Raw genomic sequence first — 129,649 nt, 5'->3', positions numbered from 1 at the left:
CATAAAAGGAAAGACAATCCACAGTTATTCCGTATTATGCAACAGGTCACCGCAGTGCAGAGCACTGGATTGGGAGTCAGGATGTTGGAGTCTAGCCCCAGCTCTACCTCTGATTCCCTGAGCAACTCTGGAAAGTCGTTTGGGATCTCTGGGCTCAAAGGAGGACTGAGGCATTCAGAGACCCTCAATGCAAAGGAGATTCACGTTCTCCCACCACGAGTAATCCAATAAAAACACTAGGAAACTGTAATATAAATTTTATTGTTTCCTGGGCTGTCCACCTCGGTGCTATTTTTGGAAATAGGGAACTCAGCTTTTTTTTTTTTTTTTTTCTTTTTAACTACCTTCAGTAAATCTTCCCCTCCCCATCTCTGCAGTAAGAATACGGGGCCAGAGATGCTCATTTAACTCTGTCTCTGCTGGGCTGAGATTCTTGGCAAATGTCAGTCCAGAGGCTGCAGGGCCCCAAAGTGAGCACCCGTGTGAAATCGCCTACAGTCCCCTGGAAAAGATTCCCACTATCCATACTTTGGCCCTAAAAAAAATGGTTAGCCACCAGGCCAGGGGAGCCCCTGGCACTGCACAGCTGGTTTGGGGAAGTCTGACAGAACCAAGTGCCTTCTGGGACACATCTTCATGATGTGGCATGTCCCAGGACCCTAGTGCTCTGCAGGTGACTGGCCATGCTGGGGCTGCCTCAAAGATCATCCTCTTGGCCTCCCCTGTTCACAGTCCTGTTATCTACAAGGGGTTGACAACTGGCCAGCTTTAACTAAGCTGCTCTTTTTCTGTCTTGAGAGGCCAGATCACAGGATGCTTTTTCTCGAAGAAATCATCTTACAGGCTGCTGACTTATCTTTGGATGTGCTGGCCGAAGTCCTTACCAAGGGGTCCCCTTTCTTCTGAAGGGGAACTCAGGCAGGGTACCCGAGGAGCCCTCCAGGTTCTGGAATAGGGCCGGTTCGACATTCCCCACCATTCCTGCCACCAGCAGGGCAGAAGCCAACTACCTGACCTCACCAGTCAATCACGTGGGTCCAAAAGGCCCACTACTTGCCTGCACAGGACACAGAGTCCCCAGCACACAGGAGATGCTCTCTCATTTCTTCATTCACCCACTTCATGACCACTGATTGCTAGCCCTGTGCTAGCTGCTGGGGGAACAAAGATCAGCCAACGGTCGTAGCCCTAGAAGAGTTTTGTTTAGTGGGGAAAATAGACCCAATTTTTGCCATCCTCCAGGCAGAGAAGACGGCAGGCAGCTCGGGGGCTGAGGAGCACAAGTGCATTGCGCTCGCGGGGACAGATGTCTGGCCAAGTCTCTGAAGCCCTATTCTAGTCTCTGCCGAGCGTGAGACTTCCTGCTCCAGTGTGTCAGGGTTACATGCTGTATTCTGCTGACTGTCTGGGCCCACATCTGCGGCCACCATCTGTCTTAGATCTTGAACTCGGAGGGCAGAGAGCTGGGCTATGTCTGGGCAGTTCTCTTTGGAAAATCCGGCCGGTCCCCCACTGCTTCAAGATCCTGCACACCATCAGTTGATAACAGAACATGGTCACGGTCTGCAGGAGTGGTGGGTGTCCTGAGAGGGCTAAGGCTTTCAATGGGACCCTTTACTAGCACCCAGGCCCTCCTCTACTTCCAAAGAAGGGCCAGTGTCCTCTGTGCCTACAGCCTCCTCACCATTCCTGTTAAAGCTCAGCTGAACAGCCATTTATTACTATGTGTCAGGCATGAGGCTAGGTGCTGAGACTTTAGTGAGGTCTGTGACCTGGTCTAGGAGAGTTCTACCGGGATGATATCTACTATGGTGCCATCGATACTGAGAAATGGCTCTCCTTCAGACACAGCCAGCAGTAGGCACTGTGGGTTTGTGGATTTCAGCAAAACCAGTTCAGTGAGTACAGAGAGCAGACTCTGGAGTCAGAAAGACCCCAGTTCAAATTCTGACTCTCTCCCTTACCAGCCTTGCGGCATTCAGTGTTACTGAAGCTCTGAGTTCATGATTTCTATTATAAATGAGGCAACAATTCTTACCTTGTTCTGACAATTAAACGTGACGTATAAAGGGATGGCACAGCCCCGGATAAAGATGTTCAGGGAATGTTCGTCCCCTCCCTGCTTCCCACCTTCGCCATTTGAACATCAGGGTGTCTCCTTACTCCTTATCCCTCACCCTGCCTGCCTCTCCAGCCACCCATCAACCCCACTGTCCATGAGAGCTGCACAGGGCAGTTTTATCAGGATTGCAACACTGGGGGCTTTCCTTTGGCTGAGAGAATACAACCTCCCCTCCCTGTCTGAACATCTCATATTAAATTGTATACAAAACTGGTGTTCTGGAGTGTAACCGTGGTCAATGCCCACCACGGCTGGCTAATGAATGCACGCCCATAAATCACCAAGCACGGAGCAATGGGATGAGTCCAGGCCTGGGGGCTACCGCTGAATTGGAATGCCAGGTGTCAGTTCTCACCACGTTTCCCTGAGCAAAGTCACTTCCCTTCTGAGCCTTGGAGCCCTTGGATGTGCACTTCTTGGCATCATTACTCACTGTGCTTCAGGCTCCTCTCGCATTAGTCTCCTCTTCCCTGGTTCTGGAGCTCAGCAGCCTCTCCAGCCAGAGGGTGCCCGGGGGATGCAGACCTCTGGACACCCCCAGCAGGAGGATGTAAAGAAAGATGCAGTCGGTCCTTACCTGGAGAAGAGGGTGTGAACCCAAAGGGGCAGCCATGATTTTCTTCACCCCGGACCTTTCCAAGCCAGCGGAGAAGTCTGGCCAAGCGAGGGGCTGGCTTATGCCATTCCCACCCTCTCTCTCCTCTCCCCACTCTTCCTACAACTCAAACTCCTGGGTCTCCACTCAGACAAACCACCCCTTGAGTCCATGCGGCTACTACCCCCTCGTCCGCAGCACTGAGGATCTCAGAAAGGACTGGGCTATAAAGGGAAGAAAGGCGGCAGATTGGGATTCAGACAGACCCAAGTTTCAAAGTTTGGCTCCCCCTCTTCTAGGTTGTACGACCTTGGGACAGTTAACCTAAAGGAAGTATTTCTCCCATAGCAACATTACTGAGGAATCTTACCACTCTCTCTTGACTAGTCTACCCTATAATGACCACAGATACAACCTGAGAGAAACTCTGCCCACTTTACCTTCTGTTGGAGAACACCAACCCCCCCCCCCGCCCCCGCCACCCCTACTCCCTGGAGGGCTGCTGAGTTTGTATCCATTGGCTTTCAGCCCAAGGCCTATATTAGAAGATGGTTCCTTTAAAGGGATCCAAACCCTAGGGGTAGGAGATGATCACTTCACAACCCCTCCAAGGAGGCAAGCCGTGAAGACTCCCTCCCCAGGAGATGTGGACCCCCAGTTGAACGAGTCCCCATGACAGGCCTTCAGAAGTCGTCAGGGCCTTGGAGTTAAGTTCAGAGCAGGTGGGCCAAGCAGAGCCCAGGTCGCAGGCTGCAGCAGAGGCCACAAATCCATCGTCTCCAGGATCCTCACTGCCTCCTGTCTCTATTTGGAAGGCTTTAGCAGGTCAGGAGCAAGCTGGCCAGTGGGGCTTCAGAGAGGAGCAGAGCTTGGCCTGAGGTGCCAAAGTGGGGATGGCAGAGCTGAGCTGAAGAACCAGCTGCAGTTGGATGGGATGTAGTTTCCAGAACCCTCTACGGCCCTACCCAGCTGGTACCAGGGCTTAGGGGAAGAAAAATGCCACATCATCCTGTCTGCTCTCAGGGGCCTCTCCCAACCAGGAGCTGCAGCTCCTCTGAGCCTGTCCTTGCACCGAGGGTAGGGCTGAGGCAGGAGTCAAGGCCCACCCTGGTCCACAGCACTGGCTAGGCTGGCTGCTTCTGCACCTGCCTCTTCAGGAGGTCATCTGATGCGGTTCCCTGGTCCTTGCCTCCCTCTGCCCAACTCAGGGAGGACAGACAGGCAGGAGGTTTACTCTAGTCTCAGTACTTGACCTTCCGAAGCAAGGCTGGGCCCAGTCTTAGCCAACAGCCTCCTGGGACTCTTGCGGATTCTGGCCTGGAGGCAAAACATGCAGGAGGTGGTTTTGCAGACACAGAACCTCCCCTGACCCATCCTAGACCCTTGCTGGAATAGAGCCCCTGATGAGAACAGGAGCCAGGCAGCTGCATCCAGCTGGCCCACCATCCCACCCCAGCTCCGAGAGGCTAGCCAGACCTTCCAGAGTCCTGAGTGACACAGCAGTAAGTGGACCTGTCGGGGCCCCAGCAGGTGGTAACCAACATTTAAAAAAAAGAAAACAGTAAATATCAGAGTATATTGCATGTTGAGCTAAATTCTGTTCTGTGAAATATGTATTGGGTTGAGATGTTAAGTGCTTTTTACTGTGGGTCCATCAAATTTTTTAAAAATATTGGGGGGTGTGGGGGCGCCTGGGTGACTCAGTCAGTTAAGTGGCCAACTTCTGCCCAGGTCATGATCTCACAGTTTGTGAGTTTGAGCCCCGAGTCGAGCTCTGTGCTGACAGCTCAGAGCCTGGAGCCTGCTTTGGATTCTGTATCTCCCTCTCTCTGACTCTCTCTCTCTCAAAAATAAACATTAAAAAACATTTTTTTTTTTAATTTTTAAATATTTGGGGCACCTGGCTGGCTCAGTAAGTGGAACATGCAACTCTTGATCTCAGGGTCGTGGGTTTGAGTCCCATGTTAGGCATAGAGTGTAATTTTTTTTTTTTTTTTTTTAATATTGCTGTTGAGGACCTGGAACCAGCTACTTCAGCTCCCTGGCTGGCCCTGCCCAGTTCCTATCTGCTCACTCCCTGACCGGCCCCAACTTCCTCCTCTGTCTCCTATCTGAGGTCCCCCCCCCCACCACCACTGGTACAGTCCTGGGCCCCTCCCTAACTACTTCATCCTTCTAAGCAGTCCCTAGGCTTACCGAGGGCTCAGTTCTCCTGGTGCCAAATGAGCACATACACATAGCAAGGCAAGAATTCAGGGAAAGGTGTATAAGGCTATGTGAGAGTCCAGACACGGGCAGGCTGGCCGCAGGTGATGCCAGAGCCAAATTTTCAGAGAGGTCAGACAGCCAAGGCAGGTGAACAGCATTTGCAAAGGCCTGGAGGTATGTGGGAGTATTGGCGGGGGGGGGGGGGGGGGGGGGGAGTTGGAGGGGCAAACATGCTATATGGGAAGAGCACAGAAAGTGTGAAGGACCCTTTGCAACAACACCCACCCCTTCTCATTCTCTTGAATTCTGCCAGGTTTCAGAGCCCCCATCTCAGCTTCATGTTCCCACTCCTCAGGGACCCCATCTTGCTCTTAAAGAATTTACTGGCTCCCATCTTTATTGCATTTAGCTTCTAAATTATAACCTTCCTTAAAGCAGGAGCTGAGTCTGATGTACCTTTTTACCTCCCACAGAGCTTAACCCAGCATATTATAAACTGTTTCGAGTAGATGCTGGAAGCTTATAGAACTGGCAACTGTAGCTCAGAGTGTGAGCACTGGGCCTGCACACGCAACAAGTTTAGAGTTGTGACCTGAGTCTAGTCCACACTCTGGGCTCTCCTGTTGGTTCTGGATACAGTTGTGTCTAGCTAATGTGGGACGAGGAGCAGGGTTAGCGTTAACATTGTGAACAGTGTTCTGAAAAGAGTTTGTGGGTATAAAGACGGAAAGAGTTCTTTAAGAGTCTGTAGGTATAAAGACTCCTAAAATAAATTTGTAGGGAAGGCCTTCTTGTTCATGCTTCCCAGTGGCATGCCCTTTTCTCAGGGCATGGAGCCAGGCTGAAGGGCTCAGGTCTGGCTCTAGAACAGGTTCCTTTTAGAACAGGCCAAGGCCTTCACTGGGGGAGCTTCTACATCCTGCAAACCTCTCTCTAGGGGCCCCTGTGACATAGAGCCGGCATCTAGCAACACCCTTTGACTTTTACCTTTTCAGTTGCCAAAAACAACACATCTCCCACTCCAAGCCTGACAGCAACTTGGGAGGTGCCAAGGCAGAGGGGGCCATTACTGCCGGTCCATTAGGACACCGAGGGACAGGAAGACAGCAGTTGGCCAGGGCTGGGGTGTGGGGCAGGATTTTCTATTTCCTCATCTATAGATGACATGATCAGAATACGCAGGAACCTGAAGAACACATGTTCTGTGAAGCCATGCCCCCAGCTTCCCCACCTCAGTTCAGTTCTGGCCTAGGACTATAGAGAGAGAGCTGGTGCTCAGGCCAGCTGGGCCTCCAGCTAGACTTCTAAGACTGGCCGTGACGGAGTGTGGGAGAGTGGAACCCTAGGTTAGGGCAAGATAGCTTCCAGCTGGGAACCGAGGTACAGCCTTCACCCACAGCGGTCTGCCCAAGGATGGCACTCAGAGACTCCACCCCCCCCAAATTTTCAGGCTTGTAGTCCCTCCCCATTCAATCCTGCTCGACCAGTCACCAAATCTCTGGGACTCCGTTTCCTCATCTGCAAAATCAGCGAGATACTCCAACCTTGTCTACCCCTGGGCTGTGAAGCAACACAGCTGAAACTTCCCTACACGGCACCAGTGCTAGAGCCCCTTCCCCTTGCTGATACTGCCCACTGCGCCCCACAGCTGCAGGTGCCTGGAGGCTACTGAGGGCAAAGGTTACCCTCCTTCTCCAGCCAGGCACTTCCCTCAAGACAGGGAGGCCCGAACCCACAGGCCCGAGGTGGGTGGGGCCGAGTCAGCCTGCCAGCTGCTGTCTGACCCCTTGCTACCCACAGTGGGGGTCTCCTGTCCAGTGCCACACACACACCCTTTTGCTGACTCCAGCCTGTCTCGGGCCCCTGCTGAGCAACCCCAGCACAATGGGTCTCTTGTATTTCCTGCCCCTAGCAGGTCCCACTACTTCCCTCTGGCAGGTTCCCCCAACCCACCCGCAGAGCCCCGCAGCAGCCAGAGTCCCTAACCACTCTCTCCTTAACCCTCTTCTCCCTGCAAACTCTCTGCTTCCTCCACCCTCACTCCATCCAAAGAGCTGCAGTCCCAGGCTCTCCTCACTCCTGATCCAGAGTGCCGGGCTGGATTCATGGGCCCATCCAGGTCTGACCCAGGTCGCAGCTCTTTCCTGCAGCCCTGGACCCCACGGGTAAAGGAAAAAAATGCTAAGTTAATTCACGATAAAGTACCGGTGAGTTGTTATATGTTTTAAGAGAAGACCAAGGATGAGAAGCTTTGCCCAAAGGAGTGAATGATTCCTGAATAGTATGTTAGGTACCAAGGCACCAGTATAAGAGATGTGTTGTCTGGCCACTCCTGGGGCTCCCCATAACGGAGTATATATGCATGAACATATAGAACAGCCCAGAGCAGGAGATAGATTTTCATCTCTAACACAGAAAATAAAACAGTCATCTCTGTCTTCCAGCCGGGTGAGTTTTAGACAAAGCCTGACAGCCACCCTCTCCAACTGCCCCATCCTTGTTGCTGCAGCTGATAGGAAGTCAGGAGGACTTGTGACCCTCAGTGCTCCAGCCATCTGGGAGGCAGACTGGGGGCGGGGAAGTGCTGAGAATGTGAATATCTAACAGGTTTCAGGTGATGCGGATGCTGCCGGCCTGGGAACCACACTGGCCTCTTAGCCATTCCTCCCAGATTCAGCCAGAGCAGTCTTGGACCCAGGGTAATAAGAGACTGTTGAATAAACCTATAAAGGTTTGCAGGGAATCTCAAGCCTAAGGTGTGCATCACTTACCCAAGGCAAAAGGACCTCCTGACCACCTGGCAAGTAGAAAGGCTCTGACTCTTCACCAGCAAACTTGGGGGTTTCAGTCTCAGCAATCTTACTCACTGATCTTGTGATCCGTCTGTAAACCACATTTTTTACTCCCCTCTTGCGTGCCAAGTGCTTTACATACCCTATTTCTATTCTTGACAACCATGCAAGGAGCTATCCCTGAAGCTTACAGAGGTAGGATCTGAACCAGACCTACTTGTAAAGCCCACAATCTTAACTTCTAGGTGATTCTGCCTTAAGAAATAAAAAGAGAACAGCTAATTTTAGGAAGCAGAGATTTTCCATACCTCAACTAGTGTGTGTACCACGTCTCTCCCCCACTTACCCCGGGGCTGATTTTAATTACAGACTGAGCTAGCTTGGGCAAGTAGAATGATGAGTAAGTGGGAGGGGGGAGGGGTAGAGATTCTCAGAAAGCAGAACTCCCCAAGGTGGGTCAGGCTAGTTGTAAATGTCGCCTTCTTAGAAGCGAGGAGCTGGACCTGAAGATTCTTCTAGCTCTAGCATTCTAGGAGATGACTGTGTTTAAAGAGAGTTTTTTTCTAAATGAGGAAACCAAGAGCTCCTTGACTGCTCATCTTCTCACCTGGAGGAAAACCTGTCCTCACAGCACTGGGGGAAAGGCAGAGGATAGCAGGTGTGTGTGGGTCGGCCACACAAGTGGGGTACATACCGCTCTCAGCAGCGAGTCTCCATGTAAAGCTGCCCATCTCCTGATGGTTAAGTTGGAGCCGGATTCATTCCCATCAGAGCCCTGTATCCCTTCCCTTCCTGGGCCCAGAGCCTTCACCCCTGGGTTGCAAGCCGATGGCTGTGGGCTTTCCCTATCCTGTTCACTGCTGTATCCCCACCAACAAGCATTAGTTGCTGGCACACTGGAGGTATGAAAGGTGCTCTACAAATCGACACATGGCCATCATGCCTGCGATGTCCACTGGGACTCGGTCAGCTGCAGGACTCCCCTACCTACCCGCCCCCTAAATGCTAAGAGCCCTGTTTGAAGCTAAGAACTAGAGCAAAATCAAGAGGCTGGGAGATTCACTTCTTGAAACTTATTTTAATATCCTCCCCACCCCACCCCCCAAGTTGGGAAAGTCCAAAACAGTCTGACTGGATTTAATTACAAATTAATACACATTTTTTTTTTTTGTCATTGTTTAAAGTAAATCAGTTGTGGCAATAAGGGATCATCCTTGAAAAAAGTGAAACCCATATTAACAAAATATGTCATGGAAGAACCCCACTTCGTGATTTCACTGGCTACTTAAAAGTCTAGAAAAAGCGTTCCGCATGTTCTCCGGGGCTAGTCCATGCAGTGGAAAGAGGCCTTGCCCAGACTCAAGCGAGCCCCGTCAGCTCCAACCAGGCCCCAGACCCGAGGGAAGCGAGGAGACAGGGCGAGGGGAGAAAAGGCAGATGGACAGATAAAGTCCTGAAGCTTCACTTCTAACCAAGCACATGGGGAGAAGGCGGCGGGAAGTTAGAGGGACGGCTCAAAGAAGCGGCATTCTTTCAACCTTAAGAAAAAAAAGGTCTCGCAAGATCACTGCACGAGAAGAAAACAAGGAAGAGAACGTAATAATGCTGAGTAAGTCTCGCCTCCTCCGTCTCTTCACATATGCAGACACCATCCTCTCAGGGTTTTCAGGGTCGTGCTCAACCCGAGACCCTGTAGGGACTCTCTGCTTAACAGCTTGAAAGTAATGGTTAAAAAAAGGTACTACACAAACACACACAGACATAGATCATGTGTACAACCCGTGCATAGACACTTGCGATGATAAAATGGAAAGCTGGGGGCACCGAGGACTCCTGGACCGACTTCCTTCCGTTCAGAGTTCCGCAGACCATATCTACCCACAAACATCTCTCCAACTGGGATTACCCCCTCTTCCCCTAAGATCTCCCGGTACTGGGGAGACTGGGGCAGAGCAGGTCCACAAAACCAACAAAGGTCCCAGCGCAAGTGTCACCAGTGACATTTTTCACACGTGAAAGACAGACTACAGTTATCTGAGAGCTCTCTGCCCTTCCTGACTGCCCTCCCCCTGCCCAGGGAACTCGCATGCCTGAATGCTGCATCTTTAAATATTTCTGGCTGAGCCCTCTTGCCACATATGTCAGTAACATTCCAAGCTGGCTACCACATGCTCAGGCTCTGGCCTCCTCCCCTCCCTACTGTCGAGTGCTGTGCTGTTTCAAGGGCACGTGGGGCCGCACATCTCCCGTTTCAGCTCTGTCTTCAGCTGATCACACATCTCAGAAACGACCGAATGTAAAAAAACAAAACAAAACAAAACAAAAAAACAAGAGCTCCAAAAGAATGTTCATATTCAAAATGCCTATCTCCCTGCAATTATTTTTTTAATTCCACTTGATCAATCTATTAAGGTGAGTTAGACAAAGCGTGTGTGCACATGCACACACAGACACACACATCAGCGCACACCCACAAAATTTAGAGGCTTGGAGGTTGTTTCCTGCCAAAAGATCTAACAGAGGAAAGCTCATGAGCTGATCAAGTTTTAATATCGTGGTCAACAAGAAAGTTACACCATTTAGCAAGCACACAGAGACCGCAGGTAGGACCTCCTGATCCCTGGAGCATTTGGCTCCCTGGCCCATTTTCTGCCTACCTCTGGAACAGTTTTTTGATAGTTACTACATTCAGAGAATTCAAGAGGACTGCATGGACAGATGAACCTTTATTTAAAAAAATAGCACTTCAAATAAATTAAAAGGGACAACCGTCAAGTGTTCAAATTGTGAAGAAATAGTTGAAAACCTAGAGACTCCAAGCTGCGGGCTTCTAACCTCGTTCTTTGTCCAATGGCAAAGCCCCACACATCTCAGTCCTGCCACTCGACGTTTTCCCTACTGAGATGAGGGAAGCAATTGCAAACAGGAGACCAGACGGAGGAGAAAGCTGCATCTGACTGGAATGAACATTGCCACGTACTTGCTAATACGGGTTTCACTTTAGGACCAAATGTATTCTTTCAAAAATAAAAAAGGGGGGAGGGAAGCTGCATGTTTTTAAAAATTGAAATTATTTAGGGATAAAACACTAACTCTAGTGCCTTTAACGGGCAATAGCAACTTTTTTTCCTCCGAAGTCAAACACCATCCCCAGCTGAGCCTTTGTGCTACAAGCTTTTCAGGAGATGTTACCTAAACTTTATTAAAAGAAAAGAACAAGTTTAAATATAGACACTGGACTAGCCCAGTCTGTATTTTCAAGTCCACATTCTTCATCTGAAGCACTGCATCAGGGACCCCCCTGAGTCTGCATGTTTTCAAGTTCACAGTACATGGAACCAGTTTTTCTTTTTCATTTTTTCCTCACTCAGAGCAGCCACACGTAGTGGCCGTTGACGCCGGAACCTCGGGCGGGGCCTTTTCCTACGAGGCCTGGCCAGAGCTGCCCAAGGCTTCTCCTCAATGAGAATCGATGCTGTCATGCTCTATGGATGGGAAAAAAGCAAGAAAATAAAAGCACCTGGTACAGGTTTCATGAGATCCATTCGGATTCGCTATGTTCCAAACCCGCTGCTGAATGCCATTTGTCCACTCTGTGTGTGCTGAACAGTTTGCAGCCTAGGAGTGGGTCTCAATTCGAAGAACTGTTATTGGACGCCCCCGAGGTCGATGCAATAGCAGCTCCAGCAGGGCTACTCGTGGAGACCGACTTTCGGATGTGAGGCAGCAAGTAGGGGTCACAGGCCAGCTGCTGGACATCGATGCGGTCCTCCTTTCGGTAGGCCAAGCATCGTCGAATAAACGCCTGAAAGGAAAGTTTCTTGAAGAAGCCTGAGGCAGATAATCCTGCTGCTCCCAGAGAGAACCCTGAGGCTCTGTGGCAGCTGCCAGGGCCCAGGCCCAGAGCAAACACCCTCTATAAAGAGAAGGGGCTCGGGGCCTTTCCCAGAAATCACGCCCGGAGAGGACCAGGCAAGGAGACACATGGGCAGCAGCACCTCTCTGTGACCACGGGCTCCTTCCTTACAGAGGCACCTGAGCCATTCCTGAGTGGGAATGGGGCATGACCTGGCCTCTAGAGACCTCTGCCCCCGAAGCACAAAGACCAACGCAAAAATCTCTCTGCCTTGGACGGTTTACACAGGCACATCTAACCTAATGGTCCTGCGTGTACAAATCACGGCCTCATGTGAACTCGCCACATCCTGAGGAAGTAAAAATTGTAATGACAAACCATCGCCACGTGCAGGGTGAGGAGACCAACACTAACACTACAACGTGTCACAGATTGGTAAATGCTTGCCTTGTGTATCACATTCTTCCGTAAAAGGTGATCAAGCAAATGATGAGGCACATACCTAAGTACTAAAGAAAACCTGAACAGGACTTGTTTCCCCAAGAGCTCTGCAGACAGAGAATCATGCTATGAGTGGGGTTTCATTCAGAATCCTAATTTAGTGGCGCCTGGGTGGCCCGGTTGGGCATCGACTCTTGATTTCAGCTCAGGTCATGATCTTGTGGTTCCTGAGTTCAAGCCCCACATCAGCCTCCATGCTCTCTTTCTCCTTCTCTCTGCGCTGCCGCCCCCCCCCCGCCCCCCACCCCCCCGCCACCGCTTATCTGCACTAGCTCATTCTCTCAGAATAAACTTAAAAAAAAAAAAAAAAGAATCCTAATTTACTACCAACATGGAAGCTTCCTTTGTGCTAGGTATGAATGGCTACACAGGATCAGTTTCTATAATTTGTATCACAGAGGCCCTTAAACAGATGGTTTATCTTTTCCTATTTTTTAACCAGACCATTTTAATCAAAGTCTCGTAATGCAATTATTTTAAATACAGGAATTGGACTTTTAAAAATCTAAAATGTCATTATCACCCAAAGATCATACTTTACATTCAGGTGATCATAATGTCCCAATGTAGGGTCCATCGAGGGTAACAAATGTCTCATTCTGGTGCACAATGCTGACAGTGAGGAAAGTTGTGCATGTGTGGGGACAGAAGTACATGGGAATTCTCTACTTTCTGCTCAGTGTTGCTATGAATCTAAAACTGCTTTAAAAAATAAAGTCTAACAAAGTCTATTTAAAAAAAAAATCCAGGGACGCCTGGGTGGCTCAGTCGGTTAAGCATCCGACGCTTGATCTCAGCTCAGATCTCAGGGTCGTTGAGTTCAAGCCCGGTGTTGGGCTTGGCACTGGGTGTAGAGCCTACTTAAAAAAAAAAAAACAACCTAAAACACGAAATGTGTTATTTTTTTCCCATGTTTAATTAATAAAACACATAAGTATAACAACAATCCTGGTTTTCCAAAATAAAAAACACCTGTAGGTAGCTGCCTGATTAAAGTATTTGGAAGATAAAAATGCATTCACAGAAATAAACTTAATAATCCTTGGCCTTTAAGAACGACCCTTCTTAGTGAGATATGTGACACGGTAACTTGAGTTAAATGGGTTACTTTGGGTTGGATACAATACTGGTCAAACTCCCACCTTGAACTTTCTTTCTACACAGCCTCCAGGGCAGGCTTTTGAAACAGCCATCAGATCACACGGCTGCCTTGAGTAAAACCTTCCTATGCTTCCCATCTCTCCCATCTCGGTCTACAATCTGCCCTGCAGCCTCTGCCCTGCCTACCACACTCTCCTCTGTTCCTCCTGCATCCTCTGCCCTGCCTACCACACTCTCCTCTGTTCCTCCTGCATCCTCTGCCCTGCCTACCATACTCCCCTCTGTTCTGCCTGTTCTATGGATCTGCTGAGCTTGTCCTCACATCTGAGCTTCGTGCGCTTCTCTGCCTAAAATATTCTTCTCCCCGGGCACCTGGGTGGCTCAGTCGGTTAAGCGACCCACTCTTGATTCTGGCTCAGGGCATGATCTCACAATTCGTGGAACTGAGCCCGAGCTGGGACTGTGCACTGACAGCAAGGAGCCTGCTTGGGATTCTCTCTCCCTGTCTCTGCACCTCTCCTGCTCGCACTCGTGTGCTCTCTCTCAAAAATGAACAAACTTAGGGGTGCCTAGGTGGCTCAGTCGGTTGAGTGTCTGACTCTTGGCTTCAGCTCGGGTCATGATCTCAGGGTTCATGAGTTCGAGCCCTGCGTGGGGCTCTCTGCTGACAGCATGGAGCCTGCCTGGCATTCTCTCTCTCCCTCTCTCTCTGCCCCTCCTCTGCTCTCTCAAAATAAATAAACTTAAAAAAAAAAAAAAAAAAAAATCTTCTCCCAAATCTACACAGGGCTCCCACCATCACATTATTCAAGACTGCTCAAAAACATCACTTCCTGCTCCCACACCCCTGTACCCTCCCTTTCTTTTTCTTCACAATCTCTATCACCATCTGAGATGGAACCGTTGTTAGTTACTGTTCGTCTCACCTGGTGGAACAGAACCTCCTAGCAGGCAGGGAACTTGTCTGTACTTCATTGCTACACACTCACCATTCCCTCTCTATGACTTAGTACAGTGTCTAGTACTCGACAGGCACTCGGTAAGTATCTGTTGTAGGAGAGCGGGTGAAGAGGGTAAGGGTTTGAAAAAATACACATTTAGAAGGGGGAGAAGGCTTTTAATGACTCTTGAATTTTGTACTGATAATCCAGAAAACAGCAGTTGTTTCCTGCTGACCAGTAGGTCAAAACTTACCTTTGCTTCAGGTGTTACTACTGGCTTTGGCGGGAACTGCACTTCAGTAGCTTTAAGAATAGTATTTTCTTGTAGAATGTCTTGCTGGGACTGGTTGTGGCCAAAAGGCTATCAGATAAAAACGAAACAAACAAAGGTGGGCCTGTGGTTAAAATTAAAGAGAACACAATTCAAAACCATAGTGAAGGGAAAGGAGAAGATCTGCTTTGATGAGAACTGCTAGAAAGAACTTCGGAGATGGTCTCCTCGCTCTCTTTTTATAGGTAAGGGGTGGAAAGGGTCAGAGCTTAAGTACTAACAAGCTCACGGTCCAGCACGGAGGTTAAGGCAGGGCTGGCACTGGAAGCAGCGTCTGCCACAGGATAATACCTCTGTTGAGGTTTGCTGACAACAAAAACCATCCTAGGAGGAACCGGCAACCTCTTCTGCCCTGAGTGACAACTGTAGGCTTAAGTAGTACACATGTGTGCCACTGGCAGACCCAAGACCCAGATAAAGACAGATGGAACAGGAAGTAAACAGGAGACGGAATAAGAACAGGCGCGTGGAATAAAAGCTGGGGTTACTTAGCGGCTTCATCTGTGCCCCAATGTGCCATTTTCTAATAGCCTTAAAATACAAGTTCAAGTTTAGTGTCATCTCTACAATGTTTCTACTAAGAGATCACAATTCTTTCTACATAACCTCTACCAACATTATCAGCAGTACTTCCTCATTATCAGAGAGTATAAATAATAATTAACTCCTACTTGAGATGCCTGACTGGCTCAGTCAGTGGAGCACCCAACTCTTGATGTTGGGCCCATGAGTTCGAGCCCAACGTTGGGTGTAGAGGTTACTTAAAAATAAAACCTAATAATAATAATAATAATAATAATATAATTAACCATTACTGGCTCTGAAGTTTCCCCATATTACAAAGGGTAAGATACAGAAACAAAGACCAAGGGGCACCTGGGTGGCTCTGTCAGTTAAGCATCCAACTTCAGCTCAGGTCATAATCTCATGGCTTGTGAGTTCGAGCCCCAGGTCAGGCTCTGTGCTGATAGTTCAGAGCCTGAAGCCTGCTTCAGATTCTGTGTCTCCCTCTCTCTCAGCCCCTCCCCCACTCACACTCTGTCTCTCTCTCTCTCTCTCAAAAATAAATTGAAAAGAAAAGAAAAGACAAGACAAGACAAGACAAGACAAGAAAAGAAACCAAGGAGAAGTTAAAGAGGAAGCTGAAATCTAAATTAAGAGCTTGGTCTAGGGATTGTAACAAAAGTATTAAGAGTCCAGGGGAGTCGCAGAACCCCCAAATGGCTTATACTCACAACCTACACTGTTGGAACCACCCACAAATTTTGATTATTTATAACACACTGACAGCAAAAATACGGCTATATGTGCCCTGTATGCTAGTATGTATGTTTACCCTAAGGGAGCATTCTCATAAGGAAAACATAAATGTGAACAATTCATTAGGTACAGTTCACTACCTAGGTTATTATGTGTCCAAATGACCTATCACCTTGATCCAGAGGTAACAGATGGTGAATATTTTCTAACACTACATCTCCCCAGTACAGAAGATAGAAACCACGCTTTTATTAATAATAGCTTTAACTACTGGGGTAGCTGGGAATGAAGACCCCTGTAGATTTTCCAAGTTCCAGTCCGTGGGACCCTGAAGAATGCCTCCTGGGACAACTGTATATTTGAAATAAACCAGGTCATATAATTCCTTATACGTATTATCAGAATCAAAACCGATCCTGGATCTAATTGAAAACGGTAAAAATGTATGTTTTTCAATAGCCCAGTGAAATTCATTAGGTACTCTGTTGAAAAGTTCTGCTTATGCATAAAGCTGTTATTGTTGTCTGTGTTTTCCTCAAACCACATCCAAAAGCTCTGTATAACCAAACGATTAATTCCAAGAGAATAACAGACACCATGCCAGTGCATACATGTGCCACCCAAGCCAGATATCAAGCCACCACATCCGACCTTCCTTACCTTCCTTCCATAAAGACACTGGTAAAAGATCACACCCACTGACCAGACATCAACTTTATTTGAGATCTTTGGTGGCTCTTTCCCAACCACAAAACACTCTGGTGGTAAATACCTGGGACAAAAGGAAAATAAAATGACTGTATAAATCTAGGACATATACAAAAAGGCAAAGTAGAAGACCTTGTGGGAAATAAAAATATCTCAATTTTAACTGAAATGTAGACGAAAAAGCGACTTGGGCCTTGCTGGGGAAAGTCCGTGAGAAAACACTGTAACTTAAGGAGGCAGCATGTCCTAAAAGCCTTAAAATACATTTCTCAGTTCACCGAGAGAGGCAAATAATCTCCCCCTGGCCCCTGTTTCACCCACCACAGCATCTTTTCCCAGGGTTGCGCCTGATAGGAGTGTCATTCAACAAGTTCCAAAAAGGAGGGGGAACACAAAAGAAGTGCATTCCCTTTTATAAGAGCTGCAGCAACAAACATCAAAACAGAACTTGAAGCGGTGTGGGTTTGCTTTCATGTTGGCTGAGAAAGAAGACTGTCTCTAAAATAACTATGTTAGAAGTCCAAAGGAGGGGGGGGGGGGTGCCTGGGTGGCTCAGTCTGTTGAGCGTCCAACTTTGGCTCAGGTTGTGATCTTGCAGTTCATGGGTTCGAGCCCCGCATAAGGTTCTCTGCTGTCAGCACAGAGCCCGCTTTGGATCCTCTGCCCCCTCTCTCTTTGCCCCTCCCCTGCTTGCACACATGCTCTCACTCTAAAATAAACAAACATTTAAAAAAAATAATAAAAGTCCAAATGAATTCAGAACCCAGTATTAATCTCTGAGGGGAGGGGCTGTCTGCCTTCGTAAGGTAGCTCTCTTTGTAAAATCTGGACTGGGAATAACTACAATATATAATAAATGGTGATACTACAGTCCAAGTTATCAAAGGGTATTTTGTGTTGCCCACTTGAAGGGTGATCAGGGGCTTCCTGAAGACTAACAAATAGGGGAGAAAAAGCCCACCAAACTAGTAGTTAGCACAAGTCAATCCTCATCTGAATTCCTTCCCTCCCCACCCACTCCTGGCTTGGAAAAAGACTGGCTGCACAGCCAACCACACCAAATTGTATGGTGTGGAAGGTAAGTGCCTCTTGGCATTTAGGAAACCAAACGAATACGCTTCCACTCACTGCCTGGGGTCTTAGCCATGGCACAGCTGGAAGGCAGCATTCTGAAGATAACAGATCGATTTCTGCAGATTTCATGCTGGCAAAATCAATTCTGTGAAAAATTCTTTATTTTAGACCCTGCTGTGCTTCCGGTATAAAAATCTAAACTTACAACTCAAAGGGGGCCACAAGAGCTGAGAGGAAGAAAATGTTCCATGATGGGCTTTTTTCTTTTCTTTTAAAAAAGTTTAGTCTTATGTTCTTGTTTCTTATTTATTTTTAACAGACATTTGGGGATGATTAAGACCACTGACCTACATTATTACTTCACAATGAAAACTGTTAGCCAAAACACACACTGAACTCATGAAGTGGGGAAAAAAGCAAAGTAACAAGAATATAGGAAAAAGAATAAAAAGAACAGCTCTTCCAAATGTCACTAAAACCTCCCTGAACCTGACTTTTCACGGTTCTTGATTCTTTAACATACATAATTTAAATATGATCTTGCATAAACAACAAATAGAACCTTGGTTCCAAAATGATCATTTTAATGTATTTATAACTCTTGTGGAGGTGGTAGAGAAGGACAGAAGTTGTTGAATTTGTCCAAATGATGAGTAATAATTTAGCCAAATATTCACAGTACAAAAGACATTGATTTAAAAAAAAAAAAAAAAAAGACGTTGACTGCCACTTGACAGTATCAGTCTGGAAAAGTCACTTTCTAGGTCTCGGTTTCCCCATGTATAAACGAAGAAATAAACTAGTTCTTCACCCAAATAATACTGACAATAATAAGCACTGTAATTCCCTATCAAGGACTTCGGGAGAGAGTAGAGGACGGTTCTATGATATTGCACGAAATTATGTTTAAAAACATAATTGCAGGGGCGCCTGGGTGGCTCGGTCGGTTAAGCGACCGACTTCGGCTCAGGTCATGATCTCACAGTCCGTGGGTTCGAGCCCCGCGTCGGGCTCTGTGCTGACAGCTCAGAGCCTGGAGCCTGTTTCAGATTCTGTGTCTCCCTCTCTCTCTGCCCCTCCCCTGTTCATGCTCTGTCTCTCTCTGTCTCAAAAATAAATAAACGTTAAAAATATATAAAAAAATAAATAAATAAAAAATAAAAACATAATTGCATATTCTGTCACAATAAAATCATCCTACAGAAACAGGATTCTCAGGGCCTAATCTATAGGTCATTTATTTATAAGTAGTATTGAGGGCACCTGGCTGGCTCAGTCAGTGGAGCATGCGCTGATCTCACGATTATGAGTTCGAGCCCCCATGCTGGGTATAGAGATTACTTAAGAATAAGATATTTTTTTTAAAAAAGTAGTATTCAATGTAGAAGAATTTTACCAAACACTGCAACTACCAAAATACTGCAAACCGTTGCCTAGAATTTGTTATGTCTTCCCACCCTGTTTGTATCGATCCTCTAGGACCTAAGAGGATGATATATGAGGAGTGTGATTATGACAATGCTTAGCACTACCAATATGGAGATTTTTTAAACCCTCAGAGGAACCCACAGAATGAAGTTTTCTCAGTAGCCCCCTTTTTACCTCTCTTTTTGTTATGGAAATAATCTCCAAATATAATCTAAAGTAGAAAGAACAGTAAAATGAACCCCCAAGTAACCATCATTGAGCTTCAATAATTATCAACATGGGGCCAATCTCTGTTCATATACACCCCTCCCCCCACCAACAGATTACTCTGAAGCAAATCCCAAACATCACATAATTATTATTTAAATTCCAACCACTGAATTTTTATAGCTCAGCAAATACAGCAATAGGTAGCAATGAGAAAATGAATTTAACACAAAAAGGCTTAACTTTTTATAAGAACAAGTTACCAAACAAAAAAGCTAAAATCTAAGTTTCAGTGAATTTATATAGCAGAGGTATAGACCTGTTTCCAGAATTTCCAACAACAGATATTTTTGTGCCATTTAGTGACAGGAACACTAACCCACAATAACCACCATAGTAAATAAACACTGTAAATGTAGCTTCTATTTTAAACCCAGGAACTCAAAGGTTTAATTTAGGGACTGATTTTCACTATAGGTACCATCTCCACAAAAAATAAGGAGCAATGAAGAGTAGGAATTTTGTGCACATGATGCTTTTCTAAGGATTTGATGGATTCTCTAATATACATAATTTACGTATGATCAGACTGATGAGAATAAAGCTCATCCTGTGGGCTGTAAACGATACTCTCCCTTCTCTGTCTGCTTCCAATCAACGCCCTCATTCCCAGGCAGTCAGTATTCTGCTAAGGCCTAGGGCCCTCCAGTCTCAAAGTTAAGTGATCTGACCAACTGACCCTGGGGTTTAATATATGTGGGACTTCTACACCGCCCCCAACCTCAGTTTGGAATCAAATGTCCAATTGGCAGCTTTCTGTTACCACCTCAGAAGGAAAAAGAAAGCTCTGTTAACACACTTTACAATCACAAAGTGAGTTGTTTGGGCTGTAGGTATCTTTTATGGCTCCTGCTGTCAAAAGCAGGCAGAAATAAGAGGTCATGGAATAAGCAGGTAGAGCTAGCTGGGGTAGGGTGGTGGTGGGGAGACGAGTGACAACAGACGGGAAGAAATGTGGCTCAAAACATTTTAGAACACGGCTGATGGGTACGGATAAATTTCTTTGCAAACTGTGCTCACTTTTTTCCTGTTTAGATTTCAAGGGATGCTGGGGTTACTTTACATACTGATCTTTACAACTTCTTAGTTCTTCACAGGGCATCATCCGTTGGCAACTCTAGAAATGAATCCCTCATCCCATTAACCCATAACAAGAGACCTACATTTGTACTGAAAAAAATTTAGGGCCATTCTTTAAATACACAGGAGCAATCTCGTTCTCTCCCTACTCCATAGGGCCAGCTCTAAAGAAACACACAACTCCAACACCTGGCCATATATAATCTCTCTCAATGGTTTTCAAGAAAGGAAAGAAAAATTAAGACAAGTTAATATAAATACAGAGAGTCAAACGGCCGAAAAGGCAGTGATATTTGGGGAGGAAAATCTACTTTGGTTTACTGCATTTTGCCTAAGACAGGATGTAGATATTAATGATCAATTACCAACATTTCAGTATAGCACAGCCATATCTCCACCAGCCAACCTGGCAGATCTCCCAGATACCTACCAATAAGTACCAGCACCTTGTGATGTTAGCTCCATGCCATCCACTGAATTGTAGCTATCATCATCCATGATCTTGGAAAGACCAAAATCTGTGATTTTTATCTCTCCACATGCTGTACCATTTACTAAAAGAATATTACCTAAAAAGATGAAAATCTTCATGAATAAAAAGAGACTTACTAATTAAGAGAAAAGTTCAAGGTAAAACAGACAAGAAGGGGACAAGTGAACTCAAACTCTCGCACGTAATAGCAAACATCTAAATTCGTGGAATAAAATGATCTGGACTCTGGATGCTAGAGGAGAGTCCTCAGTGTCTGGCTGCAAACTTCCATTTTCCAAGAATCACCTGCTAGATGTGCCAAAACCACCACTATGAGCAGTGGAAAAAAAATAGCAACTCGCCAAAGTAAAATATCACTTGGACAGCTGGTCAAAAATGGTGGGAAAGTTTCATCTGAGCTTTCAGTAACAATCTCTAAACCACCCTGTTTAGAACAGTAGTTTCAGGACCGGGGGGAAAAAAAAAAAAAAAACCCCAAAAGAAAACCACACAAGGGAATCAAAACTAGTACCACAGTGCCACCTACAGTTCCTATGATGGGAAAATGTATTGAATTCAGTGCTGGAAAACCCAATAACACAAATAGCTGTTCTTTTAAAAACCACTTCATTATAATGACTTTTTTTTGTCATTTGAATTGTATTAGAACATTAAAGAATAGTGAATAGTGAGATTTAATACGTAGCTACCAGTAGAGGAAAGCAGAGTTAACAACTGTGCCCACCAGGAGGTAAATGGGAACCATCTTCCCAACACCCAAGCCAAAGCTGGTTCCAGCTGTCTACAGAGAACATATGCAGCCTTCTAAAAAACAACTGAGGATGATGACAAAAAAAACAGAGGTGGGGCGCCTGGGTGGCTCAGTCGGTTAAGCATCCAACTTCAGCTCAGGTCATAATCTCATGGTTTGTGGGTTAGAGCCCCACACCGGGCTCTGTGCTGACAGCTCGGAGCCTGGAGCCTGCTTCAGATTCTGTGTCTCCCTCCCTCTCTGCCCCTTCCCTGCTTGCACTGCCTCTCTATAGTGAAAATAAAGAAACATTTAAAAACAAAAACAAAAAAAAACAGAGGTAAAAAGTCTAACTGCCCTCTGCTGTTTGCTGAGGACTACTGAAATTAGATAGTAACCATACAAAAAGATGTAAATCTGTTCGAATTTAATGAAATGGGAGGCATACCTGCAAAATAAGTCATTAATTTGGAGGCACTTTCGTCGAAAAGACTTGGACTAGAGGACTACTATGTAGTGTGAAATGGAGCTCACCCAGAGCAGGCCTTGCTAAATCGGGCTGACATGGTGACCCGCCCTGGCTCTACAGACAAGGGCATCGTTTCTCCAGAGCATTTCATCCGACTCATCCTCTCAAACCCAGCATTGTGTGGCTGGGCCTCTTTCATTCCCACACCTACCCAGGCAAAGCCAGATATTACTAGGCCTTCTAGGCTCCTGCCACATTCTCTAACTTTATCAGATTAGAAGTCACTTTTAAGATCAGAGAAAAGCCATCAATACTGTCACCTAAAAGTCAGACATACCTGGTTTGAGGTCATAGTGTATGATGGGAGGTTTTATTTCATTTAAGTACTTTAAAGCATTCACAATCTGCATGATAATGGACCGGGCCTCTTTCTCCGACATTAATTTGTGCTGTTTCAGGTAGAAGTCCAGATCATTTCCCTCACAGTACTCTAATACTGTACAAAACCTAAAGACAAATAAACCAACATTTGACTGTGGGAAACAGCAAGCAAATCAAGACTAACTAAACCAGCCCCAGCGAAAACTTTAATTAGCTTCTTGCTCTGTTCTTTAGTCCTGAAAGTACTCTTCTATTCTTTATTCAGTATTAGCTACCTGAGTGTTTGCCAGGAAGGAAACTGCTTTCTCTCCTGGTGAAGAGCCTTCACGCCCTCCACACTGGAATCTGTTGTGCTACAATTCGCCCACGCATACCTCTTCTTAAATCTAGTCTATAAGAACACTGACAAGAACTGTAATGTACTTAAGCTAGATTATCTTTCTAGAGGGGTCTCCTACACATTTCCACACCGTGCTCCAGTTCTAAACAAGCATATGGTACTCAAGCATACAAGTCTCAATACAAACATTTCAAATGATCCTAAGCGCTGACAGTGAGAAAAAATCTAGGGTTTGCCCACGTCCCAAGAACTGGTTTCATGTCATGTCTCCTGGTAGTTTGGCACAATACTGTATATAATTGCTTTTTGCTAAACACAAGAGAACTTTTAAAAGTACAGTATCTGTTGTTCTGACAAATATGCTATTGCATAGTGTGAGTTTTTTCCTTCACTTATATCAATTCATCATATAGACCCAAATTTAAAACTACATACCATTTGTGGCATGAAGGGTCATGTGTCTATCTTCTAAGGGAATTGTAAACTGAAGTAAGGATTCCTGAATTGTTTGAGTATTCCTGAGAGATGAAGACCTTTTAAACGATCCTAAGCTGTGACAATATGGTTGTATCACTCAGGATCTAGCCAGGAAATAAAAACCACCTGAGTATTTAAAACAGAGAAGTTTTAGCTCAGGGAATTGATCAGATGGATGATGGAAGAGCTGAGAGGATAAACTGGCCAGTGAGGCACCCCAGAGATCATCCAGAACAGGAAGCCATTAGCACCCTAGGGCCAAAGGGCGGAGATGGTGCAACCTGAACCCAGGGTCACCAAGAGAGACTGGAATCACAGCGGGGAGGGGGAGGAGTGTCCCTACCCACCACCATCTCGGTCTCCCCAGTGGCTGAGCCCAGCTGAACAACAACTGACACCGGAGCCTGGCAGAACAGCCTACAAGGGTCATCTTCCCTAAGATGCAGAACAGGGTAAGGGTGAGGAGCAGACCTGAGAGCTAACAGGCCCAGGACTAGAGAGGACTAGAAGGCCTCTGGGAAATCTGAGGCCTTCAAAAAGCACTGCGATGAAAGGCGGACATACACCGTCCTGCGGGATCCCCAAACTGAGCAGCTTGTGTTTTCTATGAAGCATATTAGGGCATGCTAGCACCCTATTTGAGAATGAGTATCAAAAATTTATAGATTCTCTGATCTAAGATATAGATTCTCATGTTTAGTGGAGGTATTTTTTGATCCAAGTGCAAGCTTAAAATAAAACGTCACTTTAACACCCAAACAACTCTCAGAAGATTTTCTAACATGATGGTGAAAAGTCACCACATACACAATAGGAAGAACAAAATAAACAATTCAAGAATAGCACACAACCAAGTCAATTTCTTAGATTAGTTAAAAGTATATATACAATTTGAAACCATAGATAATCTAAGTCATTCTCCTTATTTTTGAAATGTTTTTGTTATTGGGCGGAGGGCAGTCTACCTAGTATTCAAGGAATTTAATCACCCTTGGAAACCTGTTCTCTTAACCAGATATTCTTCTAAACCCCATCCACGCTAAACACACACTGACTATACCTGGTCCGAGGGCCACCCTTCTGGAAAGGGGTCATCCCTGAGCAGATGGAAAAAGGGATGGTACACATTTCCAAAGGGAATGAAGGTCTCTCCCTTTGGGAAACATTTCTAAATGTGGGGTGGTTCTTGGCATAGCAGTCTCTGAGACACCTGCTGTTTAGAATAGGCCTGAATGCCTAGAATCACCCGGAAGGCTAAGAGGGAACACCTGCCGACCAGACTCTGAAGTTCAGACTCCTACAGAGAAAACACTTCCAAATGCTGAAATATTCCTAAACTCCTGGGTAAACCCAGAGGTGACAGAGCTTACCTTACCCAGTAATAAAATACAACAATGCCTAACAGTATTAAAGATCTTGGGCAAGTCATTTCACTTCTCTGGGCCTCAAATTTCCATCTATAAAATAAAGCTGAACTGAGATCCCTTCCAACTCTAACATCCCACATGCCTGTGAGGCTATGTTTTCACAGGCAGCACTGGGTTATGCCTTCATTTGTGCCACATTCGTTCCCATTCTATGATAAAATCACATTGCTGGTACTTCTTTAAAAGGCCCATCACGGTTCATCAGAATCTCTGGGGTGGGGCAGAGGCTCTCTTGTATAGTCCACACCCACTGGGGCACGTCAGAGGCAGCTGGCACCAACTTGTGACAGTTACCAAGAGCTGACAGTTAATTTTCAGGAATTTTATGAGCTGGTTATTAAGCCACTGGTAGGATGCAAGGACAAACAAAAGGTGGTTTATTCATACAAGGGAATATATTTGGCCGTAAAAAGGAATGAAGTACTAATATATGCTACAATAAAAAACCTTGAAAAAACATCATCTCAAATAAAAGCAGCCAGTCAGAAGACTCCAGATACTACATGAGTGATTCCTATACAAGTCCAAAATAGGAAAGCTATAGAGACCAAAAAAAAAACAGACTAGTGGCTGCTTAGGGCTGGGAGTGGGGTGGCGGTGGGGTGGAAGAATAAGGGGGTGACAGCAAAAGGTATGGGGTTTCTTTTTGAGGTAGTGAAAATGTCCTAAAAATGACTATGGCAAAAAAAAAACGACTATGGCAATGATTGCAGATCTGTGAATATATTAAAGGCCTTGAACCGTTTACTTTAAGTGGGTGAACTATATGGCATTTAAATTATATCTCAATAAAGCTTTTTTTTTAAGTTAGTAGCTTGAAATTGGACCTGTTGAGAAATTTATTATCACAGAAATTGTCAAATACTACATATTAGCCCTATTCCGACCCCCACCAAGCTGGTTGTTAAACATTAACCAGCACACAACTATAGAAGTCCTGTGGCTAAGAGATGTATTGCTGACCCAAACATGAATTCACACACGATCATTTGCCCATAAATACATACACTTGACTCCCTCAGAGAGTATTTCCTTGACCCAGATTTAAGCTCCATTTCATGAGTAGTCAACACACTGGAAGAAAACAGCACAACTGCTAAGCTAAAATGTCATGGCACTTACGAGTCAGTGTCCAGTGAAAAGTAATCATACAGCTTAACTATTCTGGGATGATCCAGTTCTTTGTGAATCCGGTATTCCCTACATGCGTGCCTGTAAACAAAGTGGAAAATTAACATTTTGTATTTTGGACTGTCTTTTAGACCTCTAAAAGGATACTTCTACACATTCTCTCATTTTTCCTTGCTTCTGCCTATTCATTCCATTCAGATCTGGCTGGCTCTGTATCTTTCCTCATCCTGTTTTCACTATTAGTATCCACCAATCTGTTGAGAAAATAGCAGGTGCTCAAATATCATTGAATGAATGGATGCCGACCATTCCAAGTTCATTCTATCACAATCTCACCTGTTTTATATTTATACCCAAATATCGAAGCTTTAAAAATTATAAAGACAGCTTTTTCTCGCTCCTCAAAAACTTAGTATCTCTAAGTGTTTATATCCTGGGGATACATCAAGGAAATCAATTTTAGCATGTAAACTCCTTGGGTAAAAGGATTACTGACTGTACAAGGCAATTAGTAGTATTCTCTATTTGTTTTTAAACTCTCCTTACAAAAAGAACTTAACGGGCTATCAGCTTGACTTTCTTTTAAGAAAATGTGAATCTGATAGAAAATTATGAAGCCCTAGTTTTCTTGGAATGAGACTCTACATATATGCAAATTAACATCTTTTTATTAAATACTTTTCCAATTTCAAATCACTTAATGAGATTAGGAACAAAAATATACTACATAATCCGACATATTCACTGAGTTTTAAAAGACTAGAACGTGTTTATTCAATATAATTACTAATAATTTTTAAGGTAGTTCTTATTTACAAAGAGAAGAACAGAAAATTCTTATATTTTAAGTAATCCGGCACCATTTAGCTTGGGGCATTTTCTTATAAGGCAAGATCAGAAAAGAGAAACTTTCCAGAGTATGGTAAAATATAATCAGGTGATGTTTTCTGAAACTGGTGTGTCCCAGTATGTCAAAAATACACAGAAAGTACTCAACTAAAGAAAAGATGAGGAAATGATCAGGGCAAGGAGGAGAGAGGAACAAGAATCTAAAAGTAATTAAAATCTATTTTTCCCGAATGGAAACTGAGCCTGACTGAGCTTGTTTTTCAAGCTGCCACTTTTAGCAGTTTTTGCTTCTTGTGATACTTCATTTCATCATCTTTATGTCTTTCCGAACAGAAAAGACATGCCAAGCACTTAGGCAGAGAAGTGTCAGGACACCACTACCCTGGGACCTGGAAACCTAGCTGCAAGAGTCCCAGCTGTGTAACGCCACTTCTCTGGGCTTCCCCAACGCTGCACAGGATTGGAGGTTTCTGAGGACGCTCCCTGGAGACGCAGGCCTCCGGAGCCCCGGTGCGGACCCTGAGCAAATGTAGCTCTGGCCCAGCTCCTCATTCCACCTAAGCAGCATCACATGTGTCCTTTTCATATATCAAGATCCCACCTAATAGTTCGTTCAGTAAAATTCAGACGATGCTGTTAACAAAAACCAAGTTTAGAAAGCTAGAGACTAACCAGATAACCCTCAAGTCATTTCTTCCTCTAACATACTAAAAATCTACAATTCTCTGCCCTTCTGTTGTAACTTTTTGGTTTTGTTGTGCATTTCAGGCCAGGGACCGATTTCTCCCTCAAGGTACAAGAAACAGAGGCAACTAAAGGAGGCAAAACTTAAGAACCAAAGGAAGGGTCAAAGTCCTCCCCAACTAACGGTATTTGCTGTGTCACTGAGCACACTCCCTCAGCATCATGTGAAGCTCTAAGCCCGCTTCTCGAGCTTCATCGGGCAAGGCCGTGGCTCTTTCCACATCCCTTGCATGTTCAACTTTTAATTTAGCATCCAAGGGATTAATGCACTACAGAAAGCTTAATTAGAAACGGGAAGAATCTTATCTGCTCATGTGTTAGTCTTTTACTCTTTAATAAGTGGATATACATTCAATAGGCTTACAAAATGATTTTATCCTAAGAAATTAGAAGACCATCATATGTAAGTGTATACTAACTCAGATAAAATGATTTCTGTGGACAGCTTTATATGAAAGGTTTCCTACTGTCTAGTTTTTAATATGTTATTTGGGGGAGTCAAAGAAATCTTGTCAAAAAAAAGGAATCTTATAATACCTACTAATGCTTTAATAATGCAAAAGTAAAATAATCAGTTTGCTTTTCGTTTGTGGAGGAAGGAGAAGAAAGGAGGTGCAGAGCAGAACTCAAAATTAAACAAAACAACAACCTTTTGAGTTCTTCCTTCTTTCTTAATAAAGACTCAAATAAATGTCTTTATTCCAGATGGGACTGGGAAGTCACTCCCATGAAAGTAAAAGCAATCAGAGACGTTACTATGCAGGAAAGCAGCATTTTCATATTTTATAATGTTACCATAACACTAAAGTGTACCACTTTTTAGTTTAATACTAAATTTTTAAAGCACTGTCTAAAATCTGTTATATGTTTGATATATGCCTCTGTAAGTTCCAAGGAGTTAATGACATTTTGCTAATTCACTATCATCTGTATAGCCTGTATTCATCAGTATGATTTCATAATAAGCAAAATCTTTCAAAGAAAGGTGAAAGTGTGTAAGAATTTCTCCCTAGGTTTGAGCAAAGGTCTTAAGAACTTGGCACGCTCCCTCCCCATGTGTCTGTCTGTCAGCTAGGAAATGGCCCCTGCAGAGACGGCTCCATAGAAGGTACTTGGGTGCCATGATTCCCACCTCTGGTGAGGAAATGAAGAGTAGAAAGGTACCACCATGAGCCTGGAGCGGGACCAGTAAAGAGCTCAGAAAGCTGAGACGGCCCCCTTCACTTGCTCTAGGACTCTGCCTGGTAGAGAAACGTGAGGAACATACCCAATCTCTACCCACCAGCACTCAAAGCAGCTTGCCAGATGTGTCACAGAGGTACAAGGTCCAGGCTTCGACCCCTCATTGTTTCAAAAGGCTAAGGTGGGCAGCACCCCACTAGCAGTCATCACAGTATTCCTCAGTAGAGTTCTCTTTAGGGCCAGCCTAAGAGCTGGACGCTGAAACTAGGCAAAGTATGTGCAAATCCCAGCACAGGAACCACCTTCTCAAGGTTAATCAAGGCTGGCCCCTCATAAAGTCAAGTGGTTTAGAGTGGTCATGTCACACATAAGATACAGAACAGGCTCCAAGGATAGCTGGAGAGCATTTTTAAAAAGAAGCAAGTACCATTCCAACTCCCTACGCACTCTGAGAGTCTCAATGTAAGGGGGACATTTCGCGTTTCTAACTGGTCAGAGCAACATGTGGCTTCCTTCTCTGAAGTGCTCCTGGCATTCACTGTGGCATACGCCATTCGTCCCTGAACGCCAAGTGACTGGAATGTGCTTGTAATAATGTAACTGTTCCTCAGAAGCATCTGGACTGCAGCTGCCTGTCACGTAAGATACACACACAAGGTGCCATGCATAAAGCACACCTCATCCCTTTTGCTACCTCCGCTAAGCCCAATTTCTCTTAACGCCACAGGAACCTCCACTTCTCCAGTGCTGAGTGCCATCCAGCACAGAATGGGAGGGCAGCGGAGGGGAGGGGAGGTTCCTGGACCCCTGATAAGGAACATGTATACAGCAAGAGTTGCCTTGGTCTATGCCCCAAGAACCACTGATGATGTAGAAATGTTTTACTTTTCCCTTGAGATTTAGAACCCAATTAAAAGGCTATTTCAGGGGTGCCTGGGTGGCTCAGTCGGTTAAGCGTCTGACTTGATTTTGGCTCAGGTCATGATCTCGTGGTTTGTGGGTGCAAGTCCTGCATCTGGCTCTGTGCTGATGGTGCGGAGCCTGCTTGGGATTCTCCCTCTTTCTCTGCCCCTTCGCCACTTGCACCCCCCCTCTCAAAATAAAATAAACTTAAAAAAAAGGCTACTTCAAAGTCCACTGCTTTTTTTCCCTTCAAAGTACAACCTGTAAGAAAAAAAAAAACACAACTGCTCTCATAGAAAGGAGGTGAGTTTACATTAAAAGTGGTTATCTTCTCCTTCCGGGGTCAGGACATGTCTAATTCAGTGCTTTTACCTACAACAAGGAAACAATACTAAGCCCAGTGGGGATCCTAACAGCAAATCAGGTATGAGTGGCCTCCAAACCGAATGAGCCATGAATTCCAACGTTCTGAAGCTTGGGGCGGGGTGGGGAAAACAAGCAAAACCCGCCATTAGTGGATCAAAGAAATTCACACCTGTACATGTAATCATTATTCAAGCTAAAGAAGTCACCCTCCCAGCCCTTCTGCCAACACAGAAGAGGAGCGCCAGCCAGTGGCATTCAGGACCCTGAACACAGAATTCGGAGGGGAAACCGTGAGGGGGAGGGGGACACAGCACTGAGGAACTGAATGTCCAACAAGCACCACTGCAGTCAAGAGGCACCCCAGGTACCCCCCCTTCCCGTTTCCTCCATGAAGAAATGACTGAACAGGCAGGAAAAAGCCCAGCCCAGAGCCCCTCAGGATGCCCAGGCCACTGAAGGACTCCATCATCTGCTTTCTATAGACAGCAAGACAGTTTCCGAGGCTTTACTTGTTTACTGTAGCTAATGTTACACACATAACGGAAAGGGAGGTTGAAGAGCATGGGTTTTGGATTAAGGGAAGTCTAGATTTAAACACCAGCTCAGCCATTTCTTAACTATTACTCAAATTCTGTAAGTTTCAATTTGCTCATCAGTAAGATGGAAAATTTCTTATTCTCCCAGGATAGTCATAAGGATTAAATGAAACAACAACAATGCATGTACAGCTGTTAGCACAGGGCCCAAACTACAGCTGTTACTTCCAAATTTTGAAAAATCAGATACTCTAGGATCACTTACTTGTGGTAATTCTCCTTTTTCTCATCTCTCCAGTTTTTATTTAACTGGTGAATTTTCACAGCTACATATCTTTGTTCTGTTAGATCAAATGCCTGCAAAGAAAAGGAATAAATTATGTTCTGGATAAATGCTAACAAGAATTACAGGCAAGTAACGGACTCAAAGCTTCTATTTAACACATCCATGATTCAAAACCCCAAATGCATTATAAAATAAAAACAACAGTGGATGACAACACATCACATACTTGTTTCAGAGTTGCAACCATCTTCTTGAAACTTGTGATCAGATAATTTAGAAGTCTCCAGACTCACTGGCACCAAGGGGCTTAGAAAACAACCAAGTACACACCACAAACAGCAAGACAGCCCATGCCTTACCAGTCATTTCCAAACAGTTCTCTCTGTGGACAATATCCACCCTCTCTGGGACCTCACTCCCTTGCATTGTATCTCGCCCCTCTGCTGACACTGGGACAGGACACTTCTAAAATGCTGGGGACACACACTATCTGCTCCTTGAGAAATAACCCCTCCAGATACACCTCTTCACTGTTTGCTTAGAAAATAACCTTGTAATTTGTTACACTGTTTATTAAAATACAAACAAATAAAATAACACCCTGCCTTTAGCCCCACCCATATACAATGGGCAAATAAAAAGCAGTTTTTGATCCCAACATGTCTGAAAGTTGTCACACCAGATCACATCTCCATCACTGTCCAAAGAAAAGGACATACTTTCCCCAAAGACTGCCACTGCTGGAAAGTCCTGCATCAGCTAGGTAGTGCTAGATCATGGGGCGGGGGTGGGGAAGAAGGGGAACAGGTGGGTTTGTGAGGATGCTAAGTGTAAATCACAAGTTGATAACGTGAGTAGTATTTTAACACAACAGGGTATTTCTCCTATACAAAAGAATTTATTGAAGAACTCCTTTGGGATGAATAGTTTTTCTTAATTCTTAAGGTTGAGATGAGGGGTGCCTGGGTGGCTCAGTCAGTTAAGCCTCTGACTCTTGATTTCAGCTCAGGTCATGGTCTCATGGTTCCTGGGATTGAGCCCATCGGGCTCTGCACTGATAGTGTGGAGCCTACTTGGGATTCTATCTCTCTGCCCCTCCCCCCCCCCAAAATAAATAAACTCATAAACAAATTAAAGTTCAGTAAGAAATTTAATACCTCAGTTCCAGCACTATTACCACCCATCTACCCGTTTCCACAAATGTATGGACAGATGAAACCAACAGGTACAGGGTAAGTCATGACTCCCGTTCTACGGATCTTTTAAAACGTAAGCTACCTCTAGGGAAGCACTAACTGCAAGAGATGGCTACTCATGAAAGAAACTTCTAATTTATACTAAATTTAAACCAGCATTTTTTAAATATAAAAACTACACAATTTAAACAGAATAGCTTATTTCACAGAAATGGAAACTTCTGAACTCTATTTTTCTTATAGAATCTGAAGTCCACCTACAAGCTTATAGAACATCATGCCTTTACAGGAGAAAACCATTTATAACCATTAAAAGCCAGATCAAATACCACCTAATTTGTAAGAGCACTAATGATACGACAAGTGTCTTTTTGTCCACCTACTGTACCCTATTTCTGAATCCAAGACACTGTGATCCACCACCAATTTAAGAAGCATCTAAATTTCAGGAATGTAAACATGACTAAGGAACACACTAGGAAAACACAGGATGAAGAAATAACTAACAAGTAACTGGGAAGCAACAAGAACAAATGCTGATGATTTTAAAAAAGTATTTGTTTCACTTGTAGGTTTATACCCAAAAGAATTACAAGCAACTTCTCTAAGAGGTATGTGCACATGCATGTTCAAAGCAGCACAATTCACTACAGACCAGGAGAGGAAGCAACCCCAACATCCACTGCCAGAGGAATGGATAAAGAAAACGAAGTATATGCATACAATGGAGTATTATTCAGCCTTAAAAGAAGGAAATCCTATCACATCAACATGGATGAGCTTGGAGAACATCATGCTAAGTAAAGGAGCCAGTCACAAAAAGACAAATACTGTGATTCCACTTACACATGTATCTAAAAGTAGTCAAGTTCATTGAAACAGAAAGTAGAATGGCAGTTATCAGGGGCTGGGAGAGGAGACTTGTTGCTTAATGGGTAAAGTTTCAGTTTTGCAAGATGAAAAAATTCTGCAGATCTGTTTCACAACAACATAAATACACCTAACACTACTAAAATATACACTTAAAAGTGGTTATGATGATAAATTTTGTGGTTTTTTTACAACTTTAAAATTATCAAAAACAAAAAATAGAGTGTTTGATTCAAGAATGAAAACAGAATCAAAGAAAGCAAAAGGAAGGAAAGATTAAAAACACAAGTTAATGAAAAAATCAAAGAGTAGACGTGATCAACAAAATAAAAAGTTGATTCTTAGAGGAAAAAATAAACATTGACTCATCTCTGACCTATCACTCAAGAGATATAAAAATAAACACTTCAGGGGCGCCAGGGTAGCTCAGTCTGACTTTGGTTCAGGTCATGATCTCACTGCTAGGGAGTTCAAGCCCCACGTCGGGCTCTGTGCTGACAGCTCGTAATTTGGAGCCTGGAGCCTGCTTTGGATTCTGTCTCCATCTCTCTGCCCTTCCCCCACTAGTGCTTTGTCTCCTCTCTCAAAAAATAAAAAAATTAAAAATAAATAATAAAAATAAACATTTCATAAAAAAAGAGAAATAACTAAGGCATGAATGATATATATTTTTTAATGTTTATTTATTTTGAGAGAGAAAGAGACAGAGCATGAGTGTGAGAGTAAGGGAGGGGCAGAAAGGGAGACAGAGAGAATCCCAAGCAGGCTCCATGCTGTCAGCACAGAACCAGACTCAGGCTCCATCCACCTCACCAACCGTGAGATCATGACCTGAGCTGAAACCCAGAGTCAGATGCTTAACTGACTGAGCCACTCAAGGTGCCCCATGGATGACATTTTTAAACCAAGGTGAAATAGATTTTCCAGGAAAATTATCAAAACTGGCTTAAGAAGGGGAAGAAAATAGCAAATCAGTATTTGCAGAAGAAATTAAAAAGGTTATCAAAATGTTTTCCTCCACAATGACATCTACCCATGTGATTCGGAGTCTGCCCTTTTATTTTTTAATTTATTTTTTAATGTTTATTTATTTTTGAGAGAGAACTCACACGAGCATGAGCAGGGGAGGGGCAGAGAGAGAGAGGGAGACACAGAATTTGAAGCAGGATCCAGGCTCTGAGCTGTCAGCACAGAGCCTGACACGGGGCTCGAACTCATGAACCATGAGATCATGACCTGAGCTGAAGCTGGACGCTTGAGAGACCGAGCCACCCAGGTACCCCTGCTCTTTTAAGGAGCCAACAATTCCTATGCAATGCATCCCAGGGCATGGGAAAAAAGAAATTTCACAACTTACTCTGGATAACTAGGACATAAAAGCTAGACAATGCTGCCTGCACACAAAAGAGGACTATGGGCCAGCCGCACTTATGAACAAAGATAAAAAATATGAAATACTAGAAAATCAAGCCCAGTAGTACACTAAAAATAATATTCTAGTTCTGGAAGTGAACAGTAATGGTAGTTGTACAACATTATGAACATACTTAATGCAAACAAATCGCACACTTAAAATGGTAAATTTTTATGTATATCATCACAGTAAAAATTAACACTAAAGAAAACCGTCAAATCATTATGTTATACAACTAAAACAAATATATCATTGTATGCCAAGTAACTTCAATTAAAAACATTAATACACATGGGGCGCCTGGGTGGCTCAGTCGGTTAAGTGTTCGACTTTGGCTCAGGTCATGATCTAACGGTTCGTAGGTTCGAGCCCCGTGTTGGGGCTCTGTGCTGACAGCTCAGAGCCTGGAGCCTGCTTCGGATTCTGTGTCTCCCCCTCTCTGCTCCTCCCCCACTCATGCTCGCTCACTCCCTCTCTCTCTCAAAAATGAACAAACATTAAAAAAATTTTTAATAAAATATTTAAAAATAAATATAAAATAAAATATTTAAAAAAGAAAGGGGGGTACATAACTAGTTTTTACTGTTTTTATCTGAAATGAAAACATTATTTTGCTCAAACTATTTCCCATATATAAATTCACAAGGCATAATGTAAATCCCAACAGTGAAGACTGCACGTCAGGAAAAGGGAATTCACGGGGCCAGGCAGTAGAGACCATTTAATAAACCGACTATGCATGTAAAATCCTGGTGCCAGAAACACCTATAGAAACAAGGAGGCGGTGACTGGTGAACATGTTATGGATCTGCAGCTATACTGAAAACCTGCTGAATTTCCCATTTAGTACAAATGAACTAAAGGCACAGTGGTCTGACCTTCACTGGCCCGGCTAAAGCCAGGACGCTGCTTCAGAACGCTCTTAGAAGATGAGAACTTTTTTTTTTTAATGTTTCATTTATTTTGAGAGAGAGAAAGAGAGAGAAACAGCACGAGCAGGAGAGGTGCAGAGAGAGAGGGAGACACAGGATATGAAGCAGGCTCCAGGCTCTGAGCTGTCAGCACAAAGCCCAACGCAGGGCTCAAACTCACAAACTGCAAGATCATGACCTGAGCCTAGGTCAGATGCTTAACGGACTGAGCTCCCAGGCACCCAAGATGAGAACTTTTTAAAAATAAGAAGCAGGTTTTCAAATAAGAATGAACTTTAAGGCATCTATTTAAAAAAATCATAAGAATAAAAGTAACACAAACGTATTTCTTTAAAAAAAATTTTTTTTAATGTTTATTTTTGAGAGACAGAGCATGAGCAGGGGAGGGGCAGAGAGAGAGAGAGAGGGACACACAGAATTTGAAGCAGGCTCCAGGCTCTGAGCTGTCAGCACAGAGCCCGACATGGGGCTCGAACTCACAAACCGCGAGATCGTGACCTAAGCCAAAATTGGATGCTTAACTGACTGAGCCACCCAGGCACCCCCATACTTATCTCTTTAAAAAAAAAAAAAATTTTTTTTTAACATTTATTCATTTTTTGAGAGAGAGAGAGGGAGAGCAAAGCAGGGGAGGGGCAGAGAGAGGGGGAGACACAGAATGTGAAGCAGGCTCCAGGCTCTGAGCTGTCAGCACAGAGCCCGATGCGGGGCTTGAACTCATGAAATGTGAGATCATGACCTGAGCTGAAGTCAGACGCTTAACTGACTGAGCCACCCAGGCGCCCCACCCCCATACTTACTTCTAACAAATGTAAGTGAGGCAGGAAGTACAGAAACAGAATATAAATCACCATAATTTCACTACTGAGAAACAGTGCTGTTTTTCCTTCCTATTTTATTTTTTTTAATTTTCCAAACTTGAGAACAGGGCAAAATACTATATCCTGCCTTAGTAAGTTTTTGAGTTTCAACCAAAAGATATCAATCCACAATTATCACTATTCTTAATGTTCTCCAAGTCAGTAATAACCAATAATTTAATCTTAGTCTTTGTATCCAGTTTCTTACACTTACCTTGTAAACTTCACTGAAACCTCCTCTACCCAAAAGATGTAACAACAAATATCTGTCATTTAGCGTTGGATGATCTTTAAATCTGTGGAAACAGGGAATACAGAACATCCTGAGGTCAAGGACTACACAATCTTCCATACTAGCAAAATTCCCAGAATATCCAACATGCTATGCACATGATTATAGCTGCTACTGACAGTTTGGTAACACCACCAATATAGCTAATTGTAAACATGAAATAAGTTACATAGTTCAAAGAGACTACATAAATACAAGGATGGCACTGGCTATAGAGCCGTAAGGTATAGATGCCAGCCTCAGCACAGTCACAACTGGACCTGTGACGCGTGTTGACCTTCCTCCCTGTCTGCCTTGCTATGAAGTGAGGGGACTATAGACTACACTAGATCAGGGATTTCCAAAGTGCGCTACTCAGTTCCTCCAAAGTATTCAAAAGCCACATGTTCCCACCATTCCAAAACTAACACAATAAAACTCCAAGATATTTTACATAGCCTTAAAAACAGATCTGATTATAAAGTAAATCACATGTTCGTTCTATGCACATTTATTTTCCCTCTTTGAGACAGTCTCATGATATAACTGTTTCTGCCACACAGGATTCCACCTTGTGTTGTTTTCTAACAATAAGACAAAGACAAGAGAGATTCTGGCAAAAATAACTTTAAAACTATTTCTACCTAGTTCCTGATCTTAAACTGCCCCACTGTTAATCCTGGAAAACTATTTTAATTTTGAGATAGTGGCATGCCTGCAGAGGGGTGCCACTGCTGCATGGCGGTCGGCTCTGGCGTTCCACAGCAAGTTCGGCTCTTTGTTTAGTCGCACAGCTGTGGGTCCCTGGTCAAGTCAACGTAATTTTGTTGGGCTCTCATGAAGACAGCTCTATGCCTGACATATACAGAGTGCTCGGTCACGGTAACTGCTGTGGCCTGCCACCTCCCAGAAAGAAAAATCCATGGCTCACACTGGCCAAACAAAAATACACAAGCAATAGCTATGTCCAAAAAAATCATGTTTCAGAGTCAGAAAAATTTTAAAAAGAAAAGATTACAAACTAAAGGTATTTCCCATATCAATCTACTTTTCAGTTTCAATCCTTTAAATGACTTATAAACAAAGGTGGGCATTCATCTACAATTAATACCTAAACCTAAGACAGTCTTGTTTAAAATCTCAGCACCCAAAGGGCCCTTAAAGGTCATTCTAAAACCATGCCATCCCAACCCAGGAACCCTTCCATGCCATGACACTGTCACCCGTGCTTCCATTTAGCAGGGCTCTGCAGGAATCTGAAAACACAGAGTATCCCAACCACCTACAACTGCAAAGCTATATTGTTTAGTGACCTCTATTTGTGTGAAAATGCTAGAATACATGTATACATATTAACATATAAATCTATCTATATTTATTTTTTTAATGTTTATTTTTTTTAGTTTTTTTTAACATTTATTTATTTTTTTGAGACACAGAGAGAGAGAGAGAGAGAGAGAGAGAGAGAGAGAGAGAGAGAGCATGAATGGGGGAGGGTCAGAGAGAAAGGGAGACACAGAATCCGAAGCAGGCTCCAGGCTCTGAGCTGTCAGCACAGAGCCCAACACGGGGCTCGAACTCACAGATGGTGAGATCATGACCTGAGCCGAAGCCGGATGCTTAACTGACTGAGCCACCCAGGAGCCCCTTAATGTTTATTTTTTGAGAGAGAGAGAGAGAGAGAGAGCGCGCGCGCGTAAGTAGGGCAGGGTCAGAGAGAGAGGTGGAGACACAGAATCCGAAGCAAGCTCCAGGCTCTGAGCTGTCAGCACAGAGCCCGATATGGGGCTCGAACTCACAAACCATGAGATAGTGACCTGAGCCGAAGTCGGATGCTCAACCGACTGAGTCACCCAGGCACCCCTATATATATTTAAATTAAAGCAAGCCATAGTTGTGTTCACAAACCTGTATTACACCCTGCAATAGAGCTAAATACACCATGGAATCATATACCCAATTTATATTAAGCAGAACCATCATTCTAGACCATTCAATTCATGTCAGAAACTGTTTAGCAATCTCCAACCCAACATACCCCCAAGTTGCTTACTGTGAATTATCTTCATTATGTATCCTTTTTAGTTCCCTGATATGTAGATTTCTAACCCTTTCTAGCCTTTCCAGCTCTGCCTGGATCTCTGCTTCCTCCTAAAGTGAAAAGGAAAGAAAAAGCTCAGAACACAGGAAACTCTACCCTTTAGGAATCTCATTTCAAAAACAGACATTTTTCTTTCGAAAAACTAAAGGAAAATGTTTCTTCCACATTAAAAAGGATTTTTTTTAAGTACTAGAATTTTAATCATAAAAAGCAAGATCACAGTAAATAATAAATAAAATTCAAACCATACAAAGGAGTACAAGTAAGAAAAAAGCCCTCTTGCTGCCCTGCCCTCTCGTCTCCATGCCCATTCCCCAGATGTAACTACTGTTAAGTATCCTGTGTAAATTTTCAGAAATGTTCTCTGTATTTATATACAGGCAAACAATCTTTTTTTTCCTTTTTCCTTTTTTTTTTTTTTTTCAAAAATCAGGTTCTGTATCTGGTTCTGCTCTGTAAGTATGGATTATGTTTGGTGCCTTAAGTTCCACTGATTTAACAAGATCTGAGAACCCAGTTGGAAAAACACATACCAAAGGCAGTTTATTAAATGCTTACTGACCATCATCCCCATAAGTAGTATCTACCAAAAATGTATGGGCTGTTGAATTTAGGAGATGGGCAATCCATATTTAAGACGCCTCTGTGAACATCATCAATACCTATTTTTATGTAGGTGACTTTGTGTGGTTGGTACAAGTTTAAAATATTAAGAGCTTTCAGATCAAATCTGAACCACCTGCTCATATTGAATATTTAACTTTTACCTAAGGATAACTACTTATGAAACTTTATGAGATATGCAGAGTTATCTATTGGTATATCACTGGCTGAAAAAAGTGCTCTCATTGGGTGGCTGGAGCTGACTCAAAAATTCAAAGACATGAATTCCACCATTCACGGTGGAATACAGGATATAATAGGGAGAAGAACTACTCCAGATTTTAGCAGGTATGTCCAACTATGACATTTGCTTTAATACTACATGTAAACTGATTTCTCCAGACATATTTTGCTCATTATACTTACCTTTTTAAGATGACCTAATCTGAGTTTGAAGATTTCTTCTTGTTCATGGTATTCTGCTAATGTTAACCTAGAAGATAATGGTAGAAATTCCAGTAAATTATTTGAAATTGTAGTGTGCCTATCAAAAGAGAAATGCCAAAGCATGCCATATGGTAGAATCAGTCTGTTAAAATAACTAAAAGCTAGATTATCTTGCAATCTGACAAAAGAAAACTTCTGTGATTTATCAGATGTGACACGAAGAAAGGAGGCTAATTTATAAAAAAATGAGAAAAATAAATGAGCTTATATTTTTACATTATTTATGAAATGAGTTTTGTCCATACAATCTCAGATGAAAATCCATTGGGAAAGTAGCCAAAAATTATATGCCTGAACTTTCTTTTTGAAGAGACAGTAATAAGCCAATGGATGTGATGATTTTTGAGAATCTCGTAGACTCTGCTACCATGATAACAAGGAGTAGGACGACATAACGGAAGAGTCCAGGATTTGGAGTCTGAGGTCTAGGGTTCAAAGTGCAACTCAGGCCAATGGCCATGTGACCTGGACAAGTAACTTTTTAAGTCTCAGTTTCTTAAGAGGGTGGCAAGCAATAGCACCCATCTAAGAAAGCTGTTGTGACTATTAAGTGAGAATGTGAAATAATTCCTAAGTTGTAAAATGGTATTTGAATACAATACTCAAAGGGCTGACTTGAATGGGTAGTCACTTGTTGTGTTCCACCTACTCCAATCACAACTTTGTATCTTAAGAATGAGCATTTAAGGAGTGATCACTTACTCCTCCATCTTCACCCTCTTCACATTCTAGAAGCAGACACATAGACTTCAGTGTGTTAGATGTCACTGTTCAGTTATATTCCAAATAGCAGGAGAAAGAAGGAACAGCTATCCCATCAACCAGGAAGAGCTACAAAATAGCCTTTGAGGTCTGACTAAAAGAGACTAACAAGAGGAAATACATCCACTAGGTTGTTACATTTGTCCCTTCACAGAGGCAGAAGTACTTCTATCCATACTCCATATCACACGAGTAGAAAAGGGAGAAATGAAAATACAGTTAGGGATTCTCTCTGCCTGAAATAGGATTGGTATCACAGGTGATAATGTGACTCACTCTAAGGCTCCAGAGGACTGTTTTTGGCTTCTGGCCAAAGGAATGAGCCAAGTTACAGATACTTTAATTAAAAACTGGACTAAAGGCCTTCCAGCTTGGATTTTACACAGGACTCCAGATGGCAACTGCTTACTGACACACTACTGGCCTAGACTGAGTTCTAATTATTGTTCTATGGCAAGGAAACAGCCTATGCCTTCTTTATTACTACTAAGCCAATAGTCTTATGCATTAGCATTAAATAATTTTCAAGTAACACTGTAGGGACAGTCTCTTCACAAAATAAACCTGGGAGTGGTCACAAAGAAGACAATGATCAGATTGATGTGTACAACATTTGCCCAGAGAATCTTCCAAATCTGGGTTCCTACTTGGACTTTCTGAAAGAAAATATTTTAAATTTAAAATCTAGTTTTAAAATATTTAGTGAAATATTTAGTTGTAAGAATGAAGATGTTTTCCAAGTTTATTCACTGTGTATACTATTATCACTATCCTCAATGAAATCATTAGTTTATTTACCTGTTCATTTCCCCTAAATAAACTATAAGCTCCTAAGGCTAGGGCTGTATCCTTTAGCTCTGTATCCCTAGTGTCCAGACCAAGGCCAATTGTACAATATGCATTTACCATAAACTTACTAAATGTCCAGGAAAAGGCTCCCCAAAACATCAAGTATGTATGGAGTTAAGGAATGGTATTAAGCCATCTTTCTCACTGGAATGGGATGTCATGGACCTTAAACAATAGTGCAGTACGCACACTATTATATTTGGTGGATTGGAGGTTAATGTTTTTGAGAACTGAGACGAAAACATAAAGGAAAAAGACATATTCTTCAATAAATTATACAATATCATTATCTTTTGTGTCTATCTTTAAACCTAAAACCTATTTTCAGCCAAAGACTCCCACAATGACAGCTTTGCAAAATTTCTTTTTCCCTTGAAAAACCAATGAAGCCACTACAGATATACAGATTACAATACTGGTTACTGTTTTTATGAAAAATATATTTTAAATTTCAAACATCCAATTCAGGAATGAGCTTCATGGCTACCATCAATTCTTCAGTGATTGCTTACACTACTATCTATAGATCTTTCCCCCTGCCTTTTTTTTTTTTAATTTTTAATGTTTATTTATTATTATTATTTTTTTAATTTTTATGTTTATTCATTTTTGAAAGACAAAGAGAGACAAAGCACAAGCAGGGGTGGGGCGGAGAGAGAGGGGGACACAAAATCTGAAGCAGGCTCCAGGCTCTGAGCTGTCAGCACAGAGCCTGACGCAAGGCTCCAACCCAGGAACCATGAGATCATGACCAGAGCCAAAGTAGGACGCTCAACTGACTAAGCCACCCAAGCACCCCAATGTTTATTTATTTTTGAGAGAGAGAGACACACACACAGAATCCGAAGCAGGCTCCATTCTGAGCTGTCAGCACAGAGCCCAACATGGGGTCCAAACCCACAAACCGCAAGATCATGACCTGGGCTGAAGTCAGACGCTCAACAGACTGAGCCACCCAGGTGCTCCTCTTTTTTCCCTTTTTTATGTGAAAGCTTCTTGAAGACAGAGGCCATGACTTAAATGTCTTCATATTAAGTACGTATAAGAAATATTTTAAATAGGTAAACAATATATAGGTTTTATTTCCCATGTCAATTCTGTTTGGCAGTTCCTGTTTAGTTGACCCATGGACCATTCACCTCACAGTCTGTTTTTGTAAATCAAGTCTTATTGGAACATAGCCACACCCATTCATTTACGTACTACAACAGGCTACAACAGTCAGCAGTGCAGAGTAGATGCAATAGAGACCAGCCTGCCTACAAAGCCTAAAAGTATTTACCATGGCCCAGTATAGAAAAAGCCTGTCAACTCCTGCCCTAGACGAAGATTCTCTTAGTGGTCAAAATGGGATGATCAGGGGCGCCCGGGTGGCTGAGTCAGTTAAGCATCTGACTTCGGCTCAGGTCACGATCTCACGGTTCATGGCTTTGAGCCCCCGTCAGGCTCTGTGCTGACAGCTCAGAGCCTGGAGCCTGCTTCAGATTCTGTGTCTCCCTCTCTCGCTGCCCCTCCCCCGCTCACACTTGGTCTCTCTCTTTCAAAATTAAACATTAAAAAAAAACTAAAGAAAAAAAGAATGTGATGATCAATTAGGGAAATCTGACACAGGGCAGGGGTGAAAAAAGAAGGCATCTATACTAAGGCTATGCTACCCCTCCTATTCATGGCAGCTATGTGACTACACTGCAACCGAAGATATTGGTGTTTCCCACAGGTCCACAGAACAGGAAAAAATACTGGTGATGTCAAGATTTGGCTTAGTGGCAAAATATCTTTTTCCTAAAATAATACCTATTTTTTTCTTAGCTTGCTCCTACAGTTTCTGTGACTGTTAACCAAATGCTCTTTAGACCAGTTAAGAGCATTCTCCAGCTAGACGTTTTTTACTTCAAAAGAACAGCCAGGTAATCCCCCTAAGATGATGCCAATGTACCATAACCCAGAACCACACATAAACAACTCTATCATTTGACCACCATGCTGATACCACATTTGTTGTGAGAGTGGCCGAAGACCATGATGTCAAGTGACCTTATTTGTCCCGCTCACTTGAAAATACCTAAATAATAATTTAAAAGAGAAGAAATAATAAGTGGTGGTGAGGATGTGGAGAAAAGGGAACTCTTGTGCAGTGCTGGCGGGAATGTAAATTGGTGCATCCGTTATGAAAAACAGCACAGCAGTTCTTCAAAAAATTAAAAATAGAACTATCCTATGACTTAGCAATTTCACCTCTGGATATTTATCCAAAGGAAATGAAATCACTCTCTCAAAAAGACCTATGCACCCCCATCTTCACTGCAGTACTATTCACAACAGTTAAGACATGAAAAAAACCCCTAAGTGTCCACCAATGGATAAATGGATAAAGAAACTGTGATATACATATACATAGCATGGCGTCTAAAGTTAATAATACTGTATTGTATATGTGAAAGGTGCTGAGAGTAGATCATAAAATTCTCATAAGAAAAAAAGTTGTAACTTTGTGAGGTGATGGATGTTAACTAAACTTATTATGGGAATCATTTTATAATATCTACACATATCTAATCATTATGTTGTACACCCAAAACTGATACAATGTTATATGTCAGTTGTATCTAAATAAAACTGAAAATAAACCCCAAAATACACCCAACCACCCCCCAACAAAAAAGAAAGAAAATACCCAAATAAGATGAGGACTAAGAAAATGAATGAATTTTACGTGGTTTTTATGTAAGTTGTGAGCAAATTCACCAACATAACTAAAAAGAAAGCTTACGCCCTAGAAATCCCCGTAATTTATCCTTTTTTCCAGTGGCACTCCACAGGGCATTTGTATTTTGGGGAAGACTGTGGTATCTCACAGAGTTCACATTAATAAAGAACATACGTTTCATTTTCAGCTCCGTTGGTCTTGCTTTTCCGCTGTTTCTGCTCATTGGTTGCCGGAGGGGCCTGTCCCATGGCAGGGGGTTTCCGCTTTGCTAACATTTTCCGTTGTCTTTCTATCTCTTCCCTCTGTGAATTTATCCTTTCCTGCTGCCTACAGATATAAAAGATGTTGCACAGAGAAGAAGGTCAAAACACTGTAACGTGGCTGGAGAGTAAACACAAATATCTTGGCACCTATATATTTGATAGACTTGAGAAAAAGTAAGCCCCTTTAAATCAAGTAGAAATTTGATTGTAACTTCAGGTTAGAAAAGCCAAATAACTGATGATAGAAAGATTTTTTTTGGAATGAGTCTGTGCTTTAAGACAGTAGTTATGATTATTCTCCGAACAGGAAAAGTAGGCAGGAACAATATCAAATTTCCACTGCGACCTTATTTTCTGACTCAAGAAAGAATTTTCTGATTCCTTTTTAACAGTTAAGAAAATAACTCTCAGGGCGCCTCGGTGGTATCAATTTAACAAGAACTCTTGGGGCGCCAGTTTGTTGAGCGTCCGCTTCGGCTAAGGTCATGACCTCACGGTCCCCGAGTTTGAGCCCGTCAAGGCTCTGTGCTGACAGCTCGGAGCCTGGCGCCTGCTTCGGATTCTGTGTCTCCCTCTCTCTCTGTCCCTCCCCTGCTCGCACTTTCTTTCAAAAATGAATAAACATAAAAAAAAATTTTTTTTGTTTTAAAAAGAAAACAACTCTTGGTATGGCTCCATTAAAAAACCGTATTTATGTAAGAAAAATATTACAAAAGGTCCCAAGGGCCTTTTTATTTTTTTTATTTGAATTAAAGTTTCCTCAAATTATATCTAGAAAGTTAGCTAATATGAGGGATGCTGAACAAAGTAAAAAAAAGATTTTGCTTTTAGATCTATCATTTATTCTAACTCTAAGTGAGCCATTACCACCCCCATAGTCATTCCCACTCACTGATATGGTCAAACTTAACTAAGTTTTTAAAAATCAAGTACATTCAGAGAAACCACAATGAAGCCTTGCAGCTAGTAAAAAACTCCTTAGGGAATAGGATGTAAAATGAATTCATAAAAAATATACATAAAGATTCTTCAGATATCGGGGCGCCTGGGTGGCTCAGTAGGTTAAGTGTCTGACTTCAGCTCAGGTCATGATCTCGCGGTTTGTGAGTTCGAGCCCCGCGTCAGGCTCTGTGCTGACAGCTCGGAGCCTGGAGCCTGCTTCGGATTCTGTGTCTCCCCCTCTCTCTGCCCCTCCCATGTTCATGCTCTGTCTCTCTGTCTCTCAATAATAAATAAATGTTTAAAAAACAATTAAAAAAAAAAGATTCTTCAGATATCTAACACCATTACCATTAGAGGATTTCCTAAAGAAGTCTGAATCTTCTATAATAAACCCATTTGCACATTAGTAGCCAATAAAAATACCAATATATGAAAACTTTCTCTTGTATATGTCTAATAGATATTAAAGTTTGGAGACCTGGCATATTAAAAATATACCAAGATTTCAGATTAACCATTCAAAAGACTAAAATCTATAAATCACCAACCCTAGTTGAGAATCAAATGCTAGCTCCCTTCTCTTTCTTCTACCATGCTCTCCCCTACCTCCTTTGCTTGATTCCACCTTCATTTTTGCAAAGTAAGAGAATCTAAGTTTTTAACCCATTTTCAAATGAAATCTATTCAACTCTCTTTCCTGAACACTGTAGTAAGTCAGTCTCTAGACTTTCCCTATACTCAGTGTATTTTCTTTAGAAGAATGGCAACCAGAAAAACAAGCCTATATTCCAGGGCAGATGCCCATTATACAATTTATGCTGCCGTTATCTATAAGGACAATAATGTAAGCAAGATTAACCTAGTCCAAACACTCTAAATAAATAACCATTCATCTCATAATACAATTCCCTTGGCTTTAGGATGAGCTGGGTCATTGATTGGATGTCAATGTAACAGAATGGAAATCAAAACTCAAGAGTTTTCTTGTCTGAAAAACCCTTTCAACTATCATTAGAGATATGTCTCCCCACCAAAGAATATGTAATATGAATCCTTCATGGCTTGAAAGAATTCTGGATTGAGACATAGAATCCTTAGGTAAAATCAAAATCCTCCTTTTGACTCAATGAGATAGCATGGTCTCTGAACTGTCTCTCAAGAGGAGTTTCCCAATTTAAAAAAAAATGGTAAAGTATCTTTAGCTCCTTTTTATCCTTTCATGGACCATGAATGCAAGGCACAATAAACTCTCTGGAGATAACCATAAATATTTAGTTTAAACTATAAACTATAGTGGGGCTAGTGAAGTACCACAACATTTTATCTTTGAAGACTGGCTGCTTTGGAAGACAGATTTTTAGCAATCACCCTTATCAAACATACAACTAATTTTCTATGGTTTCCAGTAAGAATCCAAAAACTTGATCTCCAGAGATTCATAAAGAAAGGGGCCCCACAGTCATCATACATATTAAAGCATAAACACAGGGTGCGATGATGCCAAAACACCTCTGGGGAAATATTAAACCGTATATATTAAGAACAAGAGCGCTTGCTTGAACACAAAAATGGATGCACCAGAGTTCACGATTATATATAACAATTCCTACATTAATTCTTGATATTTTTGAAATGATTTAGCTATTTATACTGACAAATAAAAGTCATCTAAAGATAGACCATCAGTGATACTTAATTTAGGTTTATTTTGGGAGTAGAATCTGGAGTTATATCAGTAAACTTGGAAACTTCTCTTAGAAAAGGACCGTGCCTTATCAAGCCTTGTATCTCCAACACATCTGACACTGCCTTTTAGAACTGATCCTTAGATATTTCTTGCATTGCATCAGTTTTAGAGAATGCTTGCCATTTACCACCCATGGAAAGAGTACTACTACCACTACTACTACTATCTTTTACACAAGTATTGATGATTTGATAAATCCATCTCACTCAAATCTAAATAATCCTATTTAAAAAGCCACTGCCTCTACAAGAAAACAAGACAATTTGCCTTAGGTATCCTTACAGGCTGAGGTAGGTCACCTAAAAAGGTATGTTAAAAGTTCTAACTCCCAGAACTTCAGATTATAACCTTAGGAGATAGGGTCATCAAATGTCCTTACTTAAAATGAGGTCATACTAGAGTAGGGTGGGCCCTTAATTCAATATGACTGATGTCCTTATAAAGGGAGAGAAGAGGCAGAGACACATGGGGTGGGGGGAACACTGTGTGAAGATGGAGGCAGACACTGAAGCTATGCTGCCACAAGCCACAGAACATCAAAGAACGATCCTCCCCTAGGGGCTTCAGAGGAAGCATGGTCTGTCAACATCTTGGTTTTGGATTTCTGGTGTCCTGAACTATGAGAGAGTAAATTTATGTTGTTTAACCCACCGGGTTTATGGTATTTTTGTTACAACAACCCTAGGAAATGAATGACAGGCGCTCTCAACAGTAACACTGTATTCCTGACTCCAACCCACCATACATACATACTAGTAGGAGGTATTAAAAAACAAAGGTATTTTCAGATATCACTTTAACCAAAAATAATTTAGCAATGAGCTACAAGTAGCTCCTGAATAGCCCAGGTAAGAATTTTTAAAGATTCCCACAACTTCATGTTCTGTATCTACTGTGAAACAGTATGGATACCCAAGGGAGATCTTGACACTTACAGAATCAAGAGAGTTTTTCATTATGGATCATGTAACCAAGAATCAGATGGTTCACAAGATCACTTTAAAATGGGATTCTAGGGGCGCCTGGGTGGCGCAGTCGGTTAAGCGTCCGACTTCAGCCAGGTCACGATCTCGCGGTCCGGGAGTTCGAGCCCCACATCAGGCTCTGGGCTGATGGCTCGGAGCCTGGAGCCTGTTTCCGATTCTGTGTCTCCCTCTCTCTCTGCCCCTCCCCCGTTCATGCTCTGTCTCTCTCTGTCCCAAAAATAAATAAAAAAACGTTGAAAAAAAAATTAAAAAAAAAAAATAAAATAAAATGGGATTCTAGGGGCACTTGGGTGGCTCAGTTGGTTGAGAATCTGACTTTTGATCTCAGCTCAAGTCACGATCTCACAATCTCACCGTTTCGTGGGTTCAAACCCCCCACCATGAGGCTCTCCGCTGGCGGCATAAAGCGTGTTTGAGATTCTCCCTCTCTGCCCCTCCCCCACCCACTCACTCTATCTCAAAATTAATAAACTTAAAAAATTTTTTAAAGAATAAAATAAAATAGGGGCGCCTGGGTGGCGCAGTCGGTTAAGCGTCCGACTTCAGCCAGGTCACGATCTCGTGGTCCGTGAGTTCGAGCCCCGCGTCGGGCTCCGGGCTGATGGCTCGGAGCCTGGAGCCTGTTTCCGATTCTGTGTCTCCCTCTCTCTCTGCCCCTCCCCCGTTCATGCTCTGTCTCTCTCTGTCCCAAAAATAAATAAACATTGAAAAAAAAAAATTAAAAAAAAAAAAAAAAAGAAAGAATAAAATAAAATAAAAATGGGATTCTATAATTCCTTATACACCAGAATAAATACCTGGAGTATCATTATGATGCTATAATGTTTAATTTACTCATGCTGATAATCCACTTCTTAAATGACCACAATTTTGTTTATAAATCAAATCCCATTACTTCAATGTTGTTTCATTTCAATATAAAAAAACTTTATCTATCTATCTATCTATCTCTCTATCTATCTATCCTCTACACCTAATGTGGGGCTCATGACCAGGAAATCAAGAGTCACATGCTCTATGGACTGAGCCAGCCAGGTGCCCCTAAACAAAATCTTTTTTTTTTTTTTTTTTTTTTAAGATTTATTTATTTTGAGAGAGATGGGGTGGGGGAGAGAGAGAGAAAGGAGAATGAGAATCCCAAGCAGGCTCTGTGCTAACGGCCTGGAGTCCCATACAGGGTTCTATCTCACAAATCATGGGATCGTGACCTTAGACAAAATCAAGAGTCGGATGCTTCACTGACTGAGCCACCCAGGCGCCCCTAAACAAAATCTTAGTAAAGAATTTTTTCCCTCTTTGAGGAAAACATCCTAGGAACTTAACTGGAAAGCAAAGCCTTTTGAGAAATGCACCAACCACGCTGCATCCAGACTTTCCAGCCTGTTCTTCTAATCTATAGCTGCTGGACTTGAGTAGCAGCCTCCAGCTGTGTTTCTGACCTCCAGCCCAGCCACCCTTGCTCTCTCTGCAGACCTGCCAACTCCCACAACCCAAATCCTTCATCTATCCTGTTGATACTGTTTCTCCTGCCTAATGGGGATTTTGTGCAGTTCAGTGGTTTTTGTAAACTGACAAGAGTCTTTTAGTTTGTCTGAAGTCAAGGGGAGATTCTTCTCAGCAACAAGGACCTCCCTTCTGTCCTAAATGGGTTTTCCTCCAATTCCAATCCAAACTTTTACACATCATGCTCTTCCTACAGTTTATCTGTGTCACTAAATGCATAAATGTTTGAGAGAATTTACCACTCCCCCGAGATTCTCTAATTATCTAATATATTCTACATCCTTCAAGTGATCTGTTCGAGCTCTGCATTTCAGAAATCTTGACCTAAGGACAAGCATATACTTAGGCTCAATATTTAACGGTGAAATTTAGATCACTTCAATAAAAAACATTAAAACCATGCCCCCCTCCATCAAAAACAAATTTTTTATTGCCTTGCCATTGACTGAGATTTTAAGATTTATTCAAATAAGAAAGAGTCTACTGAATAACAATAGTATGTAACAGAACTACTTTCTCAAAACTATAAAATAAACTACTTCTTCAACAGGTTCAAACATACTTTGGAAAGGAAAAATTGCTAACCTGGACAAAAAATAATATAAATTTGATATGATTTTCTTATTAGCTGGTAAATCTTTGGTGTTAGGGAATAAAGATCACTTGAAAAGAGCAGAGGAACACAGTGAAAACAAAAGAATTGCACTGGAGGTCCTGTTGAGACTGTACTTGATTATCTGATTAAATTTTTAAATGTTTTGAGGATGGTCTCTTCTCATAAAACCTAGTACTGCTACCTGGTGTTCAGCCACGTCACCCACAAATTATGTTGTCATGGAGTTTCTCATATACAGAAAATAATCATTTATAAGGATATCAAACATAGCCTTTACAACTGAAGAATTTCAACTGCTGCATTAAAACTGAAAGGGAATTAATTTATTAAAGCAAAACTTTAGAAAATAAAATACCTGTAATTAGTAGACACTGGCCAGACAGCTTCCCAAAAGAGATGGAGATATTTTATATGACATAAAAGCATGAAAAAATGCTATCCACCTAGGAGGAACAATCCTAGTTAGGGATCTCATTTAGATAGTCCCAATTTCTCTGATGGCTCTACAGCTAAGTCATCATTTTGTACTCTGTGTAAGATTTCCAGAACCTTCTGGGACTCGGGGGCTGCTTACAGAGTAAAAAGATAAAATATCGCTGTCAGCAAAAACTATGAACATTTTTCTTAAAAGTAATTACATTTTACATCTCTATACAAACACACTATCTTCAGCCAAAGTCTTCAGATATTTTAAAGACAGCCATCTAAGAAGTAACCATTGTCAAAGACTTGTAGGGTCACTATCACATCTGGGACTCAGTCTGAGCATGAGGTGGCTATGGCCACTACTGGGGATATAAGTTATATCTTCAGATCGCACTCTAATGAAACTGGATGGGGTGTCACTTGCAGGACAATGTGCACGTCCTGGTCAGGGTGTTAAGGAATGGGTGGGTACCATGACTCCATGTAGTGGCCACTATTATAGTGCCCTGGTGCGTTCCTGCTATCACCAGTCACCCATGCTTAGTGCTCGGAGTGGATGTCATTCTGAGCCTCTGGCACCCGACTTAACTCAAAAGGCTTTGTTTTCCTTCGTGGGTATTGTATCTTTGACTCAACAGCTAGCCTCTTATCACACCAAATTACACATACTCGAGGTACATGTGTGAGGCAAAAACATATCTAAGCCAAGGGGAGGGTAATGTATCACATATAAAGCAGTGACTACTAATGTGCAATCCAGGTTAGTATTATACTTTATTTCAGGCATATATTTGTTGTTTCTTATGTTTCCTTACTATTAAAGGAGTCCCACACTCTCCAATTACTGCGCAGGAAGTTATTTCAGCTAGGAAAAAAGGCAGGAAAAGCAGTCTATAGAATCCTCTAATTCATAGTGAGCTACAGATCTCAAGTTTGAGAGCCCATGATTAAAAACACAATGCCATTCTCCCCAGTCTCAGATGGAAATAATCTAATAAAAATAAATAAGATATACCAAAATACACGACAATCTAAAGATTTGCTTAAGTCCAGAGCCAATATTAGCTATTTACACAGTTGGAATTTTAGGATTTTAAATGGTAATTCCCTCCTTGGAGTAAATACTTGAATGTTGAGTGCTTAGGATTCCAAGTCACTGACAGACACTGGGGTTGGCTACCAGCCTGACCACTGGTTCAGCCCCTGCCTTTGAGGTAGCCGCTCTCTCCAAGGTCTAGACACGGTCTCCTTAAAGGGCCTCAGGGACAGATCCTAAAGGTTTGCCTAGGGTTTTTATTGTTTTATACCTAACTCAGGATGTTCTTCCTCAGGTCCTTACCTACGTCATTTTTCTATGGAGCCAGAACAAATACGTTCATGGACTCCTTGTGAAAATCCATTACATAATTTAAAAGATAACAAGTCCTAGGATTTTTCTTCCTTAGCTTCAGCAATTCTTATTCTTCGTTAAGCTTTAATGTAGAACTCCTTTATTTTTTCTCTAATAACTTGCGTCATTTTTCCCAGGACTTCACCTCATTCCCTACCTTTCATTACACATATGGGGACTAAAGCTGAATGAAAAGAGGACTTCTACTACTAGGATTTTTAATGACTACAATTACAGCAAACTTAAAGCAACTTTTCAATTTCAATGTGATCATCACACTTCACTTACTTGATAAGGTTCTGGAAAGCATAACCATCTGTCCATTGCTCAGTAAAAGAGGCCCCATGTCGAACAGTGGTAAAATGGCCCAATCTCAAGCGGTCTTGCATGCTTTTATCTCTACATGCCATCTTCTCTTGTTTTGACTTAGGAGAAAGGACAAATAGAAAATAATTTTATTCTCCTATGAGAATTCAGATATAGCATGATGTTTACTTTCTGTACTGTACTGATCAACATTTAGTACAACTGGCTGATTCTACATGGACTCTGGGAAGTACCTTAAAACTTTAAATTCTCTGCATTAACATATACCGTCTTATTTCAAAAATAAAAATGGAAAAAAGCAGTTTCTTTTCTATAAAATTAATGAATTAAAAGCTGAAACAAAGTTCTCCTATCTCTGACATTAATAAAATGACCTACTATCAGCATTCCCTGTCTTTTTAACAGCATTCCAAAGATTTCAGCAAAAGTAACCACCAGTCTCTCAAACCTCTAGCTTGTAGTAATTTCATTAGCAAGTACTGCTATCTTTCAATATAAGATAAGTGTGTGTTGGGGACATATTAAAAAACTTTCAAGAAACAGTTACTAACAACTATTAACATCAAGTCACAACTAATCAATTACTATAATAAAGGAAACATCGGCCATACATAAGTATAGGCTGACTTAATTTTTTAAAGCACAAAGCACTTAATTATCACATTTTTATATACATAAGTTACTTCAAATATCATCTCTAAAATGGAAATGTTAAGTACTGCTAAATGTTTGTAAGAGTTCTAGGGTATGTACTTCAAAGGTCAGGATGAGTGTAAGAACCAAGGAGCGCCACACCGCAAACAAACCAGGACAAGCTGTCCCTGTCCGATCAACATCACACTCAGAGCAAAGCACAACCAGAAACGATGTCCCATATTATCACTCTGGATGTTTGCTGCTGTGTCCATGGAAGAAAGAATTCTAACTGTCAAATTATAAGGAGTCTTTTCCTAAAGGGGTGCCTGGGTGGCTCAGTCAGTTAAGCATCCGACTCCCGGTCTCAACTCAGGTCATCACCTCACGACTTGTGGGTTTAAGCCCTGCATCTGGCTCCGCGCTGACAGCCTGGGATTCTCTCTCTCCGCCCCTCCCCTGCTCATGCTCTCTCTCCAAAAATAAACGAACAAACATTAAAAAAAAAAAGTCTTTCCCTAAAAAGCCCAACTTTAAAATACTTCCATCTCAGGTAAGGGATAAGGAGGCACAAAATGATACCCTGAGGATCTTGGGAGCAGGGGTCAGGCCACCGTTAATCACTCACCTTTTCTATAAGGAGTTTCTTGCTCATTGTCACACACCGATTTAATCGTTCTTTATACTTCTCTAGCATCTTTTGCTGTTCGTCAATCTGCCGCCTCAAATCACAGTTGGCCTTCAATGGAAAATATTTTTTATATTAGCTCCAAGGAAGATAGATGAATACAAAAGCAGTTTCTAGGGAGTCCAAACAGTATTTCTATTGTTAATCAAAAGCAAAATTAAAGTCCAAAGAGCTAAGATTAATTATGTTTACAATTTTTTATAATATTTCCTTCCTTGTTTTCTCTCTTAATAAACTTATCTTTTTAGTAAAGATGAATTCTGTTACAAGTGGGCATGTTTTTCTACTGATCGTATTTCACTCCTCTCAAAAAGCAGTTATAGGTAAATCTAGTACATCACATATACCTAAACTGTCACAAAATAAAAAACCTACAATTAGGGAGATGTTTAAAATACATACAAAAGTTGATTAAGCACTTTACAGCACTCACAGAATACTTTCAAAGGGTAATTAAACACAAAAAAACTGCAGAATTTTTTTTTAAACCACATAACATTCTCAGGATCAATTGTTCTTTGTTTTTCTATTCTTGTTTCCAAAGAAAAAGAGACATGAATTTACATAAGTGTTTCTTTCCAGAGAAGCCAGGCACACCCATGCCCGCATAAGACAGAACTAACAAACGGGATGAATATAAGGTCCCGGTTCTCAAGAATGCCAGAATGTAAATACATAGTTAATTTAGCTGTGGTCAGAAGGATGGGCTAAATACTTTGAAAATTCAAACCTCCTACAATAACAGAGAAGGGAAGAACCACTAACCCAAGGTCAATTTTGCCCTGCGATTCTTAAATTTATTCTTGTATTAACAAAAGATCTCTACTCTTTCAACAAACAAACGCTACTTTATAATAATGTGCTTGAGTTGTGAAAAAAAATCTGGTATTTCCCAATCAAATGATATAAGTGTTTCTGAAACAGTAAAAAGCACAAATGGAAGATGTTACAGCACATGCAATTTTAGAGACTTTTCAGCTTCATTTTTAAAGTGACCAGTGTACAACAGCTTCCATCTCCAAATTTCTACTCTTCTCATAAGTTTAATTTCTACCTGTTTTTTGTACAGAGTTCTATGTACCACTCTATCAAAGGCAAAGTGCAAGTACATTTGGGGAAATGTAACTAATTCATAATAAAGAATCCATGGTGCGCCTGGCTGGTTCAGTCAGTAGAGACTGCGACTCCTGATCTCAGGGTTGTGAATTAAAGCCCCACGTTGGGTGTAGAGATTACTTAAAAATAAAATCTTGGAGGAAAAAAAAAAAAAAAAAAAGAATCTTTAAGACAAAGACTATGTAATGTTTATATGAAATTCAATCTTTTTTTGGAAGGTAAACACTCCCTTAAAATCTATAATCAAATATATGGAACCAATCAATCTCTGGCAGCTTATTTAAAATCTTAAGAACTCGACAGGCGCCTGACTGGCTCAGTCAGTAGAACATGTGACAACTCTTGATCTCAGGGCCAAGAGTTCAAGCCCCACACTGGGTGGAGAGCTTTCTTTAAAAATAAATAACTAAGTAAATAATTTTAAGAACTCTAAATTTTTGTGGTTTTCTAGCATTAACAATTTGTGTTCAGGTTTAGGACAGCACCTGCCTATCAGTTCCTGATGTCGCCTTATCCAACATATCACTAAAATGGAAAAACCCAATGAACCACCCATGCCTGCCTAAAAGGAGACATGAGGAGTGCTCATTGCCCATCCTGCCCGATCCAAAACACAAAATTTAATCAATTTGAGAAAAATGGCAGCTGCCATCAGTGTCTTCCTTTTTGATGTATCCATTCCTTTGGTATTGTTCTACAGCCAAAGACTACAACCTTTAGAAAACAAGGTAGTAGAAGGTGGGCAATGGTGAGTAAAGGGAACATACTACTTTCTAGAAAACGAAAGCATTTTTTTTAACTCAAAAACAGTGCTAAGTCAGTGCTAAGTTTTTCATATACTCCTCAATCTTTTCTGAAAGAGTTGGGTGATGAAGAAAGATGAACCCATGCTCCTTTTTCAATCCAGCAGAGATTCTCGGGACAAAAGCCTACCGGTACTAGAACTGGGCTAGGAGCTTTCTAAACCCACAATCTAGCTAATTAAAACCTTGGCAATACAACCAGCACCCACATGAACAAAAAGAGTTAAGAGCAACCCCAAGCAAGCACATATGCTAACAATAAAAGATGGAAGATAGGTACTGACTCTAAATATGCCTCTCCAAATCAAAAGATGGAGAAAAGGAAACAACCAAAAATCAGACCCAAGGAAAACTACTTCTGAATAAGGAAAAAGAACATCAGCTTGAGAATGATGAAAATGATCTCCCTAAAGAATGAAAAGAACATTTTAGAATACTGCTTGTCATAGTCCATAAAACACAAAAAGACATGATGTCTATGAAATCAGAGCAAAAAACCATCAAGAATGTACAGGATGGAATAAGAAAGTGAGTTAGATAAGGGAAAAAAGTAAGTTCAAATGTAAATAACAGAATCAAAATTACATAAGATACAGTAAACAGCAGAAAATATACGGAACACAAATTAACATTTTAGTAAGATTCAGAAAAGAAGGTTGATCATATTAAATAAGACTCCAAGTGATAGAAATAAAGGGAAGAAATCAGGGATCCAGCCTAGAAACCAAGGAAGAAGCCAACACAAGACAGAAAGAGGCAAAAATTAAGCATAACCACACATTTCCAGAATAAGAATTTAGAGACCCATGTATACAGAAGTACCTTGGCAAAATTTCTTGAAATCTAAGAATAAGGGGGGAGAGTACCTACACTCATCACAAAAAACAGATTACAGTGCAGTGTTTGTTCCTTTGGTCATGGTCTTCTCAGAAAAACTGAATGCTACAAAAAATTGCAAAGGTTCACACATGTGTATGCGTGTTACAAGAAGGTAAGAGGTGAAGGCTAATAGGTTGTAACACAGAAATACCTTTTATATGGAGAGGCAAAAGAAAGAGTTCTCAGATCTACAAGGAAACAAAAAAACAACACTAATACATCCTTCTTGAAAAGTAATTACTTAAAATGTATTTCAGTTGGGGCGCCTGGGAAATTCAGGTGGTTAAGTTCTTGATTTCAGCTCAAGTTGCAATCTCACAGTCATGAGATCAAATCCAGTGTTGGGCTCTGCACTGGGCATGGAGCCTGCTTAAGATTCTCTCTCTCCCAAGGGGCGCCTGGGTGGCTGAGTCAGTTAACTGTCTGACTTCAGCTCAGGTCATGATCTTGCAGTTCATGAGTTCTAACCCCACGTTGGGCTCTCCACTGATAGGTCGGGCCCGCTTCACTTCAGATTCCGTGTCTCTGTCTCTCTCTGCCCCTCTCCCGCTCTCTCTCTCTCAAATCAATAAACATGTAAAAAAAAAAAGATTCTCTCTCTCCCTTGCCCTCTGCCCCTCCTCAAATCACATGTACTTTCTCTCTAAAAATTAAAAAATAAAAAAATAAAAAATTGTTTAAAAAATAAAACAAAAATTAAAAAATATACTACCAATGAGTTTAACAAACACGTGTAACTAATTATTGTAAATTAGGTCATAAAACTGCTTTTCATATAAGAATTATTCTTATATATGATATTAAAGGTAATAATTTAATAAGAATAGCCTAAAAACATCAGATTTTACTCATTACGACCAGGTTTATGGTTTAGATATGTGCTAAATTCCAGGTTTTATACAGGAGGGAGTCAAATAAACTAATACTATATTTCAATAATTACAGAAATATAGGTAAAAATTTTTGGAGGGAGAAACTTACAAATACAGTGGCTCTTATTATTTTTATTATTAAACATTATTATTATTGTTAATAAACAAAACCCTTCCTTCAGACAGTCTTACCCAGTAAAAAAGACTGCAAGATCCGCACCCAGCTGTGTCATGGGAGCCCTGGAGGTTCCTCCACAGAACCTTCAAGGCCCCATAGAGCCAGTTGGAAAACTACTGCATTAGTACAAATAAGAATCAAACCTATACCTTCTAAATCACTGGAGAAGATAAAAATGTTAGTCAATTTTATTTATATATCAGTAATACTTATTTATATATGCATATACACATACACACACACACACACACACACACTACAAATGGCTCAAAAAAATTACTGAAGGAAATGTGCCAAATGTTTTACCCAGTTAATGGAATTATGGGTATCCTATCTTTCAGTATTCTCTAAATTTATTGTAAAAAGCATATATTGCTTTTATTTAAAACAAAAAGTTTTTTTAAGAATGTGTCAGTCAATATGATAAATTGCATATTACAAAATCTATCCTTAAAGACATCATGGGATAGGGGCACCTGGATGGCTCAGTCAGTTAAGCGGCCGACTTGGCTCAGGTCATGATCTCATGGTTTATAAATTCAAACCCCCTGCTGTCAGCCCAGAGTCTGCTTCAGATCCTCTGACCACCCCCGCCCTCTCTGCTCCTCCCCTGCTTGTGCTCTCCATCTCAAAAATAGAAAAACATTAAAATATATATATATATATATATATATATATATATATATATATATATATATATATCATGGTATATTTTCTAGAAGTATCTTTTCAATTCCAGATTATGTTTGAAGTTTGTCTTATAACCACAAAAAACTTTAGACAAATACTTATAAAAGATACAAAATGTAAAACCAGGGCTGAAAAGTACTTGTGAGATAGTTTTAAAAACTGAAGAATATTGGGGTGCCTGGGTGGCTCAGATGGCTGACTGTCTGACTCTTGATTTCGGCTCAGGTCCTGGTCCCAGGGTTGTGGGGTCGAGCCCTGCATCAGGGTCCTCACCGAGGGTGGATCCTAAGATTCTCTCTCTCACTCTACCTCTTCCTCTCTCTCTTCTCACTCTGCTCCTTCCCCCACTCTCTCTCTCTAAAATAATAAAATATTTTAAAAAGTTCAAGAATATTTAAAAAAACTTCTCTGGAACAGGAAAACAGTATTTTATATCATTTCCCACAGTTCTAGATGAAACAGAATACTCCACCTATCTCTCTAGTATATACTTAAATATTAAAATTCGGGGCTCCTGGGTGGCTCAGTCGGTTAAGCGGCCGACTTCGGCTCAGGTCATGATCTCACAGTCCATGAGTTCGAGCCCCGCGTCGGGCTCTGTGCTGACAGCTCAGAGCCTGGAGCCTGCTTCAGATTCTGTGTCTCCCTCTCTCTCTGACCCTCCCTCGTTCATGCTCTGTCTCTCTCTGTCTCAAAAATAAACATACATTAAAAAAAAATTTAAATATTAAAATTCTACAGCATAAGATATCCAATTTAAAGACAGTGCTTAGAATATAGGTTTGATCCTAGTTCCTACTCAGATTACCTCAGATTAAAGGAAAATATCCAAATGTTTAGTATTTAACTTTGTTATTTAGAAATAATAATGATCTCTACATTACTGTAGATCTATGTACATAATCCAAATATATATAACATCAATCAGTGCTTCTTATAAAATCTCTTACCATATTTTAATACTTACTCTTAATAAATCATCTATTCTTCCCTCCTTCTTTTCTAAGTCAGAATTCTTACTGTTTTCTAGTGCAGATATTTTTTCTATGGTGAGGTCAGACTATACAAAGAGAAAACAAATTTAGGATTAGTCTCAAAATATTACATGTTATCATACTTTTCTCATTACCTTTCTGGGGGGAAAAAAAACCCAAAACACCTGCTAACACAAATAGTCTGGAATCACATAGCTAAAGAAATTAAATATGCTTTCCTCAGCCCATTCTTTAGGTCTTGTATTTTATTACACATGCACTTCAAATACACGTTACCTCTGGTATCAAATATATGAATCCTCAAACTGTTGTGCATTGAATAATGCAGAAACATACTACTCTAGAAATGAAACTAACTTTGAATAGAAAAGGACTTCAGAGGAGACAGGGCCCAAATGTCTAAAGAACACACATGCCACCTAGTGGAAATAAAGAACATCAGAGGGGGAAGAGAATGAAGTTACCTGAATCTAAAGTCTGTCCAACTGGCCAAAAGCTGGTAATTCAGATAAAATAAAAATCTATTCCTAAAGCTCTTGAGATTTAAGAGATTCCCCTAGATTGCCAAGCATCTTGTCTTAAAGGCGACACAATGCCAAGAGGCTTCAAAGAAAATGCAGTATACGATTTGGCTATATCAAAACTACAGAGTGGAGGATGCATCCGCTATCCTTTTCACATACTAACTTTGAATATTCCCAACATTCCCTGAATTAAGAAGTTTCTAAAAAACTCTTTACGGAGGAAATTGTGTTGGTGTGCCACATGTTTAAGAATTTTAGCTTTATTCTTGCCAAATAAACAGGAATAAATCAACTACTTTCATAGAGTAGGGAATGAAAAATCACTGAGGTGTACTGTAAGCACTGTCCTAATACGCATTTTGTATACACTGTCTGAGATAACTAGAATCAACCGTATTTTACAGATGATTTCTATTAAAAAAAAAACTGAGGCCCAAAAAGATAACAGTGTTAAGTTGCAGAGTGAGGATCTGAACCCCAGCCTAGTTCTCCAAAACAAGTGCTCTTTCCCCCCAGCACCATGCTACAGTGTAGGCATTTCTACTGCAACACACCAGAATGGTAAAGAGACACCTCAAAAAGTTAAAGCACCTTCCAAAAGACTTTAAAACGCAAGTTCTGAGTATAATACACACAAATAATGAGGTAATGTTGGAGAAATAAAGGAAAGACAGAGAGGACTCCAAGATATCATATGTGGTTAGCATTTATCCCTAAGCACATCTTTTCCTCTGTATATTGATCACCAACCTACCTGGGTCTGTCTGTGCTGGATGGAGATCTGTTTCTGGGAGCTGCTGGAATGCTCTGTGTTGCCAGATCCCGTAGAAGAGGGACTGTTTTGCTGAGCCTGTAAAAAAGGTATATCAACTAATCACTAGAAAGTTTTGCATCTTTCTCCACACACATTTTTAGTTTTGTTTTTGTTTTTTTAGTAATCTCAACTCCCAAAGTGGGACTCGAATTCACAACCCTAGATCAAGAGTTGCATGCTCCACTGACTCAGCCAGCCAGGCCCCCCCGCACCCTCCCCACAAACGTTTGTAGGCATGCAAACAATTATATAAAACACACTCCTTCTGATGAAAGTCAGAAGTCAGGGTCATGTAGCCCAAGATGAAAGTAAAACAATTTAAATGAGAAGCAGGTGGGGGGGCACTTGGGTGGCTCAGTTGATGAAGCGTCCAACTCTTAGTTTCGGCTCAGGTCATGATCTCATGGTTCATGAGTTCGAGCCCTGTGTCAGCCTCTGCACTCACAGTGTGGAGCCTGCTTGGGATTTTCTCTCTCTCCCTCTCTCTCTACCCCTCCCCTGCTCTCTCTCTCAAAATAAATAAACTTAAATAAATAAATAAATAAATAAATAAATAAATAAATAAATAAAAAATGAGAAGCAAGGGCTATAACATGGTGGCTTGGCTCATGTCCCTGTAAATAGTGTGAAGTACTCAAATGTGCCCAAATGAATTTTTAAATCTGTAAATCACAGAACACTGAAAGCTATTCCTGTAATAATATATCCTTTTTACTTGTACGTCATGGCAATATGCTTCTGTTGGAAAAGGCTGGCAAAGCATCCACCACACAGGGGATGCTTATGACTCTAGGCAGAAAGAACTGTGAACTACTATTCAGAATAGTCTCCTAAATCCATTAACCTTACCCATGAACACTCAGCAGTCCAAAAATCCAGGCTGATTTCCAATAATGTCGCTTGCTGATGTGACTTTAATACATAGTCACATAGTCACACTGGGCATTCTAAGGCATTTAAAATTTATAGGGTTTAGGTCTTAATGTAATTCATCTATTCAGGAGTATACAATCCTTATCCTCCCAAAAGTCCTTTTAAAAAACAAGATTGAACCTAACATAATACAACCCTTCACAGACATAATTAGAAAATATTGGATATTCTGAGGATTATGGGCTAATCCCATAATCTTATCTGAGATCTACTGCTACCACCTTATCAGAGAAGATGTAGTGTTTCCACAGATGTGAATTTTGATACTTTCTATACATTCCTTAAACTAGTTTTCTCATCCATTAACATATAAACAATACTATAACCACCACCTACTGAGAATTACTGTCAGCTAACTGCTTCAATGTCATGATCACATGCAATCTTTACAAAACCCTGTAAGATAGTCATTATTATTACTTCCATTTATAGATAAAGGAAATGCAAATCAGAGATTCTAAGCACCTATGCACGGTCACAGAGCTAGTAAGTGAGAGACCATGAACTAAGGAGTACTTTCATCTACAATAACCATTCTCAATGGCCACAGCAGACTGACTCCCTCTCAGTAAGAGTTACTGTCTCACCAGGCCACAAGCAAGCTAATAAGCACTTCATACACATAATTATCTTGAAGGCTCACGACAGCCTTATAAAATAAGGCAGGCAGTATTATATTCTGCACGTGGATTTCTTCATTCAACAACTACTCACTCCCTATGTCTAACCACTGTGTTAGATGTTAGGAACACAATGACCAAGTCAAACAGAAATAAAACCCACAGACCCAGTCATTATTCTGCCTTAACAGAGCTTAGAATCCCAGTGAAGATTTATTAAGCACTCAATAAATATTTGTTGAAAGAAACTGCTAAATAAACAATCATACAGTAAACACAAAATTCCAACTGGGATAAGTGCTGTAAAGAGTATTCAACGGGGGGGGGGGGGGGGGGGGGGGGAAGAAGAGTATCCAACAGGGCACATAATCTAATCTAGAGTCAGGGATGACTGCCTCAGGAAAGCAGCATCAGAGTTAAGATGTGAAGGAAATAAGCAGTCAAGGAGGAGACGGTCAGGTCATTCCCAGGAGAGAATGTGTACATAAACACAAGGGGAAGAGAGAAGACTGATGTGGAGATCAAAGAGGTCAAAAATGAGAAACCAGTCTCAAAAAGGCTGAACACCGTGCAAAGTCCGAAATGACACAGGTGGGATCAGAGCCACATTCAGGGAAGTCCAAATAATGGAAAATGTTCTTTACTCTCTACGATGCAGCAAATCTTTTTTTTTTTACTTGCTGATTAATAAGGGTCATTGATATGAACCTCAAGTATTATACTGAACTATATGAGCATTATCTCCTTCAGTTATCATTAGATTTCTCTTCCAATCCTCTCCTTTTGAAGTGTGTTTCTAAACAAATATGACTTTCAAACCATATAAGAGCCAGTAAGAATCACATGACTGACTAAAAGCCTCTTCTATAACTTTCAGGTTTTGGTATACAAGCTTTGCTAAAATGCCTTTTTATATGTGCTCATTTGTGATTCTGAGTTTTCTTTCAGCAAACAGGGTGCTAGAATGTAACTCAGTGGGATGTGCCAAAGTAAAGCTCTCTGTAAAGATATATGTAAAATAGTTCAATGATAAGAAGTAAAAATGCAAAAAGTTAGCTGAGCAAGTGGGACATAGGTTAGGAAGGAGCAAATCCTCATAAAAAGGGAAACAATACTTTCCAAAGGCAAAAGAACTACAGAAATAGAAGGACCTATTATTGTGACAAATGAGTCCATGGTAGAAAAAAAATGCCCTCATTCTGATCATTCATTCAATATTAACTGTGGATCTCTGTGCCTGGTCCTGGTTAAACTCTAGAAATGCAAAACTGGAAAGCAAAGAGAGCTTAGTCTCCCAAATGAGAACAGAAGTCACTGGCTCTTCTAAGCCGGCCACAGTAGTTGTTAATTTAGTCCAACCCCAACCTTGCAAAACACCTCCCCAGATGTCCATATTCTTTGTTCCTATTATAAAAGTAATACTGGCTTCTAATTCATGATGACAAGATGGATCTTCCGAAGTCCTACTGATATGCAGAAACACTTTTAAAATGAAATCACAAGAGCACTAAGAAACAAGAGAGAGTCAAGGATCAGAAATGCTTTAAAACATTAAATTTTAAGAACCATTCAAAAACAGTTGGGTTCAGGTAGAGAAAGTGAAATACATTCATAGCTTAAAACATCACCAGTGAAACAGACTGGGTCTTTTCTAATTAAAGAAAATTTTTTTTAATGTTTATTTATTTTTGAGAGAGAGAGAAGAGTGTGAGCAGGGGAGGGGCAGAGAGAGAGATGGAGACACGGAATCCGAAGCAGGCTCCAGGCTCTGAGCTGTCAGCTTAACCAACTGAACCACCCAGGTGCCCTTAGACTGGGTCTTTTCAAGGGAGCTCCTGAAAAGCTCCACTTGAGATTTACATTCACAAAAACCAGGAGTAAACCATGTGACAATTACCATGCATTTAAAACCGGTAAGGTCCAGTATCGACCCCCTGGATCCCTCCCCTTGCATACTGAAGGGCCTGGATACTACCATTCTGACCCCAGGACAAAGCACAAGAACAGATCTCTTAAATAAGGCTTAAAAAAAAAAAAAAAAAAGTAAAGATTTAAAAATGAAAAATAAGTGGGTCCAGGGGAGGGCTCCTGGTGTGAATATTGTGGCTTGAGGGAAAAAGCAAAGAAAGTACAGTACCCCTGCCCTCCACAACTGATATAACGGGGAAAGAAATGGAAGGTACTGCAAAGAGTAAAACAGCTCACCCATCAAAACAAAGCCCTCCTAATTTAGACACTGGTAGAGGAGCTGGCGTTCCTGCCCAGAGCTTACCAAACATTCACACAGTCAGCCCTCCCACCATCTGGGAAGCAGAACTATGCCACTTGCAAAGGAAAATCCACGCCAATAACCAATATTAACCACCTTACTACTTCATCCAACTAAAGCTAAAGACACATTTTCTTTTTTTTTTTAATTTTTTTTTTCAACGTTTATTTATTTTTGGGATAGAGAGAGACAGAGCATGAACGGGCGAGGGGCAGAGAGAGAGGGAGACACAGAATCAGAAACAGGCTCCAGGCTCTGAGCCATCAGCCCAGAGCCCGACGCGGGGCTCGAACTCACGGGCCGCGAGATCGTGACCTGGCTGAAGTCGGACGCTCAACCGACTGCGCCACCCAGGCGCCCCTAAAGACACATTTTCAAGAAAGCCAACAGCACAGGGGCGCCTGGGTGGCTCAGTCGGTTAAGCGGCCGACTTCGGCTCGGGTCATGATCTCGCGGTCCGTGAGTTCGAGCCCCACGTCAGGCTCTGTGCTGACAGCTCAGAGCCTGGAGCCTGTTTCGGATTCTGTGTCTCCCTCTCTCTGACCCTCCCCTGTTCATGCTTTGTCTCTCTGTGTCTCAAAAATAAATAAACGTTAAAAAAAAAAAAAAAAAAGAGAGAAAGAAAGCCAACAGCACAAAAGGAAGATCCAATGTGAAAAGACAAAGATCCAAGAGAAAACAGATAACTCCATAAAAACAACTTCAAAAATAAATTATGTCCCCAGACAAAGGATACATCTATAAAAATGAAAAAGCAAACAACATGAAAATAAACTTAAAATTATCAAAAATTTGAAAACTGAATAGATTAGCTAAATAACAAAATGAACAGTTGAATACAGAATCAGTCATCTGGAAGACAATGCCAAGAAACTCTCTCAGAAGTGAGGCACCTGGGTGGCTCAGTTGGTTAAAAGTCGGACCCTTGATCTCAACTCAGGTCTTGATCTCAGGGTTGTGAATTCAAACCCTATGTTGGGCTCCACGTTGGGTGTAAAGCCTACTTTAAAAGGGGGGGCGGGGGGGGCGGTGCCTGGATGGCACAGTTGAGTACCTGATTCTTGATTTTGGCTTAGATCAAGATCTCAGTTCGTGGGATTGAGCCCTGCCCTAACGGTGTGGAGCCCGCTTGGGGTCCTCATTCTCTCTCTCTCCCCCTCCCTCCCTCCCTCTCTCTCTCTGCCCTTCCCCTACTCACTCTTTCTCTTTCTCAAAATAAAAATAAACATTAAAAAAAAAAAAAGAAAAAGAAAATCTCCCAGAAGATAAAAAAAAAAAAAAGTCAAATAAAGGAAAGAAAAGTTCAGAAACGTGAACAACACAGAGGCTCCAAAACAATCTAATAGGCTCTCCTGAAGAAAAAAATAAAGAGAAAGAAATAATCAAGGAAGAGTAAAATAAAAACTTCTCTGAGATAAAAAGGCACATTTTAAGAGTGAAAAAGCCTACTATATGACAAGTAGTATTAATGGAGAAAAACACAGTAGACAGACTTCAAGAACAAAAAGATACCATATACATCTCAATAGATCTAGAAAAAGCATCCAGCACTTTCATGATACAGACATTTAACAGACTCAGAAATAGAAGGATACTTTTTCTTTTTCTTTTTTTAAGTTTTTATTTATTTCTTTTGAGAGAGAAAGAGCAACTGGGAAAGGGGCAGAAAGAGAAAGGTAGACAGAATCCCAAGCAGGCTCTGCACTGCCAGCGCAGAGGCTGATGTAGGGCTTGAACCCATGAACCACGAGATCACGACCTGAGCCTAAGTCGAACACTAAACTGACTGAGGCACCCAGGTGCCCCAGAAGGTCACTTTTTCAACCCCCAAAAAGGCATCTCTGAAAAACATATAGCTAGCCTAATACTGTCAAAGATCACATGCTTTCCCTCGTAAGATCAGGAATAAGACAGGATGTCCACTTGAACCACTTTAAGTTAAAACTGCCAGCACTGAAAGAAAATGAAGAGACCTATATAAATGGAAAGTTATCTCATGTTAATGGAATAAAGACTTAGTATTTTTAAAAAGGCAATACTCCACAAATTGATCAAAAGATTCAGCACGACTGCCATAAATCCCAGGTAGTTCGTTTGCAGAAACTGAAAAGCTGATTCTAAAATTCTTATGGAAATGCATGGGATCCCACAGCCAAAACAATCCTGAAAAAGAACAAAGTTGAAGGAATCACACTGCCTGGTTTCAAAACTTAATTACTACAAAGCTATGGTCACTAAGACTGTAGTACTGACATAAGCATAGGCATATAGATCAATGGAGTAGAATCTGAGTCCAGAAATAAACGCTTTACATTTATGGTCAACTGATTTTTGACAAGGTGCCAAGACAATTCAATGGAGAAACAATAGTCTTTCCACACAAATGGTGCGGGGGGGGGGGGGGGGGGAGGGGAGGGGGAGAGGGCAGGGGGAACCGACTGGATATCCATATGCAAAAGAATAAAGTTGGGCCCCCCCCCCCCTTCCTGACACCACACACAAAGAATAACACAAAATGGATCACGGACCTAAATATAAGAGCTAAAAGGACACTGAGAAGAAAATACAGAAGTAGAGTTTCATGACCTTATGTCAGGTTAAGGATTCTTAGCTAAAACACTAAAAGCATAAGCAACGAAAGAAAAAAGATAAACTGGACTTTTTCTAAATTAAAACCTTTTGTGCTTCAAACACTTTCAAGAAAGTAAAACAACAACCCACAAGAGAAAATACATGCAAATCATATAGTGGACATGGGTCCCTTTCAACTCAACAACAACAAAAATAGCTCAATTTACAAATGGACAAAGGATTTATATGACATTTCTTCAAAGAACATATACAAATGGCCATAAGAAAATTTTAAAAGTGCTCAGTATCATTAGTATTCAGGAAACGCAAATCAAAACCACAATGAGATATTACTTCACGTCCACTAGGATGGCTATAATCAAAACAACAGATAATGACAAGTGTTGACAAGGATGTGTGGAGGACCCTCATGTATTACTGCTGGGTTTGTAAAATGGTACATCTGCTTTGGAAAGCAGTTTGGCAATTCTGAAGAAATAGTTACCATAAGACCCAACGATTCCACTCTTTAGCACATACCTAAAATAACAACATACGCCTATACAAACTTGGACATGAATGTTCACAGCAGTATCATTCACAATAACCAAAAAGTGGAAACAACCAAAATGTTCATTAAATGATGAAAGGATAAAAAAGACTGTGAGCAGCTGAGCACCAGGAGGAATGATTAGATTTACAGATACACATCCACAAAAATCCATGAGACCATAAGGATAACCAAAGAAGAGAAAGTTAGGGGCGCCTGGGTGTCTCAGTTGGCTAAGTGTCTGACTTCGGCTCAGGTCATGGTCTCGTGGTTCATGAGTTCAAGCCCCGCATTGGGCTCTGTGCTGACGGCTCAGAGCCTGGAGCCTGCTTCAGATTCTTTGTCTCCCTCTCTCTCTACCCCTCCCCCCTTTGTGTGCGCACACACACACACACGTGCGCTCTCAAAAATAAACATTAAAAAAAGTTACATTAAAAAAAAAGAAAGTTATTTGTCAACATTTCATACAGCTATTCCTCCTTCCTTTAAAAATTAAAGTTTTATTTAAAAAATTAAAATTGGTAATTAAAAGTAAGAACTAAGCATTTAACCTGCTTTTCTGAAGAACTGTAAGTCAATGTAGCCAAAGAGGCCCAGATGCTGACAGGAAAGTTCTATTTTACATAAGAATAGACATCAATAAAAGGTAAGTGTGATAATGTTAATCACGCTATCTAGGAAAATACCAATATTTCTTAGAAAATACCTGTTAAGTTATTCAGAGACAGGTGTTCAGAATTTCTGAAATGTACTTTAAAATACTTCAGCATAAAATATGAAAGTACATTTTTAAAAATCCAAGCTTTTAAGAATATCCTGTGTAATGTTAAAAGATGCAGCTTTCAAGAAAATAATAAACCTGACATTAAAAAAAAAAAAAATCCAGAAGACCCTGACAACTAGAATTGTCTCATTCAATCAAAACTCATCAATGACTAGGATGGTTTTCTCAGTGAATCCAACACAACGACTTGGTTTTGCAATGCCTAATAATGAAACCGTCATAATATTGTAAACGTTCCTTAAGTGTTTTCAAAGTCCTAGAAGAATTTGGAAAACAGAAAATACTAAATTATGGTTAAAATAAGAAAAATAAAATAAAATAAAAAATAAATAGCACACACTTACAACGTAACATTAACTAAAAAACTGAAAGATGAGAAAGCAGATGGGTGACAGTTTGAGTATGTTAAATTCATCTCTTATAATGGAGAGTAGACAGGGGAGCCTGGGTGGCTCAGCTGGTTAAGTGTCCTACTTCGGCTCAGGTCATGATCTCTCAGTCCATGAGTTAGAGCCCCGCGTTGGGTTCTGTGCAGACAGCTCAGAGCCTGGAGCCTGCTTCAGATTCTGTGTCTCCCTGGCTCTCTACCCCTCCCTCACTCGCTTGTGTGCTCTCTCTCTCTCAAAAATAAATAAACGTTAAAAAAATTTAAAAAATAATGGAGAATAGGGAGATCTTGTTTATAGTTAATTAAGAGACACATTATTTAGGGGCTGGGTGGCTCAGTCGGTTGAGCGTCCGACTTCGGCTCAAGTCATAATCTCACGGTTCATGAGTTCGAGCCCCGTGTCAGGCTCTGTGCGGACAGCTAGGAGCCTGGAGCCTGCTTCGGATTCTGTGTCTCCCTCTCTCTCTCTGCCCCTCCCCAGCTTGCACTCTGTCTCTCCCTCTCTCAAAAATAAATAAACATTAAAAAAAATTTTTTTTAAAAAGAGATACATTATTTGAAGTTCAAACAGTAAATCAGTAGAAAATCTAAAACAAACTCTGGACAGTGGTTACATTTCTGAGGGTTGCAAAGGAAAGACTCTTCTCCATCATTTTAATTTTTTTGTGGGCAATGTACATATACTAGTTTTACAATTTAGAAAACTGTATTATGGGGTGCCTGCGTGGCTCAGTCGGTTGAGCGTCAGACCAACTCAGGTCATGATCTCACAGTTCATGGGTTCAAGCCCCGCATAGGGCTCTGTGCTGACAGCTCAGGGCCTGGAGCCTGCTTCAGATTCTGCGTCTCCCTCTGTCTCTGTCCCTCCCCCGCTCACATTCTGTCTCCCTCTCTCTCTCAAAAATAAACATTAAAAAAACACATTTTTATATTATCTTACAATTTAAAAAATCAACTTCCTGTATGTTAATTATACTTCAATAAAAAGAAGAAAAAATTGAATTTCCTATGTTAAAACATGTAAAATTACATTAACAATATAATTTTAGATATTTATAGAATCAAACTCGGGGTGCCTGGATGGTTCACTCCAATTGAGCATCCAATTCTTGACTTGGGCTCAGGTCATGATCCCAGGGTCATGTGATCTAGCCCCCCCCCACCCCTCCCCGGGAGATTATCTCTCTCCCTCTCCCTCTGCCCCTCTCCACCACTCACGTTCAGGCTTTCTCTCTCTCAAAAATAAATAAAAATAAAAAGGATCGAACTCACGATATTCTGCCACCTGCTATTTTTATTTATCAACACCTATCTAGACATCTTTCTCTGTCAGCATATACAGTTGACCTTGGAACAACAGGGGTATGAACTGCACAGGTTCAGTTATATGAAGATTTTTTCAGTAAATACAGTGAGGTACTGTAAGTGTATTTTTTCTCTTATGAGTTTCTTTTCTTTTTTAAAAAACATTTATTTATTTATTTTGAGAGAGAGAGCATGAGCAAGAGAGGGGCAGAGAGAGACAGGAACAGAGAATCCTAAGCAGGCTCCATGCTCAGCATGGATGTGAGGCTTGGTCCTATGACCATGAGATCATGACCTGAGCTGATAGCAAGAGTCAGATGCTCAACCAACTGAGCCATGGAGGCACCCCTCATGTGATGCTCTTAATAACATTTTTTCTCTAGCTTACTTTATTCCAAGAATACAGTATACAATATAAATAACATACAAAATATGTGTTGACCAGCTGTTTATGTTATCAGTAAGATTTCTGGTCAACAACAGGCTGTTAATAGTTACGTTGGGTGGGGGGAGGGGTGGTCAAAAGTTATACTGCATGATTTTTGACTGCCAGCAGGGTGTTGGGTGTCCCAGTCCCCAATGTTGTTCAAGGGTCAACTGCGTATATACCTTTCTCACTTCTTCTGTCAACTGTATAGCATTCCATTAGACTCTATATGAAGGATGCCTTTATCAATTCACACAACATATAATTGCCCTGAGAGTGTGTTAGAGTAGATCCTGTTCTGGTATTGGAAAATCAAAAGGAACAAAGCAGGGGAGCCTGGATGGCTCAGTTGGTTGAGTGTCCAACTTTGGCTCAGGTCATGATCTCAGGGTTCGCGAGTTCAAGCCCCACGTTGCGCCTGCTGCTTTCTGTGTGGAGGCTGCTTCACATCCTCTGTCCCTCATTCTCTCTGCCCCTCCCCCACTCATGCTCTGTCTCTCCAGAACAAACAAACATTAAAAAAGAAAAGTGAACAAAGCAAAGTCCTTGACCTGATGGAGTTTCCATGCCAGTGGGGGCAGGGGAGGAGTCAGACAAGTAAATTATAGCAGGTCAGCTGGTGAGAAGACTGAGAAGAAAAACAAAGCAGGGCATAGGAGGTAGACATTGTGTGGAGTGGGCAAGGAGGAGTTGCTATTTAATAGAGTGTGATCAGGGTAGGCCTCTCTAATAGGGTAAATTCAAGCAGAGAACTGAAGAAGCATGGCAGACTTACTATCTGGGGGAAGAATGTTAAGACAAAGGCAACACCAAGTGTAAAGTCCCTGAGGTGAGAACATGCCAGGTAGTATTTGAGAAGGCAAGGTGGCCGGTGGGGACGGAACCTAGTAAGGAAGGGAGGTGGCAGTAAGAGATGGCCAAGTGGTGAGAAACAGACCACGCAAGTCTTTATGTGCCATTTTAAGTACCTTTGAGCAAACATGACTGAATCACTCTCATCGGTTGAAAACAGATTAAAAGGCAAAGAAGGTAGGAAGGAGCAAAGAATCCAGTGAGGAGGCTACTACCATAACCTTAGTGGGGGACAACGGTTTATTTCAAGTAGTAGTAGGAGTAGTAGTAGGAGTAGTGAAGAGGTTAGAAGCAGTAGGAATCTGAACATAACCGTAATAGTAAGATTTACTGATGGATTTGTAACTGGGATATAAAATAAAGAGAAGAGACAAGAATGACTCCATGGTTTTTAAACAACTAGAAGGAGAGAATGGACAGTTACTGAGATGTGGAAGGCTGTTGAAGAAATGGGTTTGGATTGAATTCAGTTTTGGACATGTTAGGTTTGATATGCTTATCAGACATAAAGAAAAGTCTAGAAGCAACTGACTACATACATTTGGAATTCGGGGCAGGGCTCTGGGCTGGAGATATAAACTTGGAAGTGCTCTGCATATGGGTGATAACTAAAGCAAAGAAACTCAATGAGATTATGTAGAGAATAAAGGTAGACAAAAGTCTGAAGACTGAGCCCTGGGGCACTCCACTGTTTAGAGGTCTGGGAAATGAGAAAGAACAAAAAGAGTAGAAGCGGAGGGGAGCACAAGAGGACGTGCTTGGAGAAAGGAGTCATCAGTTATGGCTAATGAATCATGCTGGACAGATACATTCTGAGGACTGATCACTGGGTGCAGCAGTGTGGAGGTCACAGACACCCTGGATACAAGTTCCTGTGAAACACCAGTGAAGGGAAACCACTTCCGGATTTCTGCAATAATAAACAATGCAATAAACATCTTCATATAGTTTTATGGGAATAGAATTCCTGGGTCCCAAGGCATGTAAATTTAACACTCGGATACAAACCAACTTGTCCAAGAGACTGCACCAATTTAGAGTCAGTATAAAACTTGCATGTGTATCTAAACTATAATCTACACTGAGAATTATCAAATGTAACAATCCTTAACACTCTGACAGGTCAAAAGTGTTATACCTTGTTTTATTTTGCATCTCTCCACGGCTGAAGTTAGGCAGTTTTCATGTTATTAGTCATCTGTCTTCCCTCCACCTACCCCGTAAAACTGCCTGCTAATTAATAGCTTTTGCCTATTTGTCAGGAAACTGCTGGTCTTTATTTATTAAAAATGTTTTTTTAAATATGTTAATGTTAACTCTTTTGCTTTCTTCTTTCTTTAGACTACTAAGCTTATATCCTGGCTGGAACTGCAGAGAAGCAAAGAGATCCAGAACTGTACCAAACCATTTAAGCCTTTGTTTTTCACATTTATTTCCCTGTTCCTTCTTCAGACACGTTCATTTCTTACTCTTCTCTGCCATCTCTCCTCTCCATGAGAACAATCTGGCTATAGCATCTGCACTCCTCTGACAGCCCGAGTGAACGAGCTGATAGGACTGAGGAAGCCGTTATCCACGTGCACCCATCCCAATACCTTTTTTGGAAGGCTCACAATAGGGCACCAAGTTTTCCTGATCGAAATCCTGGGTACTTAGCTACATGCCTGTCACATAGTGGGCATTCAGTAAGTATTCGTGCAATAAACAAAGGGAACTCCCCTCAAGTGAAATGGAAATAGCTTTCAAAAAGGCAATAAAAGAACATAAGGACAAACAAACCTCTGATTATCCAAGGTTTTGCCTGGGAAAGTTAGCTCGAAGATGAAGATTTAATGGTCAGTGAATAGTAAACAATGTAATTTTTACACACGCGCACAGGCACACGCTCTGTAAGCATACTATAGAGAACCACAACATTCTCACACAAACTATGCCATACTACTGTCAGGCCCACACACAGGACTGTATTGGTCAATTCTCCAATTTTGTTTCTGACACCCACCGATAAAATTAGACCCCCTTCACACAAGAAGTCTCTCCATTCCTCTGATGCTTAAAAAATTCTCTAAGTTTAAAAGCTGTAATATCTCTTTGAGGAAAAGCAATAATAACGGTAAGAAAGTATTCCAAGTTGTGCACAATGGTTCGCTAATTACTTCATAATTTTTATTTCCTTTCCTTAAGGCACCCACCCTTTTCATGGCCTTTTTGAATACAACTGCATGTGGATTAATGACTCAGAATCCACGAAACAAATAAAGAGGAAACTTAGGTTACAAGTGGAGCGAATGAACCAGGAGAAGAGAAAGAAATTTGGATCAGTGATGACTTTAGCTCTGAAAGAGGCCCCCAAAAATGGAAGAATAGGGCAACGGGGCTTTCCCTTGCTCTGTATCATCTGTGGTGGGGCACAGAAACCAAGAAAAATAACAACCCTGGAGTCAAACTGCACTAGATAATTTGGTAAGTAAAAATGGGGTCAAACCTACTTGTTCTCCAAGGAGAGAGAAAGAAGCAAGCTGAGAACAGCAAACAGGTAGCCAAATACTCCTGGAAAAAGTATCTGTCCCAACACTGTGAAGAGGTGAGAGGAGGCAAGCGTACAGGTCACGCCAGTACCACGGAGGGGAGACAGACTGGCACACACACTACAGAATGCCCGCCTACCTGCTCACATTTTCTGACCTACACGCTGCTTCAAATAAGTGACGCCTGGAGTTTGGCGACTTTAATTAGACAAGTACTTTGGCTGTAACGGAATTTGATCTGTATCGTCTTCACTTCTTTGTCAACCTAAAACCGTATTTTCTTTCCCACGGTGTGCCCAGACTTTAACAAAGTAGTCCCTCTCACCCCCTGGAACCAAGGGACACTGAAGAAAACCACGCTACCTTTAGAAGGCACACAGTTAGTAACGGCATCATCTCTTCACGAACATAATTCCTCAAACTCCATCAAGGAGCTCGAGGGCAACACGGATCTGCATCAGGTCAGCCTTGGTACTCACTGACACAAAGGTGAAGCAGAGGCCAGCTCCCCTCTGCGCCAGCTGCTCCGTGTCAAGCCGAGGCTTCGCCAGCATCACTGACATGAGGGTTGGCAGAGCGGACTGCTCCTCCGACACCTCCTTTGCAGCGCTGCCATCTAAGCCATAGAGGGGCTGCTCTACCCGCCGCTGCAAAACATCAAAGAAACCCCACGGATTACATGAGAAAGCAGCCAGAAACCGCCAAAACACATAATGGATTAAAACAGCGCACAGAAGAGTAATTTTTGAAAAACACCTTCTCTGAAAACAAATACGGACAGCATAATCACAGTGTCGCTGGATTATAACTTATCTGTAAATCTGGGATAGTATCTCACTTGAATTCTGTAAAATTAATTGTATTTTACAATTTTAATTGTTCCGTATTTCTACAACTGAAATTGCAGTTTACTTTTCAGAGTTCAACAAATCGACTTCACAATACCTTCAAACCTACAAAGGAAATGTTATTTCTATCCTGTAGGTAAATGAGGATGAAGACATTTGTCCCCTAATTTACAGGAAGCTTATTTCACTCTCAATTCTATCCTTACCATGCTATACTTATATGCAAAAATCAAAAATAAATACAAGCAACACAATTTCCACAGAACACTAAAAGAATGATATAACACAATTATGTATGGTTTATTCCAGAAATGTAAGGATGGTTCATTATTAGCAAATCTACCGATATAATTCATTACATTAGTATTGGGGAGCGGAGATATCAAGATTCTTCCCTTTAGATGTCAAAAGAGGATTTGCACATTGTTGGGCAACTCTTAAAAACAAAAACAAAAAACACTGGGAGTATCCGTCTTTAATACAACACAGTATTTTTTTTCAGAGATGAACATAAATTAATGGTGCCATACCAAAGACACACTCAATAAAGTTAAGAAAACTAGAAAGGGGTTAACACATTAATATCACAATCATTCAACATTATTACAGAAGGTTTAGCAATGTGATAAGGGGGGGAATGAGGTATAAACAAGGGGAAATATTAAAGATTAAAAAGTGTCATTTTTGGATGATATAACTATTCACAAAGGAAACTAAGCAAATCAACTGAAAAACAACAAATAAGAGCTCGGGAAGATGGTCGAATATAAAATAAATATACAAAAAACAACAGCTTCCCCATATACCAATAATTGATTATTATCAGAATATATAACGGAAGAAAAAGCAGATTCAAAATTTCAAAAAATCTATACGAGAGAAATAAGTTTAGAAATAAACTTAAGAAATATGGAGATTACATATAAGAAAAACTACAGATTCATTGGCAGATGTAAAAGATGATCTACACGGTAATACCATGGGCCTGCATTCAAATTTTATAAATGTCAAATTTCTTTAAAAGCCAACGCATGTGGCTTTTTATTTATTTTTGTTTTTCTTTTTTCTCTCTCTCTCCTGCTACGAGAGAGTGCTGTAGTGGTGCAGTGATCACAGTGTCACTCTTGCTCTCTTTTGGGAGTTGATTTGGTGGAATTTCACACATTAATTCTAAGGTTCACTTGGAAAGATAATCAAAATTAGCCACACAACTTTTGATAAAGAACAGCAGGGAAACTTGACTAGTTATTAAAACATACCACAAAACAGCAAGACCACATCAGTATAATACCGGTACATGAGCAGACAGATCAATCAGTGGCACAGAACAGAAAACTCAGAAACAGACCCCTATAATATGGATATATAATCTGTGATTAAACTGTGTTTCAGGGGGCGCCTGGGTGGCGCAGTCGGTTAAGCGTCCGACTTCAGCCAGGTCACGATCTCGCGGTCCGTGAGTTCGAGCCCCGCGTCAGGCTCTGGGCTGATGGCTCAGAGCCTGGAGCCTGTTTCCCATTCTGTGTCTCCCTCTCTCTCTGCCCCTCCCCCGTTCATGGTCTGTTTCTCTCTGTCCCAAAAATAAATAAACGTTGAAAAAAAAAAAAAATTAAACTGTGTTTCAGATTAGTGGGAATTTACTAAATAGATGGTAGGGTATTTGTACAGGTATCAGAAAAAAGTAGAAAAGCAGATTGCTTCCTTATACATAAAAATTACAAGGAAATACAAACAAGTATTTTTATGACTTTCTAGTGGTGAAGGACTTTTTAAGCATGACATTAAAAATACAAACCATTCAGGTATATCTCAGAATAACATAAAACCAGTAAGACATAAAGGAAAACAGTGACAAATTTGACTCCAAATTTTTTTACTCCTGAATGGCAAAAGTCAACCTGAAGTTAAAAGATAAAATTATAAATAGGCAAAAATGTTTACCATATAAATGACAATGAGTTAACAACCTTAATAAATAATGTGCTCCTCATCAGGAAGAAAAAAACAAACACTCTGATAAATAAATAGGCAAAGAACTTAAAGAAGCACTAAAAGAGAAATCCAAAAGGCCATTAAACTTATGAAAATATGTTTAATATCACTAATGAAGAAATTCAAGGTAAAACAAGGTATTCTTCTGACAAAATTACAGTGATAAACTTCAGTATTAGGAGGGTACACGGAAACTGGGACCTGCGAAGTGCTGATAATCTGCTAGCAATCATGTGATGACATTTTAAAGTAAGCATATTCTTTGACTAGGGAATTAGAGCTTGGAAATTTATCCAAAGCAAAAGAAAAGAAATGCGAAAGACACACACACACACACACACACACACACACACACACACACACGGACATGTTACGGCACTATTTAGAGGACAAAAAAAATGTTTACAGGATACTGGTTAAACAAATAAAACAACAGAAATTAGGAAACTATTATATGAACATACATGTACACACATATATGCCCAGTAAACCCTTTAATAACAGTTCTGGAGGAGACCTGAATTGTTGGACTTTCATAACATGTATGTATCCCTTCATGAGGAAAAACTAACATTTTCATTTTAGAAAATAAAAGTAAAATAAACTAACGAAAATGATCCCAACAAAAGAATTTAGGTTTTTAATCTGTAAGCGGAGTCCACCTCCTCGAGGCCAACACTCCTACCCCAACCAAATGCAACTGTTTAAATTCAGGCTCCAATGTGCTTGTGATACCCATTCACAGCAATATCTGCACTACTTGGGAGACTATATCTCCGAAGCCCCAATACTAAAATTAATCATTCTGTTATGTACTCAATAAATGTTTGCCAAGGATTGAAAGATTTTATAGAATATTTCTGGAAATACAGCAGGCTAGGATGTTTGAACTAACCTTCCCTTAGAAAATGATTATAAAAACAGGACAAAACATGGGGAAAAAAAAGATGTTAAAAGCATTGAAGAGTTGATAAAATAAGGGATCTGCCAGGGCAAAAATCTAAGGGAAATTAGGAATGCAAGACACTTAAATGAAGCATTCAAGTCATATTTGCCCTAAGGGTACCTGCAGATCTTGACCATCCCGCTTACAGAGCACAAGGTGCCAAACGGATCGTCACAGGCCAAAGTCCACTGAGGGCAGGGGGTTCAATAAGGAAACGCTTCGCGCTTCAAGCTTCAAGGACTTTCAAAGGGTTACACTCTAAAGGAAAATGTAAACCAAGAGAAAAATTTCCTCCACCCTCAGAGAACTACAAGGAAGTTGCCCTGGCAATACAGGGAGCGGGGGCTCCCCTGAGAAATGTTAACACAATCCAGATCAATACCGACTGGGTAGCTGAAACAAACAAACAAAATAAACCAATCAAACAAAATGCAAGCCATGAATTCAGCGGTTTAGAGTAGTACTGGATGGGTAAAATCTCTAGGCATCTGGAAGAAGCAAAGAAAAATTCTCCCTGGAGGAACACATCTTTTAGATCTCAAAGAAATTTCACAAATAATTTTTCAGGAAAAATGAGCGGCACACAGTCAAAAAACCAAAGAAGCGTAAAAGAAATAAAGCCCTGAGCAACAGCTAGGAAAAACAACAGACAACAAATAGATTCATAACACATCAAATGCCAGAATTATCAAATACAGATTATAAATACTCTACTAAATAAATAAATAAAAGACAAACTTGAAAATATCAGCAGGGAACACAATAACAAAAATTAACAATTCGGTGCAGTTGGACAGCCTGGGTGGCTCAGTCGATTGAGTGTCCAACTTCGGCTCAGGTCGTGATCTCAACGTTTGCAAGTTCAAGCCCCACATCAGGCTCACTGCCGTCAGCACAGAGCTCATTTCAGATCCTCAGATCCTCTGTCCCCCTCTCTCTGCCCCTTCCCTGCTTGCGCTCTTTCTCTCAAAAATAAATAAACATTAAAAAATAATAATAATAATTCAGTGAGGTTAACAGCAAATTAGATGCAACAAAACAAAAGAATCTGGGACCAGAAAGGCAAGAAACTATCCAGAGTGGAGCAAATGGAGACTAAGAGAAAGTAGAAAAAAGTCAAAAGGCAAAGTGATAAGGTGAGATGGTGTGACACACAATTAATTGGAATTTCATAGGAAAAAGAAAAAGAGAACAGGGCAGAGACAATATCTGAAGAGACAATGGCTAATAATTATCCAGAACTGGTACAAGACCCAACAAAAAACCCTAACACATTACAAACAAGAGAAATAAAAGGATGCATCATAGTGAAACTGCAGACCACCACAGATGGAAGATTTTTAAAGCAGCCAGGGGAAAACAAGAGCAGATAATTTCAAAGAAATGAGAGATATATGAAAGTTGTTTTCTCAGTAGTAACAATGGGAGTCAAAAGATGGTAATAATACATTCAGCTGTTAAGAGAAAAAAAATGCCAATGTAAAAATATACACAGCAAAAGTATCTTTCAAGAATAAAAGCAAAATTAAGTACTTTAAGCAAACAAAACCTAGACAATTAACTCCTCAGCAGATACATATAAAAGAATACTAAAGGAGTACTTCAGGTAGAAGGAAAGGGACCCTAGGTAGAAGACGTAAGATGCAAAAAAGAAGTACAAAGAAAGAGGTAAATGAACACTGACAGTAAAATAGATGAACAGTGACAATATAAACTAATAATGTTGTATGAGGCTAAAAAAAAACAAACAAAAGCAAAATACAAACATACACCACCACCACCACCAACTTAGTAGCAAGTAAATGGAGTTAATGTTCTGAGGTCACTGTTTATTTGGGAGGAGGATAAAGATACTATTAACATCAAACTTTGGCACAGTGAAGATATGTGTGGTAATTTCTATGAGAAATACCGAACAGGACCTAGCTTCTAGTGGAGAATGAGAATACACAATGATTAACCTGCCCCCCCAAAAAAACAACCACCCAAATAAAGTAAGAAATGAAAGAAAAGAGAATATGCAGCATGAATAGAAAACACATTAAAAGATGGCAAATAAATGCTAAAGGGGCGCCTGGGTGGCTCAGTTGGTTGAGCACCTGACTTCAAATCAGGTCATGGTCTCGCAGTTCACGAGTTCGAGCCCCGCACTGGGCTCTGTGCTAACAAACAGCTCAGAGCCTGGAGCCTGCTTCAGATTCTGTATCTCTCCCCCAGCCTCCCCCCGCTCATGCTCTGCCTCTCTCTGTCTCTCAAAAATAAATAAATGTTAAAAATAAATAAAATAAAATAAAATAAAATAAAAGCGAACGTTAAAAAAATACTTTAAACAGAATAAAGAAAAATTCAACTATTTATGTGTCAGGTATACTGAAAACATAATGAAAAGCTGGTAGTATAAAAATGGAAATATCTATACCATATAATGGTTTGGATACATTAAATATTGGATAAAATGCATTTAGAGCAAAAAGTATCATAAGAGATGAAGGGTCACTTAATAATACACAAATCAAAACTATAAATACATGAAGAAACAACTCGCACAATCATGAGAGATAATAAATACACCTCTCTTGGTAACTGCCAGGACAAACAACCAAAAATCAGAATACAGAAAATTTAAAAACTATGATTAAACGCCATGATTAACAAAACTGACTTAATGACAGAACAAAACTATATTGTTTAGGGATACACACATGGTCGAACTGTAAGGAAGAGCACATTATAATCACGAAAGTTAGAATAGTGGTTGTTTCCAGGGTAGAGAGCGTTGTAATCAGAGAAGAGCACACAGGTTTCCAGGGTGCTGGAAATATTTCACTTCTTGACCTAAGGAATGATTATATGGAGTTAACTTTATAAGGATTTCCTTTTTGTGAAGGGCCACACAAATATTTTAGGCTTTACAGGCCATATAACATCTCTGCGATATATTCTTCTGTCTCCACAACTCTTTAAAAATCTAAAAATCATTCTTAGTTTGCCAGCTATGAGTTGTAGTTTTTACCAAACTCCTGCATTAAAAGCCTCATGTTTTAGGTACTTCTTTATTTTCAACAAAAAATACAAAAGAACCTGGGAATGCAAGCTGGTGTAGCCACTCTGGAAAACGGTATGGAGGTTCCTCAAAAAACTAAAAATAGAACTACCCTACCACCCAGCAATTGCACTACTAGGCATAGATCCATGGAATACAGGTGTGCTATTTCGAAGGGGCACATGCACCCCCATGTTTACAGCAGCACTATCAACAATAACCAATGTATGGAAAGAGCCCAAATGTCCATTGATGGATGAATGAAGAAGATGTGGTGTGTGTGTGTGTGTGTGTGTGTGTGTATATATATATATATATATATATACACACACACATACATACATACAATGGAGCATCAAAAAGAATGAAATCTTGCCATTTGCAACTACATGGATGCAACTGGAGGGTATTATGCTAAGTGAGATTAGTCAGTCAGAGAAAGAAAAAAATCATATGACTTCACTCATGTGAGGACTTTAAGAGACAAAACAGATGAACATAAGGGAAGGGAAACAAAAAGAATATAAAAACAGGGAGGGGGACAAAATAGAAGAGACTCATAAATATGGAGAACAATCTGAGGGTTTAATGGAGGGGTCATGGGAGGGGGGATGGGCTAAATGGGTAAGGGGCACTAAGGAATCTACTCCTGAAATCGTTGCACTATATGCTAACTAATTTGGATGTAAAATTTTAAAAATAAAAAATAAAATTAAAAAAATACAAAAAAATACTTGGGGGGAAAAAACTAAAATAATTCTTTATCCATCGATTCTTCTTTTCTTTTTTTTTTTTTTCTTTTTTTTCTTTTAACGTTTATTTATTTTTGAGACACAGAGAGAGAGAGAGCATGAACTGGGGAGGGTCAGAAAAGAGGGAGACACAGAATCTGAAACAGGCTCCAGGCTCTGAGCTGTCAGCACAGAGCCTGACGCGGGGCTCGAACCCACGGACCGCGAGATCATGACCTGAGCCGAAGTTGGATGCTTAACGAACTGAGCCACCCAGGCGCCCCTCGATTCTTCTTTTCAACAACTCTGAGCATCTGCTATGTGTGCCAAGCACGGTTTTGGGTGTTAAAGACCAAAAACTGAACAAGATATTATCTCTTCACGTCAAGTCAAAAAAACAGTAATAATAATTATACCGTTAGGTAATAAGACTGAGAGACGGAAACAGCAATCAACTACAAAGCAAAGTCCCTGGTCTCATGAGATTAACATTCTAGTGGAAGAAGATGTGCAACAGATTAACCAAATAGTTAAAAATTAAAATATAGGAGCGCCTGGTTGGCTCAGTTGGTTGAACGTCCAACTCCTGATTTCAACTTAGGTCATGATCTCACAGTTCATGAGTTTGAGCCCCATGATGGGCTCTGTGCTGACAGCATGGAACCTGCTTAGGATTCTCCCTCCCTCTCTCTCTGCCCCTGCCCTGCTTGCTTGCTCACACTCTCTCTCAAAATAAATAAACTTAAAAAAAATTTTTTAATTAAAATGTTAGTAAATAAAAATATTAAAATCATACCACACACCAGTGACAATGAGTGATCTACAACAAAACACACAACAATATGGATTCATCTCACAGAAGTAATGTTGAACAAAAGAAGACAGACATAAGAGTGTACGTTGTATGATTTCTTTCATACAAAATACAAAAACAGAAAGAAAAAAAACATCTCTGCTGTTAGAAATCAGGACAGTGGCTATTCCCAATGACAGGGAGGGGGCTAATAACTGGCAGGGAGCATAAGGGGGTTTGGGGAGGGAGGCTGGTAATATTTCTTTCTTGTGTTGGAATACTTTAAGCACTTTAATTGGTTTAAAAATTAAAAATAGGGGCGCCCTGCCGGCTCAGGCAGTGGAGCATGCACCTCTTGATCTTGGGGTTGTGAATCTGAGCCCCACGTTGGGTATAGAGATTACTTTACAAATTCTAAAAAAAAATTTTAATGAACATATAAATAAATGTTAAGAAAAATAGACACAAGCCTCCTCAACAGTTACCTAAAAACCCTCAACCTAACCAAATAGATCTACACATCAAACATTTCTAACTTTTTTTAAAATGTTTATTTTGAGAGAGACAGCTCACATGCACGTGCAGGAGTGCAGGGGGGGGGGGAGGAAGGGAGAGAGAGGGAGAGGGAAAGGGAGAGACAGACAGAGAGACAGAGACAGAGAGAGAGAGAATCTCAAGCAGGTTCCGTGCTGTCATCATAGACCCTGATGTGGAACTTGATCTCATGTACCATGAGATCGTGACCTGAGCTGAGATCAAGAGGAGGACACTTCCAGTTGAACCATCCAGGCACCCCTTTACATTTCTAACATTTTTAAATATAGCAAGGATGACAAGATAATAGCCAAATTTTCAAGTTGGATACAGTTTACCAAGTGCTTTAATAACTGCGGTCACCTTAATAAACGCATGTCTTTACGAGATAGAAGAGGAAAAGAAATGCATTCTAAACACTTTAACACAGAAGGCTAAATCACTTAGGAGAAGATCAGTATTACCCAACTCTGCTAAGGTAGCAGAGTCAAACAGCTTTCCTAAAAACAGACCTAGCACAAAAACTGAACATAGGGAGATCCCTCTTCCCCCAAATCCCAAAGCAATACCTGAGGCATCAGCAGACAGAACACACTCCTGAGTACAAAGATCTTGTATGGTATCAACAAATTATCCAAAGGCACTCAAGTAAATTAACACAAAATCCCCTATTAGGTACCTAGCTCAGGAGTCTCAATCTCGGCACCAGTGACAATTGGAGCAAGAAACTCTTTACTATGAGGGCCTATTCTGTACTTTGTAGGATGTTTACTAGCATCTGGCCTCTGCCTACTAGATGCCTACAGCTCCCTCCTCCCACCCTCCAGTTGTGATCAAAAATTACTCCAACAGTGCCAAATGTTCCCTGAGAGGCAAAACTACCCCACGTTGAGAACCACTAATCTGGCTATAATGGTCTTAAGATCTTCAGTTCTCACTTGAAGGAAGGAAACAGATAGGCTTGGCTGGCTCGGTCGGTGAATCCTGCGACTCTTGATCTCAGGGGTTGTGAGTTCGAGCCCCACACTGGGCGTAGAGATTATTTAAAAATAAAAATCTTATTTAAAAAAAAAAAAAGGGAAGGTAACAAACCCATCTCAAATTTGAGTAACATGAGTTTCTCTACCACATCACTGAGAAAGCCTTGAAAATAAATCAAATGCCAAACTTATATTTAAGTTTGGCAAGGATACAAAGTTTACGTTTAAATTGGAAATCATTTCCTTGACGGAACTGAGCTGTAGGCTTAGAGGTAACTTACTATACTGAGAAACAGGGGTAGCTCTTGTGCAACATAAATTTACGGAGACAGACTTGAGTCTCAGTGACTCACAGGTAGCACTGAATGTTTCTCCTCAGTGCCTCATTCCCCTGGGTAGTTAACGGAAGAGAAACTGCTGGAGTGATCCTGGGTTCTCGCCTCCTACAACAGGTGTCAAATTTCTCCAGGTGAATGCTTACCGGTAAGGGATTGGATAAGGAATGTTGCGGTGAGGATCGTGCAACTGGCGGAACACTTCTGCCAGGGCTGGTTCCTGGCCCGCTTCCCCCAGCAAACTGGCCAACAGGGAAAAACGGATATGAATAATTCAAAACAGTACTGTGCTTCAGATAAGGAGAGTAAAAGATTAACACACAAACAGGTCTTAATTATATGGCCCCTTTAAGTCAATACATCTCATGCTAAAGAGAAAAATACCATGTAAGTCAAATTTTGGCTAGCTTTTCAGTGAGATTTTAAGAAGGAGCTCCAGCAGAAATGTACCAAAAAGATATAAAGAAAACGTGGCTGAAAGCTGAAGGTACACATGGTTTTGAAAGGACATCAGAGAAGAATGTTTTCCCTTCTTGTCTCAAAATAACCCGAAGCAGGAATACAGTGGTACAGTGGATGTTAGTGTCTTCTTTAGGAACCACTAACGATGGGTCAGTGAGCTCGCTACGTGTCCCACCGAACTAAAGGGAAGAGGACAAAAGAAGAGTCCAAGTCACTCCATTTCAATCTTTGCAAGACCCGAAACCTAGTCTGGCCAAGAGAAACATCACCTCATTTGTGAATTTTTATATCATCACAGACAAGACACATCATAAACAAATTTAAATTTAGGAAGTCAGCAGCAGTTTCCTCTTAACAGAGAGAGATGGGCCAACATCAGATTGATGAAGACGGGGAGGAAGGGGAGGAGAGCACAGTAAAGGCAAAACACTGCTTTCTAAAGCCTTAAATGAAGGCAAGGATTCAGATTTTTAAAAAATCACTATAAACTTTTTTTCCAAAAATTTAACTTACCTCAAAGTAATCACTAATCTTATGTCCCCTAGGAGTGCCTTTCCCTGAAAATGAAACCAAAGTAAGTATAGTTTTTCCAACAACATACGTAAACCATCATTCACTAAAACGTACTATGCATTCACTAACTGCGTATGTCATCATCAATTCAAGTACTGGCTTTACTTTTAACAAATAAGCCAAATTACCTGTATCCTAAGAACAGAGACAGTTTCCTCCATCTAATAAAAGCCTTAATAAGCAGTGAAAGGAAGACTTTTTCTCAGCTTGCTTTCCTTTAAGATTTGCTAATCTTTCTTTTATAATATGGTAAGAAAACCTAGGCCACAGCTATGAATCAAAATAAAACAAATGTACAGTCCATGCCCTCAATCAAGAGAACAAAAAATTCAAAACAAACTCATCAGGACTAAAGGGTTTTATACTAGGTCACAAAAAACTTTATGTGACCATGTCGCTTTGGGACAATTTTCTGCCCCCTGCCCAAAAGTAAAAAATAATTTGTAGATAAAAAAATAAGAAAAATGCAAAAAAGACTGTGACTTCCATTCCTTAGAGGAGGTGGAGGTGACGAAGCAAACCATTTATTCCCTCTTTAATTACACAAAGATATTTGGCATCATAACCCATCATATTTATAGAGTTAGCCCACTGGGTGCCAATGCTCAACTGAACTGCCACAGGAGAGCAGGTACAAAGGACAGCCATGTAAATGAAACCATTTCTGGCTACCAATTATTAACAAATCACTGAGCTAATGCAAGACATAGTTACAACACCAATGTAACCTCTTTTCTGTATAATACATGCTTAGTCTGAAGAAAAACCTGTGGTGAGAAGATCGTTAACTTACAACAGGGAAAACAAGGGTCCCCAAAGAACTGACACTTTTGGCAAGTGTGTATCAAATGGCGAGTCTATAATAAACAGCCTGATATTCCCTTAAGGTACACAAATCTCCTTTGTTAGGAATCCCTGTGTAGGAACTAATTATTTCGTGTGAGTTGGAAATTCTAAGTATCTAAATTCCAAGAATTTAGTATTTTTATTGGTATGAAATTATTAATACCTTGGCTAGTTTCATATGGTTCAGCTTTTCTTTTCCGGTTTCGCTGGTCATTCTGTTTTTTCTCAGGAGTCTGTTAAATACCATATACATCACAATTAGCATTTTGTTAACTTTTTCACATTATGAGAGTAGGTACAAAATATCAAACTTATAAGAAGATAGAAGGCAAGTCCTAAATCAGAGTCCTGGAGTTATGCAGTGCTACCTTTCAACCCAGACTGAGGGTGTGGGAATGTGTAGTCTCATAGTGAATGTGGCCTCTTACCTCTACTTCTTTATCACTCAAGGACCCCACGCTGCACAAGCTCTGATTGGAAGACTCACTATTGAGTGGCCCCTGGAAAGAGAGGAAAAAAAAAAAAAAGGAATCAAAAGAAACTAATTTAAGATGACAGCGACACTGAAGAAGCCTGCCAATTTTGATGTCTGAAGTCAAAGAAGTCAAGAATTAACTACAGTACCCGTAAAAGCCAACTTGAAAAGAACTCCATCAACTATACGATGGTGCCCTCACATTAAAATTCTCTAGGCTCAGTCGGTAAACCACGCAACTCTTGATCCTGGGGTTGTAGGTTTAAGCCCCATGATGTAGGGTGTAGGGATTGCTTAAAAATAAAATCTTTAAGTGTCCGACTCTTGATTTGACTCAGGTCATGATCACAGTTCAGGAGTTTGAGCCCTGCGAGGGGCTGTGCACTAACAGCTCAGAGCCTGCTTGGGATTCTCTCTCTCCCTCTCTCTCTGCCCCTCCCCCATTCCTGTTCACCCTTTCTCGCTCGTGCTCTCTCTCTCAAAAATAAATACATAAACACTTAAAAATACCAACTCTGTAATCATGTGCAAATTTTCCCTTCTAGAGTACTTCTGCACGCAGTGAATTCATTTTTTAAGGAAAATAAGCAGGGGAAATCCATTCTCTTGCCCTTCTGTATCATACAGGCATCATCTGAAAGTTGATATGTTAAGGAGGATGTTAAGAGTTTCTTACAAAGAATGGTCAGAGACTAGAATATGAAGGAACTGCTTTTCTGAGTCTGGCTTTAAGGAGGCATGACCACTAGCTCAAAAACCAAAGTTACAAGAGACTGACTTCCACCCTAAAGGCATGAGGGGCTCTGCTGGCCCGCTCCTCAGTGAAACTGGTGAAAATTATTTAAAAAAATAAACAAACAAACAAAAAAAACCATCATTCAAAGCCTCTGGAAATAGTCCCTAAGGGGAAACAGTAAATGAAGAAAATAATCATTCAATAAAAATCTATGAAAATTTAGGCTGAAAGGTCAAAGTCTGAGGAATTTGAACCCAGACCACTCCCACTCCTCCCCTCTCCCATGTCAGCAATGTTCCCGTTCTTGCAGTGGCCAAGAACACGTGGCTCCTTCTTCCCCCAGCTCTCAGTCCAAGAGCTTTCTTCTCTAAGGAGCCGGACTGTCCCCAGGCCCCTGCTGCTGACACTAAGTCCCAGGCAAGTACATCAAAAGCAGGGGCTCCCCCGTGTGCAACCCCCACTTGCAGAACAGAAGCTATACCTCAGGTGTGGCACACTGAGAATAGTGGGACCCCAAGAGCTCTTCCGTCCAGCTCATGAGATGATGGTGGCTCCACATCTGGATAGGCTGCTGCACGCGCTTCCTTCCCACCTGACTCCCATCCTCCACCCGCTCCAGCACTCAGTTCCCAGATCCAGAATGTCACTCACAGAAAAGATTGCCATCATCCCCATCCCCAACTCCAGGAACCTGACTCAAATACTCTGCCTCAGGAGAAAGGCAGGAACACTTAGTACCAAATCTCTTCCCAAAAGACTTGACTTCATTCCCATGGACGAGTTTAAGCCTAAGAGTATTCTCAAGAACAGTGGAAGCTGTGGTAAAAGAAAGGCAAACAGAAGATCTGTGGGTGAAATGAAGATACGGCTTAGACTGTAGGCCAGCTAGTTTGCAGAAGAGAACCAGGGAATAAGACACCTGGGAGAAGTCCTCCTGGGGTCAGAACAAACAGCAAACACTGACCTCAGAAACTCTTCCTTCCAAGGAGCCCCAATTTGATCTGATTAGTTTGTAGAGGAATTTAAGCCTCAGGGCACTGTTGAAAACAAGAGAGCAATCCGGGCAATTAGTGCAGTTTTAACAGCTGGGTTGGTCAGGGAACGAAAGCTCTATTAGTACCAGTCATCCCAGGGTGACTGTAGGCATACTTAAAGCTGTGTCTCCCCAAAGTCACCACCAGAGGCTTGACACTGGATGAACAGTGGATAGAAAAGACGTCACTAAAATAATCTAGCCAGTCACTAAACAAATAAACAAGCAAACAACAATAATAAGTCCATCAGGGCACCTGGGTGGGTCAGTCAGTTAAGCATGACTTCAGCTCAGGTCATGATCTCATGGTTCATTAGTTCAAGCCTCGCACTGGGCTCTCTGCTGTCAGCACGAGCCTACTTGGAGCCTCTGTCCCCCTCTCTCCCTGCCTCTCCCCCACTCATTCTCTGTCTTCTCTGTCAAAAATAAATAAACTTAAAAAAAAAAAAAAAGTAAGAGCTTCTCTTTAAAAACAAAACAATAACAAGTTCAAGACTGGGATGAGAACTCAGTACCCAGAGTTGGTACAATACGTCATCTAAAATGACCAGTTTCCAACAAAAAATCATGAGGCATGCAAATACAAAAATATGACCCATATACCAGGACGAAAAAAATGGCAGACTAAAGAAACTACCTGTGAGAGTGACTAGATATTGGATTTAACAGAAAAATATTCAGAACAGCCATATAAGTATGTTCACAGAGCCAAAGGAAACCACAATTAAAGAAAAAAAGTGTGAGTGACAATGTTGTATTAAACAGCGAATATCAATAGAAACAAAGAAATATATATTTTTTAAAAAAGGGGAATTATGGAGCTGAAAACCACAATAATGGAAATAAAAAAATGCACTAGAGAGGCTCAAGAGTAGAAATTAAGTGACAGAAGAAATCATTAGCAAATGTGAAGATAGATCAATAGAAATTATGCAAGCTGAAAACCAGAGAGAAAATAGAAGAAAAATAAACAGCTTCAGAGAAACGTGGGAAAATGTTAAGTATGCCACAATGCACATAATTGAGGTGAGAGAGAGACAGAGACAGAGAGAGGTGAGCAGAAAAGAAGCAGAAAAACATATCCAAAGAAATAATGGCTGAAAATTTCTCAAATTTACTGAAAAGCAACAACTTATTCATCCAAGAAGCTTAATGAATTCCAAGCATGATAAACACAAAGAGACCCACAAACAGGCACATCATAGGAAAAATGCTCAAAGGCAAAGACAGGAGAAAATCTTCTGAAAGAAAAATTTTTTATAGTTTATTTATTTGGAGAGCCTGTGTGGTTCAGTCAGTTAAGCATCCAACTCTTGGTTTCAGCTCAGGTCATGATCTATCTCATGGCTTTGCAGGTTCGAGCAGGCAGTGCCTGCTTGGGATATTCTCTCTCTCTCTCTCCCTCTCCCTCTCCCTCTCCCTCTCCCTCTCCCTCTCCCTCTCCCTCCCCTGCTCATACTATCTCTGTCTCTCTTAAAAAAAAAAAAAAAGGAAAGAAAAAAGACAAAGACAAAAATCTTAAAAATAAAGAAATTAATTAAAGTTCATTTATCTATTTTAGACAGTGAGAGAGAGGGAGAGAACATGAGCATGTGGGGCAGAGAGAGAGGGAAACAGAGAATCCCAAGCAGGTTCCATGCTGTCAGTGCAGAGTCTGACTCGGGGCTCGAACCCACCAAGTGAAGTGTGAGCCAAAATCAAGAGTTGGACGTTTAACCAACGGAGCCACCCAGGCACACCCCCCCCTTTTTTTTTGATGTTTGTTTATTTTTGAGAGGGAGAGAGAGAGAGACAGAGTGTGAGCAGGGGAGGGGCAGAGAGAGGGAGACAGAATCTGAGGCAGGATCCAGGCTCTGAGCGGTCAACACAGGGCTCGACCTCACAAGCAGTGAGATAATGACCTGAGGTGAAGCCAGATGCTTAACTGACTGAGCCACCCAGGCACCCCCTCTTTTTTTTTTTAAAGTTTATTTATTTTTGAGACAGAGACAGAGATCATGCGTGTGAGTGGGGTAGAGGCGTTGAGAGAGGGAGCAAAAGAATCCCAAGCAGGGCTAGACCCCATTAACAACCCCACAAACAATCACCTGAACCGGAATCAAGAGTCAGACCGCTAACCTACTACGCCACCCAGGAACCCCCTCAGGAGCAAGTCTTAAAAAGCAGAAATATAATGCATCACTTACAAGGGAATCCCAATAAGATTAACAGCTGACTTCAGAGCAAAAACAATTTAAAAAGGGGCAAAAGATCTGAACAGACATTTCTCCAAAGACTATATACAAATGGTCAATAAACACATGAAAAGAAGCTCAACACCATTAGCTCACGGGAAATACAAATCATAACCAAAATGAGACACCATTTCAGACCTACTAGAATGGCTAGACTAAAAAAGAAGTAAGGGGGGTGCCTGGATGGCTCAGTGAGTTAAGCATCCGAATTCAGCTCAGGTCATGATCTCAAGGTTCATGAGTTCAAGCCCCGTGTCGGGCTCTGTGCTGACAGCTCAGAGCCTGGAGTCTGCTTTGCATTCTGTGTCTCCCTCCCTCTCTCTGCCCCTCTCCAGCTCGCTTGCTCTCTCTCAAAAATAAGTAAACATTAAAAAAAAAAAAAAAAAAAAGTAAGAAAGTGCTGGCAATGAGCACTGAGATATGCACAGAAATTGTTGAATCACTGTATTATACACCTTAAATTAATATAACACTATATGCTAATTACACTTGATTTACAAAAAAAGTGCTGGCAAGAATGTGGAGAAACTATGTTCTCACCAGAAATATATTACTGGTGGGAACATAAAATGGTGCAGTTGCTTTCAAAAACAGGCAGCTCCTCAAACAATTAAACATAATTACTGTATGACCCAGAATGCTACTCCTAGGTATATAAGGAAAAGAAACGAATATGCACAAAAATTTGGACACAAATGTATAGCATCATTATTCACAAAAGACATTTAATGTCCAATTGATGAATGGATAAACAAAATTCCATACAATGGAACGGAATGGTATGTAACTGTGAATATACTAAAAAAGCAATGGATTGCATATTTTAAAAGGGGTAAATTGTACTGTATATGAATTATATCTCAATAAAACTATTAAAAACCAATAGTCACTAGGCTTAGTGTCAAAAATAATTTGCATTCTTACTAGGGTGTATCAAGTATTCCTTTCACCATATTCTTAACACACTACTTTTTAAGTATAATAAACACACTACAACAGAGAGCTTCATAGTGAGATACTTGGGAAGCTGTGAAAATAATAAAGTGAAACTAGGGAGAAGAAACAAAATCAAATCATGTATTCCTAGTGACATAACTCAGCAAAAGACTTATTCCTACAATGGTATAGAGTTCCATGATGTTTTGAATGAGACAAAAAGGAGTTTTATTTACACTAAAATTCTACAATAATTCTTTTTAAATGTTTGTTTATTTTTGAGAGACCAAGTAGGGGGGAACAGAGAGAGAGGGAGACACAGAATCCGAAGCAGGCTCCAAGCTCCGAGCTATCAGCACAGAGCCCGACTCAGGACTCGAACTCATGAACCACGAGATCATGACCTAAGTTGAAGTCGGATGCTTAACTGACTGAACCACCCGGCGCCCCTAATTTTTTTTTTTTAACATGTATTATTTTTGAAAGAGAGAGACAGAACATCAGTGGGGGAGGGGCAGAAAGAAAGGGAGACACAGAATCTGAAGCAGGTTCCAGGCTCCGAGCTGTCAGCACAGGGCCCAACGTGGGGCTCGAACCCACGAATCATGAGTTTATCACCTGAGCTGAAGTCAGACACTTAACTGACTGAGCCACCCAGGCGCCCCAAGAATTCTACAATAATTTAAACTGAACATTCCTATGCCCAAATTTTCAAAATATTCTGTTCATGAATTACCTTTATTGTAACCATTATGAAGTATTTTTTTTTCCTTCGGATAGTAATAAAACCACACATCGTATTTTAACTATACACTTGACTCACCAAATACCCCTCACTTTCAAGAGGAAATGGCAAATGTGATACAGAGAAGAGAGAACTGAACAGTCTATTTTTTACTCGGAATTACTGATACTGAAATACACTGGCAAGTGTACCTAACAGTGATGCACACTGTTGTGTTTGAAATGCTGTGTGTGAGGCACAAGGCTTCTTATGGTTCTCTGTGTCTAACCAGAAGAAAAAAGGATTAAGAATTATTTAATCCTCCCTTTTGCTGTCCTTTTCTGAAGCACAGTATCCCAAATTATTATAAAATCATTAGATTAAATTAGATTAGCAGGGATAAATGACATATATTGCCTGTTTTAAGGCAGCTTACTGTCTAGTAAAAGAGCTAAATAAAAGCTTTTAGGCAAACTGAATGTTATCTTTCAAAAATGCCACTATCACTAAAAAACAAACAAAAATGGCAGGAAAAACTCAACTACATTAAAAGAGGATAAGAAGGTATGAGTAAATTAAATGTATGATCCTTGATCTGACCCTGAATATTGAAACAAATCAAAACCAGCTATAAAGGGCACTATTGAGACAAAGGCAGAAACTGAATATGGACTATATATTAAATAATTAAGTGCTTTTACAAATTGGTCTATTATTATCAGTTCCTCAACTGAAAATTTTCCATTGGATGCATCTTTTTAATAGAGTGCTTTGTACGTTTTATATGAGTTCATGTCCAGCTTTCCGAGCGTCTTCTACATTTCAGGGGTCAGGGGCAGTCCCAAAAACAGTTTAATGTCTGCCTCTGCCAATGCCCTATACTATTCATCAGTTCCAAACACATTTATTTATACATTAGTCATCCTGACCAAGATTTCCACACAAGGTTGAAGTTTCCATTTCTTGCAGGTGGCTTTTAATTTTTTTTTTTTAAGTAACCTCTACACCCCAACATGGGGCTCAAACTAAGGATCTCGAGACCTAGAGTCGTGTCTTCTACCAACTGAGCCAGCCAGGCGCCCCACTTCTTGAAGGCGGCTTTTAACAGCCACAAACCTAAGTAGCTCACTTCTGTCCTATGTCTTGGACCAGTGGGCCGTTTTACCAGTCCTAGCTCACAGAGAAGCTTTCCAATTCCCAGCTTTATACAGTTCCAGTTCAGACCTCTGGACTCAATTACCACCCCCAGGGGTAAATTAAACCCGAAAGCAGAAACGCTTAGGGGCCATCAAGTTTAACTCCCATTCACCACTGTGACAATGTCATATATTTGAAGCTCTAACAACTGGGACTTAATTTTTCCAATTTCTCTTACACTGCTGACATTCAGGAATTATACAGTTTTCATATATTTCATTAAATCACTTTACTGAATTGTTATTCTTTCTTTTTTTTTTTTTAAATTTTTTTTTTCCCAACGTTTATTTATTTTTGGGACAGAGAGAGACAGAGCATGAACGGGGGAGGGGCAGAGAGAGGGAGACACAGAATCGGAAACAGGCTCCAGGCTCTGAGCCATCAGCCCAGAGCCTGACGCGGGGCTCGAACCCACGGACCGCGAGATCGTGACCTGGCTGAAGTCGGACACTTAACCGACTGCGCCACCCAGGCGCCCCGAATTGTTATTCTTTCAAATCATCTGTTAGTTTGTTCCTTTGGTTTACTTGTCCAGATACAAAATCACAGCATTTTTAAGTAATAAGTTTATATCTTCCTTTCCACAATTTGTATCTCTTACTTGTTTCACATTTTACTGTACTGAATAAAACAACAGAAATAAAAAGCATAGAGAGAACACAGTTCTTTTCTTTTTCAAGGTAACTCCTCTAGTGCTTTACCATTAAAAGCTGTATGAAGACCTCAAATAGCACTTTCCAGCCAGGGCCTGGCAGAATGGCTCCCGCAAAGCAGGGAGAAGAAGAAGGGCCATTCTGCCATCATCAAGGTAGTGACCAGACAACGTACCATCAATATTTACAAGTGCACCCAAGGAGTGGCTTTCAAGAAGAGTGCCCCTTGCACACTCAAAGAGACCCAGAAATTTGCCATGAAGGAGATAGGAACTCCAGATGTGCGCACCGATACCAGGCTCAACAAAGCTGTCTGCATCAAAGCAATAAAGAATGTTCCACCCCATATGCGCATATGGTTATCCAGAAAACGTAACAAGGATGAAGATTCACCAAACGAGCTCTATACGTTGGCTACCTATGTATCTATCACAGTCACTACTTTCAAAAATGTACAGTTAATGTGGATGAGAACTAATCGCTGATTGTCAAATAAAGGTATAAAACTGCAAAAACAGACAGACAAACAAAAACAAAAAAACCCAAAAAAACCTCAAATAGCCAAAACAATCTTGCAAAAGAACAAAGTTGGAGGTCTCCCACTTTCTGATTTCAAAACTTCCTACAACACTATAGTAATCAAAACAGTATGGCACTGGCATAAACACAAGATAGAGACAAAATGGAATAAAGCAGAAACCTAGAAATAAACTTTCACATATATGGTCAAATGGTTTGTTGGGGGGTTTTTTATTCCAATTTTTTCTTTGATTTTTTTTTCAGTTTTATTGAGATTTAATTGACACACACCTCTGTATGAGTTTAAGATGTACTGCATAAGAAGGGTGATTTGATAGAGGGGCGCCTGGGTGGCTCAGTCGGGTAAGCATGCAAGTGTGGCTCAGGTCATGATCTTGCAGTTTGTGGGTTCAAGCCCCACATCGGGCTCTGTGCTGACAGCTCAGGGACTGGAGCCTGCTTTGGATCCTGTGTCTCCCTCTCTCTCTGCGCCTCCCCTGCTTGTGCTGTCTCTTTTTCAAAAATAAATAAACATTAAACAAATTTTTAAAAAAAAAATTTTAATGTTTTCATTTATTTTTGAAGGAGAGAGAGAGACAGAGCATGAGCGGGGAAGGAGCAGAGAGAGAGGGAGGCACAGAATCAGAAGCAGGCTCCAGGCTCTAAGCTGTCAGCACAGAGCCTGATGCAGGGCTCGAACCCACAAACTGTGAGATCATGACCTAAGCCAAAGCCAGATGCTCGACTGACTGAGCCACCCAGGCACCCCCCCAAAAAAAATTTTTTAAAGGATGACTTGACATAGAAGATTTTCAACAAGAATGCCAAGACCATTCAACAGTGAAAAGGACACTCTTGTCAACAAATGGTGTTAGGAAAACCGGAAATCCATACACAAAAGAATGAAGTTGGACCCTTATCTTACATCACATACACGAATTAACTCAAAATCGAGGACTCCAAAAGCATAGGCAACCAAAAACAAACAAAAGATAAAGTGGACTACACCAAAATTAAAATCCTCTGTGCATCAAAAAACATGATTGGGGCTCGTGGGTGTCTCAGTCGGTTAAGCGTCCGACTTTGGCTCAGGTCACATGAGTTCGATCCCCACATTGGGCTCTGGGCTGACAGCTCAGAGTCTGCAGCCTGCTTTGGATTCTGTGTCTCCCTCTTTCTCTGCTCCTCCACAGCTCGTGTTCTCTCTCTTTCAAAAACAAATAGACATAAATGACCAACAGGGGCACCTGGGGGGCTCAGTTGGTTAAGCAGCCAACTTTGGCTCAGGTCTCACAGTTGATCTCACAGTTGGTTCGTTAGTTTGAGCCCCACGTAGGGCTCTGTGCTGACAGCTCGGAGCCTGAAGCCTGCTTTGCATTCCGTGTCTTGGTCTCTCTCTGTCATTCCCATACTCTCACTCTGTCTCTCTCTCTCTCTCTCAAAAATGATAAACATTTAAAAAAAATTTTAAAACAACAACAAAAAAAACCCAAACACATGATCAACAGAGTGAAAAGGGAACCCACAGGAGAAAATATTTGTGAACCATATAGTCTATGATAAGGAGTTAATATCCAGAATATACAAAGAATTCCCACAAATCAACAAAAACACAATAACCTGATTAAAAACTGGGCAGGGGCACCTGGCTGGCTCAGTTGGTAGAGCATGCAACTCGTGATCCCAGGGTCATGAGTTCAAGCCCAATGTTTGGGGTAGAGTTTACTTTAAAAAATAAATACATAAATAAATGGGGCGCCTGGGTGGCTCAGTCGGTTAAGTGTCTGACTTCGGCTCAGGTCATGATCTCACGGTTCGTGAGTTCAGGCCCCGCGTTGGGCTCTGTGCTGACAGCTCAGGGCCTGGAGCCTGCTTCTGATTCTGTGTCTCCCTCCCCTCAGCTCCTCTCCTGCTCACACTCTGTCTCTCTCTCAAAAAAATAAAGATTAAAGAAAAAAAATTTTTTTAATAAAAAAAAAGGGCAAAGGACTTGAATAGACATTTCCTCAAAGATATACAAAAGGAAAAGGGCCAGCCAAACAAGCACATGGAGAGATGCAACATCACTAATCATTAGGGAAATGCAAATCAAAATTACAGGAGATTCCATAACACCTCATACCTATTAGAATGGCTACTATCCAAAAAAGGAAAGTAATGAGCACTAGCAAGGATGTGGAGAAATCGGAACCCTGGTGCACTGTTAGTTGGAATGTAAAATGGTAAATTTTATATGTATTTTACCACAATCAAAGCTTTTAAAAAAAAAACTGTATTGTTTTTTAAATTAGGAAGTTCAGACGGCTACTAAGTTCATCCAAATACTTTCTTAAAAGTTATTACTTATTTGCTATTGTAATAATAATAGTCAACGCTTACGTAGCGCTTCTTTGGGCTGGCTGGGCATTCTATATTAGCACATTTCATTCTCACAACTTAAAAATAGACCACACAAATATGTCCCAACTAATTTTTGACAAAGTCACAAAAACACTTTGATAGCCTTTGCAACAAATTGGTGCTGGAGCAACTAGACATCCATAGGCCAAATTGTGAACCTTGCCTTAAACCTTATACTTTATTTTAAAAATTAACTCAGGCATCAACTGTGTGGCTCAGTTGGTCAAGCATCTCTTGACTTCGGCTCAGGTCATGATCTCAGTTTGTGAGTTTGAGCCCCACCTCAGGCTCCGTGCTGATAGCACGGAGCCTGCTTGGGATTCTGACTCCCTGGCTCTCTACCCCTCCCCTGCTTGCTATCTCTCTTTCAAAATAAAAAATAATAATTTAAAAATTAAAAAAATTAAAAATTAACTCAAACAGGGACATCTGGGCGGCTGAGTCAGTGAAGCATCTGACTCTTGATTTCAGTTCAGGTTCGTGAGCTCAAGCCCTATGCCAGGCTCTGTACTCACAGCGTAGAGACTGCGTGGGATACTCTCTCTCTCCCTCTCTCTCTCTCTACCCCTGCCCTCACGCTTGGGCATGCTCTCTCTCTAAATAAATAAATAAACTAAAAAAAAAAAAATTAACTCAAACAGAATCAATAATTTAAATATAAAACAAAACCATAAAATATTTAGGGGGAAAAAAGGGAGAAAATCTTCACAACACAGGAGTAGGTGAAGAGGTCTTAGACATGACACCAAAATCTTGATCTATAAAAAGAAAAATTAATAAATGGAACCTCATCAAAATTAAAAACTTTTACTCAGCAAAGGACCTTGTAGGAGGAAGACACAAATCATAGACTAAAAGAAAATATTTGCAAACCACGTATCTGGCAAAGGACTTAAAATTAAACTGTATAAAGAACTCAAAACTCAATAAATTTTCTAATCCAATTAGTAAACTGGCAAAAGACATGAACAGACATTTCACTGACAAGGATATATAGACCAATAAGCATGAGAAAGATGTTCGACATCATTAGCCATTAGGGAAATACAAATTCAAACCACAATAAAATTTCCTTATATACCTTTCAGAATGCCAGAATGAAATATAGTGACAAACTAAATGCTGGCAAGTATATAGAAAAACTGAATCACTCATACGTTGCTGGTGAAAATGTAAAAAGATGCAGCCAATTTGGAAAATTGTTTGGCAATTTCTTTTAAAAGCTAAAAATGTACGTAACACAAATCATATCCCAGCAATAGTACTACTGGACATTTGTTCCAGAGAAATAAGGTTCATGTAAAAACCTACATACAAATGTTCACAGTGATTTTATTCATTATAGCCAAAACCTGAAAACAAACCAAATGTCCTTCAATGGGTAAAAGTTAAACAAACTGGGACATCCACACCATGGAATACTACTCAGTAATAAAAAGGAATGAACTATTTATATATGCAACAATCCGGATGGACTTCGAGGAAACTATGCCAAGTCAAAAAACCCAATCTCAAAAGGATACATACCACATGATTCCATTTTTATATTATACATATAACATATATGTACATATGTCTTGAAATAACCTATAGAGATAGAAACATTAGCAGTTGTCAGGAGTTATGGTGTCAAAAGAGGAGGTGCGGGTGGCTACAAAAGGAGTAGCAAGAGAGCCTTATAGTGATGGGGCAGTTCTGCACCTTGATTGTGGGTACAAGGAGCTTACACAAGTGATCAAAGTGCACAGATGCGCACACACACACAAACACTAATGGTGCACGTATAATGTGAAATCTGAATGAGTTGTGTGGATTTTACCAATATCGATTGCCTGATTTTAATACTGTACTGTAATTATGCGAGATGGTTACATTAGGGAAGGAAAAATGCATGACACTTCCCAATACCTTTTTTGCAATTCCCTCTGAATCTGTAATTATTCTGAAATAAAAAGGGTTTTAGGTTTTATGTATTATTTACTTGCTATACGTAAGTAATAAACAATACTTAGGTAGCAGTTGCTACATAGGCAAGGCATTCTATATTAGCACATTTAATCCTCATTAACAACCCGTTAAGGACTCGACTGTGTCCTTATTAAATTTATGTTGAAGCCCTAACCCTCAGTACATCAGAATGTATTTGTTTCTTTTCTTAAACAAATATATTTTTAAATATTTATTTTTGAGACGGAGAGAGAGAGATAGAGCATGAGCGGGGAATGGGCAGAAGGAGAGGGAGACACAGAATCCGAAGTAGGCTCCAGGCTCCAAGCCGTCAGCACAGAGCCCAACGTGGGGCTCGAACTCATGAACCACAAAACCATGAACTGAGCCACACAGGCGCCCCCATCAGAATGTATTTGGAGATAGGGCCTTTAAAGGAAGTAATTAAGTTAAAATGGGATTGTTAGGGTGGACCCTAATCCAATATGACTGATGGCCTCACAAGGGGGAAATCAGGACACAGAGATACCAGACATGCATGCACAGAGAGGAAAGATCGTATGAAGACACAGCGAGAAGGTGGCCATCTGCAAGCCGAGGGAAAGCCTCAGAAAAAAAACCCAACCCAGCTAACACCTTGATCTTAGACTTCCAGCCTCCAGAATATTGAGAAAATACATTTTTGTTCTTTAAACCACGCAGTCTGTTATGGCAGCCCTAGCAAACTAAGGGCTGCACAGTCTTATAAGAGAGTTGCTATGATAACTCTCATTTACAGATGAAGAAACTGTAAGAAAACTTAGTAAACTCCCTAAAATCACACAGCTGGTAAGAAGCAGAGCCAGGATCCAGACCTAAGCAATGTGGCTTCAAAATATGTGACTTTGAGGGGGCGCCTGGGTGGCGCAGTCGGTTAAGCGTCCGACTTCAGCCAGGTCACGATCTCGCGGTCTGTGAGTTCGAGCCCCGCATCGGGCTCTGGGCTGATGGCTCGGAGCCTGGAGCCTGTTTCCGATTCTGTGTCTCCCTCTCTCTCTGCCCCTCCCCCATTCATGCTCTGTCTCTCTCTGTCCCAAAAATAAATAAACGTTGAAAAAAAAAAAAAATTTAAAAAATATGTGACTTTGAGCTATACTGACTCTAGATACATTAATCAATTTTTTAAGTGTTTGTTTATTTTTGTGAGAGAGCACACATGAGCAGGGAAGAGGCAGAGTCCCAAGCAGGCTCCGTCCCCCTAACACAGAGCCCGATGTGGGGCTCCAACCCGTGAACTGTGAGATCATGACCTGAGCTGAAATCAAGAGTTGCAAGCTTAAGACTGAGCCACCCAGGCACCCCAAAATATATTTTTAATATAACATCCTTGTCAGGGCACCTGGTGACTCACTCAGTTAAGCGTCCAACTTCGGCTCAGGATCATAAATGAGATTAGGCTATATTTTTAATTCCTCAATTTTGTCAAATCTTGCTATTGGTGTTTATTATTTCTGTGTTATTATTAGATAGATCTAGTCCTTGAAAAATTAGGAGAGAGCACCAGTAAACAGGGAGCGGATTTCTGCCGCCTTCAAAGAACAGGACAGGGAGGAGGAGATCATTTCATAATCTTGACTTCTCCTAGGTAATAGAGGAGACTATCCTGATTTTTACATCTTACTTTGTGAACATGAATTCCTACTGAGTAAAATTATCTACTTCACTAAGACTTTTAAAGGAACAGGCTATAACCAACAGCATCCATTTCCAGGTTTTTTTACTTTGTAGGTCCTCAGTATCTTTTGTTATACCCAATTTACTCCCTCAGTTTTTCCTGTTTCCCAATTTTCCAACTCTGGATTAACTGCTAGTCTTCTGTTTTGCAGTGTACTTATTTCTTCTTGTATTTTTATTATTTTGTTCTTTTTTTCCCCTAAAACCTTAAGTCGTGATGGCAAATTCATACTCTTGTATGTTAAGTATGCCTTTGTCCACATGAGATAAATTTAATAACTACATAGTATTTTTTCATTTATTTTTTAAGTAAAATAGTCTGTCACTTGATATTTGATACACAATAGCTATTTAGAAGAACGCTTACCAACATCCAAGTCACTGGGCAGAGGAAACTGTCCCTTCAAAGAGTCCTCTCAGGCTCAAAAAGAAGCTAGAAAGAATTTTTTTAATAATGTATGATAGTAAGACTCCTTAGCAAAAGCCCCATTTTCTATGCCAACATTTCAACTATTTACCCTGTCTCCTGCTACTGATCATTTTTTCATAAGTAAAAAAACCAATGACAGTTTAAGAAATAGACAAAAAATCCATTTTTTTTGTTTAAAAAAAAGTATGGTTTTCAAAAACAAAACACATTTCTAATATACTTAAAATGCACTTGGGGGGGGGTCTTAAAAAAGTACTTTAGTCACAAGCCAAAAAAAAAAGTGGATAAATGATAAACCCTTGAAAAAAGGTTGACAACCACCTTTAGCACATGAATGACGCCCGTATGAACAGAAGAAAAACTTGTAGAAGTAGGGGCCAAAGGTTAATCTTTTCACTCCTGTAAAAGCTTAAAATGTCAACATTTGTTGAGTTTTTAAAGTTTTCATTTCCTCCTTAGACTAAATTGGCATCTTAAAAGGAATTGAGAACAGCAGACAAAACTTGATTAAGTATAGAGGAGCACAGCTGACGACAGGGTCAAACTACCTGATGTAGTAAAGATACTCCATTAGTCTATATCTAATGGAAATTAAAACTAAGGGTCTCCACACTTGTAGTAGCACCACCTTTTCACACCATAGCAGAGTCAAGTCAGCAATCAGAGCAGTCTGACTCCCAGAGACCTCTGGCACTGGCTAATTGATCAGTGTTCCCAGCAGTGAAATAGATGAGAAGTCTTAATAATCCTTCCTGATCTGTATAAGCAGAAGAGTCTAGGTCAAGTGAACAAAAGCATAACCTCAATCGTTAAAAACACAGAGCCACAACCCTTCAGTCAATCCCAAGATTTGAGTCAGTTTATAGTGAATGGGGGGGGGGGGGTCTCCTTGAGGAAGACAACCAAAAATTTACACTACAACCAAAAATTTACACTTTTAATCTTTCTCTTCCAGGCTTTCCCTAAAAGGACTACACCTTTTACCAAGGCGTCCGCCTGGAGGAAAATGAAATCATCAACGACATTTTGAGGATTATTAGACACTGGCTCTGAACAGATACTAATTCCAGAAAACTCAAAATATCACTGTGGTCCACCAGTCAGAAGAGGGGCTGATGGAGGTCAGGTGATCACAGTACAGTTTTAGCTCAGGTCCACCTAACAGTGGGTCATGAACACTGATGTGGTTATTTCTCCAGTTTCAGAATGCATAATTATAATACACATACTCAGCAACTGGCAGAACCCCCTTACTTCCAGAATGTTCCCAATTGAGCAGGGAGTACAGTACCTTTAAACTTATAAAATCATTTTCAGCAACATTCTCCTAAAGAAAAAAAATATGTAAAGAACAAAAACAATTTGACTTATTTAAAACCTGGCAGCACCATTTCAATCCATTCCAATATAACTTTTATCGGTAACTGAGGTAGCTTCTTTACTATGATAATCAATCACGATTCCAAGTGAAGCTATCTACTTATCCTAGAAAACCCGAAAAAATGTTCAAATGAATCAAGTGGTTTAACTCTAATAATAACAGTAGCAAACATACTTGGGTGGCATAGGTATAAGGAAGTTCATTTTTTACTTCCATTTAATTTTGAGCAAAGGGGGGTGATTTTATTGTCTATCTGAAATATAATGTTGTATGACAATTACACCTCATTTAAAAAAAAAAGCCTTCATCGGGGCGCCTGGGTGGCGCAGTCGGTTAAGCGTCCGACTTCAGCCAGGTCACGATCTCGCGGTCCATGAGTTCGAGCCCCGCGTCGGGCTCTGGGCTGATGGCTCAGAGCCTGGAGCCTGTTTCCGATTCTGTGTCTCCCTCTCTCTCTGCCCCTCCCCTGTTCATGCTCTGTTCATAAATAAACGCTGAAAAAAAAAAAAATTTTTTAAAAAATAAAAATAAAAAAAGCCTTCATTAAGAATGAAGGGGCGCCTGGGTGGCTCAGTCGGTTGAGTGTCCGACTTCGGCTCAGGTCATGATCTCGCGGTCTGTGAGTTCGAGACCCGCGTCGGGCTCTGTGCTGACAGCTCAGAGCCTAGAGCCCGTTTCAGATTCTGTGTCTCCCCCTCTCTCTGTGCCCCTCCCCTGTTCATGCTCTGTCTCTCTATGTCTCAAAAATAAATAAACGTTTAAAAAATTTTTTTAAAAAAAGAATACACTTATGATGCGCACTGAGTAATACAGAATTTCTGAATCACTATATTGTACACCTGAAACTAACATAACACTGTATGCTAACTATACTGGAATTAAAATTAAAAACTGAAAAAAAAATCAACCTCCCCCCAAAAAAAAATCAGATTAACTGAAATTTACAGTGAATATACCAGGCCAAAACAACAACAAAAACACACCTTCAACCAAAAAAACCAAAAACAAAAAACAAAAAAACCCAAACACACACACACACACACACACACACACACACACACACACAGATTTTAAATGATTTTTTTTAGTAAGTAAACAAAAATGTATTACACTGTCAAAAAAAATCCTTAATTGATATTAATGATTTTTTGTAACATTTCAGTCATGCCAAACTCTAACCATGTAATTTAATAATATCGATTTCCAGACAACAAGCAAGCCCAACAATAAGAAAAACAAGAAATCTTTTAACTGTCTTCTCTCCTGGAAACCTGCCTATTAAAGTCTACATAATTCACTCAAGATTTGATGCACATAATCAAAACAGATAATAACGTGTCAGCAAGGATATGGAGAAAGCTTAACCCTCACACACTGCAGGCAGAAATATAAAATAGGGCAGCCATATTGGAAAAGTCTGGCAGTTCCTCGAATAGTTAGACTAATGACTAAAATAAGAGATCTTTAGGGGCACCTGGGTGGCTCAGTCATCTCACTGTTAGTGAGATTGAGCCCTGCCTCAGACTCTGAGCTAACAGCACAGAGGCGCGCTTGAGATTCTCCCTCCTCTCTCTGCCCCACCCCGGCTCATGCACAGGCACGCACATGCTCTCGCTCTCTCTCTCTCTCTCCCCCTCCCAAAATAAATAAACTTCAAAAAAAATTTTTTTTTTTTTTTTACAAAAGAGATCTTTTGAGTTTTACGTTAGCTCCAGCCTTTAACAGAGTATCTCTTAACCATAAGATCCAGCAATTCCACCACTAAGAATACAGCCAAGAGAAATAAATACATGTACACACAGAAATATGTACATGAATATTCACAGCACCATTATTCATAATAGCCAAAAAATGGGGGAAAACACCCAGATGTCCATCAACTGAAGAATGGATAAACAAAATGTGGTATATCCATACAATGGAATATTATTTGGCAATAAAAAGAAGTTCTGATACATGCTATAACATAAATGAACCTTGAAAATATGATGCTAAATTAAAGAAGCCACTCACAAAGGACCACATATTGTATGATTCTATTTATACGAAATGTTCAGAATATGCAAATCTATGGAAACAAAAAGTGGACTGGTAGTTGCCTAGAACTGAGAGGGGAGGGGGTTTTGAGGGTGACATCTCAGCTGTCAGCAAGGAGCCTGCTTCGGATCTTCTGTCTCCCTCTCTGCTCCTTCCCTGCTCCTGAGTGTGCACATATGCGAGTTCTCTCTCTGTCTCTCTCTCTGTCTGTCTGTCTCTCTCTCTCTCTCACTCCCCCCATCAAAAGTAAACAAACATAAGAAAGAAAGTGAAAGAAAGAACAATCATCCAAACTAGGTCTATATAGCAACATCTAAATGGCAGATCTCAAAATCATCTGCTGAGTGAAAAATAGGCAAGTTGCGGAACAGTAATGATAGCTGGATTCAATTTCTGTAAAAATCACAAAAATCAGTCATGTGTTTTCTATGCAAAAATATGTATGCAAGTGGATAAGTACAATACTTTAAAAATCTAGGGGCGCCCAGGTGGCTCAGTTGGTTAAGCATCTGACTTTGGCTCAGGTCATGATCTCACGGTTCATGGGTTTGAGCACCACATCAGGCTCTGTGCTGACAGCTCAGTCTGGAGCCTGCTTCGGATTCTGTGTTTCCCTCTCTCTCTCTGCCCCTCTCCTGTTCGCCTTCTGTCTCTCTCTCAAAAATAAACAAACATTAAAAAAAATTTTTTAAGTCTACACAGATACATCTCAAACTTTTCAGAGCAATTACAGTTACATCATTGTAAAAGTATGCATGCATTCCTTATATAATTAAAAATCAATAAAAACTAATTGTAAGGGAAAGGAATATGACTTCAACACATGTAGAAGCAAGTCATACGGACTACTTACTACATATTTCACTAGAAAGCTTACATTTTAGCTTCAGTCTTTCTCCTTATGCTTAGAAACTCCTTTATAGATTAAAAACTACAAATTCAATATTTACAAATAGAGGAGTTCTGTACAAAATTCTGGGGGCATATTCACAGTGAAGACAACACAGAAGAAATGGTCATGAGAAAAACAAAGATCAACATAATCTAGATTCAAAATATGCAAGAAGTACATAACCGTGAAAAAAGTTTGATGATCAGTAAGTTTAAGTTCCTGGCTTTTACTGTTTTGAGGAGATCATTAATTAATCTGTAAGAAACAAACCTATTGCCATCTCTTACAGGAAACTATCACAAAATTTCTATTGCAGAGCCCAATATATTGGTATAATCATAGGAGTCAGTAGTCTAAATTCCAGTTCTGCCATTTAATGATTGTGGTACAACCTTTGGCAAGTCAACTGCTCTGAGCCTCAATTTACTCATCTGTAAAAAGCCAGGCGGACCAAAACCAAAAAGGCAGACATCACTAATGCACTCTCTGCCCCTTCAAAAGCTAGAATGTAACACAGTAATTTTAAGTTTATATAATCAATGACTTGGGGCACCTGGGTGGTTCACTCAGTTAAGCATCTGACTTTGGCTCAGGTCATGATCTCACAGTTTGTGAGTCTGAGCCCTGCATGGGGCTCTCAGCTGTCAGCACGGAGCCTGCTTAGGATCCTCGGTCTCCTGCTCTCTGCCCCTCCCCCACTTGCATGCTCTCTCCCTCAAAAATAAACAAACATTTAAAAAAATTATAAAATAAAAAATAGATTCAAACTCAGAACTGTTAAGTGCATTTCCTGAATGGGAAAGAATGAGATGGCTCAGGAGTGTGACCAATAGAAGAATTACTGAGAACGGCTGGTACCAACAGTTTAAAATCAGACAGGTGTGGGAATCAGTGAACCACTGTATGAAACTGGGCAAATCACTGATATGATATATGAGCTCTGTGATATATGAGCTCTTTTCATCCATGATAAAAAGAGGGAAAAACACCCACCTTAGGGATAATAAAAGGATTAACTAAAATAATACTATATACTGGGGAAGGAAGAAAACAACGCCTCTTCTATGAGGTGGTGCTCAATGAAGACTAGGCATTTCTTTCCCCTTGGGAATAGGGAGGCTACTCACAGACCACCTTTAACATGAAATTTTAACCAACCAACCAAACGAGTTTTGTCTTGTTTTTTTCCACATTGCTATCAGTTTTGCACAACTTTTTTTTTTTTTTCAACGTTTATTTATTTTTTTTGGGACAGAGAGAGACAGAGCATGAACGGGGGAGGGGCAGAGAGAGAGGGAGACACAGAATCGGAAGCAGGCTCCAGGCTCTGAGCCATCAGCCCAGAGCCCGACGCGGGGCTCAAACTCACGGACCGCGAGATCGTGACCTGGCTGAAGTCGGACGCTTAGCCGACTGCGCCACCCAGGCGCCCCCAGTTTTGCACAACTTAATGTGTATCTCAACAGCACAAAAAGGACTCATCGCTAGAAGGACAAAGATGCACATCCTTTTATTTCTAAAAAACATTTTCCTTTTTTAAAATCATGGTAGGTGTACTCTTTAATCCTCATCCTCTATTTCCCCCATCTGCACCCACCTCCCCTCTGGTAACCATCAGTTTGTTCTTCAGAGTTAAGAGTCTATTTCTTGGTTTATGTCTCTCTCTTTTTTTCCTTTGCTTGTTTGTTTTATTTTCTTAAATTCTACACGAGTGAGGTCATATGTTGTCTTTCTCTGACGGACTTATTTCACTTAGCATTATACTATATACTATTATACTAAAGAATGTTGCAATAAACATAGGAGTGCATGTATCCCTTTGAATTCGTGTTTTTATATTTTTGGGGTAAATATCCAGTAGTCCGATTCCTGGATCATAGGGTAGTTCTATTTTTAATTTCTTAAGGAACCTCCATACTGTTTTCCACAATGGCTGCACCAGTTTGCATTCCCACCAACAGTTCAAGAAGCCAAGCCAACCAGTTTTACTCACCCTATAAACTGTCAAGCATGTATTACAATAAAACAGTTTGCCCACACAGAGACCAGATTATTCAACTAGTTGCAATATTTCAGATACAACCAAAAGGTAAAGACTTTGAACCATTCACCTAATTAAAGCTGCAGCCCCCTCTCCCCCCAGCCTGGCTCAGTTGGCTCAGCTGGCAGAGCATGGGTGTCAGGGTTGTGAGTTCAAGCCCCATGTGTTGGGTGTAGAGTTTACTTAAAAAATAGAAAGATAAGTAAAATTTAACAATGCTAAGCCAAAGCTGGAAATTCAGTGACCTAAATCTAGTTCTTCCTTCAATCTCCACTAGATTATAAACTCCATGAGGGCAGGAATTATCTTCTTTATTCACTACCATATACTACTATCCCCAGCACAGTATCTGTTACTTAATAGGTGTTTAATAAAGGCGTGCTCATGAGCAAGTAAGCGTTCTATAATCCTTTGTATCTCGATGCCCTCACAATGAAATGAGAATACAAGGTAACTTCTACTACAAGGAACTGCAACAAATATTCTCTTCTGTTCTTGGGGAATGTTTTTATATTTATATTACTTGATGCTATTGTAAATGGTATTGCTTTTCAAATTTCAATTGCCAACTGTGCATTCCTAGTATGGAGAAATACAACTGATTTTCATAAACTGATCTTGTATCCTAAACTGAAACTCTAATAGCATTTTTATAGATTACTTAGAACTTTCTACATATGCAATCATGTCATTTATAAGACATCTAAAAAATAAACATAGTTTTACTTTTCCTTTCCAATCTGTAGGCTTATTCCTTTTATTTGCCTTAATACACAGCTAGGATCTTCAGAACAGGTTAAACAGAAGTGAGAATGAATATCCTTAACTTGTTCTGGACAATGGATGGAAAGCATTCAATCTTTTACCGTGAAGTATGAGGGCCACTGCCAGTTCTTCACAAATGCCTTGGATCAGATTGAGGGGGCTCCTTTCTAGTAGTCCTCATTAGCTGAGAGCTTTTATCACAGATCAGTCAACTTTGTTTAAATGTTTTTCATGCATCTGTTACAAGGTCATTTGGCTTTTCTGCCTTTTTTTTTTTTTTATTAATATGGTGAATTACACTGACTTTTAATGTTAAATCAACCTTGTAACTGGGATTAAACCCAATAAGTCATTATGTATTACCCTTTACGTATGTGTGTGTATGTATATATATATATATAGAGAGAGAGAGAGAGAGATTCAATTTGTTAATACTTTTTAATGATTTCTGACTATACTTTCATGAGGGATGTTGAGCTACAGTTTTCTTTTTACCTCATGTCTTTGCCTGGTTTGATATCTAGATAACGCTGTCCTCATTAGAGTTTTCTGATATTTGTGAAATTTTTGTTACCATTTCTTCCTTAAATGTTTGATGGATAGAATTTACCAATAAAGCCATGTGAGTCTGGACTTTTCTTTGTGGAAAGGTTTTTAATTACAAATCCATTTTTTAAAAATAAATATAGGGTTATTCAAATTTGCCTCTTTCATTTATTTCAGCTCTTTCTTTCTTTCCTTCCACTTAGTTTGCTGTTTTTCTAGCTTCTGAAGGCAGAACCATGGGTCATTTAGACCTTTCTTTTGAACCTTTAAGTTTCCTCCTAAAAGCACTGCTTTAGCTGCATTCCACAAATTTAGATATACTGTGTTTTCATTTTCATTTAGTTCAAAATAGATTCTAATTTCCCTTGTGAATTCAAAATTAAAGTTTATCTAGAAGTATGTTATTTTTATTTAGAAGTATGTTATTTAACTTTTAAATATTTGGCAATTTTCCAGATATCTTTTTCTTTTTGATTTCTTTAATTCCATTGTAGTGAGAATACTCCTTATAATTTAAATCCTTTTAAATTTGTTGAAACATGTTTCATAGCCCAGCATAATCTATTTTCATAAATGTTCCTTGTGCACTTGAAAAGAATGTGGGCATGGTGTTCTAGAACTGTCAATTAGGTACAGTCCATTGATAGACATGTCCAAATCTTTTATATCCTTGATTTTTTTTTTTTTTTTTGCCTGCTTATTCTATCAATTATTGAGAGGATGTTGCAATGTTCAACTACAATTATGGATTTGTCAATTGCTGCTTTCAGCTGTCAGTTTTTGCTTTGCTCTATTACTGGATGCACAGACATTTCGGACTGCTGGGTCTTCCCAATGAATTGATCCTTTTTTCATTATGATATGTGCTTCATTATCCCTTACAATATTTTCTTTGTTCTGGAGACTCCTTTGTCTAATACAAACATAGCCACTCCAGCCTTCTTAGTGTTTATACAGTATTTTTTTCCATCCTTTTAATTATAAAGATACAGATTAAAAATAAAGTGGGTTTCTTTATAGACAGCATTTGGTGGGTCATATAACAGTGACCTAACCTGACATTCCCTTTTAACTGGAGTGCTAGACCTTTTAACTATTTAATATCAATACATGTGTATTTAAATCTGCCATATTACTAATTTTTCTCCTATTTGTCACATCTTGGGGTTTTTTTTCCCTTTCCCTTCCTTAAGATTGAGGTTGGGGTACCAGGGTGACTCAGACAGTTAAGCATCCAACTTCGGCTCAGGTCAGGATCTCGCAGTTTGTGAGTTCGAGCCCTGCGTCGGGCTCTATGCTGACAGCTCAGAGCCTGGAGCCTGCTTCAGTTTCTGTGTCTCCCTCTCTCTCTCTACCCCTCCCCTGCTCAGGCTCTCCCTTTCTCTGTCTCAAAAATAAACATGAAAAAATAATAATAAAACAAACAAATAAATAAATAAAATAAAATAAAACATGGCCTCTCAAGGGAGTGAGGGAAGAATAACAAAAGACTGGGAATTAGTCAAGTCTCCTGCACAGTAACTCTCCATACAACATCTCTAATAACTACTTACATGCTCAAATACTTCTTGCAAAAGACAAATATGTGTTCTAATTTGAGGTAACCAACTGCTATACAGTGTTTTTTAACCCTATTTTGAGTCACAAGACTGCTTAAGAATATATGAAAGCTGCAGAACCCTTACCTCCCAGAAAAGATACATCCATAAATATATACAAATTTTACCTAAGATACATCCATAAATGTATACAAATTTTACCTACCATTTTACGAGGTTCAAGAACCCTAACACCTGTCCATGAACTCCTTTGCCATAACTGACTATGAAGTAACCAATGGTTTTATTCAGAGATACAGAACACTGACTGACTTAAAGACAGGTATCAAACTATATTCCTCCTCTCCACAGACAGGAATGTGGCTATAACTACTGAAATTACAAAGGCTCCTTTCCTTTGACCCAGCAATTCCACTTCTAGGGATTTATCCTGTAAACATATATAAACACATGTGAAATGCCATTATGTACAAGGCTATTCACTATAGCACTGCTTATATCAACAAAAGCCTGGGGTACCTGGGTGGTTCAGTCAGTTGGTAAGCATCCAACTCTTGATTTCAGCTCAGATCATGATCTTGCAGTTCCTGAGTTCGAGCTCTGCATCAGGAGCCTGCTTGGAATTCTCTCTGCCCCTCTCTCTGCCCCTTCCCAACTTGCGTGCTCTCTCTAAACAAATAAACTTCAAAAACAAATCTTGTCCATTTTAAATGTCCATCAACAGGAAACATGGTTCAGCTGTACAATGGAATTTAAGCAGCCTCTGGAAAAAGGTCTAGGAAGCTCTATGTATCTTATTATAAAACAACTTCTAAGATTTTAAGCACAAAAAGCAAAATATACAATAGTATATACAATATACTTGTCACTGTATTTTTAAAAATTGGAGGGGGCTGGGGCACCTGGGTGGCTTAGTTGGTTAAGCATCCAACTCTTGATTTTGGTTCAGGTCATGATCTCAGTTTGTGGGTTTGAGCTCCACAACAGGCTCTGAGCTGGCAGTACAGAGGCTGCTTGGGATTCTCTTTCTCTCTCCCCCCTTCTCTGCTCACACTTGCTCTCTCTCAAAATAAATAAATAAACTTTAAAAAAAAATGGAAGGGGCTAATATAGCAACGTATTTGCACACCTATATATATATATATACATATAAATATATGTATATATATATACATATATATGTGTGTATGTATACGTATATACATATATACATATATATACATATATATACACACACACATATATATATAAAATATATTACATATACAACAAATATATGATTTGTATCACACCTATCCTATCACATATATAAATAAAAGAAACTGTTAATGGTTGTCTCCAGGGAGGGAAACCAGATGGACATAGGAAAGGTGTCAAAGAGATGTTTCACTGTATATCTCTGAAATCTTCTGAGTTCTGTACTAACTAAATATATCATACCTAACTGAAATTAAATCTTTAAAAAAGAACCTCTACCCTAGACCCCAAGCAGTTTTGTTAAGCTTCAAAACCAAGCTGTGCTATCATTCTGTGACTTATTCTGTAATAATATTTTATCAGAACTTTTCTTAGGTTGTTTACCCGCGGTGTATGTTACGGTGATCTTTCTGAGCAGCATAGAAAAGGTCTCATCTTTTCCACACAAAATCTGACTCCTGAGCAAACTACACTCCCTTCTTTGAGGCTCACAGTACCTTCACATCTCTATATTCACCCTCAGCTGTGTGCTATAGACATCTGGGTCCATGTTGGCCTAAGTGCCTCAAGAATATATAGTGCATCTTGCTTTTTTTCTTTTTTTTTATAATCCTCCACAACACCTAGACTTAGTACAGACTCAATAGAAGTTGGTTGAACTCTAACTGCTGAAAATTTTAAGCATTAAAACTTCAATTTAGCTATTATGTCTCTTTTCCTTCATCTTATCCAGATTATCATACAAGCGGGTCAAACGGTTCATAAGAAATTGATGGAATGTTTTGTGTCTTGGTTCTAGCTAGTCAATCGTTAACATAACACAGACTGGGTAAGTTGGTTTTGCTTTGATGCTAGTAGCTTCTCCTAAATTTCAACATTAAATCTGTCTGTTAGAGTTAATTAACAGAAGATATCCTGAGCTGGAGGCACCATCTCCTGAGATCAGCCAGCCCTTCAGATTACATTTTAATTCCACAATTAATCCTTAGTATTCCTCTGGAGTCAGGCAAAACAGGAACCATATTAATACCAACTCTGGCAGCAGTTTATGTGATAAAAGTCACATATTTACTCCTTATAGAAGCAAAGTTATCAGTCATTACAGGTCACATCCATTACAACAGATATTAATATCTTATTTTCTTTATGTGGGCAACATTAACAGTCTTCACAGGACCTAATATTTAAGACAATACTGGTTAAAATAAAATTCTACGACACCAAATTTGGATAGATTGCTATTATTGTTCTAAAGCTGGCTAAAATAAAAGGCTATCCTATGTAACTCATCAAATTACACGATGGCTTATTTCTTCAACTTCCTAGGCCACTGTACTATCTGCAAAAACTGCAATGAGTATTATTACTAGTTCTTCTATAGATGTTAATGCAATTCCTAAGCTTAGGTTTTTGTAGATGTAAACTAAAAGAAAAAGAATCACCATTTTTGGCTGCCCTTTGTCCATTATAAGAGCTGAAGGGAGGTCAAACTCCAACCAAATAATGAAATTTAATATGATCCAGCCATTTGACTTCTGCCTCGGTACCCAAAAGAAATGAAAGGACTCAAATAGACATTTGTACACCTATGTTCACAGCAGTATTCACAGTAGCCAAAAGGAAGAAGCAACCCAAGTGTCCAGTGACAGATAAATGGATAAATAAAATGTGGTACGCATAATGGAGTATTATTCAGCTTTAAAAAGGAAGGAAAGTCTGACACATACTACAACATGGATGAACCTTGAGCATACTACGCTAGGTGAGATAAGCCATTCACAAAGAGACAAACACTGTATGACCCCATTTATGTGAGATTTCTAAAGCAGTTAAATTCATAGGAACAGAAAGCAGAATGGTGATTGCTACGGTCTGGGATGAGGAGTAAATGGGGAGTTACTGTTGAATGAGTATAGACTTCGTTTTTGCAAGATGAAGTTTCTTGAGAGAGATGGTGGTGATGGCTGCACAACAAAGTGAATGTCCTTAATGTCACTGGACACTCAAGAATGATTAGAATGGGGGGCACCTGGGTGGCTCAGTTGGTTAAGCGTCCAACTTCAGCTCAGGTCATGATCTCACAGTTTGTGAGTTCGAGCCCCACATCGGGCTCTGTGCTGACAGTTCAGAGCCTGGAGCCTGCTTTGGATTCTGTGCCTCTTTCTCTCTCTGCCCCTCCCCCGCGTGTGCTCTGTCTCTGTCTCTCAAAAACAAATAAAAATGTAAAAAAAAAAAAAAAATTTAAAAAAAAAAAAGAATGATTAGAATGGGGGAGGCTGCCTGGGTGTCTCAGTCAGTTAAGCATCTAATTCCAGCTCATGTCAGGATCTCACAGTTCATGGGTTCAAGTCCCACATCAGACTTTGCACTGACGGTGCAGAGCCTGCTTTGAATTCTGCCTCCCTCTGTCTCTGCCCCTCCCCCACTCACTGGTGCCTACATGTACATTCTCTCAAAAAGAAATAAACATTAAAAAAAATTATTAGAGGGGCACCTGGGTGGCTGAGTCGGTTTAAGTGTCTGACTTCGGCTCAGGTCATGATCTCACGGTTCTTGAGTTTGAGCCCCGCATCCGGGCTCTGTGCTGACGGCTCAGAGCCTGAAGCCTGAAGCCTGCAGCCTGCTTTGGATCCTGTGTCTCTTTCTTTCTCTGCCCCTCCTCCACTCACACTCTGTGTGTGTGTGTGTGTGTGTGTGTGTGTGTGTGTGTGTGTGTCTCTGTCAAAAATAAACACTTAACAATTTTTTTGAAAAATGATTGGAGGGGTGCCTGGGTGGCTCAGTTGGTTGGGTGTCTGACTTTGGCTCAGGTCATGATCTCACGGTTGGTGAGTTCGAGCCCCACATCAGGCTCTATGCTGACAGCTCTAGAGCCTGGAGCCTGCTTCAGATTCTGTGTCTCCCTCTCTCTCATGTTCTCTCTCTCTCTCAAAAATAAATAAACATTAAAAGAAATGTTTTTAAGTATTTTTTTTTAATTTTTTTGACGTTTATTTATTTTTGAGACAGAAAGAGACAGCATGAACGGGGGAGGGGCAGAGAGAGAGGGAGACACAGAATCGGAAGCAGGCTCCAGGCTCTGAGCCATCAGCCCAGAGCCCGACACGGGGCTCGAACTCACGGACCGCGAGATCGTGACCTGAGCTGAAGTCAGACGCTTAACCGACTGAGCCACCCAGGTGCCCCTTTAAGTATTTCTTAAAACAAAAAAGTTATTATCCTGATGAGCAGTGAATGATGTACAGAATTTCTGAATCACTACATTATACACCTGAAACTAATATAACACTGTATGTTAACTATACTGGAACTAAAAACTTAAAAAAAGAAAAAAAAAAGAAGAAGAACAGGGGTGTCTGGGTGGCTCAATCAGTTGAGAGTCCAACTCTTGATTTCAGCTCAGGTCATGATCCCAGGGTCGTGGGGTAGGGCTCCACACTGAGCATGGAGCCTACTTAAGATTCTCTCTCCCTCTGCCCCTCTCCCCTGCTCATGTTCTCTCTCTCTCTCTCTCTCTCTCTCTCTCTCTCTCTCTCTTTCTAAAATAAAAATACATAAATAAAAAGAACAGTCCAAATTATAAAACCAGATTTCCCATTAAAGTCGCTGTAAGGGCAAAAAAGCTGACCAAGGGGCAGGCAGGTGCTAAAACAAACGACCCTACAAGAGAAGCTCTGTGGCCCCACACTAAGCCAAAAGACTACTCTCAAATGAACCAAAGAGAATAGAGAAACGGAAAGGTGAACCCCTCTGCAGGGCAAAGTCACCAAATACTCCAGAAATGATTTTTTTTTTTTAATACGTCTAAAGTCCAAGGAAGGAATATCTGGAACTAGAAAAAAAGTAAGGTTTCCTTCTGGATTAGGGTAACGGGGCAACTGCACTGTAAAAGCTCAAAGAGAATAGCCCAAGAAGCATTTAACATGGCTAACATACTAGGAAGCATAACGTAAACTAATCCAGTCCCATCACATCTAGTAGTAATTAGGGCCAAGTGAAACCTACCACCAAGAGAGACCTAGCAATTTGAGACCCAGACAAGGCCAAGAAGAACAAGACTGACCAAGCCAAATCATCCCTAGACTTAGGGTTGAAATATGAAATCACGGATAATATACCTTATTTATTTCCCTTCTCCTTGCCTTTTTAAATAGTTTTAAGGAATATTTCAATTCAATCTTTATTCACCTAAAAGTAAACAGAGAATAAGAAATAACGCAAGAATGGCCAGGAGTGATGACAACACCTCATACAGGAAGGAAGGGAGCAGATGAGAAGTGAAAAATCACAAGGGAGAAACCTAGGTATGGACTCTTTACCTGCTGTGGCACAAGAGTTCATGCACACTTTTTAAGTGTTAAACAGGTTTATAATATCACTGACTGTAAAAAGTCTGAGGTGCCTGGGTAGCTCAGTCAGTTGAGCAACCGACTCTTGATTTCAGCTCGTGTCATGATCCCAAAGTTGTGGCACTGAGCCCCATGTTGGGCTTCATGCTTGGGATATTCTTTCTCTCTCTCTCCCTCTCCCTCTCTCTGCCCCTTCTCTGTTCATATGTACACATGTGTGCGCTCTCACTCTCATTCTAAAATTAACAAAAGAGGGCACCTGGGAGGCTCAGTGGGTTAAGCAACTGACTCTTGATTTCAGCTCAGGTCATAATCCTGCCCCACATCGAGCTCTGCACCATGACAGTGCGGAGTCTGCTTAGGATTCTCTCTCTCATTCCCTCTCTCTCTCTCTCTCTGCCCCTCCCATGTGCACTCTCTCTCAAAATAATAAAACTTAAAAAAACTTTTTAAATTAAAAAATGAAATGAGGAATTACTGCACCAAAATCCATGAGAAAACAAAAACTCAGAAAGGTAAGCTCAGACGGGTGGCTCAGTTGGTTAAACTTCTGACTCCTGACTTTGGCTCAGGTCAGGATCTCACAATTGGTGAATTGGAGCCACATCAGGCTCGCATCAGGCTCATGCTGCCTGAAAGTCTCTCTCTCCCTCCTTCTCTGCCCCTCCCCCCACCTGCACACATACTCTTTCTCTCTCTCAAAATAAACTTTAAAAAAAAAAAAAAAGAAAAAGAAAGGTAAGTTCAGCACTCAAAATTTACTTCTATTTGAGGGCATTTGCAGATTTAATTCCAAAGAAAAACTTCGAAAATAAGCTATACTTTTAGGAGGCTTGGGGTGTCGGTAGAGAATAAAGTCAAAGCCTGGGACCTCCCCAATGAGGAAAGTCTGAGAAATCCACCCCATACTTTAAACAAGGAGCACAGGGCTACCTTTTCAGGGCAAGAGTGACCCAGAAACAAACCAGCCCTCATGGAAAGTCAATGGATAGGTTTACGCAGATTACACAAATTTAAAAAGAAAATAAAGAAGCGGAACGTAGGTCAGAAGAAACAACACAGTATCCAGCCCTGGGAAATGATAAAGACCAGCAATACAGAAAACAAGGTAGGAGGCAGTGAAAATACAGTAAGAAGTTCTAACACGTTTAAATAGAGTGCAAGACGACAATGACAGAGGAGACATATGAGACAACAGCTGAGAATATTCTAGAACTGATCAAAATCAGCAATCCATTGATTCAAGAAGCCCAATGAATCCCAAGAGAATAAAAGTACTTCAACCATTCACAAAAATCTGCACATTGATGTTTATAGCAGCTTTATTCATAATTGCTAAAACTTGAAAGCAAACCAGATGTCCTTCAGTAGGTGAATGGATAATAAATTGCGGTACATCTAGACAATGAAATATTATTCAGTGCTGAAAAGAAATGATCTAACAAGCCATGAAAAGCCACGGAGAAAACTTAAGAGGAATATTACAAAGTGAAAGAAGCCAGTGTGAAAAGGCTATATCCTGTGTGATCCAACTATATGACATTCCAGAAACAATGAAACTATGGAGACAGTAAAAAGATCAGTAATTGCTAAAGGCTGGGGAGGGAGGGATAAAGAGCCAGAGCACAGAGGGTTTTTAGGGCAATAGAACTACTATGTATTATGCTATAATAGAGAAATATTGTACATTTGAGCAAACCCATAGAATGTATAACACCAAAAGTGAACCCTAATGTAAACTACAGACTATGGGTGATAATGATGGGTCAAAATCAAGGTGCCTGGGTGGCTCAGTCAGTTGAGTGTTAGACTCACAGTGTGTGGGTTCAAGCCTTTCACTGGGCTCTGCGCTGACAGCGTGGAGCCTGCTCGGGATTCTCTCTCTGCCCCTCGCCCACTCGTGCGCATATGCTCACGAGAGCTCTCTCTTCCTTAAATAAATAATTTTTTAAAAAAACCATGGGGCACCTGTGTGGCTCAGTCGGTTAAGCATCCAACTCTTGGTTTGGGCTCAGGTCATGATCTCATAGTTCATGAGTTCGAGCCCTACACCGGGCTCTCTGCTGTCAGCATGGGGCCTACTTCAGATGCTCTGTTCCCTTCTCTCTGCCCTTCCCCTGCTCATGCACTCATGCTCACTCTCTCTCTCAAAAAAATAAACATTTAACAATAATAACTGACAAAACTTTGGAGATGGGGAGAGAAAAAGTATTAAATGCTTATTTCTTTTTCATAATAGGAAAATCAATAAATGAAAAAAATCATTGTAAAAGAAGGTAAAAGAGTCATAAGAAAGATTTAAAAAGAAACACAAGGAAGATTTAAGCCTAAATATATGTCATAGCATTATATGTGGATGAATTAAATCTCCTAAATAAAAGACAAGAATTTTGAGACTGGAGTAAAACAATAAGCTAGAGCAGACCATGCCTATGGGTGACAACTAACTTTACTTTCATCTTCTCAATACTCTTTTCTAACTCAACAAAGACTTATTCAATGTGTATGATGTGCTGAGCATTTCAACAGTCATACGTGTTCTCAAGGAGACTAACAGGGGAAACAAACAATGCATGTCATAATAAAAGTAGGTTATCAGGTGCTAATAAAATAATTCAACGAGAATGGTGCAAGTATCTGGAAAAGCTATAAAGACACATTACGCTCTGAACAGTAAGCTGAAAGTTCATCAGGCAAATAAAAAAGGAAAGGTAAAGGAGAGAGCATGAGCCTGTTTGCTAACAGATCAGTCACGGTTTGAGCAAGCAGAGCACAGCACTAGGAGAACAGACCACTGGCTGTGAAGTTGAAAAATTAGGGTAGGAGTTTTAATTCAGTCCAACAGTCTATGGGAACCTTTAAAGCAAGGGAATAAAACAATACTGGTATTTTTAGAAATATAACTAGAGACAGTTTACAGAAAGATAAATGGGGTAGGAGAGGCTGGTTATTACAGTTATGAACGAGGAAGGATTGAGAAAGTAGCAGGGAGAGCAGACAAATGCTTGAGAAACTTCAGAGAAAGAAGAGACAGGAGCTGATACTTGGCTAGATGTGAAATGAGAGAATTAAATACGAAGTAAATGAAAGGGAGAAGTCAACATAAAGGCAAACATAACAATAAATTTAACAGTGCCTTAAAATTCAATGGTTTAAGTACAGACTTTCTCTCAGAATTTATGCTTATTAAGCATTGTCTAACTATGTATTAAATGCAAAACACCTAAACATATATTTTTTTAAATTACTGGATTGGTATGTAAAATAGCTAACACTAGCTATCCAAAACTGACACTTTCTAATTGATGCAATTAACTAAATAACAGGAGAAAAAGTTATCAGTTGGTTAAATATCTTTTCAGAAGTTAAATCTGATCATTTAAACGGATCGTGTATCAGAAAAAAATAAAAATATTTTAAATACGCTGATCACGTATCACTCACAAACTTACAAGAGGTAGAAAATGATCACTTTTCTTCAAGACATCAAAAAATCTACTATGTGATACTACTTAAAAATATATGGTCTTACAGCAGGCTCTATAAAGTGAAGGTTCTTGTGTCAGTACAGACCGTCCCACTTTCGTGGATTCTCATTTTGCTCTTCTTTTCAATACCATCCATCACAAACCATATTAATCCTTTTTATTCAATACAACTGAAACTAATAACATTAATCAAAAAAGTAGGTTGCAGTGGGGAATATAAAAAACAAAATTACACCTTAGACATTTTCTTTGAACTTGAAACATGTAAATGTATATTCTGTTGCAAGTCTTTTGATGCAGCCCTTTTGAGTTACGGATCCACTGACTATAGTCCTGATCTCACACAAACCACACCCATAATGCATCAGCCACAATTTCTAGTTTCAACTTCTTTAAAAGTGATGCAAGACTTAAGAGATATTTGCCAAGGATCTAAATGAAGAATTCTTCCAGATTACAAAAAAACAAAAACTTATAAACCTTCAGAAGTATCTCCTTATTGGCTCACCTTACAGTTCTTCCATGGCAGTTAACTTAGTTTTCATAGAATCAACAATTCTTACATTTTGCAATTATATTTCATTGGTCTCCAAAATTTTTTATTAGATTATGTAATTATAATACAAGTGCAAATTGTAACAATGTGATCCTTGGTAAGTCCAGAATTCAACCAGCGGGAGCAATGCAGTGGGCATTAGCAGGTCTCACAAAAAGAGAACAGAGGTTTATTAAGACTAATATCCCTGTTACAAAAGATTTAAATTTACATCACTTTTATTGTATTTTGAACAGTACCTGGCACTTAGTAAGTACCACGTAAGTATTTACTACTATATTAGCATTAAAACTAAACTGGCTACAAGGGCACCTGGCTGGCTCAGTCAGAAGAGCATGAGATTCTTGATCTCGAGGTTGTGAGTTTGAGCCCCACGTTGGATAGAGAGACTACTTAAATAAAAAAAATAAACTTAAAAAAAAAAAAAACTAAACTAGCTATAAATACAGTGCGTGCAGGGGTGCAATTCTACCTACTTCACACGGCCTCTGGAATCACAGAGACTACCTGTACTTAAATTGTCAAAATGGGGTGCTCTGCTGGCTCTAAAATGGTGGAGCATATGACTCCTGATCTTGGGGTTGTGAGTTTGAATACAGAGATTACTCAAAAGAATATAATCTTAAAAGAAAAAAGAGAGAGAGAAAGCAGGGTAGGGAATATAAGCTACAATAGGTCCTCACTGAAAACATTTAAATACAAGGTAGAGTCAGTTTCACATAACTAGAAGTGGCTTATCCAGTATAAGGGAGGAGACCTTAAAAAAAGAAGTAGGATAGCTCACATATCAGGTCAACAAGAAATGAAGAAGTAGGTTCACAACCCAATTTAACCTTATCACCTCAAAAATGCTAAAAGGATGGTTACATGCCCTCCTAAAAAAACTGGCAGCTAGATAGAGAAGAAAAACCAACCCTATTTTCTTGGTGTCCATCAGGCTACTTTCCTCTATCATCAACCCACTAGTGACAGAAAACCCCAACCTCTTAAAAATCCACACAATGCATCCCAAGGCACAAAACAAATCCTTCTGGCTTACCAGTCATTAAAAATTAAACACGCTAAAAGAAAGAGAAACTGCATTTAAATGCAAGAAAATTTTATATTTGTGAATTAAAATCCTACCCATAAGAGCAACTTAAACATAAATAATAAATGTGGTGGCTTTTGACCATTTTATTTCAGTCTAAGTTTTGTGATGTAGATCTAACTTGCAGGTGTGAAAAACTTGAAGCGACATAACAAAAGATCTGTTAACAACCAGGAAGTTCAAAGACTGCAGCCACTTAAAACACCCTTGTCCACTAGGAAAGAATCCACAATGGCACTAACTTTCTTCCTTCTATGGACATCAAAAAGTACTGAAAATGTTATGAATAGTTAGGAGAAACTCAAGAGACAGCCCCTGTGGCTGCACCAGTCCCACTAGATGGCACTATCACAGGAAAGTCACTCTCCTCTCCCATTTGGAGCAAGGGCTGAAACTGAAAACTATCAACTCAGTGACATCCTCATTGGGAAATGATGACCCATAATGAGGAATTCAAAGCTAGGAGGCGGAGTTTTTCTCAAAGCACCTTTTCTCCCAGTACATGGCCTCCTCCTCCTCAGTCCCATTTCAAATCAGTGGTCTGAGGGATACAATGTCTTGCAGGCAAAAGAAGTTATACAAAATGGATATTTTCTTTTCTTCTTCCTAACTCCAAATTACAGAATATTTACTTGCTCCCCCCCCCCCAAGTTTCTTTGCTATGGGGGAAAAAAAAATCCCTTGCCAGTCCTTGAATAATATTTATTATGATATACTACAGTAAGTATAGTCATAGTAGACTAAAAACATCAAAATAACATACAGTTACTGGCATAAAAAACATTTGGATATAAATAAACTTCCTTATATATACAACAGGAAGAACTTCCTCTTAAACAGATTAAGTCTTCTGACACCTTAATTACAAGATTTTAACTTAGGCCTGGGCAGCAAGATTCACAAGGTCAATTATCGCCATCACTTATGCTCCACCCCATCAAAAGAGTACTTGGATACAGCTATCACGACCTTAAAAGTTGAGGAAAAGAAAGGCATACTAACAACAAAACCCAATGAGTTTAAACTACCATACAATTTGAATACAAACTTACTTTTATTCCATAGGTGACCACTTGAACAGACAGATTTGGATATGAACCTCGTGCTGAATTCCCAAATGAGAAGACACATAATCAATTTAATCCAGAGATCAATTTAATACTCAAACATACTGCTCACTTCCAGTTGAAGCTACTTCTCCTAGATCAGAGAACTTACACTTATACGTGCATCTTCAATATGTGTCAACAGTCGGCATAGCCTTCCCAAAGTGCCCTAAGTGCCACTTTAATCAAAGTGGCCAAAGAAACCAAGAACTACAAAATGTGCAACAAATCCTGTGTTCCCACAGCACCTGGTCACGGTTCTAACCCAGATGTCACCGAGGTATCATCTCTCTCTCGCTTCCTCCACAATGGAGGCTTGGAGGCTCTAAGTTGGGGTGTCATTCCTCACACCCTGCACAATGTCCAGTATGCGGTAGACACTCAATTTATCTGTTGAATGAACAAAAACTAACAACCTACTCCAGCTCACCAAAATTATGAGACCCCTCAAAGCAGCCAGTTTTTCCAACTAAACCTTGACAAATACCTTCTTCTTCAAGAAGCTACTGACCAAAGCAGGTCACTAACATTCAGGTCTCCATGAGAAATAAGATTTCTTGAGAAGCATGGAAAGGTATGTATCATGTGAAGTCAAAGATCAAAAATTCACAAGTCTCAAGCCCAATTAATGCAACGATCTTAGAATGGTGAAGCTTTTAAATACAACATCGTAAATATATTTTACATATTGTATTAAAATCATAAGTATATTGTACCAAAACTATCCTACGAGAGCAGAGTGAACTACATAAGGACACAGAGGAAGCCATAACATTGCTTAATGTAACCACCTGGGGGCTTGATCTTAGTTTATGTTCCCTGAACAAAAACAGTGAACAAGAAGGAAAAATAGGAGGAGAGAAAGCAGTCTGGGGGTGCAACCAGGAGGAATCTGCTGAGCTACAGATCTGGAGAACTGACAAACAGCAGAAGCAGATTTTTCAAAACTCTTATCACAGAACTATCCAAAAAACCTACCGTAATGAATCTATGCCAATACCTTTTCGTTAAGTTTTGTTTTTTTTTTAATTTAATGACTGAGTTGTTTTGACAAAATATGGCACAAAAGCCAGATACACATCCCATTAGTATCCTTGCAACGAGATCCATGGGAAACCTCTCCTAAATTAGAGGGGAAAGAGATGCATATAGTTCCATTTAGAATCCCTTCAAATGTACCGTGAAGTTAGCGGAATGACTGGTAGGAGCTAAAAGTTCATCGGAACAGGTGAGCCCATCTCCCCTGCAATCTACCAGTTTGACCCACCCAAAATGATCATAACTGTTTTCTAAATGTGTTTCCATTTGACTGTGAACAGTGCTCATTATGGTCATTTTACTCACCTTACTAACGCCAACCCCTGTAAACCTGGCCTCTAATAATTCCTGCCGTCGAGGGTCCAGGCTATGCAATTCTTCCATCATTTCTACTGGAAAAGAAAAAGTAGGTTGTGAGACCATAAAAGCTAAAACACGAGGCACCAATTTTTAGTTACAACAAAACGTAATTATTTCATTGAATGGTCACATACAGGTAAACCTCAAGTAAATACGGCATACAAGCGATAAACTACAATGTGCTGCATCAAACAGTAATACATTTAAAGTTAAAAAGCTCAGAAGTCCTCTTCGGAGGGCTACTATATCCTTGTCTAGTTCTGATTTTAACAGCAAAAAACCTCAAACCACTCATATAATCTCGGTAAAAGTTGAACAAGGACTAACTTGCAAAACAACGACAAAAATTCCTTCCATCGACCTTTGAATTTAACGAAGTACTTTCGGATATTTGCTTCCCAAACCCACAGGAACTAGTTCTTAAACTAAAAATATGAATCATTAATAATAATTTAAAAATAATGCAGCATGAATCAGAAGCTACAAATAACTTCAAATAACGCTATTATATAGCTCCTTTCTCTGAAGAGCTCACGGTAGCTCATGAAAAAAGGAATTAATTATTTTAAATTTAATAGAGAACCCATGGTAAAACCATCAACCAGCATTCACTCAGGAAATTAGCAGAGCTCCATAACCATCCCTTTACAAAATCTTTTTCTGACCACTCCCTGGAGCAGTAGGTTTCTCTAGACATCTGCTTTTAGCACTCCTTCCAAGCAGGGAAGGGCAGGAGGACACCATTTTTAAACTCCTTCCACAACCAATAAATGCACAGGCTACTTTCAGCAAATACGTCCATCCATCGCAAGAGATCAACTCTTGCAGAGCCCACTGGAAACCTAATATTACAAGTGGAATAGGAACATATACCATTACACAGAACCCCTTTGAACATATTATTAAACAGCGATTGGAATGATTGGCATGATTTAAAAGTTCACTGAGAACATGAATTAAACATGCTCCTCTGCAATCTAACAACTCCACATTAACTGTAACAACCCCTACCAGTCTTCCAGTTTCATTTCCCTTCCTGGATTGAGAGCCTGGGGCAAAGGGGAATGAAAGGGGTGACAAATTAAAGTTTCACCCACACAAACGAGCGCAGGTTAGCGAGGGAATAAGGAAATTCTCGAAAAGGCAGAAAGGCATCTTAAAAAAGAAAAAGAAAGAAAGGAAAAAGGGGACAGAGTGTGCTTCCCCTAAGTGGCCTTCCTCGCGTCTCGCCCTGCCCTAATCAAGGCCGGAATGGCAGAGGTTGCAGCCTCCCTCAAACCCTAGGGTCTCTCAGAACATTTCCTAAACCTCCATCCCCAGGCCTGGCCCAGAAAATGACGCCCCAGCGGTTATTCCATTTAATGTCAACTCATGTTAAGGAAATCTCCACTCCGTCTCATTCCTGCGGGGCCTTGGACTGGGATCCTCCCTGCAGCCCACAGCCGGGAAACAGAACCGATGGGGCCTGGTCCCGGCGCCCCTTGCCTCCCGCCGGCTCCAAACTTTCCCCAACTCCAGGCCCACCTGTCACGGAGGGAGGGCGGGCCGGCTCTCGGGGGTGCCCAGGAGGCTGCCGGGGCCTCCAGCTGCCGGGGCGTCCCCTTCGCCCTGCCGGCCGCCGGCCCCACTCCCAGGCCGGGGCTGCCTGGGCCTCCCCCATCTTCAGCCCGGCCCCTCGGCGACCCGCAGCCCTCGGGGAGCCCCTCCCGCCTCAGCGCCGAGGAGCTGCGGCCCGGCCCCCGGGTGGGCCCGGGCCGCAGCCTCCTCAGCTGAGGGGGGTCCCCCGGACGGTTAATGCCCCAGGCCCGGCGCCCTCCCCCGCCCGGGGCTCAGCCTCTCACCTGCCGCCGCCGCCGCCGCTCCACGCTCCTCCCGGGAGGGGCCCCGACCCGACCCGGCCGCCGACCGCTCCGCTCTCCCCCTGGGCAGGCCCGGGGCGGAGCCGGGGCCTCTCCTGAGCGCCGCAACCCCCCGCCCGGGCAGCCGCCGCCGGCGCCGGGCTCCACGAGAGGGCGGGCGGGGGAGGGGGGCCGCGGAGGCCGCAGATCCCCGGGCTCGCGTACAGAGCCAGGCGCCCGACGCGGGCCCGGGCCCGGGCGGCCGCGGGGGGCGCGGGACCGGCCTCCTGGCGCCGGACAAAGGCCAAGGGAGGCGCAGGAGGGCCCAGGCCGGGCCGGGAGGTGGGGGCCCGCTCGGCTGGGGGCCACTCGGGTGCGGCGCGGAGGGCGGGGGGGTCGGAACCGCTGGTGCCCAGGACCCGCCTCCGGCCCCTTAATCCGGATCGGTTCGGTCCGGATTAGTAGTGATCGGTGTAAACACACTAGTGAAACCGCGTGTTTCCTCGCGAGATTTGCACGGCTGGGAGGCAGGGGGGGTCCTGGGGGGGTGGGGGAAGAGCCGACAGTGGGGGAGGAGGGGGAGGGGACGAGGAAGGTGGGGGGGTCCCCGCTGCCCCGGCGCCCCGCCTCCTCCAATCAGCGGCCAGGCTGGCGGGCAGGGGTTAACCAGGGGACCCCGCGCCGGCGGAGGAGGCCGCCGCCTCGCCGGGCGGCTGAGGGCGGGCGCACGGGCGGCGCCGGCGACTGGCCGCCCCGAGCCCGACCCGGGCCGGAGTCCTGGAGCCCCCGCCGCCGTCAGCGTGTAAGCGGTCCCCGCCCGCGGGACCGGCCCGGCCGAGGCGGCTGAGCCGGCGCCCTGGGCCGTGGACCGGCGCTGGAGGGGCCTCGCCGCCTGGGCCAGGCGCTCCCCGATCCGCTTCAACGAACCCCGCGCCCGCCTAGTCCCTCGTCTCCACGAGTTTGGGTGAGAAGTGGGCTTGCTCTGCCCAGGGATGGATTTTAGAGGAAGAAAGCCCGAGAGCCGGCGGACCCCGCCCGAACTTCCTCGGAGACGCCCAGTTAGTGAGTTCGCTGTGCCCACCGTGTTGGCTGCTCGCACGCCCCGCCACTCTCCAAAGGGACTTTCCGGCTCCCCAGACCCACACTGGCCGCCCTGGAAAGCGGACAGCACTTTCCCTCCACATACCTGGCTGGCAGAGGGCGCCTCTAGGGACAAAAGGTGCCCTGGGATCAAAGCTGAACCCCCCACCCCCGCCAGGATGCTGCCCTCCGGAAGGAGGGGGGGGGCGCTACCCCAAAGGGACTCCCCGGGCACCCAGGGGGAGGTTCCATTTCAACCTCTGATTAAACAAAACAAAAAAACACGGCCCTCCTGGTACTTAGCGGGACCTGAGTGTAAGTACTAGAATGGAAAAAAAAGGCCTGCCCTTCACAGAAATGTCTACTGAGGAATGAGAACTAGGAAGGGGCGCGTTGCTGCGCACAGTAGCCCCAGCAGCAAAGAGGGCTTCCTGCACAGGAAAAGGCTCCCACTCTGATCACCCAGCACCAAAGAAAAGAAGCACATTCTCCACCGACTTCTAGGAGCCAGGACACTGCAATGCCAATACCCGACTTTGTATTTTCCTCTAACACTTCCTTGATCAGACGTCTGAAGATGATTTAAGGAATACAAGTGAATCACAAGGGGGAAAGTTCAAACAATGAACAACAGCCTTGAACTTTTCCAGGGGGTCCGCAGTTACTTCAAGTGGAGTTTTGCCTTTTTTTCCTTACTAGTTTTTTCTTATTTCTTGCTATATTAACCGAACACAGACCTGCTGAAAGGGCAAACGACTGCGGTTTACTTTCTGTTAGTTGTGTGACCTTCCAAACCCTTGGGCAAATTAAGGCACTGTGGGAAAAAAATCCATTAAACCAAGCGTCACCTTGCCCCTGATCCCAGCCAGGTTGGAAAGTGCACACACATATTTCCAAAGATAACAGTGTTTGAAGGGGAGGGGGAGATCCAGTGGGGGGCAGAGGGTAGGGAAAAAAGGTCAAGGTGGAGGGCTATCCAGAGAGCAGGAGAACCAAGGGACGCATATTATACATACGACTTGTCTTCCACTCCAACACAGAAGACCAGCAAATTGCGTTCTAATGAATAATCAGGAAAGTAACTCCTTAAATGACACTGGAATGTCTTAAGTGGGGAGAAAAGAGTTTAAGAGAAAGAGCACTGGCCAGAGAACTGAGTTCTAGCCTCGCTGATCCACAGACAAGCCACATGGACCTGTTACCTAACCTTTTCAAGCTTTGCCAACCTCATCCATGAAGGAGTCCTTTCCAGACCTAAAATGCTATGATTCCATTTTTTGAAGTAATTATTTAGAATAATCATTGGAATACAGGGAAAGGTGTTATTTTAGTTTCACTTTTCCAAGTGTGTTTTCTCAGCATGTCAGAGAACTTCCACTGCCACAGGCCTGTTCACAGCCACGCTCTAGCTTTAACACTCATTCCAGTAGGAATTGCTTATAGGCGTTTAATGAATTTGCTTACCACAAAGATTGGGTGCTTCTATTTATAGGCATCATATACAAGAAGATATCAAATATCAACAGCAAGGGAAAGTAACCTTACCCTTTCCCAGAGTAAGATGGGCAATTTTTTTAAGTTTATTTAGAGAGAGAATGAGTGAGGGGGTGGGAGGGGCAGAGAGAGGGAGAGAGAATCCCAAGCAGGCCCTGCACACCAAGCGAGCACAGAGCCCAACGTGGAACTGGAATCCACAAACAGGTCAGGATCTGAGCCAAAACCAAGAGTCAGATGCTTAACCAACAGCCACCCAGGCACCCCCAGATGGGCAATTTTAAAATTGTCCAATGGTTCCTCTCACAATGTGATTGAACCTTTGGTTCATGAATCAATGTGTTTAAAGTGTGTTTGCTCACGTGGTAACTTTGTCAGACTCAGCTTGTCACGGACTGGCAAATGGTGACATGCCCCATGCAAAGGCCCACCGGCTGTGGGCAAATAGATCCAAATAGAAGCTGTCCACATTGTGCAAGCTGCTCCTTCCTATCTTCAGGGGAATGTAGGACAGCTCCTCCAGGTTTATGTTCACAGTCACAGAGAAGAACACGGAGCTGGCTGGACATGCCTCAGACTAGTTCTGATCCTCCCCAAGGAGTGCTCTGCAAACCTCAGTAGGTTAACATGCTTTAAAGGGAAGAGATGTACATTGGTCCTTGGGAAGTTCTCGCTTAAAGCTAAGTGGAATCCGTTGGGGCACCTGCGTGGCTCAGTTAAGTGGCTGACTCTTCATTTGGGCTCAGGCCATGGTCTTGCAGTTTGTGAGTTCAAGCCCTGTGGAGGACTCTGTGCTGACACTGCGCAGCCTGTTTGGGATTCTCTCTGCACCTCCCTGCCTCTCTCTCTTTCTCTCTCAAGATAAATAAATAAACTTAAAAAAAACCCTAAATGGAATCCGTTATTTCAGTACTACTTGGAGCCTAAAATGTGTAATATGCATATGGCAATCTCCAGGAGGGGGATGGACGTTTTCAGCACGTTCCCATTTAATTTTGGAATCGTCACTGTTTTTTGTTGATTGGTTGGTTCAGTGCAGCCATGGAAAAGGTGTTCTGAGGAAGACACGGGGAAACTAGTTTTAACTTCCTTTTGCTCTTGACCTATACCACACTAATGATTGTCCGGCATCTCCTTGAATGTTTCATAATATCCACCATCTGCAGCAAAAAGATCCTGGCATATTTTACTGAGCAGGTTGACAGTGAGTCTTAGTGTGATTGCACCTTTTCTAAAAGGAGCCTGCAGTGGGGTGGCAAAGAGGACATAGTTATTAGTCAAGATCCTTGATTTTAATCTGTCTCGCCTCTTACCAGCTGTATGGCCTTAAGCAAGATATTTAACTTCTCCATACCTTTAGCTTATCCATAAAATGGTGTTAAAATAAAATCTCCCAGGGCTGTTGGAGGATTAAATGAGATAATATATATATGCCTGATAGAGTAATCCCTGAATAAATGATTCCCAAACTCCACATTTCTGCAAAAGGTTTATGTACATTTGTCATTAGATTGGTTTAGAGGCACACAGTTTAACTTTGGGAACCAGGCTGCCAATGCACTGAGTTGTTTAGGTGTGCTGTTTCATAACAGAAAAAGGAAAAAAAAAAAAGACTTAATGTCTTTTTAATGAAGCATTATGTTTGTTGTGGGGGAGTGGTGTAGGGAGTAGAGAAAAACAAAAGTTGCCTGCTTGGTCTCTTTATGTTGTTTTCCCCCATCCCTAAGAACTGAGGGTTTCTCATCCTCTGAAGAAATACGGAATTTCATGCAGGCAATATTTCCACTATAGATTGCACTAGGCAGGACAGTATACAACACTAAAGTATTTGTGACTGGACAGAGCTAGGTTCTGATCCTGTCTCTTCACCTCTGGGTTCCCCATCTGAAAACTGGCCAGCACATCTAATTCCATGAGTTGCTTTAATTAAAATTGAAACAGTGATGGGGCGCCTGGGTGGCTCAGTCGGTTGAACGTCCGACTTCAGCTCAGGTCATGATCTCGCGGTCCATGGGTTCGAGCCCCGTGTCAGGCTCTGTGCTGACAGCTCAGAGCCTGGAGCCTGCTTCAGATTCTGTGTCTCCTCTCTCTGCACCTCCCCTGCTCACACTCTGTCTCTCTCTCTCAAAAATAAATAAACATCAAAAAAAATTTAAAAAAAAATTGAAACAGTGATGGAAAATGTCATAACCATGCTGGACGGGACATACAATAGGCATTTAGTCAACATTATTTCCCCTCTTCTCCCCATTCCTAACAATGGAAAAGAGTCTGGTTGCCATGAACATGCACTACAGATTTTAAAAATTCAGATCTTGTCCTTCATAAGACTCTCTGCCAGTCACTCTCCCATCTCTGTTTGACATGTCCTCCTACTGACTAGCTTGCTCCACAAACCCCTCTTGAGCAGATGCCCTTGACACCATTTGCTTTATTTATCATGTCCTGCATTCTTCCCCCCCAGCCTCCTGAGGGTGGAACAA

The 129,649-nt window shown here is 41.1% G+C and overlaps 1 protein-coding gene across 5 annotated transcripts; it reads right to left on the bottom strand.

The window, feature by feature from the left end:
• Positions 1-8,775: 8,775 nt before the first annotated feature.
• On the bottom strand, positions 8,776-124,652 carry TLK2 (tousled like kinase 2). Of its 5 annotated transcripts, XM_032591222.1 has the most exons (22): positions 124,596-124,652; positions 122,701-122,786; positions 85,781-85,852; positions 85,516-85,585; positions 84,447-84,490; positions 83,618-83,713; positions 73,749-73,916; positions 59,983-60,078; positions 58,677-58,769; positions 53,112-53,222; positions 51,812-51,948; positions 43,825-43,977; positions 39,252-39,318; positions 38,175-38,272; positions 36,065-36,146; positions 30,558-30,649; positions 25,704-25,793; positions 22,294-22,463; positions 20,695-20,833; positions 16,368-16,479; positions 14,370-14,477; positions 8,776-11,522 (listed from the first exon to the last, which is right to left on the bottom strand). In XM_032591222.1, the coding sequence occupies exons 2-22, from the start codon at positions 122,779-122,781 to the stop codon at positions 11,349-11,351; spliced, it is 2,253 nt and encodes a 750-aa protein (XP_032447113.1). In that variant the 5' UTR covers positions 122,782-122,786; positions 124,596-124,652; the 3' UTR covers positions 8,776-11,348. The 5 variants fall into 5 exon arrangements, with proteins under 5 accessions (XP_032447113.1, XP_032447114.1, XP_030152122.1 ...); XM_032591223.1 differs by lacking the exon at positions 83,618-83,713; XM_030296262.1 differs by lacking the exons at positions 122,701-122,786; positions 124,596-124,652 and adding an exon at positions 100,287-100,307.
• Positions 124,653-129,649: the final 4,997 nt, after the last annotated feature.

The sequence above is a fragment of the Lynx canadensis genome, chromosome E1 (genome assembly GCF_007474595.2).
Source record: "Lynx canadensis isolate LIC74 chromosome E1, mLynCan4.pri.v2, whole genome shotgun sequence".
Taxonomy (NCBI): Eukaryota; Metazoa; Chordata; class Mammalia; order Carnivora; family Felidae; genus Lynx; species Lynx canadensis.
The sequence above is the reverse complement of the archived record's forward strand: the minus strand, read 5'-3'. Positions and strand labels throughout refer to the sequence as shown.

What these genes read in the sequence shown, in the direction of transcription:
- TLK2 (XM_030296258.2), bottom strand. Translation starts at nt 122,781, where the DNA reads ATGATGGAAGAATTGCATAGCCTGGACCCTCGACGGCAGGAATTATTA. An exon ending in CAGGGGTTGGCGTTAGTAAG is followed by an intron (nt 85,853 to 122,700) that starts GTGAGTAAAATG and finishes CTCTCTTTCCAG; the next exon opens with GGGCCACTCAATAGTGAGTC. An exon ending in CCTTATCCAATCCCTTACCG is followed by an intron (nt 73,917 to 83,617) that starts GTAAGCATTCAC and finishes GATGTTTTGCAG; the next exon opens with CGGCGGGTAGAGCAGCCCCT.